The sequence below is a fragment of the Malaclemys terrapin genome, chromosome 10 (genome assembly GCF_027887155.1).
Source record: "Malaclemys terrapin pileata isolate rMalTer1 chromosome 10, rMalTer1.hap1, whole genome shotgun sequence".
Classification (NCBI taxonomy): domain Eukaryota; kingdom Metazoa; phylum Chordata; order Testudines; family Emydidae; genus Malaclemys; species Malaclemys terrapin.
In genome coordinates, this window is record NC_071514.1 from 12233417 (window position 1) to 12362479 (window position 129063).

The window sequence follows — 129063 nt, forward strand, 5'->3', positions numbered from 1 at the left end:
AATAGTCAATGTGTTTTTTGTAAAGGGAAATCATGTCTCCCCCATCTACTAGAATTCTTTGAGGGGCGTCAACAAGTATGTGAATAAGGGGCATCCAGTGGATATAGTGTACCTAGATTTTTAGAAAGACTTGGACAAGGTCCCTCATCAAAGGCTCTTAAACAAAGTAAGATGTCATGGGATAAGAGGGAAGGTCCTCTCATGGATTGGTAACTGGTTAAAAGATAGGAAACAAAGGGTAGGAATAAATGGTTGGTTTTCAGAAAGGAGAGGTAAATAGTGGTGTCCCCCAGGAGTCTGTACTGGGCCCAGTCCTATTTAACATTCTTAAATTATCTGCCGGAAAAGGGTAAATAGTGAGGTGGCAACATTTGCAGATGATACAAAACTACTCAAGATAGATAAGTCCCAGGCAGACTGAAGAGCTACAAAAGGCTCCCTCAAAACTGGGTAACAAAATGGCAGATGAAATTCAACGTTGATAAATGCAAAGTAATGTGCATTGGAAAACATAATCCCAACTATACATGTAAAAAGATGGGGTCTAAATTAGCTGTTACCACTCAAGAAAGAGATCTTGGAGTCATTGTGGATATTTCTCTGAAAACATCCACTCAATGTGCAGCGGCAGTCAAAAAAGTGAACAGAATGGTGGGAATCATTGAGAAAGGGATAGATAAAAAAACAGAAAATATATTGCCTCTGTATAAATCCATGGTTCACCCACATCTTGAATACTGCATGCAAATGTGGTTGCCCCATCTCAAAAAAGATATATTGGAATTGGAAAAGGTTCAGAAAAGGGCAACAAAAATGATTAGGGGTATGGAACAGCTGCCGTATGAGGAGAGAATAATAAGACTGGGACTTTTCAGCTTGAAAAAGAGATGACTAAGGGGGGATATGATAGAGGTCTATAAAATCATGAGTGGTGTGGAGAACGTAAATAAGGAAGTGTTATTTACTCCTCATAACACAAGAACTAGGGGCCATCAAATGAAATTAATAGGCAGCAGGTTTAAAATAAACAAAAGGAATATTTTTTTTTTCACACAACTCACAGTCAACCTGTGGAACTCCTTGCCAGAGGATGTGAAGGCCAAGGCTATAACAGGGTTCAAAAAAGAACTAGATAAGTTCATGGAGGATAAGTCCATCAATAGCTATTAGCCAGGATGGGCAGGGATGGTGTCCCTAGCCTCTGTTTGCCAGAAGTTGGGAATGGGTGACGGAATGGATCACTTGATGATTACCTGTTCTGTTCATTCCCTCTGGGGCACTTGGCATTGGTCAGTGTCAGAAGACATGATACTGGGCTAGATGGACCTTTGGTCTGACCCAGTGTGGCCACTATTATGTTCTTGAGAGAGAAGGTGTCACTGGTGAAGTTCAGTCAATATAAAGGGGAATCTTGCTTTGTCCCCCAATAATGATGACTGCCAGAATCTAATGTGCAAGCCCCTTTGTCCAGGGGGTCCAAAATAGACGGAGATCCAGGGAGGGCAACGCAGGCATCATGGTGCAGTGACCGGCTGTCTCAGGGGGGAAAATGAATCAACACAATCCAGCTCGATCCTCACCACGACTTAGCTCAACAGCCTGGGATCATGCAGACAAAAGTCATTGAGTTTTCTTCAGCTCCTAGTCTATACAATGAACATTTTCCAGCTCACTGAACCCGCATTTGCAACCATGGAACTGGCTGCCCCACGCTTCCAAGCCTTTGAGCTGGGCCTTTCCCCCGCACCCACTGGGAGCACAGCAGCCTGTGGTTTCCCTGAGAGGGAGGCCGCCCAACCTAATTACCAGCAGCTTTCAGGGTAGTCTCTTAAGTCTGTGCCACAGGTTTCCCATATGAAAAGCCAGGATCTGGCCTACGTAACACGACTGGGTTGGGTGTTCGTGAAGTGCTCAGGCGTTTAGGTGCAAGTCACTCTGGCAGTTAGGGTGACCAGATGTCCCGGTTTTATAGGGACAGTCCCGCTATTTGGGGCTTTGTCTTATATAGGTGCCTATTACCCCCCATCCCCATTTTTCATACTATCTGGTCACCCTACTGGCAGTGCAAAGTATCCTTGTTATGCTGGATAACAAAGCTGTGGTTCAAGACCGCTTAAGGGTTTTGTGTCAGATATATATTTTCTATCAATGCTACTATCATGGAGGCGATAGTCTGTCTAGGCTCTTCATGGGCCAATACTCTTCTCATACGACCCCTATTTCAGGTACAGTCTTACCTTTCTAGACCCTGGAGAAGGGTGAAGAGAGCCGGCCAACCAAAGAATTATTGTATACATCATCCCTTGTATGAGCCAATTCGCTGCCTCTCCCTGTTGCACCAGATTGTCTTAGTCTTGACATCTTCATTTCTCACTTGATAACAATTGCAGTCATAGTCTAAAGGTAATTCTGTGCTGCAGACAAAGGGCAGCTGCTGTCCAGTTGGTGTCTCTTAAATCATGTCCTGCTGCCTGCAAAGTGAATTTAAACATCCTGATTCATAATAAACCTATTAAAATAGGATCAGGCTTCAGCACCGACTGCAAAAGATCAGCTGTTGTGCAGCTTTTTGTGGGGACTTGAAGCCCCAGCAAAGTGACGGCCATCTTGTTTTACTTTTCCTAAGGTATTTAACTCCCTTCTGGTGGAGCAGGGCATGAAGCCTAGAGGTTTGTGCCAGAAGCAGCAAGACACAGAATTGTTTGAATATTTTCATGCAGTTTGTAGCTTTCTGGAGAGCACAGTGCATAGGGTTACCATTCGTCCGGATTTATCCGGACATGTCCTCCTTTTTGTACTAAAAATAGCGTCCGGGGGGAATTTGTAAAGCACTCATAATGTCCGGGATTTCCCCCCTCCCCCGGCAGAGCAGACCGAGCGGCTGGGAGGGCTGCAGGAAAGTCCCGGGCTGGACTCCGGAGCAGCTGTAGAGGAGCCGGATCCGCCCTGCATTCTGAGCAAGTGTATCAGCACAAAGTGCAGCCCTCCCCTTTTGCAACTGGGAGCGGTTTCTGCCGTGCAGCATAGCAAAATGGGAGCGAGAGCACTTTGTGCTGATACAAGGGCAGCTCTCCCCTGCAGCACGGTGCAGGGCCAGGGACCGGGTTTTGTTGTGCTGGAGAGCTCAGCCACGTGTCCGGCTCGCACAGAGCCCAACACCCTGTTCTGAGCAGCAGGGTAAGGGGGCCAGGGGGCAAGAAGGTTCTGGAGGTGGCAGTCAAGAAACGGGGGGGGGGGCTTTTTGGGGGGAGTGGAGAAAGTTTTGGGCAGTCAGGGTACAGGTAAGGGGTAGGGTCCTGGGGGGTAGTTGGGGGGGGTCTTAGGAGGGGGCAGTTAGGGGACAAGGAACAGGGAGTCTTAGGTAGGGGGTGGGGTTCTGGAGGGCAGTTAGGAGCAGGGGTCGCAGGAGGGGGCAGTCAGGGGACAAGGAGCGGGGTGGGGGGCTCAGAGTTCTGGGGGGGAGCTGTCAGTGGGCAGGAGTGGGGAGAGGGATCGGAGCAGTCAGGGGACAGGGAGCAGAGGGGTTTAGATGGGTTGGGAGTTCTGGGGGGGGGCTGTCAGGGGGTGGGGAGTGGTTGGATGGGGCGTGGGAGTCCCAGGGGTCTGTCTGGAGGTGGGGGTGTGGATAAGGGTTGGGGCAGTCAGGGGACAAGAGGCAGGGAGGCTTAGATAGGGAGTGGAGTCCTGGGGGGCAGTTAGGGGCAGGGGTCCCAGGTGGGGGCAGTCAGGGGACAAGGAACGGGGGGAGGGTTGGGGGTTCTGGGGGGGCGGGAAGTGGGAGGGGCAGGGGCGGGGCTAGGGCGGGGCTCCTCCCGTCCTCTTTTTTGCTTGCTGAAATATGGTAACCCTAACAGTGCAGAGCTGGGAGGATCTCTCCTAGTTTTGGGCTGCAGACATGAAGGGACCATGTAATGAGAGCAGGCAGCTAATAACTGGTTCTGGATAGACTTGTGAATATTGAATTCATTTCCAGGCAACTTCTCATTAGAAAGATGAGGACAAATGGGAAGGAGCTTGGAGAAGAGAAGCTAAAATGATCATGGACCTGGAGAAAGTGGTGTGGGAGGAAAGACTAAGAGCTTAAAACATATAGCTGGGCAAAGAGACTCTCAAGGCTGTGGCTGTAGGTGGGAAGGGAAGGCAGGCATAACACCACAAATATCTGAACTCTACAAATACCATGGAGTCAGCTCGACTTATTTAGGGTGTATAAGTAGGAGTAAATGGGATAAATGTGAATGGGTATTACCAATGTGTTTGATGATTAAAAACTAAGTTTTCTGACGGAGCCTGTTCTGCCTTTTTGTTTAGATGTTTTAAAAATAACTTTTCTCCTCTGATGTTTAGAAGGCTTTTGCGTGGTGCTGAGGGTAAAGTCAAACACACTTAGGCCCCTCTCCCTTTCTCAGTGTGCATGTCTCTCTGCCTGCTGCCTTGTCCGTTTCAGCTCTGCTGCAGGAGCTGTCACCACACTCGTGCAGTGCCTGGGACAGGGCTTGCATGGTCAAAGCTGACTTAGCTGCAAAGTGAACAAACTGAAAAAAACCAACAATGTTTCTCTCGTACAGTGCTGGTGATGGTAGCGATTCCTTGGAACAGCAATAGGTACAACACTTGAATGGCAGTGGTTTGTGATGCCCTTCTTAAAAAGGGTTGACTATTGAAGATCTGACTCATTCCTGACCGTGAGATCTATTAGAGTGTGAAACTGTTTCCAAGGAAAATAGTGGAAACCCTAATTTGCTTAGAACACTGGTAGCTCAGCCGGATTAGTAAAGTTAAAAGTATAACAGTGACCTGGCAGGGGGATGAACGGAATGACCTGATACAAGAGGTCTCTTCTACCTCTCATTTCTAGCATGAATGTTCTCCCCCTGCAGTTGTTCGGCTGTATTTCATAAGGGCTCAGTTTCCCAGTGACTGCTCGTTCATGGCTAACTAAGTGAGCTGAACGTGCTTAATAGTGTTGCTTGTTTCTGATAAACATGCTTTTGCTGCTTATATTTGCAACTTAGTTTTCCCGAAGTAGTTGTTTTTAAAGCTGAAAGGCAAAGTAAAAAAATAGATAAGGTCCTTTATTGCTTACGATGTGTTAGGTTGGTCTCTAGGCTTTTTCTGTCCTGCTTGTGTGTGTGTGTGTGTGTGTGTGTGTAGTTTTTCTAGTTGTTTACGTGAGCTCTAACTCCTCTTTGCTGTTTGCTGGACGACTTTGGAGGACTTAAATGTCGCATGAGGCTCAGGGATCGACTTCATCATTGGCCGAACCCCTCCTAGCTTGATATCATCTGCAAACTTTGGCCAGGACAAGCACCTGTCAGGGATGGTGACTCTAGATAACACTTAGTCCTGCCTCAGTGCAAGGGACTGGACTGGGTGATCTATTAGGATCCCTTCATTCCTATGTTTCTATGATTTTCCTGGTGTAGTGGAAGGCTAACCCTGAAGGAGTTAAACTGCGTTACTCTAACAGGAGAACACAAGCAAATCCTTAAGGTTCCAGTTCTGTCCTAGTTACTGCCTTTTTAGAGGAAACACCACAAAGCATCTGAGAATCTAAGCGGCAGATTCTTACTCCTCACCCTACCACAAAATTCCTGTTATGTGCATCTCAGAACTTCAACCACAGGATGGGAAATAGACTAGATGACCTTGTGACGTTGTGCAGTCTATATGGTTTTATAAAAACTTGATAATAAGTCAATATAATGTAACTGAGATAGTTTTAGAGAAAATACGGTAATAAGTGAATGTAAGTAACTGGGATATGCCTCATGCAAAAGGTCTCTTGTAAGGTATCATTACAAAGCTTATAATCTACTGAGTGTGATCATCTGATTTGTATAAATGTACCACTCTTGTATCTAAAACTAGAAATATAAAATGTAACTCTGAGGGCCTATTGTAATTGTGTAAAGTGTGAACCATTAATGATGGTTTGGAATCTTGATGACTCCCATTGTCTGCAGATGGCGGTATTTACCTGTGAGTCTTCCTGTATATGTGTGTGCTGGCAAGTGAGTAATGAAGTCTTGCAGTGACATGTGATCATGTCACCTGAACTGGAATCCATCTTTAACCTGGTGCTTTTCCAGTGAGGGGGGGTGGAAACCCAGAGAGACAAAGAGTTCCCGCCTTATGCAAAAGATATATAAAGGGGGGAAGAGAAGAGAGAGAGAGGAGAAGCCATCATGAAGAATCCCCTAGCTACCACCTGAGCTGCAACAAGAGCTGTACCAGGGGAAAGAATTGTGCCCAGGCCTGGAAGGTGTCCAGTCTAAAAAAAACTTACTGAAGCATCTCTGAGGGTGAGATTATCTGTATTCAGTTTGATTAGGCATAGATTTGCGCATTTTATTTTATTTTGCTTGTGATTTACTTTGTTCTGTCTGTTACTACTTTGAACCACTTAAATCCTACTGTCTGTATTTAATAAAATCACTTTTTATTTAGTAATTTACTCAGAGTATGTATTAATACCTGGGGGAGCAAACAACTGTGCATATCTCTCTATCAGTGTTATAGAGGGCGAACAATTTATGAGTTTGCCCTGCATAAGCTTTATGCAGGGTAAAACGGATTTATCTGGGTTTAGACCCCATTGGGAGTTGGGCATCTGAGTGCTAAAGACAAGCACGCTACTGCGAGCTGTTTTCAGGTAAACTTGCAGCTTTGGGACAAGTGATTCAGACCCTGGGTCTGTGTCTGGAGCCAGACGGGAGTGTCTGGCTCAGCAAGACAGGGTGCTGGAGTCCTGAGCTGGCAGGGAAAACAGAAGCAGGGGTAGTCTTTGCACATCGGGTGGCAGCTCCCAAGGGGGTTTCTGTGATCCAACCCATCACAGACCTATTGTTAGAGCTCCATTTCCACCTACAACAGTCCATGTTTCAAACTCTGTTAGTCTTGCTTCTACATATTCTACGTCTACGGACCCCACCACTGTCCTATCCGAGCACCTTTCTGACCCTTGGTTTGTATTACGTAACTTCAATTTATACAATTACACAGTCCTAAAGTTATTGTTCATCAACTACCTTCCACTCAGTACCACGTTGTTGTTCATAGATTTTTAAAGCTAGAAGGGCCAGTGTGACCATCTAGATGCCTGCACCAAGCCCAGTAATTTGTAGCTGAAATAATAATGATGGCAGTATTCCCATTTTATAGATGGCACAGAGATGACAGTGACTGGCCTAAGGTCATAAGAAGTCTGTGATCGAGGCGGGAATGGAATCTTTATCACTCAGCTCCTAATCCTATGCCTGGATCACGTTAAATCTTTGAGCTGAAACTTGCATGTAAAGAGCAGGCATCTCTTCGGGCTGTGGGAGGAGACAAGGGGCATACGTTTGCTTGTGTATCTCATATCAACCCTGAATCTTGTATCAGCCTAAAATAATCACTGTGCTGATGACAAGTGGAAAATGCTTCATCCATCTTAGCTTTTTCAGTCAGTGCCCTTGCAGCCTTTGCTACTGAGTTCATGGGCTGCCCCTGCTTCCTGGAATAAATAATTTTTTATTGTATGTGGCCTTTTCTCCAGCAGGCTGCTGCCCTGATAGATACATTTAGTTGAAGAAAAGCTTTTTTTTTTTTAAAAAAAAGACACCACATTTCTCATCATTTGCCCTGGATTTGTAAAGGTTTGGATCAGGTTGACAACATTTGACATTTTCCTACTTCATTTCTGCTGACATGTGCCTGCAAAAGTCTGTCACAGTGGTGCCCTTTGGGCAGTGTCAGAAATGATTGGTATTTCTCTTGACTGTTTTGTGTACTGTTGAAGAGACGGATCACTCCCCATAGTATCCCAGGGCTTCCCAGGTGAATTAGAATGGCATAGAGGGTGGGTAGAGGATTTAATTATTTTTTTTCACTATTGTCCCTTCCATGGTTACACAACCCAAGCAGAGCCTTCTGTATGACGGACTCAATCCTGTTGGTTATGATGGAAAAGCTTTACCAATGAGGACGGCCATTCAGCATGTCCTGAAGCATGTCACTCTTCCTTGCCCACCCCCATCCCTGCCCTGCTCCCAGACACCGTGTAAGAGACTCTCTAATGCAGTCAGTCAACTTGTGATGAAACTTCTGTCACCAGCACTCGAGCTATCTTCCCTCCAGTTGTTATGGGGTCACCCATGAACTAGCCTCACCTGTGTGGACAAGGCTGGTGCAAAGGAGGTCTAGGGCCCATTTCTTTGATAGTTGAGAACCAAAAGATTGTTACAAGGTCCTACTAAACCATTGACAGATTGGGCTTGTCAGAAAAGCATTATTCGCTACCAGAGCTTTCGGGGAATGTCCAAGCTCCATTAGCCTCTGTAGTCTGCCCATCAAACCAAATCCCTCATCCCAACAGGAGCAGAACGCCTAACCTGGAATCGCAGGAAGCAATTGTCAGCCCATGGTACAGGTGAAATTTCCAATTGCCCAAGCTCAAACTATCCCAAATATTAGATCAAAAGTGTATTCCAGATGTCCTGCTACTGAATATGGAGGTCCAGCATGCTGAGACTACATATCCCAGCATGCACTGCCCTCTCTTGATCCAAGATGTAAGATGGCACATTCTGAGACCTGTATTGAGGCTGTTTTGCACAAGCCTGTACCTCACCCATTTGCCCAGGGCATGCCTGTTTGCTCTGTGCCTTGTGGCTCCTTGCTGAACCCGAAAAAATATTGTGGGATTTTTTTTTGGTGGCCCAGAAAAATCCTAAATTCTCCCCATCCCCCCACAAACATCCACTTCTGGTCAAGATTGATTTTTTTGGTGTTTTCCTCGCTGCAATAAAAAAAATTTTTTTTGCTCAAACGTAACATTCCAATGTTATTTTGAAAATGTCAAAACATTGGCATTTTCTGATTTTTGTTTTCCTTTTTTTTTTTTCAGCCAAAACTATTTGCTGAATTTGCAGATAGTTTTGGTGCCCTACAAAAATTCATTTTATTTTAAACTTACTGTTTCCCGAAAAACAGAATTTAATTCTGGATTCCTGCCTGCTCTCCTACAGTTGAAAGCCAAATATATTGTAGTAGGATCAGCACTCCCAAACCCTGCTGGGTTTTTTAAATAAAATGATAATTAGTAACACTCAAGCTATTGAAGGACTTGGCGCGGTTGGCACTAAACAGCTGCTATTTGCTGACCTGTTCAAGTCAACAATGTTGTCCTTGTATGGACGTGTAATATATTTAAATCACATATTTACTGCCCATTGTTTGTTCATGTTTAAAGAAACAAATGGTTTGCTCTTAACATACCCACTATCCAAAGTAAATTATTCAGCATTCGTTATTTGTGAGCTATAAAGACAATCTGAATTTATTTTCATTTCTTCTTCTATGTATAAAAGCTGCAGGGTGTACTTTTATGCTGCCACAGCCAAGAATTTGTGGAATTGACTAATAGTCTATGTTGCAGATTTACAAACACTATTATTATTTATTAATGGAGCATTTCAGGGGTAAGTTTATAATCCTGCCACGTGATAGCAGCCTTTCAAAATGAAACATTCATGTCAGAGTCTGAAACTAGAGCTGGCATAGAGCTGGCGTGACAAAGGAATCAATGAGAATAACTCATTAGTGTGAAAGCAAAAGGGGGTGGGGGAAACAGCTTCTTGCAAGGATGTATGTGATGTTTTAAAAAATACATGAGACGTTAACTATAGAACTCAATGTCCCAGGGAGATTGATCCTGGGACTTTGGTGGGGGTGTAACTCTGTTTCACACAGTGTGGCCCTTTGCCCCCCTCTAGTGGCCAGGCTGTGTATTTGCACTAAAGCATTTAAACCTGGGGCACCAAACCTTTGCCCGGCAGAGGAGTACATTACACCTGGATGAGTGGCCAGTGAGCTCCATTAAGTTTGAATAGAAGGAAGCAAGTGGAAGCGGCCCTTGTCTTTAACATAGAGGGGTAAACTGTTGAGATGACAGTTCCTAGCATGCAATGCTGTGTTTTGATACAAGCAATCCTCACGGGGATCACGATGAAACATTGGATATATGGGGAATAATCTGAATGTAAGGGTCTTATCCTGCTGCCCAGTGCTGTAGTAGGAGTTCCTTCCACATAAGATCAGTTCAGATCTGGCCATCATATGTATAAACCAGTACAGTCCATTAAACCAGCTCCACCAAGAGAACACTGGTTCTCAAGCTTATTGGATCGCACCCCGCTTCTTTGTGTCTGGAGTAGTTTATGCCTCTTCCCACCGCACAAGTACCTGTGCCGATTTAAAAAACAACAATTTGCAACTCTCGCTATATATTAAGCTATCTTGTGCAAGCCTTTCTGAGCATAAAACTCAGTGGTTGCTCCATATTTTCAGTCCTCAAATAGTGAAGCCATATTGTATGTCTTCCTCTTGCTATTCCCTCCATTTGACGTTATGCTGCATCACTGCCTTATCTGTACCACACTTCACTGTTTGTGTAGCTTGCTTCTCAATATCTCCCACCGGCGGTGGTGTGTCACTAGACTCCGTTTCAGCTTCTTTGTTTTTCACTTGAGGTTTTTCATTTTCTGTTACATGAATGAGTCAATGATCCATTGTAATAAGAGCAAAAACAAAACTGTGGTTGATGCTTACAAACCAATGTGCACACTGCATTGTAGCAAACAGATAAAGGTACAGGGCTTATCTCCACCTCCCGTGGATCAATGCTGCAGCAACCGATCCACCGGGGGTCGATTTAGCGGGTCTAGTGAAGACCCGCTAAATCGACTGCTGATCACTCTCCCGTCGACTCCGATACTCCACCGGAACGAGAAGGGTAAGGTAAGTTGATGGGAGAGTTTCTCCCATCGACTCACTGCAGTGTAGACACTGCAATAAGTCGACCTAAGGTACGTCAACTCCAGCTACGTGAATAACATTATTCACGTAGCTGGAGTTGCATAATTTAGATTGACTTAACCCCATAGTGTAGACCTGCCCGCTGATGCCAACGACTTTGTATAATGCTATGTAAGCGTAACAGGAATCTGTCAATATGCACAGCGCCATCTAGAGTCAAATGCACAGCACGATTCGAAGACCTGAAATGTCTGGAGGAATCAGCTTTGCTGGTTATTCATTGCTGTGGGTAAAATGTACACAGTAAGTTTTTTTTTTTTTTCCCCCTAAAGCTTCTCACTCCCCCTGCAGAATATATTCTGTGCAATTCCCCCCAGTATGAGAACCTCAGCTATGGAAGATACATGCACCTGTTGGTTAAACTCCCTGCTGACCAGTTATCAAATATGGGCGACCAGAAGACATGTTATTTCAATGGGCACTTTGTTTGAGTAAACGTAGGTGTTTGCACAGCAGTTAGATCTAGTGAGGTCTGGATTTGTCTGAAAGGCAGTGGATACTAGCTGTGCCTGGGTGAAATAAGTCTGCTTCTTGGTGGAACGTTTGCCAGAAACAGTCAGTCTAGCTGAGGTGCTGCTGAGCGAGCAGATGGGATGTTAGATTTAACATTCTATTAATTTCTGGCCAATGAATCCTTAAGATGCACAAGGTGTTCTTCATCCTTACTGTGCTAATTGCTTTTCCCTGTTTGCCTGAGTGGGAATAAAAATCAATGGGCCAGATCCTGCTTTGCTATGCTGGTGTAAATGTGGAGTTATTCCACTGATTTGTGACATCAAGGCCCTGGGTCTGTATTTTCTATGCCTGGATAAAACATGATCTAGTCTTTTTTCATACAGCTGTACACAAGAAACTATGAACAGACACCATGCTGGTAACTGTAGGAAGGATGGTCCAGCAATCGAGCACTCCGGCTCAGGACTCAGTTCCTAGCTCTGTCACAGATTTCCTGGGGGACCTTGGGCAAGTCAGTTAGCCTCTCTGTTTCCCATGCGTAAACCAGGGATAGCACTTGCCTACTGACTAGGGATGTTGTGAAGGTAATTGTAGTGAAGATGCTCAGTATGGTAACAGGGACCATATAAGAACCTTAGAGACCGAGAGCTTATACAACATGCACCAGCGGACTTAAAAAAAAAAAAATATATATATATATATATAAATATAACTGGCATCAGGCCTCCAAAAGCGGGACTGCATAATGAGGTCTTCCCTGAACAGATCAGACAGGAGGCTCATGGACCTATTTTGTGGGCTACACAGACAGTGATGGATCAACTTCCTTCCCCACCAGGAAGAGGGGTTCGTGTAAAGTTCTGTGACCTTCTGCAGAGTTCTGCAGCATGGGCTTTTCACTGCAAAGTCAGTGCTTACAGTTGCTGTGGGGAAAGTGGATTCACTGAGAAGAACTAGATCTAGCAGCAGCAGCCCGGAGCTGTAGGAGGTGAGGAAACCCTCTTTTACATCCGACAAGAGGCTCAAGTGATATTTCATGATCTGTTAGGACATGGTTCCTGCAGTGACCTACATAAACAGACAATATGGGACCAAAAGTGGGTCTGTGTCGTGGGAGAAGCTGTGCAGAATTGCAAACTAGCTGCCATGTCAAGACACTTCTGTCTGTCCAAGTCTGACCTCTAAAGAGTGACCTGGACTCTTAGGCCGGACTGGTTCACTAAGAGCATTCTTCACCAAGGCAAACTGAAGCTGGATTGAACCATTTTCCTTCAGCTGACAGAAAGATGGAGCTAATTACAACTTGTAGAAAGAGGAAAGAACTCTGCGTTGGGAGGAGACCTCCCCAACAAACGTGCATGGCTTGATCCGTGATGTGATTTCTCATTTTTGAATCCTCAGTCCTGAATCACTGGTCAGGACAGAGCTCGTGTCATTTTGATTTCGCCCAACTGTGCAAGCAGGAATAATACTGACTTCAGCAGCCCGTCCCTGAGGCTTTGCTATCGCCTGCTACACAGCCAAATGCTCAGAGGAGAATTTTAGAAGCCCTGGTTTTGAGCATAGCATGGCTCTAGAAGAGTAACTTAACAAGATGGATGACCTGATCTGGCTGCTCTGATCTGCTGTGTGCCCATCACCATGGTATCTGAGCACTCTGAATATTTGCGTAAAATTCAATCCAAAGGGATGTGGCTTCTCCATTTCTCCTCTGATCGTGCTGTTTGAAGGTACAGAATATTTCTTCCTCTTTGTCTTCAACTCCTTTCTGCTTAACTCCTGGGCGGTGATGTTTATGATCAATGTACTAGTGTCATTTCAGACACCCTGCTAATTCTGAGAGGGGCTGGAGACTTGGGCTCTCTTCTCGAGGGTGTTTGACTGTGATTGGGTTCCAGGCTGCCTGTTTGAACCATTCTGAAGAACAAAAAGCTATTCCAGGAGTCGGGGTGGCCTGGAGGAAGGTGTGAAGACCAGAGGTGGAGGACAGACTGAAGGGAGCAGTGTGGCTGGCATTGTGGGTGGCAGGAGGACAAAGTGGCATGGCATAGCAAGCACTGTCTGCATTTCACATTCTTCAAGGAAACCAGCCTGCCTGCCCTCTGCCCCAGTGCCAAGTGAAAGCCTCACTCCATTGAAGTCCAATGCAAAACTCCCATTGACTTCGATGGAACCAGAATGTCACCCCTGGAGCCTCCTATACTAGCACCTCAGCATGCTCACGCTTCTTCTACATTGCTGCACCAGTAGCCAGATCGCTATCCCTTCCACGACTGCCAATTGGTCCGAAGCATGGAGCTGGGTCTTTCCCCATGCCAGGGAGCTGCGTTTGTGTGTGTGATTCCTGAGCTCACAGAATACTCCATTGCTGCCAAGAAGGCACTCCAGGAAACCCGAGCTATTGGCATTACCAAGCTGCCGTGATGGTGTCACCCATCTGCCCTGCCCTTGTCCCTGCCCTCAGACTGGGCTACTTTTAGAAAGGGCCAGCACTAGTTATAAAAATCCTTCGACTGTAGCATTTCAATTCTATCCCTATTTTATTATGAAAAAATATGCACGTGCAAATAAAACTCCCTGTGCATATCTCATATCTATAGATCAAGCTCGTGTTTGTGTCTATCAAAGTAATGTGTAAGCACACAGCGCTTTATAGAAGTGTCTGGACCGTACAGTGTCTTGCTAAGAAGATCGTCACATCCATCTATTTGAATATAAAGGCAAGCTGGAACTTTCAAGCATGTGTGCTTCAAATTATTTTTGGACCTAGAAAACCTCGATCTGGGAAAGTGTTTCTATTTGGGGCTGTGAAACTAGGCCACCTCTAAGATCAGCGACCTACATTTTCCAGGTTTGGGATTGCAGGCTAATGTAGCAATTGTCGTGCTCTGAGACTCTTCTGCTAATGTCCCTAAGCAGGGATGGGAATGGAGGAAATCAGTCTTAAAAGTATGGCTTAGTGGGCATATTGGGATGTGTTTAACTGGCTAATGAAAAATAATGAATTTCTCATGCTGCAGTTCTGTAGCTTCTCTGCCCTCCCCCGCAGTTGTGTGTGAATGCACAGAGGTAGTGGAGGATGTCCTGTGTGGGTGAGGAGTTGAAAAGGAGACAGTACCCTGCCTGGGTCTTGCCAGTATCGCACTGCAATTCCTTTGCACAGCACACCTCTGCAGCAACCCTCCTCCTCAGCATTGCCAGCCCCAAGTATTCGAAGACCATGAGATTGCCTTAAAAATCAACAAGTTTTAAAAATAAATGCATGGGGGGGGGTTAATGTTTTCAAACTTCTCTACAGCCATGAGGGCTAGACACCTACTTCAAAGAAACCTGAGATTTTCTCATAATCACTTGACTCCAGTAGCTGGGGCTGTAGGGAAAAAAACATCGAAGAGCAGGAGACTCACAAAAAAAATGGCGAGATCTGGCAGTGCTGCCTAGCTTCTGCTGACTGCTACACTTAGGGTACATCTTCACTACCCGCCGTATCGGCGGGTAGCAATCGATTTATCCGGGATCGATATATCGCGTCTCGTTAAGACAAGATATATTGATCCCTGAACGCGCTCACCGTTGACGCCGGGACTCCACTAGAACGAGCGGCGGTAGCGCATTCGAGGGGGGAGCCGCGGCCATCAATCCCGCACCGTCTGGACCCCAAGTAATTCGATCCAAGATACTTTGACTTCAGCTAAGTTGCGTATCTTGGATCGATTTCCCCCCCCCAGTGTAGACCAGCCCAGCTTTAAATTCAGTGCTTCTGCCTTCCTGGATCTGCCATTCACACAGAGGTCCATGAGTTAGGTCTGCAGCTGCAGGACAGCCACTCGATTCAAGAAGCTCTGTACATGGCCGCATTCAGGCTCTGCTCCTGAAGGTGCCAATGCCCAGAGTGAGCATCTCTTTATGGGGCAAGTTTACAGCAATTTGAATATTGGAGAGTGAGTTCAAGGTGGGATTATTAACTCTCTGTTTTCAAGCTGCACACAGGTTTAATATCAGGACATGTACTGCTCTGTCGTAGACCTGTGCAATTAGCATCCATTTAAAATTTCCAACCGCTGCCGGTGCTGCTGCTGCTTCAGGGTAACCGCGTAGTCTCTTGTGGGGTCTCTTTAAAGTTTGCAGTTGCTGAGGTTATAAGGGGGAACCAGTGCTAAAAACTCCAGTTGCCTCCACTGATGTTATCTGCGTGACCAGTAATAATAATTCAACCCCATTTCGTACTCCTGGCGTAGTGTAAAGTGCTTTGTAGCGTTTGGGCCTGAATCCCCTCTGGCCCTGCATCTTGTGAAGTCATTTACACAAGAACACAATGGGCGTCAAATGCAGCCATTCTGATGGGCGTCAAATGCAGCCATTCTGATGGGCGTCAAATGCAGCCATTCTGATGGGCGTCAAATGCAGCCATTCTGATGGGCTGGCATTTTTGCACTGATGTAAATGACCAGGCCAGGGAAGGGCAATAGAGAATCAGTTCATCCTGGACAGGGATCACTTTACTGGTCATTGAAATGCAGTCATCTCTGGGGTGGAACTCAGGTGCTATTCTTCAGCCTGGATTCTACACACCAGTGTCTGTAGGCAAAGAAGGGAAGACTAATGCATGCAGTTGAAACTATAAAAGGGCAATCACTGTAGGCAGAATAATTACTAGACTAAGAATCAGCTCAGGCCCCCTGCCTTAATGACACCTATCCTACAGGTTTGTATTAATATTTGTGAAATCTAGTCCAGCTAAAACACCAGCCCCAAACAAACACAACCTGCCAGTGATTTATCCCCTGCCTGGGTTATTTATTTACTTTGCAAATGCCTCCTCTCTGGCTGATCAGGGGTGAAGTCCCAGCTCCCGGCCTTTTTAAGTGGCGCTTCCATGGTCATTGATTAAAATCAGTTTTAAAATGATGAATTCCTGCAGATTAACACTAATGTGATTATCACTGTGTCTATGGTACAGTCTTCTTGATAAGCACTGATTTAATCAGATCTCAATTAGAACGCATCTTTAATGCTACAAGAGGAACTGCAAGATTCTGGGACAATTATGTATAAAAAAAATAATAGCTCTCATTTAGTGCTTTCCAGCCATTGGTTCCAAGTGCTTTAAAAAGATAGACAAGCATCACACTATCCCCATTTAACAGATAGTGGAACAGCAGCACCGAGATGTTATCTGCCCAAGGTTACATGATGTGTATTTAAGGACAGCTAATAGAGGTGGTCAGGAATTTTCCATCAATTTTTTTTCTATGGAAAAATGCAGTTTTTGCAGAATTGACATTGTCTGCAAGAAAACTTCTGTTTTGCCCAAATTTTCCAACTTTCCATCAAGAAAATAAAAATATTTTGTTTCAAGCCTGGATGACTCAAATTGAAATGTTTTGTTTCAGGTGTGTTCAGCCGAGATGCCATGTGCCCATGCTGCAGCCTGGCTTATTTGGAGGGGGTTTAAACCCCAGTAGTGCATCATGGGAGTCACATGACCACAGTGTATCCTGGGAGATGTAGTCCAGCTGAGGAACCTGGCCAATAGAGGAGAAGGGGAACATGAGGCAGCTGAACTACTAATCCAATGAGGCATCACACCAACTCAAAGGGACATAAATTAGTGTCAGGTATCAGGGGGTAGCCGTGTTAGTCTGTATCTACAAAAACAACAAGGAGTCTGGTGGCACCTTAAAGACTAACAGATTTATTTGGGCATAAACTTTCGTGGGTAAAAACCTCACTTTTGCATCCGAAGAAGTGAGGTTTTTACCCACGAAAGCTTATGACCAAATAAATAAATTAGTGTCAAACCTAGCCAAAATAAAGCATTCTGACATTTCTGGAACTTTCTGTTGTATGAAAAATTGATATTTTTGTCCTGATTCAGGATGAAAAGAGATGTTAAAATAGCAGAATTTCCTGTAGGATGAAAAAGCCAATTTTGTCCTGAAAACGCATGTTGAAATATCCGATTTTCCTACAGGATGGCAATTCTGATTTTTGAGGAGTTCTACTGGCCAGAGTAGGTGTTGCACAGCCCTCTACTGGGCAGAATTGGAACCGCTCACATGCTGTGTACTGCTAACAACTCCTGTCTCTTGAGTGGCTCTTTGAGCTGTAAGGTCTCCACTGTTGCCCTGAAGTTCTGAGTGGCCAAACTATGCAGCCTAATGACTACTGGCTGGGTTCATAGGAGGATACAGATTTTCTTACAGTGCATGTGTGGTAGTTGCTTGCTAATGCAGACTGTCATTCTTTTGTGTGAATCTCAAACTGTCTCCCCGCTCCTCACCCATGGCTTACGAGTAGGCTTGGAAGGATTTGATTTTTCTCAGCAAGCATTTGTAAATATCAATTTCACTGTGTACACACAAACTGGTGAAACCATATTTCTATCCATAATTGAAATGTACAGACAGGCAAAGTAAGGGAAATGCTGCTTGAGAACTTAGGAGAGTTTGGTTTAAGGCTGTTTACTTTTATATATTTTGATCATTATTGACTCATCCCCATCCTGCACGGCTGGTCCCCTCCATAAATTTCCCACAACTATGAAAATTTAAATCAATTGAGAAAAAAACAACAACCCTTTAACACCTTAATTTTGTGCAACAGAGAAAAGAGAAAAATTGAAAAAAATGCTTAAATAAACATTGATAGTGTGTTGAAATTATAAAAAAAATTGAATTCTGCCAAGACTACTTATTAATGAGGAGACCAGTCCAAGACTTCATTATTTTTTTTCCTCAGTGCATTATGAACTATTATAATAAATAATTAAAATGACGGCTGTCAAAACAAATGGCCCAAGTCCACTTTGGCAATGCTGTGAAACATCAACCCTTCTGGTCTTGTGGTTTATTTATTATTGTGTATTGCATACTGCTCAGCAACGTACAGTGTCGAATAACTGGCAACGAGTTTCCCAGTCGTTAGTTCAAATTAGTGAGGCTCTGATGATACCGAGAATGGTGACATCTGGTTGTGGAGAAAGTTTCAGTCTGACCCTTGATGCAGTCAGAACAGTGGTTCATTTTATTCTTATTTTTTTGGAAAGAGACGCAAAGACAGAACAGTTACATAAGAGTATCAACTCCAAGTGCCTGGCTCTTTTGCAATCAGAGAATGTTCTTTTTGTTCGGATCTACAGCTTCCTTTTGATGGCATATAGTGATATTTTAAATCGCCTTGACTTTCTTTAGCCTTTTGCTCCCGTGAGCTACGTGTCGCACCTTAAAATCCTAGACGCTGCTCTCTTTGTGCAGGTCCCAGCCATTCTTTCTTTTGCTCCGCTTGGGCTCGGTGCAATGGGTGTTCTGGATCACTGGCTCCATTGTTGACACAGTTTCACCAGAAACGTGGGAGTCAGGGGACTGAGTCAACAGCAGCAAACAAAACTTAGTGTTGGAAACGCAAATCAAAGGTTCATATTGGTCCAGGGAGCATGAGGGGCTGGAAGCAATTAAAAGGCTCTTGTTAGGAAAGCAGCAGGTGTCTCTGACAAGACTTGTCAGCCCTTGCTCTCTCCCTGCCTTTTCACACCATTATTTCTCCATCTTTCACCCCATGTAGAAGCTACCTGGCAGAAGCACTTGGCAGCTGCGGCCATCTCACCACTATTACCCTTCACTTCATGACACAACCTTGACGGCAGCACTCCCAGTCCCTCCTCATCGCTGCAGTTTGCCTGCAGCGTTTGGTTTGCTGCAGGCACTAACGTGAAGAGGCAGAACTGATGAGAACAATGGGGCAAAGGGAATAGCAACCAACCAAGCTGCAACTCATTCAGGACTGCAATTTTCCCCCCAGGCCAGCTACTTTTCCCCTGAGAGGCGGCTCACTTTCCCATGCTGAAATGGCTTCTGATGGTGAGGGCCCAGAGCCAGGAGCCGTGTCAGAGGATTTGTTTTGTGCGGGGAGGGAGAAAACATACAGCCTCACACATGCCGGCAGGAGGCTCCTTCTCTTATGCCAGGCAGATAGTCTGAGTCATAAGCAGAGCGCAGCAAGGCCCAGCAATGTTGCCAACTCTCACAATTTTATTGCCAGTCTCCTGGAATTATAGAAATGTAGGACTGGAAGGGACCTTGATAGGGCGTCTAGCCCTGCCTCCTGCATTGAGACAGGACTAAGTATTATCTTCTAGACCAGCGTTTCTCAAAACTTCTTGTCCTATCCTCAGTGGTTAAAGAGCAATTTATCACCCTCCTCTTTATAACACCCTTTTACATACTTAACAATTGTTATCAGGTTTTGGTATCAGGTATTACTGTACTTAACTATTGTTATCTCTTCTCCAGCCTAAACAAACCCAGTTTTTTCCAATCTTTCTTCATAGTCATGTTTTCTAGATCTTTAATTATTTTCATTGCTCTCCTCTGGGACTTCCTCCAGTTTGTCCACATCTTTCCTGAAGTCTGGTGTCCAGAACTGGGCAAAACACTCCAGTTGAAGCCTTATCAGCGCGGAGTTGAGCAGAAGAATTACTTCTCGTGGGTTGCTTACAACACTCCTGCTAATACATCCGAGATTGATGTTTGCTTTCTTTGCAAGTGTTACACTGTTGACTCATTGTTAATTTGTGATCCACTATAACCCCCAGATCCTTTTCTGCAGTACACCCGCCGAGGCAGTCCTTTCCCATTTTGTATTTGTACCATTGATTAGTCCTTTGTAAGTGACGTGTAGTACTTTGCATTGGTTCTTATTGAATTTCACCCTATTTATTTCAGGCCATTTCTCCAGTTTGTCAAGATCACTTTGAATTCTAATCCTGTCCTCCAGCTTGCATCCTCTCCCTGCTTGGTATCCTCCGCAAACAGGGTGCTTTCTATGCCATTATACACACAATTTCTGAAGATATTGAATAGAACTGGACCCTGGCCAGATCCCTGCAGATCCCCACTTGATATGCCCTTCCAGCTTGACTGAGAATCATTGATAACTATTCTCTGTGGACGGTTTTCCAACCAATCGTGCACCCACCTTATGCTAGGTTAGTCTAGGTTATTTTCCCTAGTTTATTTATGAGAAGGTCATGTGAGACATTATCAAAAGCCTTACTAAAGTTGAGATCTATTACATCTACTTTGGGTGTATTTCTTAAAGCCCCAGCTCCTGGAGCCATGTGATTATGTGAGACCGTCAGCTTTTTTGACAAAAAAAAAAAAAGTTCCTTGTGGTTGTAGGAAAAGGCTTGAAAATCTGGCTCTAAATAGTTAAAAAGAACAGATGGGAAAGAAGAACCACCAACAATTATAATTTTTTAAAATCTCATGATTTTAAAACCACTCTTATAATTTTTGGGGGCCAGATTCATGGCTTTTGAATGTGTGGGGCTGGCAATACTGCAATCTTAATAAGGGACAGATGTGCAGCTTTCCCTGGGTCATCTTCCCTTCTGGATTGAATCATAGAATATCAGGGTTGGAAGGGACCTCAGGAGGTCATCTAGTCCAACCCCCTGCTCAAAGCAGGACCAATCTCCAGACAGATTTTTGCCCCAGATCCCTAAATGGGTCCCTCAAGGATTGAGCTCACAACCCTGGGTTTAACAGGATAATGCTCAAACCACTGAGCTATCCCTCTGGAGCTCTGAAATGATTTGGGCAACAGGTGCGTTCTGGGATATAGGGGGACAGACCAGGGGAATTTGATCTTTCCTCTAGCCTCCGGGATGTATCCCACAATCCACTGGGAAAACTGGCTAGCATGCCATGAGCCTGGAAGCAGAGCAAGGAGCTCTGGGGTACCTGTCCCCATTAAAGTTAGGGTGAGCAGACAGCAAATATGAAAAATCGGGATGGGGGGGTAGTAGGAGCCTATATTTAAAAAAAAGACCCAAAAATTGGGACTGTCCCTATAAAATTGGGACATCTGGTCACCCTAATTACAGTTGATGCAAGACATAGCAGAGAGCACACACAGTGGGCTGGGTTACATTGATGTAAACTGTAACAGTGCAGTTTGTGTGTCTAGCTGAGCCCTCCCCACTTTGACTAGGGCTTGTGGGGGAGGATTTGTCTTCAGCTGATATGTGACGTATGGGCTGCTGTGGAAGGCGGGATGCCAGTCTGGACATCCTAATGGTCTGTGACCACTCCTAAGCTCCTGGGTTGGGTGCTTTTAATTTGAGCTGGACTGTGTGGCTTGGGCCGGTCTCGGCGGTTCACTGCAATGATACAACTAGCTTGGGACTGAGCCCAGCTGCTCTCAGCATTGGGTGTTCTGTGAATATCACCCTCTCGCCACCCTGGGAAAGGGCCAGCAGCCGCTTTCCAGCAATGTTAGAGTGGTCATAACATAGGCCAGGGAGTAGAGCGGTTTCTGGCTCGGCCACTAACTTGCTGTGTGACTTGGGGCCAATCACTTGGGATGAAATGTTCCAACTCGGGTGCCTGACTTTAGGCACTCAGTATTTTGACACTTAAATAAGTCGTTCCCAGAGGTGCAGAGCACCTGCGGCTCCCACTGAAAATCAGGCTCTATATTTAGGCATCTCTATATGGATTTAGGTGCTTTAGGAATGGAAATTTTGGCTAAAACCCCTCTGGACCTCAGCGTCTTGCATCTGTACAATGAAGGTGATGATATTGTCCCCCCTTGTAGAGTGCTCGGAGATCCAGCTGTGAGAAGCGCTGTGCACGTTCTAAGGGGAGTGTGTATTTCCTAAGGTACCTATGGCATTTAGGAGCCCAAGTCCCATGGACAGCCAGTAGGACTTCCACTATTAATGCCTGAGGTGCTTTTGAAAAATCTCTGAAGAGACTAGTTTCAGGCCTCATCCCTCATTGCCATAGCAGCAGTGAGAGCGCTTTGCTGGGATGCCGGCCTGACCTTTCCCACCCCCACCCCACCAATCAATAAATGAGCAGGAGTTCTCCAGCCCAGGCTGCAAGCTGCCAATGGAACTTGGCCTCCCTCTGCTCCAGTGCTCTCCATACATAAGGCAGGGTGATTCTCTATTCCAGAATTAGCATAACTTCAGAGAGGGCATCCTACCACTTGAGTGGCTGATTGAACTCATTTCTGGGCAGAGGTGAGTGGCGGATCCTGCTGGCTTCTCTTCAAGGAACATCCCAACAGCCTGCCTTGTTCTATTTCCTTTCCCTTCAAGGATCCCGCTGAAACCTGTCAGGTAGTTTTCAAATGCCAGCTCCTCCGGGACTTGTTAAAATACTTCATCGATGCTCCTCTTCCTCTGCAGAGCTGCCCTTTCACTCATCTGTTCTGTCGCTACCTGACTCGGATCGCTTCGGCAGAAAGGTTTCCATAGTGATCTCAGATTCAGCTCAACCAAAAAAAAAAAAAATTCAAATCCAGCTTCTGTATCTTAAGTGTTTCTTTTAAAGGACACAGTGTGAGGCGAGCCAAGGCCAGGGGTCACCTACATTCAGCGAGGCAGGTTTGTGTCCCCAAGACAGTTTCGTTGTCTACTAATTTATGCTGCTTCCTTGCTTCTCCTTACCCCTTCACTGTGCCCTTTATGCCCCGGTAAAATGGTCAGGTGTTAGTTGTGGTAGTAGTATTAAAAACCACCTCTCTGCAAAATGTCAATCTGCCTTTCCAAAAGGATTTGTTTGCAGCGCTCATCTAAACTGTGCTGTCCAATGTCAGAAGTGGCTGTATAATGAGGATCTGTCAGAAGCCCTAATTGGATGGGTATTCAATGGGTTTTTTGTTTTTTTATGGTTGTTGTTTTATCCTTGGGACTCTGTTTTCGCAGCGATTCTCATTAGCTTTGAAAATTTAATCTTCTTTTAAAGTACAAGCTTAGGGCCCCTCGCTCCTCAAGAGCTGCTCCGAGGCACAACAGCTACTGGTGCCGGGCAGGATAGCTCTTTGCATTCCCCCTGCCGTTAGAGAGAAGATCCACAGGCAGGATCTCAGCAAGAGCAAGGAGTGCAATTTCTGTCCATGTCCAGGGCTCTCGCTACCAAAGCGAAGTCTAAATATCACAGGGAAAGCAAACCAAACCTCTCTGAAGATGCAATTTGCAGTCCTGACTCCACCGGCTTCAGAGCAGCAGCCCGACTCCCTCTCCAGTGGGGCATAAATGCACGTGACGCTACCATGTCTTGTGTTCATTTCATTGAGAGGGAATGGAAAGGGATTTCTGGGTACTCAAAGTAAAAGCTAAGGTTTGGTCCCGTTGTCAAGGGCAATAGGGTAAGTATGGCGGTGGAGAGAGAGAGGGTGAATGGGCAGAAGGAAGGTGCCCTCTCCTGAGACCCTGGAAGACAGACCGTGATGCCTAGTTCTAAGACTCCCATCGGTAAAGTATTTGGCCACCACTAGGGAAAGGTGAAGATAAAATGGTCATTCCCAGATGGGCAGCAGCCGTTACCTGCTGTGATATTTACTATGCCCTTGAGTCTGCAGCAATCATGTTGAGAATATAATAGTTGTTAATCAATGGCAAAGACCTGGCAATCTCACCATGCTGTACAACTCTCCTTGTCTCTTCCAAATGGGCAAGGATCCTTCCTCCGCTCTCTGCAACAGCCTCGCTGGGCTTCATTAGCTTCCCGACTTTGATCAAACCCTCTCTCTTCCCTAGTCTGGGCGGAGACAACTTCTAACTCCCGTGTCTACACTCGGGGAAGTATCTGGGGCTGAGAATGGGGGCAGAAGAACATGGTTTAAATGCAGAGGTGGCCCCAGACAAACATGAAATACTATTTCTGTTCAGAAATCAGAACTGAGCAATCCCTAAACCAGCCCAACCCAAATCATACCCCCTGTTGTCCATCAGACATATCCACCGCCCTGCCTCAGTCCCATCTCATTCCCAGCTATTCCTTCCAGCACACAGCACAACCTGCATTACAGAGCTGGTATCCACGGACCTAGACTGTCATTGGTTATGAAGCCCCCAGGTCACTTGTCTCTGAGGGGCTGTACAGACAGGATCCTGCACGCCGCTACATTGTGCGCCAAATGCTTTGTAACAGAAAGACCTCTCAAAGGGTTTATGCCTCCATATGAAATAATGTCAAAATGTGCTATATAAATGAGCCCTCTTTGATGTTCTTGCCTAAAAAATGGATAGCAGATGATTTTTTTTAAAACGTTCGGGTTTTCCAAACCAGCTTATTGCATTTTTTAATTGCAACCTCGAGAGTGCCATAAAAATACCCACATCACAGCTGCAATTGTTTCCATTCCCTATTTCACAGTAAAAACCCACCGATAAATGGAACATACCCCCCGATCAGCCTCCTTTGCCCCCTCCCTCACACAGGCTAATAAAGGACCCACAGTGTTAATAAATCCGTTAGCCAAGAAATGGTTTCTGTTCTGACACCCATGTAACACCTTCTCTTCCCCGTCTCTATCCCTAATTGCATTTCATTTAACACACGTAATTACCGAAATGACTTCTTCCAAAAATAAACTGTGGGGTATTCAGAGCCGCCTCGCTTCTCAGCATTAGGGTTGTTTTCAGCCAAGAAATCTGTGCCTTTCAGCTCTCTCTTGGCAAGCTCAGGTGCAGGCCAAAGCACTTGTGATTCTTCCCCACCAATACAGTCCTAGAAAAACCAGGAGCTGGAGTAGGTGAGACACAATGGTCACAAACCATGATGTTTGCTGTGTCATTAAGCATTTGTTGTGGTGCCTTGAGTCAGCAACCTCAACAATTCATCAGGTCTCAAGCTAGAAATAAAGGTGCGGGAGGAAATCAGGCCATGGTAATTTCCCCAAGCTAAAGAGCTAACATGCATGACAATAAATTAGGTGGATTGAGGTTTACCAGATGGCTATGAACACGCGTGGGGGCTGACACAACAGTTCTCATGATGGGTGGCCCAGATGGCCGCCCATGGACTTTAAATCAGTTGGCCTGTGGAACTCCTTGCCAGAGATGGTGTGAAGGCCAAGACCATAACAGGGTTCAAAAAAGAACTAGATAGATTCATGGAGGATAGGTCCATCAATGGCTATTAGCCAGGATGGGCAGGGATGGTGTCCCTAGCCTCTGTTTGCCATAAGTTGGGAACGAGTGACAGGGGATGGATCATATGTCCCATGCAATTCTACAAAGACCCCTTCAATGAAAATTTTCCAACCGGGGTTTCTAAAAATCAGGCTCCAAAGGCGCCCCTCAGTCTTTAGAATGGAAGTGAAATCTTCACAGACACAGGTTCCATTGAAATCCGTGGGCGCTTTATCACTGAGTTCAATGGGGCCAGGATTTCACGGTGTGTCCCCCAGTATGGATTGGCTTCTCAGTGCAAGATGCAGCACTGCATGCTGGGACCTGTAGGTTTGTAGCCTCTGCATGAAAGGTAAGGGTGGCTGCAAGCTGGTCCACTGTTTTGCAAACTGGGCATAACTGTAAGGCTCCTGGCCCCAGGGTCCTCGGTTGAACAAAATTCGTCTGCCCCCGAGTTATGTGTATGTCCAGAAACAGAGGAGCTTCAAGACTGCCCTGCTCAACGCTCCTCTTGAATTTGCAATTGAAGCCTTCCTCACTGGTGCTTAAAAGCCTCTGTAACTCGGATCACAGATGGAGCGTACATGCCACATTATTGAAGTTGAAGGGCACAGCTTAGTTTCTGGGGAATAATAGGATGAAATAATTTGATAGAGACCAGCTAGATTTTTTTTTTAAATGTTCTGTTCCTTCAAGGGTGCTGTTGAACATACAACATCCAACCACCCCCATAACTAACTCATTATTATGCACCAAGCGGGTGCCTCTAAAATCATATGGGGTACAAAAGATGGGCGTTTAGTGCCATTACTTTCAATAGTTTTATACAATATTTGAATCATTGGCTCTCTCCTCTTGTTTTGGAGGAATACCAAAGCTAGATGAATGTATTAGCATTAAAAGCCATTCATGGGGCCTGGCCAGGCCTGCCTACCAGATGGAGGCCCTTATGTTTTGGCATCACATCCATATGGAAGACTAATATGCAGTCCAGGAATAGAATGTGTTATTTCTCCTCTTCCTAGCAATCTCCAATCCAAAGGCTCTTTCAAGTCAAGCAAGTTCATCTGGAACTTGTACAGCAAGATGCTATAAGACTGAGGGTCCAGGCAAAATATTTTTCTTTTTTTGTAGTTAAACTGGAAGCCTAAATTGCAACACTTCCTTGAAAGCAGCATGTCAGGTTTTGATTGTGCCATTTAAAAGGCCATATAAACACACTCAAAGCCTTTCATCACAGCAGCCAGGGGTTCAAATCAGCCAGAGGCCACATAGAAACATGGAGTGTTACTTCAGCCTCATCGCGAGTGGGACATTCTCCAAACAACCCTGCAGCTGGATACATACCAGCAGGCGTTAGTCACTGGAGACCCAGACCCGGCATAGCAGGGGGTGTTGTACTTCTGTCCATTTCCTGTCTGTACCTAACTCTATCAGGCCACCTTATTCATGACCACTTCAAATGATAGGGCCAGATTCTGAGCTGGTGTAAATTCACTGGTGCTATGTCTGGTTGCACCAGCTGAGGATCTGGTCCATACCCTGTTCTTTTTTGGAGAATGCAGTGACTGAATTGTGTTTGTTACTGTATGGTTCATGGAAGCGGTGAAGGTTTCTGCAGCCGAGTTCTAACCAAGGCGTACAATATTTTAATCTCAGGGCATCAAACCCCTTATGACTGTATTCAGTAAGCCAAAACTCTGCTCCCATTGACACCACATAAGGATTGCTGCATGTGGCCCATTAACCCATATGCTACACTGTACATTAGGGTCCAGGAAAATGTTACTCCAAAGATGTGTCTAATAGTGAAATTGCTCCCAGGTACCTGCCTTCATGAAACAAGGACCAAGAAACACACTGGTCTAACCAGCCCCCAGGAACCACGGTGGTGGTAAACTCCTTCCATGCTGGCTGGGTGTATGGGCTTCGAGGGGGCGGCGGGCAGGGTTAGGGTTGAGACTGGGTAGCTCACACTCCCTGGGAGTTTCCATTCCCGGCAGGCTCACTCCCAGGGCGCTCGCTCTGGATGATGTCGCCCTGTTTCCCTCCTAGAGCGCAGGTTGGTATCTCCCCGTTGCCATGGGAACCTGCTGTTTTGAAATCCTGCTTCCAGAGGTGCAGCAGCAGGAGCCGAGCAGGTAATGGCTCAGGCAGCGCCCCCGGTGTGCAGCGCCCTGCTGCCCCGCGTCAGGGTGAGGAGGGGGCGGCCTGCGGGTCAGGGTCACCGTAGCCAGTCTGTGGAGCAGGGTATTGTTTAGGGAAGGGAGGATTTCTTGCTGTATTGTCCTTTGTTCTGTATTGCTGGGGGGGTTAGTGCTAGCTGGGAAGGTGGGGGAAGTTTGGGGGATTGGAGGGTGCTGCTGCTGTTTCCTGGCTAGCTGTGTGCTAGGCAGGAGCTCAGTCAGAGCTCACGCTTATCTCCCACAGGGTGAGTTTTATTATTGTCACTCTTGGGAAGGACCAAGGTGGAGATGGTGCCCAGAGAGGTTCTCTCATTGGCCTGCTAAACCCAGGGTTGTGAGTTCAATCCTTGAGGGGGCCACTTAGGGGGATCTGGGGCAAAATCAGTACTTGGTCCTGCTAGTGAAGGCAGGGGGCTGGACTCGATGACCTTTCGAGGTCCCTTCCAGCTCTATGAGATAGGTATAGGTAGGTATATCTCAATACCATGGCTGTGCAGTGACCTGAGGGAAGCTGAGCGACAGGAAGGCTGGTAGGGGAAGGTAGCCACTGAGATGTTCCCAAGGTGATAAAACAAGGTTGAAAAACAAGATCTCGGGGTGGGGGGGGGGCGGATGAGATTACTGGGGAATCGTGCCTGTTTGGCCAGAGACAAGTGCAGATGATTTACCCTTGTGCTGAACCTTCTTTGACCCTACATGGTACAAGGTACTGGTACCGTGTTCTATGAGTAACAAATCTTTGGAGCGCTGCAGTTACTAGATGGGCAAACAAACCGTGGAGAAAACCCTCACTCAAAGCTGTGGCAATGCTGGAAAAGGCAGCAGCGGGGAGTGAGTTTCATGAATGGTTGGTGTGGCGTGTACAGAACCTAGACCTCAGCCGCAAGATGTTCAACGTCAGCTGTAAGGGTAAGCTCACTTCTGTCAGTCACACATTTATCACCACCTAGAGAAGCTCGTTGGGAACGAATGCAACCCGGCTGCTTGCCATCAGGACCTGCTGGTGACACAGTCATACAAACAGCTTGGTCACCTAACAGCAGATCAGGCAGCCAAGAACAGCCAGGAACCAAGTCCCATAGAAAATGGTTTCAAGCACTGGAGGCCACATGATCACAGAGTATTATTGGAGCAGAATATGTGGTCACTTGGCCAAAGCCTATAAAGGTCCACAGGCAAGAAACAGGTTCAGCAACCAAACGGATCCTGCTTCTAGTGAACTGCAGCCAATATTTGGACACAACGGTTGGTGGAGGAAGTGAGGCTGTGCCAGGAGCACAGGGCAAATTCTATAAGGAGCTGGTTTTGCCTCACGTCCATGAACCCAGGGCTGTGTGCAGGCTTCCTGGGTACAGGGTCAAATCTTTGGAATGACTGTGAACTGTGGTGTCTTCATTGGTGGCCTGATTATGTTGTTTCCAGCCTGAAACCTGCAATGTACAGCTGCTTTGTAGAACTGCCTGAGACACATGATGAAAGCCTGTGGGAGCTGCCAGGAAGCAGGATAAATACAGATGACTGCAAATTCAGAGAACCCTCCACAGTCCTGTACTGGCTTCACAGGGGAAGGTTTCCTCCAACAATCAACATTTCCTTCAGGCTGCTGCATCTTACTTTAGTCATTGCCCAACGGCATAAGGTTTTACACGATCAAATATTAAGGGAGGGTACCAAGGAGCAGTGCTCCAGTTCCCCCGACACCTTCATAAAGCGAAAGCATTTTTGTCCCTGATAAATTACGCTAGTTTTACACTGAGTCAGTGCTCCTGCTGCAGCCCATGTGAGAATCATCGTGGAAAGGGGCTTTCCTGGGAGCAAGCAGCTGCAGACAGCACTAGTAGCCAGTTAAGCAGCTAAAGACTAACTGTCTTCCACCCCAATCTTCACCTCTTATAGCCCTAGATTACAGTCATATTGGCATCTTATGGCTCAGCTGTTGGGTCAGGGACCGAAATAACTCTTAAAATGGGATTGATCTGACCAGGGGTTATTCTCAGGTGGAAAAGGAGCTTATTTTTGGAATCATTAAATGTCATGATTGCCACTAGGGGAGAAAGTTCATCCTGGTCAGGGATCACATCACTTTTTTTGCTTCAAATTTGGGGGCTCCTGAAAAAGAAGAGCTGCTTCTGACCACAGCCTGCCGGCACTGTTGCTGGTAGCGTAGGGGTGTGATATATGCTATAAGAGAGGAGAAGGTAGATGCAAATGTGGTTATTTGGGCTCCCCCAATGGAATAACCCCACTCAGTGGGTGGCCCTCAGGATACACCTGTAACAGTTGTAGAGATTTCCTAAGCCCACATCTCAAGATGTGGTGGGATCCACAGTGAAAAACTGATTGGGGACAGCTGGATTCATGAGACTCCCTTGTGACCCTACTGGAATTGTGGAAGCCCAGCTCTGTTTGCTGTAAATAAGAGCTCTTCAGTGTGGATTGGAGATGAGAATTGGAGGCCATGTAGTGACCCCTGGGCTGTACCTGAGGTAAGGGTGGCTGTAGCCTGCTCCATTATGTGTGGCAAATTGCCTATGTAGCCTTCAGCTGGGCAAAATTTGGATGCCCTTGGTGTATTGTCTGGAAAGCTAATAATTGTCATGTCCTTTTGCTTTTCCTTCAGGTGAGGTGGATCCAGTATCCTCGAGCCACACGACCATGGACAGAATGACTAGGGACCAGCCCCTGACCAGACAAGAGAAGGTGAAAATTGTGAGCAGTCTCTTGAAGCAGGCTCCGCCTGAAGAATTCTGCGAGGCCTTCAGTGATCTGCGCCTGCTGGTGGGCGATGACAGCCTGATGTGCCAGGAAGCTGCCTCCCTCTGTGCCCTGCACAACAAGCTCTACTTCACCCCAGTCAGGATAAAGGAGTGTGAGGTGCTGCTGACCCGCCACAACGAGCTGGAGGAAGAACACTTCCTTGACTCCCAGAGACAGGTCTCTTTCAAATTTGACCACCCGAGGAAAGAGGCAAGTGAGTTTCAGGCTCACCCACAGGAAGATGAGAAAGGTGAGGCGTGGAGAAGGGCTCTCTATGAGGGCCTGAAAGCATACGTCAGCAGCCACTATCCTGGGGGGATTTGCAGTGTCTTCATCAAGGATACAGCCATCCGGAAAATCCTCATCGCCTGCATTGCAAGTCGTCTGCACCGGCCCTCCGCCTTCTGGAATGGCCTGTGGAAATCAGAGTGGACTTTCACCCTAACTCCCACTTCCACTTCCACCCAGGTGGCTGGGACCATCATGGTGCAGGCTCACTACTTTGAGGACGGCAACATCCACTTGACAGTGTGCAAGGATGTGGCAGAGAGTCTGCCTGTCACCACGGAAACCCAGACCTCCCAGGACTTTGTGAAACTGCTAGAGGATGCAGACAACCAGTTCCAGGATGGGCTGATGGAAGAATACCAGAGGATGAGCGATACCCACTTGAAGGCTTTCCGAAGACAGCTGCCCATCATCCACAGCACGATCGACTGGGAGAAAATAGTGACAGCTAAGATAGTGGAGGCACCTGCTGTCCCATGAAAGGCCAGTTTGTATGGGATATCTGAATAAAGTGTTCAGGGAAGGGAGAAAGTACTAAATATCCTATAAAATAAATAGAGAAAAGAAAAATTGAAAAAAAAAAATCGGAGAAAATGAAGGCCAGAAGAGTTCTGTGGTGTCAAGAGCCAGGGTGCTCTCCTGGGAGGTTGGGAGATCCAAGTGGAGGTGTTCTGCTGACCATGCTGAGCGCAGGATAAGTGCTCACACAGATCAATAAGCAGTCACATTGTGTGTCAGCTTGTTGATAAAGTGGAGGGAGTTCTAAGAAGAGCAACCAAATTGATGAGTGGGCTTCAGAGAGAGTGTGATTTAATGATAGAGCACTGGACAGCACATGCCCTCTGTCTCCCCACCTCTCAGGCTCTTCAATACACAAGACCCTAGTTACATAGTACACCCGTTCTTGGGGACTAGTTTATTAGCGTATCAAAACTTAAACAGTCTTTCTTTCCAATCCCTCAGTGGGACATGGTTCTTCCTTTCTGTGGCCTGGCTGCTTTGTCCTTTCAAGCCATCTTTCTCTTCTCAGCCTCCTTCCGGACAAATACCGTTTCTTAGTCTCCCACTAGACCATGGGTCGCCGCTTGTGTAGGGAAAGCCCCTGGCAGGCCGGGCAGGTTTGTTTACCTGCCCCATCCGCATGTCCGGCCCATCGCAGCTCCCACTGGCCGCGGATCGCTGCTCCGGACTAACGGGGGCTGCTGGAAGCAGCACGGGCCGAGGGACGTACTGGCCGCCGCTTCCAGCAGCTCCCATTGGCCTGGAGCAGTGAACCACAGCCAGTGGGAGCTGTGATCAGCCGGGCCTGCGGACGCGGCAGGTAAACAAACTGGCCCGGCCCGCCAAGGGCTTTCCCTACACAAGCAGCGTCCCAAGTTTGGGAAACACTGCTTTAGAGAGTCATGGAGTTTCCCAGGACTCTTTTCTTGGGGCTTCAGTCTTTAAAAACTTTCAGGCTGCTCCTTGAAGGCTTATCAGCCTGCTTCTCTCAGGACCTCAGCCCCAGCTCACTCTCACTGCCAGGCCTCACTTCTTCCTCCTGGTGAAGCAGACTTGACTACTAAGTCTATTATCACTACCTATTATATTCCTTATACACTCATATATACACACCCCAACTACTATATTCCTCATACACTCTTACCCTGCTCTATATCCTTAGACATTAGTTGGGCTTTTTTAATGTTATCCCATGTCCCAGCACTCTCCCTAACCCCCTCATGGTTCTGTCACCTTAAAGCATTTAAATTCTTCATCAAAATCCTTTTCTGGGAACATGCCCTGCATTCCCCTATCTGGGGATCAACTGTTTAACATTCCATGTGTTATATAACCCCTTTTTGTCTCTTGTCAATAATGGTAAATTATCAAATCACATTCTTCCTTTTAGCCCTTTGGAGTAGCACATTATCCTCTGTTTTGGGGCATACTTCATAAAATCTTCTTCCTCTTGGTCCACAATTCTTGCTATTCCTTTTTTAACCAAACTTAAATTCCTGCTTACTCAAAGGAATCTTTAAACCAATTTCTCCATTTTTAAAGCATTTCTTCTCTTCCTTCTCTTCCATTTCCTTGCCAGGTATCCCAGCATGTGCTGGAATCCATCTAGTATTATGTTCACGCTCAAGCATGCTAGTGTTGTTGTCAACAGCGTTTCATTTATTAGCTCACTTCTGCTTTCTGAGATACCCCTTTTAATTGCCAGTATACCCCATAATGCATCTGAAAAGATAACAGTGGTGGAAGATTGTATGTCCCTTATGTTAGCATTATTATCATCAATTCAGCTGTCATCATGGCTACAAAATTAGATAGTCTTTTAGATTTCTTAACTCCAGTCTCAGGGATGCAAAAGGCTATTCTCACTCTGTTTTTTCAACTTTAGATCCGTCAGAGTGAGTGTGCGTGTGTGTGTGTGTGTGTGTGTGTGTGTGTGTGTGTGTGTACACACACACACACACACACACACACACATTCGGCAATGGTGACCCCACTTTGAGTGTAACTCAAACTTTATCTGTCATACAGGAAGACTTTCTCTTTATTTTATTATATAATTCTAAATCCACATCTGGAGAGATATTTCATAGAAGATTAGGATTGGAAGAGACCTCAGGAGGTCGTCTAGTCCAATCTCCTGCTCAATGCAGGACCAACACCAACTAAATCATCCCAGCCAGGCCTTTGTCAAGCTGGGCCTTAAAAACCTCTAAGGATGGAGATTCCACCCAGGGCCAGACTGCTGCCTGAACTGCCAAAGCCTGGACTGTGCTGCTCCAAGAATGGATGGAATGCCGCCCCTTAGCATGTGCTGCCCCAGGCAGGTGCTTCCTATGCAAAAAAGCCGTGATCGCACTTGCGATCGGCGGCACTCCAGCGGCAGCTCCACCGTGCCACTTTCTTCTTCTGCGGGAATTCGGCAGCAGGTGCTTCCCTCCGAGAGGGACGAATCGCCGCCGAACAGCCCGACGTGCTGCCTCTTCCCCTTGGCCGCCCCAAGCACCTGCTTGCTGGGCTGGTGCCTGGAGCCGGCCCTGCCTAAAACCACTTTGCACATTATTTAAGATTTTTTCCAACTATGCAACTAGCCTCTCATTTATCATTCTCGTCTCATAACTTTACTCACACAAGATATGATAACAATTGGTCTATAAGCATCAATTCTCATAAGTAACTTGGCTAGCTTCCTTATTGGTACTATCACCAGATGCTTCCATGCTACTGGTATTACTCCTTTTCTCATATATTATATAATTTTAATAAAATCCTGAAACTCCCTGCAGGTCAGTATTCGAGAAAGCATTATATTACATATACTATCTTTACCAGGGGCTGTGTTTTTATTTTTGTCTAACTTTTCTGAGTTCCTGCATACTGAAGTTTTCATTCAGTATCTCATCATCATTTCCCCAACCATTTAAGAGCTCAGTTTTCTTGATCAAATTTTCTCCTCCCCACCCCCTGAAAATCTGTACTTGGATTCTTCTCAATACTAACTTTCCAGAACACTTCTTCTAGGATTTCTGCTTTTCTTTTGTTAGAATTTATAACTCCATCCTCTTCAATAGGATCAGGGCCAAAAATACCTGTTATTGCCCCATGTTCTAGTCATTTTCTTAACTTGCTTGCAAATCTCAGAAACCTTGGTATCTGTTTTTAATTTTCCCATAATACTCCTTTCAACTCTTGTTTAGTCCTCTTATTAATTTTGTGCCACTGCCTTTCTTCTTTCCTATTTTGCCCAGTCCTCACTGTTCACTCTGGTTTAGCTTTTCTATATGCCTTATTTCTTCAATTACAATCTCGTATTCCTCCACAGAACTGTGTTTCTGATTTTAGAGCAATTTGTTACCTTATGAATAGCTACTTCGGCTGCTGCCACAATTCCCTTTATCGTGTTATCACTAAATTCCTCTATATTATCACTTACATACTTATTACTCAGGCATTCATCACACATACGTCTGAAGAACTCCCAATCAGCCCTTTTAAAATTCCAAGTCAGAGTACCTCCAGTGTCTTCAATATTACCCTTGCCTTGGTACATAAGTGTAGGGAAATGATCAGTACTCATTCCCTCTTCCTGGTAAATTTACCAGTTACATTTACTAGCTATATTGCTTGTTGCAATTCCCAGTGCCAAATGGGAAAAGGAACCCAGTAACTGAGCTAAACCTCGTTGGTGCTCTGTTATTTAGTATTACCAGATTGTGTTAATCAATAAACTTTTCCAAACATTTGCAATTGCTGTCCAATTTCCCAGTTTCCCATAACTCGTTATGGCTATTCAAATCTCCACATATAACATATGGACCTTTTACTTCTCTAATGAGCTCTTTTAATTCTGAGCACTCCAAATTTTTATAGGTCCTTAAAGTAGTGTTTTTATTCTGCATTGGAACCTCTATAGTAGTGTACTCAAAACTGAGTTTCTTTACATTTATTTCAACATTAATTTATAAAGGAAAATAAGTTATTTCTCTATCATATCTGACTGTACCATATCCTGGGACTTTAAAAAGACAACTTTTCCATTAATCACGTTTCCACTATACATAGAACATCAGGCTTGACCTTAATTTCAAAAATAGTCTTCTTTAGTTCCTGACCACGTGCTATTAAGCGTTGCGCATTCCCACAATTTCTTTTAGCACCATATTAGTTAAACTGCAGTATTGCTCTCACACAAAATTGCATTAACATGCAAATACTTTTCTGCAGCTTTTATTATCTGTATTCTTTCTGTTCTTTTCTGTTTGTGAAGTGCAGTTGATTACTTCTACCCTAAATGCTACAAATGCCACCTTGTCTACAAATAGGTCTTCTCCTACTGCTCTTATATTATTTACCATATCCTTTATAGCACTGTGTTGTAGAAATGGTTCCTTCCCCTTATTGGTTTTCTCCTCCTCTGTTCCCACCTGTCGCTTTGAATGCCTTTTAGCAGCTTTTGCATAAGATATCTTGTTGGTAATCCTGGTTCTTTGTATCTCCCTAGCCTGTTTAGCTACCCTGAATCCTCCATAAGCTACTGTTCTTATCCCCACAGGTTTCATATGAATGCTCCTCTACACATTTACCATAGTTTGTGTTTCTCCTTTATACACATCTGTCACATGGCCAAATTTTTGGCACTTGTAACATCTCAAAGGCCGAGGAATGTATGGGTTAGTCCAAAATATAGGCTATCCTAGCTTTACCCCATCAGGTAAAACCCTTCCTCCAAGTGTTATTTGCACACCTGTTGATGGTTTGTTCTCTCCCACCTTCTACTAATTAATTGCTTGATGAATAGCACCTGGGCCCACCTATACCTTTTAAAATTTGATCCTCTATCATTTCCAATGGGACCCCATATATTACCCCAGTTGTTTCTGTCAGAAATTTTGGGGGCTGGCAATCCATTTTTATTTTCCCAAGAATTGTAGTTTTAAGCAGTTTCTCAGCTTGTGCTTCACCAGTACACTCCACTAATAAGTCTCCACCCTGTAATATTCTAGCTCTTGATATAGCCCTAACATTTTCCTAATCCATTTAGCTATTTGCAAAGGATTAATGTCACCTATCTCCACTTCCTTACCCAGCAATTTGACAATTGCAATATTTTGGCATTCCACCCTACTCTTTGTTCCCTATTCCCTACTGCTTCTTCTGATATTTCTCATCTTTTTCCTACTTTGCACCCATTCTTCATTCCTAGCTTCTTCTTCCTCATTTTCTAGAGTGACTTCTGTACTATTCAGCCTGTTTTTTTTTTTTTCTTCAGTCCTCCAAAACTCCTGTCTCCCCAGCCCATCTCCCACTTGCCAGGGGTAGGCCTTTAGGATAGCCTTCTGCTAAGGCTTACAAACTTTTCCCACCACAGCCATTAATTCTCAGCTCTGTTTATATAGTCCTTCCTTAACTCCTTCCTCTGAAAACTCCCTAATACCAGCTAGGGTCAATTATCACTTGGTTGCTAGGTCACAGGCCAGGCTGAGCCCAGCTTGCCTTAAAGGGCCAGGCAGCCTGTGATAGGACCAACAGGCCTGAGAGAAAGACAAATATATGGAGAGGGTAGGTACTGCTTCCAAATCCCTGTAGTCCTTGTCTGAGACACAGATGACAGAGGAAATGGGATCCACGAAGTATGGAACAGGAGGAAAAATCAGCAAGACACACAGTAATTGTCATGATACAACACCCATCCACATAGCTTTGGATGATGACACACCATCACACCATGAAATGGGCTGGCTGCACAGTCTCGCTTGTAGACCGGTGCATGTTCCACCGCTCCCCCACCTTGCAGTGACTAGCATGAGGTGCAATGTTAGCTAGAAACCTGCACAGCTGGCATGCCAGAGTCCGCTTTAAGGGTGCCTGGATGACTCAAGTGAGTAGTTAAATGATATGGAGCCTTTCACCTCTGTATCACAAGTTCAAATCCAGCCTAGGTCAGTAGTGCCCAAAAGTTGTTACCGTTTGCTGGCCTTTTGGCAGTCTATGGGGGACGGAGCTCAGTGGTTTGAGCATTGGCCTGTTAAACCCAGGGTTGTGAGTTCAATCTTTGAGGGGGCCACTTAAGGATCTGGGGCAAAAATCAGTACTTGTTCCTGCTAGTGAAGGCAGGGGGCTGGACTTGATGACCTTTCGGGGTCCCTTCCAGTTTTATGAGATAGGTATATCTCCATATATTATGTAACACCATTTTGATGGTGTGAGCTCAATTCCTAGTACCGAAAGATCAAATGGAAACGGCGTGGGCCAAGGGACGTACTGGCCGCCGCTTCCAGGAGCTCCCATTGGCCTGGAGCAGCGAACTGCAGCCAGTGGGAGCCGTGATTGGCCGGACCTGCGGACGCGGCAGGTAAACAAACTGTCCCGGCCCGCCAGGGGCTTTCCCTACACAAGCGGCATCCCGAGTTTGGGAAACATTGTTCTAATGTCTTCAGCACCAGTTCAAAGCGAGCCACCAGTTCCATTTCCTAGCATAGAGAGGTGTAACAAACCCTTCACTCTGTACATGCCACTTCTGTTCCGTTTTAACAGCTGTTCTGGGTTTTTTATTTTGGTCTGTAGAAAGCATGTTCAGTTTTACACTAGCCATAGTAAAAAACCCACTCCAGCTTACTATAGGAAATGCTGGTATAAGTTGCAGTGAGGTTTGAAATGTCCTTTTTCTGGGGGGGGGGGCGCAGGAGGGGAGATAAAAGGGGGCCAGACCCACATCTGGAACCAGACAGAGATGGAGAGCAAGAGAGGAAGAGAGATAAAGGGAAAAGACTGCCAGGAGTAGAATGCGAACGCGTGCCAGCCTGTGTGGGAAGCTGCTGCTGTCATTTGGGAGGTTATTAAGGACATTCGTAGTGCAACACACGCGCCTGGATTCCCATCTGAGCAGCATCAATAAACTTTTTGTTTCATTCTCTTTGGAAGAGGAGCCTTAATTAGGCATGAAGAAATTTATCAAGCAGCAGCCTCCTGGAGCAGGTTGGTCCCAGTGACAGCTGGTGTGATGGCTTCCTGCACATTTCCAAGCAGCAGCAGCAAGAATTTATTAAGATCCACAGCCCCCCCCAGCCCCACCCATTTGACTGAGAAATCCAAACTGCATCCGTCTAATAGCAGCCATTGCAGAGGGGAAGGCAAATGTGAAACTCAGCCGCTCCCGTATCCTCTAACAAAAAGCCAACCTGCTGCATTGGCTTGTCTAGGCTCAGATGCTGGGTTAGTGCTGGGGGGTATTGGGCCAGTTGGCCTAGCCCTTTAGGTAAAGCAGGGATGGTAATGGAGGTTTTCAGTGAGTTTTTCAACTCATTGGCTACCGCTGTCCATTGGAGCTGGCCTGGCAGCTGTTCAGATGTCATGTGAGAGCTGCCTAGAGGGGCAACATACTGAGTAAGGTTTCACAGGATGGAGCTTTAGGGACAAACCTAGTAAAGCCAATGGGCGTCTTTCCAGATGCTTTTGTGCACACAAATAACTTATAACTGGCAGAACCTAAATATGATTGTTGCAGGTGATTATTGTGTAACGCAGAGTCATTGTTTTAAACCACCAAACCTGATCCCACTGACGAGAATGGGGAGATTTGCCATTGAGTAAATACGAGCAGAATTTCACCCCTGGTTTAATGCATTTTGTTTCAAGAGTGAATGGCTGGGGTCCATTCCAGGAGCAGCAGTGTCACTGGGATACTCTGCCTGCGGAGTTGCTTTGTGTACAACTGGCATGTGCTTTGATTCAACCAAACAGCAAGCCCTGGAGCTGTTACATGTGGACCAGGGGGAAAAAAATGCATTTAAAAAAAAAAAAAGCCTCGTTATGTAATGCCCTTGGCTAGACCTCATGAGGCTTTGCAGGTGTTTTAAAATATCTCGCAGGAAGACCTTTAAGTAATAGCCACACCTCCCTTTTAGCAAGGCAAGCAATCACTTTCCCTTCCGAGACCCCCGTCTCTACCGCAAGGAAATCAGGCTGTGTTACTGCCACAGACATGGCACAGGCAAGGGGGCCAGCGATGGTACTGTAGTAGCTTTTTATTTTCTAATCAGTTTAAAAATAAAAATCACACCATTTATTTTATTTCTGAAAAAAGTCATGGTAACAACAATCACTACCTGGCCTCGGGCCACTCGCTAAAGGTAGGGAGCTGAGGTTAAGAATCCGTGGCTTCACCTTTAGCCACCACGGCCTTCTAGCTGGGCATGAATGGCAGAGGAGATGGTCTGTCTTGATTGACCATTCATTACTCAGTTGCGTAATGATCTCATGATCATAAAACAGATTTGGTTTTTGATGTTTCTTTCTTTTTACTCTCTTCCCATCCCTCAAAAAAGACAAGTAATTATATTAAGGTACAAGGTAGGATGTATATTCAGAATATCAAGATGAATTTAAAAATCTGGGCCTAAAAATAAAATAAGAGATATAATTTCCTTGGGTTAGGAAGAAACGTCTCCTACAGGCAGGTTAATCCATAATGGTTACCTGCACCTTAATGTGAATCTGGTCGAACACTAATTAGTAGACTAGACAGTCTTACAGGCATGGCAATTTTTTGTTCATAAACATGACATATAGTTTTATCTTTTAAAAGTTATGGAGGCCGGCACTCAGATTTCAAAGGGACAATGTCAAGTAGTTGAACCCCACAATGTAGGCATGTAGATAACAAAAAAACTAATACAACCAGGAACTCTTTCACAATTAAAGACCACATTCTGTAATGCCATTTGTTGCTGTTGTAGTTTAAATTAAGCCTTCTGTATTCTTTGTAACCCAAACTGCTTTCTGCTGACAAATGAGAGTTAGGAAAGGAAACTGGAATAGAAACAGGAAGTGAAATTGACTAACCAGATCAATCTAGTCTCAGTGACAAACAAACAAACAAAGTAAGTGGAAAGCGAATTTGTTTTTTTAAGAACGACTTCACTCTTTTTACTGTAAGTAGTAATAGTAATGCAGGGAAGGGACTGATTTATTTAAACTATGGGTGAAATTCACCCGTGTGCGGAGGGCCAGCTTGATAGCTATATACAGTACCCACTTAAGTCCTACCTAAGTCTTCAAAATAAAGATTAGCTGGGTCTTAAGTAGTCCACAGGCTCCTGGTGGTTCTCTGCTCAGACATGAACGTCACCTGTATGATTTCATCTTGACAGGATCCTTTTAAACCCTCACTTTTGAGCATTCTACTTAGATGAGACTTAGGCCCATTATTAATTTTGGAGTAGGAAGGAGAAAGGGCTGTTTAACAGGTAGTGATTGGGAACCAGGAGTTACAATGTGCTTATGGTTTTCATGAGCTCTAGCAGATGCTGGGTCCCTTTGACTCGGGCACAGTGTAAGACTGAGCACTGACTGCACTGGTTTGCAGCAGCCCGCCTGTTACGTTCCAGTGTTTTCGCTTTTTCTATTAGTTCTGTAGGAGAGGAATTAAAAACCATAAACACAGCGTCCTTCTGAGAGCGTCAGCCCAGTCTGATCTTCACTAGCCCCTGTGTTGTCTCCTGCTCCCGGAACTCGTTTGACAGCCAACCTCATTCAAATCAGCCTGCCTTTGAGAGCCCCCTCCGGTGTCTCCTGGAGTCACAGTCACTAGGGTGAGTCTCATACTGCATCTCAAGGGCTCTGTCCAGAGTCCAGTGGCCTTTCCAAACAGGCTGCTCTGATTGTGGCGTTCTTCTCACCAAACCACGTGGGATAGATCTCAACTGGTGACCATCTGGACGATGTCGTGTGCCATTCATCGGGAGGCAGTAAGGTAGCTCTGCTGCGGAGAAGGGACCACGGTGCTCTGCTGCGTGTCTCAGTTCTTGTCCAGTCACTCAGGCAACCTCTCAGCTGTTTAGCCACAAACAAAGGCTCCCTCCCCACTCCCCCCACAACCCCATTATTAGCACTAAGCCAAGAATACTGGGAAGTGCCAGCACCTGGATTCTTGGCCAAACAGACCCTAACTACCCACCTTGGACCAGTCACACACATGGCCTAACATTTACCCATCACCCTCAAGTACTCTGAAAAACCAAGGTGACCTTCAAGCATTTTTGACGTTGTAGAACTAACTTCTTTCTGAGCCTAACCAGCCCCAGGCAAAGCCTCGAGCACGGGCAGCAGCTTCAGACTCTCCTGTAACTTGTCTGTCACCAAACACCAAACAGTTATAATACTCAGGTCAATATATATAGGCACCACGTATATATATTTTTGTCACTGTTCTGCACGTTAACAAAGAAAACCAACCCCACTAGCCACTGCTCAACCTTTTCTCCCGCTCACCCTTTCTCCCGTGGTGTGTAGCCTGCAGGAACGTGAGCCACAGACGCCTGTCTTACGTGGCCCCACCGCACTCTCCGACAGTCAGTTTCAAGGCTCCTTGCTGGTGCAGCGTCTTTAGGGCTTTGAACTCCAAGGGCATGGTGTGAGGGCTGGCCTGGGAGGTGTAGCCGTACTTCAGTCTGTCATAGTAGTGGTATTTGACGGGGTTCTGGTTCTGATCCCGGGGAAAAGGCCAGAAGCCATAGAGATAGATCCTGTTGCAGAAGCGCGTGGCCAGGGTGTACATGAGCAGGCCAGTGGTTGGTCGTTTTATGTGCACTTTGTTTGTTAGCCAGTACCTGGAAAGGGAAAGAAAACCAAATCCTGTTATTCAAGCCATAGCAAGACTCACTGTGCGCAGCCTACATGTCACATACTCTCCCCTTCCCTTCCTCTGCCCAAGCTACATCAAAGACAGATTCAATAGTGAGAGATGGCTGATTGATGTAGCAGTTCTGCTGGCCAAGAAATAACTACTGCTGGGTTCGCTTCATGACTGAGCAGCTGTCTCTCTGTCTAGGAATTTACAACACACTTGTCACTGTGGTGTCTGAATGCTTTACCTCTCTTCAATCCCTTACAAAAAAAAATCTCCTACAGTAGTGGCCCACAGTATTTCAGTCCATAATCATCTTCCTTACAACAGAGAAGACCAATACTATAGACAGGTCAAGTAGTCTCTGTCAACCTCTCGAAACACACACTCACATGTAGATTATATAGGCAGCCCATTGTTATCACTGATGCATGATGTCTTGACTCTCTAGCAACTGTAATGGGGTTTTGAACATTTTTGACTTTGAATAAGGGGTTGCCGAGGTGAAGAGCTGGAGAAACACTGAACTGTAGACTATTAAAGCCAGCACTCACCTCTGTGGTCCCTTGTCAGAACATACCACAGCATTTTGGAGTAACCGTGCATAGAGCAGGAGCGTGCACTAGTGTTACAGCAGTGCTTTGGGGCCAGCACCGTTGAATACTATATTATTTTTCATGAAGGATGACAGAGAAGATGGGTGGACGTTGCATCCTGTTGCAGTGGGTCAAGATACAACAGAAGCCCTGTTGAAAGTGGTAGCGTTTTGGGCTGTGACTAGAAAATACTGCAGTAATATTGTATTTTCACAATGGATATTGCCTGCTCCTGGAGTTTGACAGCACGGAGCATCTGCCTGCTTTCCTGAGCAGTGAGTACTGTGAAAGGAATGTCATCAAAAGGATGGGGGGGGAGGGGAAATCTCCCCAAGGTGTATCCCTTCCCTACCGAACCACACATGTTCTACAGCTGACATCCCTGGCTGCAGACAGAACTGCCTGTAGTGCCCACAGCTGCTGCTCGCCTGTGATCATGCTTGGCTTGCACGTCCCCAGCCTGTTCAAACACCCGCCATAGGGTATGTTCACTTTAGATGCCCATGGATTATGTGTAATTGGGATTTCGAAGAGCCTAGTTTCAGGCGAGTCCCTCTGCAAGGCTGACGGGGCTTTTGATAGGAGATGCAGAGCAGGGTTTGGCAGCTCTGTGCAGCATTTCTGGGAGGTCACTCAGCATTCTGAACTTCCATTTTGCCCTCTCCGGTCCCGCTCCACAGTGCAGGCCCTTACACTTGCGTGCATTCCCACTGACTTCTGTGGGACTCCTTGCAGGTGTATCCCTGTGCAGGATCTGAGCCTCAACCCTGTAAATGAGCTTTGCGGAGGAGCCATGACCATTTAGCAGCTCAGGTATAAAACCTACTTGTCTGCCTTCTACTAGATGGGGAAAAAATGACACTCCCGAGTGAGCTGGTGAGTAGAATTTTGTAAGTGTAGCTAATATGGAGTAGAACCCTAAGGGCATGCTGGGAAAACAGTCCTGCTTTCCTGTAGGTTAGCGGCGGTGACTGCTGGCTATGGCAAAGCACTCTGCTGCGACCTTTCTGGAAGGAATGCCTTGGTAAGATGGTGCTCCTTGGAATGGTTCATCTGCTCGCCAGACAGCATTTAGAGGGGTGATGCTTCCAGGGTCTGACAGGGAAAGAAACCTGGTGATGGGCATTGTGCGCCTGCCTCTGAATAGCCCTGCTCAGAGGCATTGTCCCCGCAGCTTCGGCCTGGCCCCATATGTTGTAGTAAGAGAAAAGCAAACGTTGCTATTGTAAAGCAGCACAGGGTTATCCTACAGGTGGCCATGAAACAGCTGTGCCTGTGTATTTTACACGGCAGCCCAGAGGGCAGCCATTAGACCGATACAGCCAACGAGAGAAATGGTCTATTATTACAGCCATTTAATACTGAGAAGCCGGGGAAAGTCATTCAGCAGGGAAGTTACTGTAATCCAGTGACACTGGAGATACCCGTAAAGCCAAATTCATCCATTCGCACTGGTGGAGTTACACCAGGGATGAATTTATGCCATAAAGTTTAACAGCCTCAAAATTCCCTCCACTACCGCTGCCGGGCTAGCACTGGCATCTTAATAGTATCTTATACTGTGCCACACCTTGGGCCGTCATACGACCCCACAAAGCAGAATACTGGCTGCATCACAACCTATCAGAGGTATTTTTTTCAGGGGTTGTTTGTTTATAGATACCAAGAAACCTATGAACGGACCACAGCCTTGTTAAAGTTCCACTGCAAAGGATGGGAGGCCCGAAATTATACCCAATGTCCCAGTCATAGGGACAGCTGAACCTTCAAGGGTATGTCTACCCTGCAGTCAGAGATGTGACTGCAATACATGGAGATGTAGCTGAGCTTGCTTTGATCTACGTAGCTCGAATGAAAACAGCAGTGAAGCCATGGCAGCATGGGCTGTCCAAGCCCACCCAGGACCCTGGGTATGTCCTCCAGCAGCTAGTCAGTGCGGCCATGCCTTCACTGCTGTTATCAGGTGAGCTAGCTAGATCCACGCGAGCTCAGGTAAATCGACACATGCGGAAGCCCCACTTCTAACTGCGGTGTAGACAGACTTGATCGGTCTCCACTGCAAAACAAACCCAACGGCAGCACATCTGAGCGCCCAGGTCAACTGACTCGGGTCTGCAGGGCTCGTGCTACTGGGCTAAAATTAGCAGTGTCGATGTTCTCACACAGGCTGGATCCTGGGGTCTAAGACCTTCCCCCTTGCTGGGTTTCGGAGCCTGGGCCCCAGCCCGAGCAGGAACATCTACGCTCTATTTTCAGCCCTATCGCTTGAGCCCCACAAGCTGGAGCTAGTTGACCCCAGGCTCGGAGACTTGCTGCTATGAGGTTCTTTTTGCATTGTGGCTATACCATAAGGCAGTGTTTCCCAAACTTGGGACACCGCTTGTGTAGGGAAAGCCCCTGGCGGGCCGGGCTCCCACTGGCCGCGGTTCGCTGCTCCAGTTCCAATGGGAGCTGCTGGAAGTGGCACGGACCGAGGGACGTACTGGTCGCTGCTTCCAGCAGCTCCCATTGGCCTGGAGTGGCGAACCTCAGCCAGTGGGAGCCGTGATCCGCCGGACCTGTGGATGCGGCAGGTAAACAAACCAGCCCAGCCCGCCAGGGGCTTTCCCTACACAAGCGGTGTCCCAAGTTTGGGAAACACTGACTTAAGGGATTTAGTAATTGGGGCCTTGGGGCAGGAGTACACAGTAGCAGATGGGCATGAGCTCCCCTGCACTTCATCTGCATTTCCTAGAGGGGGAGATCGGACAACCCTGCAGCCAATGGGTGAACGCCTGATGTGTGTGGTTTCTGGTTTGCACTTTTGGGTACCCTGGAAAGGGAGAGCTTTTGATTTGGCTGCTTGATTTGAAATTGCCCAATTGCTAAGAGCACGAGGAAACAGAGGTACTGAAATGGGGAAAAGTCTGAATAATGCTTGACGTTTCATGTCATTTAAAAAAATGTTTTAATGGTAGAAAAAAAAATCAGTGCCAGCAAGAGGAGCAACCCTACAAAAGTTGTTAGTTTTAAACAACTAACCAAAGCATCCAAAGCCCAAGATTTGGTGGTGATGGGGGACTTCAACTATCTGGATAGATGTTGGGAAAATAACACAGCGGGGCACAGACTATCCAACAAATTCTTGGACTGCATTGCAGACAACTTTTTATTTCAGAAGGTTGAAAAAGCTACTTGGGGGAAGCTGTTCTAGACTTGATTTAACAAATAGGGAGGAACTCGTTGAGAATTTGAAAGTAGAAGGCAGCTTGGGTGAAAGTGATCATGAAATCAGAGAGTTTGCAATTCTAAGGAAGGGTAGAAGGGAGAACAGCAAAATAGAGACAATGGATTTCAGGAAGGCAGATTTTGGTGAGCTCAGAGAGCTGATAGGTAAGGTCCCATGGGAATCAAGACTGAGGGGAAAAACAACTGAGGAGAATTCGCAGTTTTTCAAAGGGACACTATTAAGGGCCCAAAAGCAAGCTATTCCGCTGGTTAGGAAAGATAGAAAATGTGGCAAAAGACCACCTTGGCTTAACCACGAGAACTTGCACGATCTAAAAAATAAAAAGGAGTCATATAAAAAATGGAAACTAGGACAGATTACAAAGGATGAATATAGGCAAACAACACAGGAATGCAGGGGCAAGATTAGAAAGGCAAAGGCACAAAATGAGCTCAAACTAGCTACAGGAATAAAGGGAAATAAGAAGACTTTTTATCAATACATTAGAAGCAAGAGGAAGACCAAAGACAGGGTAGGCCCACTGCTTAGTGAAGAGGGAGAAACAGTAACAGGAAACTTGGAAATGGCAGAGATGCTTAATGACTTTTTTGTTTCGGTCTTCACCGAGAAGTCTGAAGGAATGCCTAACATAGTAAATGCTAATGGGAAGGGGGTAGGTTTAGCAGATAAAATAAAAAAAGAACAAGTTAGAAAAGTTAGATGCCTGCAAGTCACCAGGGCCTGATGAAATGCATCCTAGAATACTCAAGGAGCTAATAGAGGAGGTATCTGAGCCTCTAGCTATTATCTTTGGAAAATCATGGGAGACGGGAGAGATTCCAGAAGACTGGAAAAGGGCAAATATAGTGCCCATCTATAAAAAGGGAAATAAAAACAACCCAGGAAACTACAGACCAGCTAGTTTAACTTCTGTGCCAGGGAAGATAATGGAGCAAATAATTAAGGAAATCATCTGCAAACACTTGGAAGGTGGTAAAGTGATAGGGAACAGCCAGCATGGATTTGTAAAGAACAACTCATGTCAAACCAATCTGATAGCTTTCTTTGATAGGATAACGAGTCTTGTGGATAAGGGAGAAGCTGTGGATGTGGTATACCTAGACTTTAGTAAGGCATTTGATACGGTCTCGCATGATATTCTTATCGATAAACTAGGCAAATGCAATTTAGATGGAGCTACTATAAGGTGGGTGCATAACTGGCTGGATAACCATACTCAGAGAGTTTTTATTAATGGTTCCCAATCCTGCTGGAAAGGCATAACGAGTGGGGTTCCGCAGGGGTCTGTTTTGGGACCGGCTCTGTTCAATATCTTCATTAACGACTTAGATATTGGCATAGAAAGTACGCTTATTAAGTTTGCGGATGATACCAAACTGGGAAGGATTGCAACTGCTTTGGAGGACAGGGTCATAATTCAAAATGATCTGGACAAATTGGAGAATTGGTCTGAGTTAAACAGGATGAAGTTTAACAAAGACAAATGCAAAGTGCTCCACTTAGGAAGAAAAAATCAGTTTCACACATATAGAATGGGAAGAGACTGTCTAGGAAGGAGTACGGCAGAAAGGGATCTAGGGGTTATATTGGACCACAAGCTAAATATGAGTCAACAGTGTGATGCTGTTGCAAAAAAAGCAAACATGATTCTGGGGTGTATTAACAGGTGTGTTGTGAGCAAGACACGAGAAGTCATTCTTACGCTCTACTCTGCTCTGGTTAGACCTCAGCTGGAGTATTGTGTCCAGTTCTGGGCACCGCATTTCAAGAAAGATGTGGAAAAATTGGAAAGGGTCCAGAGAAGAGCAACAAGAATGATTAAAGGTCTTGAGAACATGATCTATGAAAGAAGGCTGAAAGAATTGGGTTTGTTTAGTTTGGAAAAGAGAAGACTGAGAGGGGACATGATAGCAGTTTTCAGGTATCTAAAAGGGTGTCATAAGGAAGAGGGAGAAAACTTGTTCACCTTAGCCTCTAAGGATAGAACAAGAAGCAATGGGCTTAAACTGCAGCAAGGGAGGTCTAGGTTGGACATTAGGAAAAAGTTCCTAACTGTCAGGGTGGTTAAACACTGGAATAAATTGCCTAGGGAGGTTGTGGAATCTCCATCTCTTGGAGATATTTAAGAGTAGGTTAGATAAATGTATATCAGGGATGATCTAGACAGTATTTGGTCCTGCCATGCGGGCAGGGGACTGGACTCGATGACCTCTCGAGGTCCCTTCCAGTCCTAGAATCTATGAATCTATGAAAAACAATGTCCGGGGATCTGCTGGTGCCGGGAGGCAGAGATGCCTGCTGCCTTAGTGCTAAAGAGTTGGGATGAGGTGGGAGGGAGGCTCCAACTCTGGGCCCTTCTGGAGACAGAGAAGAAGATGGATGTGCTGAAAGGAACAAGCTCAAGGACTGTAAAGCACTCAAGCTACGACGCCGGCTGGACTATGGTGAATGCATCTCGTCCTACTTTGCGGGCACCGAGAACTCCTCCGGTGATGTCTGGAAAGGACACAGGGGCACTGTTTAATGAACAGCTTGTAACAGCAGCCGCATGAGTTATGCAGGAACAAATCATTCTCTTATCTCTTTCGCTGCTCTGGTCAATTTAGACAGCATCCACATTGCCGGTGAATGTGCTGTTCCCAATACGGGAGAACAGCTGGGGACGGAAACAAACACTAATTAATTCTGCAAACCCAAATGAGGTTGTCTGGGCGCACATGGGATGCTGTGTCAATAGTACACCTTTAATATGCGAGGTCCGGGATTTTAATTAGGAGGCGAGGTAATCTTGAGGAAGGCAGTAATTATTTTTCAAATTGGCTACTCCAATCACCATAACTATTAAGTGTAATGTTTTATGGAAGCAGACAGCAATTAAAGGAGACAGTTAAGAGCAAAGTCTGCAACTTGAGACCTCCCTTCCCTGAGCTATGCTGGCAGCCTGGACTTTCTTCAGAAGGTAGCCGTATGGCATTTATGTAAATAAATCGTCAGAGGCTGAAGCAGTCACATAGAGACGGGCTGACGTCTAGGTGGGCCTGGGTGAGTAATAGAAACTGTAATGCCATCAGGCAAAAGCTGCCTGAAACAATTCTTGTACAGGATCCACAATAGTTACTGATGAAAAACCCTGTTAGATCATCATGTCTGTCCTGTAAGGACAGGATGCAGCCCCTTATGGCGGATCTGTTCACTATTAAACGGATACTTGATTGTAATAAAAAAGGCAATAGCTTCAAGAAATAAAGCCCCAGAAGTCTTGTGCTGTAGGGAGTGATGTTGGTTGAGACCAATTGTTCCTGTGTGGCATTGCTAGAGGGACTATCTTTTGTAGGCGACTTAAAACAGAGATCCTGAGCCCTGTGGTCACTGGTAGGTCCCATGGCACTGGTTTTCCCCCCAAAGTAGACCAAATATAACTGCCCCAGTTAGAAGCTAACCAGGACACTGGGCTGATGTCAATTTCCAATTCAATTTCCAGTGGCTGCAGTATTCCTTTTCACCATGTCTCCTAAAATGTTGCATAGCATTACTGTGTGCTGTTCAACTATTGGTATGTTCCACTCCAGAAGTGATTGTATCCCAACCCTGGAGGAAGTGATCTCTGTGCAGTGCCTCTGTATTGTAAAGTAAGTCCTGTGAGCTTCCAGGATGGAAAACACTCTGTCACTCTCCTTCGTGAAACTGTAGCCTCCACTGAGGATGGTGGCGGTTCCTCCACCCTGCACATCAATAGGATTCACAAGTTTCCCTTACACTCATCTCTGCTTAGCATCACTCTGCATAAAGCCTGTCCGTAATTTGTGTGGAAAAGTTCCGCACAGCCAGACAACACTGTGGGACTGCAAGCTGTTTGTTTCAATAACAGAGAGAGCTGATTTGCAGCTAAACATCACGTCGGATCCCCATGCTGATGGGTCCTACAAAGGCCTGGGTTGGATTGCGTGTATCCTTTCAGGTGAACAGAAAAATCCTGTGATAGGCGAATGCCACTGGAGCGAGTATAAGAAACTCAGGTCAGCCAAGAAATCAGGTTATAGGAGCGACCGCTGCCGTTTTTCAGTGATGAAAGTCACAATAAATAAATAAATAAATAAATAAATGTAACCCGAGGTCTTTTAAAACCAACTTATTCATAAAAGTGAGATTAAAAAAAAAAATCAAACACATTCTTCTGGAGAAGCTGGTCCCTGACTGGCAGAAACTTTCTATAGGTGTGCCCTATATACACCAGTCAGATCAGTGGGTCAAATTCTATTCTCAGTTACATTGGTATAAACCTGGAGTAAATCTACTGCAGTGACTCCAGATTGATGTTGGTGTAGCTGAGAACAGAATCTGGCCCATTATCTGCCTAGAACGCTGTGGCTGCTATTATACATAATCAGAATGCACCTCAAATATAGAAGCAACCATCCTTCCACCAAGCTATCATCTGGCAGACCTATTCCGTCTGTCAATCTAGGTTCTTAATCTACCACCCTTAACTGTGTAATAACTGAACGCCACATAAAACAATCAAACTTGCATTAGTCACTAGAAATGGGACCAGATCCCCTTAACGCCCCTTTAACTTTGGCAGGAATTTGGTTTCCAAAGCTGGATCAGGATCTGAATTTTACAGTTGGCCCTAACTGTCTAACAAGCCAGATCAAACCCCCCCACGGTGCAGAGGTTGGAATCCACAACCGCATTCAAAGTGTGTGGCTTAGGCCCATCTCAGACACAAAATCAAGTTGAGGAGAGAGAAGCCATCACACAGCGTCTCTCGCCTTGAAAGTAAACAGCTGGGCATTTACTGTACGTAGAAGCTGTTACGTGCCATTCAGCCGCTCTCTCTTCATTCAGAATTCAGATCCTTCCTTACAACTCACTCCTTGTGGGTCTAACTCCTCCTTTGAAACTCACCTCAGTCCTTTGCAGTGACAACTGTGTACATTTCACAACATAAAGAGGAGAGCGAGGGAAAGTGACTCTCAAGAGAGCTCTACGCCTGCCTGCCTTTCCCTCGCACTCCACGTGCAGAGACATCCCCCTCCTATGACTTTCCTTTGCCTCTCCACTCCCCCACCCCGTCTGCTTCTTTTGTCATGTCTTGGCTTTAACTTCATCTTGTAAGCTGGGACCTCATCTATAAAGCCCCAGGCTACAGGTGGGACAGTGCAAACCCGAGGCCCCACTTCAATCCCACTTTACGACTTATTTCGAGAACATCAGTGGTGCACAGACTTTGCGTAGGTGCACCCCCTGTGCACAGGGATGAATGTCACTCATCATTATTATTAATTACTATTTGTGTGGCTGTAGTGCTGAGCAGACCCAGCCATGGGCCAGGCCCCCTTTGGTGCTAAGTCTGTACAAAAAGCAGAACACAAGGAGGGTCCCTGCCTCAGAGAGCTCACATGAATCGTACTCATTATTCTGATGCTGGACCTAAAAGGAGATCCCGTCCAGTAGGTTCGGGCTAATATTGATCTATCTATTTTTTAACAGAGGGTGTTAATAAAAAGCCAATAAAATTAGAAATGGTCCAGCACCTGGAGACCATGGTGATGGGTATAGTGACAATGCCAGAATAGACAATGAAATGTGTCCATCAACTTTCTATAAAAATAGTTACTCAAACCTCCACATACACAGCCAGTTAAATTCCACCACGCTGTTCTTTTCTCCTGCCTCCCGCAAATGTACATCTCTAACACAAGCTGCTTGGCAATGAGATTACAGGGCTCTTAGGAGCCACTCACAGCTGACTCGTCAGGTGGCTGGCTTGTTTTCCAGCCTGCGAGAGAACCTCTCAATTCTGCACGCCCCTTGCCAGCTTGATCAGGGGGCGTTTTACAGAATCACTCAGAAGTGCTTGTGCATTCCAGGAACCTCATGGCCCCAGGTCTGCCCAGGAGTGCTGGCTGCAGGTGTGATGAAGGATTGAGCCCCATGTTTCTAGGTGGGGCTATTCTTATTGCTAGGTAGAAATACCATTTCAGAACTGCGATAGTCTCCTCCTCCCCTTCCCTGCTCCCCCATGTCAAGATGTTCATGCTCCTTTGGCCTCCTGCCTTAGAACCCCATCCAAACCCTGGGGATGCGCAGCTTGTCATGTCTGACTGCATAAAGACGCCCCCTTTGCCTGCTCCACAAATCATCTGGAATTTCCGAGACCCTGCTCCACAGCACGGCCCTCAGGGTGCCCATTTCAAGCACATTCCTAGCCAGAGGAGTGATGTTTCGGCTGCCATCGGGGAGGACGATAATAACCAGTATTTTACATTTACAACAGTGCCTTTCCTTCCAAAGGATTCCAAAGTGCTTTCTGCATGACCGGGCGAGATCTTGTTCCAGCCACCACTGGAATGCAGCCTTCTCTGGGTGGAAGACAGAAGCTGGTTAGCGGGGCACAGGGGGTGAGGAACTATAATGTATCTGGTGGAACCGGAGGAGGAATTTATTTACCATCGCTGGAATGTGCCTAAGACACAACTTTCTCTCTCCAAAGAGTGCTATGGAATCTTTAGTAACTCCAAACGTCAGGGCTGCGTGGCTGGCAGACAGTCCACAGCTCCTTCTCCCCTGCCCTATCTTGGTGACATTCAGCTCAAGCTGGCTCCAAGCTCACAAGTCCCAAGATGTTTTACCCTCACAGCCAGTTCTGAACATTCCTCAGGAACGGTCACTGCATCCCTGCTATCCTGTGCAGACCCCGGCCCTGCGAAGGTTCAATAACAAGCGCAGTCTCAGCCGTGCTCCTGGGCTAGCGCAGCGATTGTGGTCCCACTGGAAATTCACCCGCCAGCTGCTCTCCAGCTTCTTTCCAAGCCAGCTAATGGCTAACCCTCCGAAGTGCCTGTATCTAGCCCTGTGTCCCTGAGGGTGACCTGGAGTCAGGATTGCAATGATGCAGCATTAGTCATTCATTAGCTCTCAGTCTGCAGGCTTGTTCTCCTGCTACTGGGCTGATAGGTACGAGAGCCAGAGTGAGAGGGCAGGTCAGTCTGTTGCCTTCATAGCTGCAGGGCTGATCCTCTTGGTGGGGTCGAGCTGACTCTGTGGCTGTAATTGAATTAGCTCTGTTCAGAACCAGCTGCCAGCTCTCCTCGTCCCCTCTCGTCCCTGCCATGCTCATTACAGACGTGACTAGTCTCGGGAAGAGCCAGCGATTCTGCCCTTGTGCTGCTCACTTCAATGGCTGCGTCTCCTGGCCCCTGAAGCCTTTAAGTAGCCCAGTGGCTCTGCTGTAGCTCTGACCAGTCATGCCACTGAGCCTGCCTGAAACTGGAAGGGGAGAAAAGACTGCCTTGAGTTTAATGGCAGCCCAGAGCCTCAGTGAATGGGAGGCCAATGTGGTACTTAGGATCTGCAGTCTATGCCCGGTCAATATATATCCAGCTTCCCTTTGCAAGGCTCCTGTGCACCAATGCTCTGGCCTTCTTGGGCACCCATCCTAGCACCGGGCAGTATACCAGCGCCATGGCCTTACTGGGCACCCATCCTAGCACCAGGCAGCGCACCAGCGCCATGGCCTTTCTGGGCACCCGTCCTAGCACCAGGCAGCGCACCAGCGCCATGGCCTTTCTGGGCACCCGTCCTAGCACCAGGGAGTGCACCAGCGCCAGGGCCTTACTGGGCACCCGTCCTAGCACTGGGCAGTATACCAGCGCCAGGGCCTTACTGGGCACCCGTCCTAGCACCGGGCAGTATACCAGCGCCATGGCCTTACTGGGCATCCATCCTAGCACCGGGCAGTGCACCAGTGCCATGGCCTTACTGGGCACCCATCCTAGCACTGGGCAGTGCATCTGCCTCCTGATTTGACTGGTACTGTCTGGCTGGGCACCCGCGGTCACAGGAAGCATTGTCAGAAGGCTGAGAGAAGGACATCCCTTCCTAGCGTCCTGGTGTGGTTCCCCCTTGCCAGCAGATCCCACCAGATTCCTTACACTGTCACTTTCTGTATCCTGAATAGTCACCAAGATCTACTGGCAGGGAACTCGATCCCAGAGCAAGGGAGCATGCACAGAAAGAGGCCCTGGGAACGCATCCCCAATTGCACCGAGAGACGCCACCTAGGGGCTGCCCGAAGCACTTCTTAGCCTGGCACTTCCAAGGCCCCAGGGTTCTAGGGCGTTTACGCTTTGTGGCTCCTCCATCCCCTCGTTCACTTAGGATCGCCAGCGCCTCTTCTCTAGCAGCTGCACCGTGCAGGCCGAATGCGGCTCCTCTTGCCAGCCTTGCATCTGGTTTATTTCGGGAGACACACGGGAGAGCACAATATCCATCAGCTCCCTGTCAAGCCCTGACAGGCCTCCATTTGGCTTGCTCTGTGTGCCGGAGACCTCCAGCCCGGCTTGATGGGTTGCTGCTGCAAGGAGCCGTCCTGCAGGGCCAGGCCAACCAGCGAACGAGCTGCAGCATCAGTAGGCGAGATCCATTATCAGACTGGCCCATGGCGCTCCTCCTTCGCCCTGCTCTCCTCCCAGCAAGAGACACCACGAGGCCCTTGCCAATATTTCACGCAGCATCTCCTGTGGGGAGTTTCTGGCACAGGGACGCGCTGCAATCATAGGATTAGCAGCCTGTTGATTTAAAGGGCTTATTACAGGAGCTTAATTTTATTTTGACAGATGAAAGTAAGTCAATTACAGCTGGAAATAGCTCAAGGTTTGGGTTATATTTTGTGCCTCCTGTGGGATCCTTCCCCCCCTTCCTTGGATAGTGACTGTCCTGCCTGAGAATCCTTTGAGCCCAAGGAAACCACCGCCCTGCCAAGCGAAAGCAGGAATTCGTTTTGATCCCAATTTGTGGTTCATCCAGACAGCAGGATCCTCCTCTCCCTGTTGTCGGGCCAAAGGGCCCCATGGAGGCTGCTGTCTGCTCAGGTGGCAGTGCTCTGAGTCACATACCTGTGCAAACGTGCGCTCAATAGTCCTTTGGGTTTGTTTCTGCTGAAAACCAGCCCCTGCTCCCTTCCTGCACACGCCGGCCCTCAGGTGTGTTCCCAGGAGCTGCCCTGAGTGCACACTCAGTGCTGACTGTTCTGCGCCCCCAGGCTGGGATAAGGCTCTACGAAGCGCAGATCAACGGATCAAACGTACGGAAACGGACAACACCACTCTGGGAGGAAAAACAACGCTGGTGGGGGAGGCAAAGCCACAAAGCGGCGGTGGGAGGGGAGTGCACGTGCAGACACGTGGGTGCACAAATTCACATCCCAGGAGAGGGAGGTACGGGGGAAAAAACATCTGGAAGGAAGGGGCTGCTGCTGACTCCCCTTCAGAGAGCAAAGCTTGGATCACCTCTAATAGTCCACACTGACGGATCCTGGCCCAGCTGCCCAGTACTCTGTGGAGTCTCCTTTTCTCCCTCTTTGGTTTACATGGAAGCATCACTCCTGCATTAATAAACCCCTTTGTCTTGGTGCCTAAACTGCTGCTCATCTGACCTGAACTACACATACATCTCACAGCTAACTCCCACTCACCTGAGGCTTCACTGACAAAGCAGGTGACAACTTCTCCTCTATTCCATCCATCCATCCATCCATCCATCATGAATCTAATCTATTCACCTGGCACATAGCACCGGAGCACCTTGTACAAACGACGCGACTAACCACCTCTGCCTTCTCTTTGGCTCTCTCTGCCAGAGCAGTAGGGCCAGCGCCAAGTCCACACCACAGTGCTGCATTTCATAGCCGAGCCCACGTCTGAGCACCCCATCCCAGCCTGCAGGACAATTACCAATTCCTCAGCGTTTCCACAACCTGATGATGTTGCATCTCCATGCAGTGTTGCAATGGTAGATGAGGACAGTCCTCAGCTGTTACGTCAGCTCCCTCCTGGTTCTGTGAAGAAGAAAGCGTGTTCTAAGGAAGTTCTTGTTTATCTCCTGTGAGCCTGTGATCTCAGGAGGCTTTAGTAGAACCCCTCAGACCTTCAACTTCAGTTTTGGATCTGATGCCATTAAAACAGGGAGCAGAAGAACTTCATCGCATCCTCACCATTACTAAGCCTGAAACGTTTCCAGGGGAAGGGGGACGTAATAGGGAGAGCCAGAAATAAGAAGTCTGTATTGTTAACACTGGGGAGAAGAACCAGATTGACAGTCTGCGAGTCTCTCTATTCACAGAGAAGGTAGACCAGAAGCTCCCCTCGCATTGCTTCACCTAGACTTAACCCCCTGAGACGTGAAAGGAAGTTAAAGCCCATCCAATCCTTGGCCTCTCGCTTGAGACTAGCAATGAAGTTGCCACTCATGGTGATGGGGTTTTATGAGGTGAATGTATATCCACCAAGAAGGGGTTGAAACCACCAAAGTCATTTCACACGGGCTACTCTGGAACAGCCATCAGATGGTAGCAACTTTCCTTCACTCCTGACCCAGGGTAGACTGGAATCAATGAAAGGCTTTGTAGCCCATTCCCAATCTCCTGATCCAACTAGCTCTGTGAGGACCATGCCTGTGACCGAGACAGAAGAATAGGGAAGGAGCAAGAAGATTAATCACTAACTAAGCTGACCACAGCACAAATTCCTCACAGGGAAACAACAAATACGCCAGTCAAACTGTAGGTCTGAAAGTTACACTGATTGGAAATCCAGGCCTAGAGTCAACAAAGCATTCACAGTCTGAGGGACCAGGGACATGGGTGTAAGGTTTGCTATCACCCCAAATCCCAGGGCAATAAACAAACACTTCCTGCGATGGGACCAGAGCTTGCAAATGATCTAAAGCAGGGGTCGGCAATCTTTGGTCTATGGACCATCCATTGCACACCGATCCCTTCCTGGTGGTCTGCAGAATGAAACACAGAGAGACTTGTAGTGGGTTTGGCTCAAGTCAGCTCCAGCACAAAGCATAGCACTCTCACTCGAGAGGTTCATGAGATACCAGCTACTAAAAAATATCAGGAACACACTGCTTTGTTGGGCCTGCAGCACATACGTGTCCAATTGCTGAAAACCAGTAATAGATCAGCCAGAAAAAGCCACAGGTCCCCATAACCCATCCGTGTCATTGAGACGCGACAGTCTCGGCCCAGCAAGAGGGCCGGGGGCCAAGCAGGAATTCTCACCCTCGGACGGCGTGCAGCAGGCGCAGCGAGGGGTAGGCAGTGCGGACGTTGATGCGGTGCTTGAGGATGAGCTCGTTGACCCACTCCACGCGCTCCTTGCCCCCTTTGGCCATGAATGCGGGGATCCAGAGGATGCTGCCGTTGAGACTGTGGAAGCGCTGCAGCAGCTTCTCCCGCCAGGTCTCGTTCACAAGGTCCTCGAAGGCACGCTGGATGACAGAAGGATTCATAGTCACAAGGTCTGTCTTCGTCCCCACGTCCCAGGCATAGTCCTGAACAGGGGCCAGATTACACCTGCAACACAGGAGAGAGCGTCACAGTGTGCTCCAGGGAAGGGGAAGGACAAAGGTTAGTCGGTGAGTGCTAGCACTGGGGAAAGGCGCCTGATTGCCAGTCCTGGGGTTGCACAGGTACAGCACAGGCAGCGTCAGGGCAAGCTTCCTCGCAACCCCCCGTGGCAGTGTGCTGCGATCCTGCCCTGGAAGGATGAGAGCGGAGCTCATTCTCCAGGGCTCAGTCAGTCTTTGCCCTCTCCTCGCAGAGACCACCACCAAAGGGGCCAAACAGTGCCCCAGGAGAGTGGTGGTGACGAAACAGCCTGGGGTGGTGGCTGAGCACAGTTCTAGGGACCAGGAATGCCTCACTTTGATTCCTGCCTCTGCCACTGACTTCCTGTGTGACCCGGGGCAAATCCCGTAGATGGTGTCCCCTGCCTGAACATAGGGATAGCAACCCCAGAGGGCTGTTGTGAGGATTGGTTGGTGTTTTATAAAGAGCAGGGGAGCATTACTGTGATGAGGGCACCTACCTATTGGTGGAGTCTGTTCAGCGATCGACATGAAATGCCTTTCAGTCACTACAGCCCCAGGTCAGACTCATGGCAGATACTCTGAGGAAAGACCTTCTGCATCCCGTTACCAATTCCCTAGAACATGACCTATGAAGAGCCTGCTAGGAATATCAGTGACTAACTAATGACCCCTGGGCATCTGGCTATGTTGCTAATGTGGCTTCAGAGCTCAGAGTATTGGAAGGTTATAGTAGCCATTCAGGTCAAGGCGACGGTTTTAATACAGAAAAACCTATGGGGAGAGCAAACTCAGAAAGCGTGTGTGTACCAGGCAAGAACGTGGGGAATGTGTGTGCCTGTGCATGTCTGCATCTGTGTGCACAGGTCTACATATGCACGCATGTTTGCACAGCTGGGTGAATGGCTACATCTCTGCATATACAGGCCTACATTGGCTTCTGAATGTGCTAACGTGTGTGTGTGTCTGTCAGTTTGCATGCGTGTCTCTGTGTGGATGTTCATAAATGTCCCAGGGCATGAATTTTTGGTGCATATGTGTGCTTATACCGACATGTATCTGTTCATGTGCACAGCTAACAAACACAAGGTAACAAAATACCTATGTTTACTGCTATGACAAATTTGAATTGAAGTGATTTTTCCAGAGCAGGGAAACCCTCTCTGCAATAGAGGTCTTGTGTGTCTCATTGCATCAGTATCGCAACAGCCAATTCGGAATGTCAAGTGGTGTGAGGGGCACAGAGTCCACTGTTACCTCTGAGGATGGTACGTGCACCAGGAGACACAGGAGACTCACAAAGCCAGCAGCTCACAGGAGCAGCACCTACCACTGGGAGGAGAGAACAGCTGGTTGTGTAGCCTCAGGAAAGCCACAGTGGCCGAGGAGCAGAGTGGGCCAACGCTGGCTTGTTCCAGTGAGCCCTCCTGCTGGAACTGAACCTGACCGAAAACACAGGGGGCACCAGGGGGCTGTGCATGCTTGTGAGTGTGTGCACGGAGACACCCATCTCTCGTGACTCGGCAAGGCACTCCAAGGAACGTACAGCACCGGAGCATGCAGAGAGCTGCTCTAACTGGAAGGGCTAGTGATATCCTGTGAGTGTTTCCGTCTCGCCCAGAATGACAGTGTGACACCTGCGGTCCTTAATTCCAATCTGGCTGGAGTAATATTATCCCGAGTCCCTTCTCCCCCTCCCGGCGACTGTGTGCTAAACAGCAGAGCCCCCGGCACCAGCAATGATCGTGATACCAGCAGGAGGTGGAGGCCCGGGAGATCAGTGATTGGTGGGCTCCAGAGGGCCAGGCTGCTTAGGGGCTCTGACCTTGAGAAACCTTTGTGCAATGTAAGAAAGGGCGCACGCACTTGCACACATACACACACACACGCATGTGCACACACAAAAGGAATTCACTCCTGCTGCTCTGGAAACTCCTCGCACTCACCCTGTCTGTGATTCCAGCCCACGTGCGAGGGCAAGGAAAGCCGTGCGGCACTGAGACTGAGGGCTGCATTTGCCTCGAGCTGGGACAAGATCACCCCCTTTCCCTGTTGCTCCTGATGGTGGAATCCAAGTCACTTATTTCTGTCATTTTGAGTGCTGGACAGATGACTCTACTGACCCATTACTATGCACCAGAGCCTGGTGCTGGCAGAATGGAGCGTGTGAACAGCTGATGTGGCCTCTCAGGGCCCTGAAGGTTGCTATGCTTCTGGCAATGTGCCGAAAACCCCAGATCACCCCCACGCTGCCTATCACATGCAGAGGAGGAGAAAGCCTTTGGTGCATTGATTGATCACAGGATGACTATGAGCCGTCAATGTGATGCGGCTGCGAAAAGGGCTAATGCGGTCCTAGGATGTAGCAGGCGAGGTACTTCCAGTAGAGACAGGGAAGTGTTAGTACCATTATCCAAGGCATTGGTGGGACCTCATCTGGAGTACTGTGTGCTGTTCTAGTCTATGTTGAATTCAAAGAAAGATGAATTCAAACAGGTACAGAGAAGGGCTATTAGGATGATCTGAGGAATTGGAAACCTACCTTCTGAAAGGAGACTCAACGAGCTTGGCTCGTTTAGCGTAACCAAAAGAAGGGGAGATATGATTGCTCTCTATAAATACATCAGAGGGATAAATACATGGGAGGGAGAGGAGTTATTTAAGTTAAGTGCCAATGTGGACACAAGAACAAATACATATAAACTGGCCATCAACAAGTTTAGGCTTGAAATTAGGTGAAGGTTTGTAACCATCAGAGGAGTGAAGTTCTGGAACAGCCTTCCAAGGGGAGCGGAGGGGGTGAAAAACCTAACTGGCTTCAAGACTGAGCTTGATAAATTCATAGAGAGGCTGGAATGATGGGACTGCCTACAATGGCATGTGGCCCATCAACAACTACCAGTGCAAAAATCCCCAACGGCTCGAGATGGAACACTAGATGGGGAGGGCTCTGAGTTACTACAGAGAATTCTTTCCCAGGTATCTGCCTGGTGGGTCTTACCCATGTGCTCACCGTCTAACTGATCGCCAGATTTGGGGTCGGGGAAGGAATTTTCCTGTGGCTCAGATTGGCAGAAACCCTGGGTTTTTATTGCCTTCCTCTGCAGCCTGGGGCTTGGGTCACCTGCAGTTTAAACTAGTGTAAGTGGTGGATTCTCTGTAACTTACGGTCTTTAAACCATGATTTGAGGACTTCAGTAACTCAGCAAGAGATTAGGGTCTATTACAGGAGTGGGTGAGCGAGGGTCTGTGGCCTGCAATGTGCAGGAGGTCAGACTAGATGATCACAATGGTCCCTTCTGACCTTAAAGTCTATCAATCTAAGTGACTTACTCAAGGGTACGCACAGTGAGAAATAGGCTACAAGGCTCCTGATTCCTAGGTCCTTGCTCTAATCATTAGGACATGCTGCCTTAATGGCTAATAAACTCAAAGGAAATATAGGAACTGAAAGCCAAAGACATGGCAATCTGTGTGCCCAGGAACGCAGGATCCAGCTATCCCTGCCGGAGCCTCGTCTACACTAGAAAAGGCTGGCTGGCATGGCTATGCCGGTTTAGTTGTACCGGCAAACCCTCCTGGTGTATATTAAATTTGTACCAGCAAAAAGTGCTTTTGCCAGTATAGCTTATTCTGGTTCCCTGAGCAAAATAAGTTACACGGCAAAAGCACTTTTATGTAACTGTGTCTACACTAGGACTTTAGTCATAGAAATGTTGCAAAAAAATCACCGCATCCGTCGACCTTACTATACTCCAAGGGTCGGCAACCTTTGGCACGCGGCTCGCCAGGTAAGCACCCTGGCGGGCCGGGCCGGTTTGTTTACCTGCCGCGTGTGCAGGTCTGGCCGATCGTGGCTCCTACTGGCTGTGGTTCGCTGCTCCAGGCCAATGGGGGCGTCAGGAAGCGGCGCGGGCCGAGAGATGTGCTGGGCGTCGCTTCCCACCGCCCCCGTTGGCCTGGGATGGCAAACCACGGCCACTGGGAGCCGCGATTGGCCGAACCTGCGGACGCGGCAGGTAAACAAACCGGCCCATCCCGCCAGGGTGCTTACCCTGGCGAGCCACGTGCCAAAGGTTGCCGACCCCTGCTATACTCATTCCTAGTGTAGACCTTGCCTAGGATAGTTCTCACTGTCGCTGCCATCAGACTGCTGGCCTAACCCTTGCTGTGACCACAACGGCCTTTGTTTTCTAGGCTGGCTTTTGTTCCATTTTAAGCTGCCGAGCAAACTACCCGGGGAACATTCCCCAAAGATCAGAGAGAGGCCCTGGGTTCCACTCTGACACACAGGACGGTTGGGTTGGTTGTGTTCATCCAGAGGGCAGAGGTGACATTATCTTCATTCCTATGTCACATGCAGGACTGCCTTTATAAGCCACTGATCGATTGGGCTGTCTCCATAATAGACTTGCCAGAAAGCAAATGTCTGCACAGACATAAATCACCAGCAGACATGCAGAGCTCCTCAGCTAACACATCTGCATGGGCTTGAGGGATAAAGAGGCAGGCTCTTTTCCGTCTCTCTCTTTGCTACTGCAAGTAATATTTTGACAATTTAGTGTGTGTGTGTGTGTGTGTGTGTGCATGTGTGTGAGAGGAGAGGGTATGGTACATGTTTGGCTTGTGTTGGGATTGTATGTATTTCTGTAGGGGCAGAGGGAATGGTACGCCTGTGTGTGCATGGTGGCTTGTGTACGTTTATGCGTAAGAACAGAGAGTGTATTGGGTGGAGGTGATGCACATGAGGGAGGATTGAGTTGAGGTGTCGTGGAGAGTGTGTAGGTGACAGTGGGAGAAGGTCGCGGGTGTTTGTGTAGGAATGATGTATGTGTCTGTAGGGGTGTGTAGGATAGGGTTTGCTTGCATCTGGGGGGTTTGGCTGGGGTGTGTGTCATCAGTGTTGGTGTACTTCTCTGCCACAGTGTGGGGGCAGAACATGTTGTAGGAAGGGAGTGGTGTATATGAGAAGATGTGTGTGTTTGTAAGGTGGGCGGGGCACAGTGTGTGTTAGGGTGTGAGTGGCGGGTGTGTGAGAAGGACATGTGTGTCTGTGGGGGTATGGGAGGGTGGTGGTGGAGGTGTTCATGACTTGAGGAGTGTTTGTGTGGATGGTGTGCGTGTGTGACAGTGTGTGGTTGTGGAGTGTGTTGGGTTGTGGCGGGCAGGCTTGTGATGTTGTGCAAGGCCCGCTTCTGAGGCACTCTGGGTACATCACAGCCCTGGCTCCTTTGCCGACTGTTTCCATCTTTTTGAATTCATATTAAACACTCCCCATTGGGTTTTGTTCAGTGCCCATCCTTCCCGCTCTGACAAGGGGGCTCCCTGCACTATTTAGTGCACACCGTGGGAAGGGGGAGTGTGGGCGGAGGCGCGGGGGCTGGAATACGCAGCACTCTGTGACAGGAAAGGCTCTGTCCCAGTCGCCTGGCTCGGAGCCTGGGGGTCCCGTCCCTGGATCCCCGTGTGTTTTGTGGGAGTGAGTAGGAGCCCCGTTGTATGGGAGGCATGGCCTCTCTGACCCCTCACTACCTGATCACGAAGCTGTGAGCGTCGATCTCTCTCCCGCAGCCGCTGTTCAGCAGGATCCCCGAGTTGCCCACGATGGCGCAGGTCCGGAAGCGCTTGCCCTTCAGGGGTGAGGTCCTTGGCAGCAGCTCATAGAGGTTCTGGGAGACGTTCATGGTGCTGTCCCTGTCAAAGACGTAGTGGATGACGTCCCCGGGCTTCAGGGTCCCCTTCAGCACCGAGATGTCCTTCTCCGCATCCAGGAACTTCAAGATCTGTTTCCTTGGGGAAGGAAATAAAACAGATACTTGCGGCATGGCCTATGACTGCAAAGCACCCTCCTCCTGCTTGTCTATGCTCCACAGCCTGGCTGCAGAGAGACGGACGGCCTTCAGGAGCCTCTCAGACTTTAGCATTCCACTTGCTACCCCATGTGTGCTATAAAATGGCTCCCCACCTTAATGTATGCATCTCCCATACCCCCTTTTCCACCGGAGCAGGTCCTTAACAAGCCCATCCCTGCCGCTCTGCTCTCCGCCAGCAGGGGTCACTGTATTTACCCACAAGGTGGCAGATTTCCTTCCCCCCAGGAGTGGCTGATCATGGTGAATCTGCAGTGCACTCTGGCCCCTGCTTGTCTCCAAGAGTGGAGGCCGAAGCCTGCGTAGCTCTGTTAACGCGAAGCCACCCGGCTGAGCTGGGAATTCGTTTCCAAGCGATCGCTTACAGATATGAAGGCTAGCCCAGCAGGAGAGAAACATTTTATTTCTTTCTTGACTTCTTTAGATGATATACTGAGGCAATTTGCCAGCTTGCACTGGAGAGGACCAAATCTGTCTCTTGTCCTATAGGTAATTACCAGTACCTGATCTTCAAAGAGAGTGTCTGATTGTGTCTCCATCTGAATGAAGCTGGTTTAATGTGCTTAATGCTTTCATTACTTCTGTCAACAACAGCTGGAGATGAAGAGCCATTTATTACTACTTCAGCTCTAGAGAAAAGAGAGACAGAGAGGCGGGGAGAGACATGATCCGTTAGCTTCCCAGTGGCATCTCTAATCGCTCTGAGATGGCTGGGATTCAAACTTCTTTAGAAAAGCAAAATTGCAGTTATTACCTGAGCAGGGAAGGAAAGCCTATTTATTCTCTACTACACACACATACACAAACACAGACTTACACAAATACACACAGATTTACAGACAGACATACAAACACATGCATACACAGACAGACTGATACACACACAGACTCAACAGACAGACACACAGATATACAGACAATCACACAAACAAAAAACTCACAGAGACTTAGACAGACACGAGCACAGATTCACACGCAGAGATTCTATACACGGACAGCAAACACAGCCCTGCTCACAGGTGATGACACAACCAGATACACACCCACACACACACATGTCCTTCCCACAAATGACAAATCAGATCCACCTGTTGTGGTGGGTTAAATCCACATCAGAAAAATGTGCTCTTTACTTCACCCCGGCAAGAGAAATGAATTTAGCTGAGATGCTGGGGGCATTGGTACCACTGGCAAATGCCCCATTACGAACAGCAGGGATCTTTGATAACTTTTCTTCCCTTCAGAGGAGAACAATGAGATTTCATGGCATCCACTCTGTGCTAGGGCGCCAGACCCTGGTGAATGACTGGTCGGGGAGGGCCAGAGAGCAGTCAGGTACCCAGGTGTTGCAGCTCTGGAGATGATCATTGCGAGACCCCAAACTTAATCACTGAATCAGCAAAACAATCAAGGCTCCAACAGTTCAATTCAATTTGCATCAAATGGCATAAATTATGGGAACCGCTGCATGCTTTATGTCTGCGAGCCTCCCTCCAAAAGGAATAACCGAGAGGCTCATCAGGAATCAGGGCATGTGTGTGCAGCCCAGAAAAACCCTTCACACTCCAGAGTACACTGAAAAATTCACAGCCAGAGTGTTTGCTGCTAGCGAAGCAGAATGTCCCTCCTCATTGCAAGAGGCCACTCTGAGCCGGGAGAGAGTTGGCAAATGACGAGATCTATACCCAGCAGGTAAACACCCCAGTGGGAGAGGAATTACCCCTAGAGAGCCCCCCTAGGAGACATGGAGTGAGAGTAGAAAGGGATGCTCTTGAATGTACCAGGTAAAACTGTCCTGACAGTGAACTACGGTAGCTGGGGGCATCGTGACATAAGGCTGTGTCCATTCACAATGATACAACATGGGGTGCAGCAGTGCAGTGTTGATTCCATTCCTCCTGGAACGCTGGCTGCCCTATGTAGGCCATCTTGGCAACTCACTGTCAGCTGGGAGGAGGGATAGCTCAGTGGTTTGAGCATTGGTCTATTAAACCCAGTGTTATGAGTTCAATCCGCGAAGGGGCCAATTGAGGATCCAGTGCAAAATCAGTACTTGGTCCTGCTAGTGAAGGCAGGGGGCTGGACTCAATGGCTTTTCAGGGTCCCTTCCAGTTCTATGAGATAGGTATAGCTCCATATTTTATTTATTTATTAGGAGGCTTGTTTGCTTCAGGTACACATGGGGAATGATTGACAGGAGATCTCAGGCACATATGAGGATATTTTGGGATTCCTGCTACTTAATATTTAGAGAGGCAAGCTTAATATTTCTAGATGCTAGTTGTCACTGTGTGTGTATATACAAACTAGCAAAGTATGATCTGCAGAGACTGCCAATAAGGATAGCTACCAATCTTGCCCTTCACCACATAATCTGATCTCCTGCACGGCAAATTTAGAACATGCAAAACAATGCCAAAGTTAATTGGGTGGAGAAAACCTTCCTAGCAATAACTGTGATGTTTTTGTGCTTGATGCTTTTTGTATTTTGATGAAGTGTGTGGCATCACCATGTCACATTGCAGTGCAATGACACAAAGTGTCATCGAGTGTTGTCACTAAGCTACCCAATTATAGCATTTAACAATGTTGTGATGATATGGGATGATCTTGCAAATGACCTAGAAGGATGTCCCAATACCACTGAATGCCTGTAGTGCCACAGAATGACTTTGTGATGGAGTGATGTCTCCGTGTCACTGGGTGGCATTATGATGCAACAGAATGACAGTCCGATGTCATTGAAAGAAATCCCTTTTGTAATACCACGGTGGAAAATTGCAAAGGTGGCAACTTTCCCAGTGACTTCTTTTGTACAATAAGTAACTCTCTTCCATATTTTCAGTCACTGCAACTTGCAGATCCTTGGTCATTTGCAAATAATTATTGCATTAAAGTAGAGGGGGGAGAATGATTAAGAAAATGTAAAGCAGAAGGGAAAAGAACTAGATACATTTGCTAAATAAGAAGAGTACCATCCAGCAAAGAAGAAGAAGAAGATTAATAGCTGCCTTAGAGCAAAAACAAATGCACACAAAATCTAATTTACAAACCTATTAGATTTGCTATGTAAGCTGTTCACAGCTGATCTGATTGTACCTCTGCCTCCAGAATTCCTGCAAGACAAAGGAAATGCATTATTTATAAACCCAGCTCCTCTTTGCAAATCATTGTTCAACAGTCAAGAGATCTTCAAAGCTGCTACAACACTCACACTTCACACCATCCAAAATGGCAACATCTAGGGGCGGTCGGGGAGGGGGTCTCATGCCCTTCTTCAAAGCAGTGCCCCATTGTGACTGAACCAAAATTGGGGAATGACCCCCTTCTGGTAGTCCAAAGAATCGGTTAAAAGTCATTTGCATTAACCACTTCAGAGTGCGAGAGGCTTCAAGTAAAGGGCCTGATCCTCTCATCCAGACTAGCTGCACTTGGAGCAAGACGGGGGTGAGCAGCACGGTATCTTTAAACCACCTTTATGCTACCCTGATCCTAAGGTAGGCCACGGGTCAGCCCAGCCCAGTTCCCAGCATGCCCCGTTAACTTACACTTGTGCCCCCAATGTGACAGCAATGTGCGGATCAGAGGGGAGCACGGATTCCCTGGCCACACCCTTTTTTGCCTGGCCATGCTCATATAACAGTGACTAGAAGTGGGAGTTGCATAAGAGCTAAATTTCCAGCCCATGGTCATGTGGTAGTAACGAAAAAACTCCAGATGGGCTGGAACCCGAGACCCAAACAGCTTCATAGAGAGGAAATTTGGATCCGAATCCTGATCTGAATATCACGGCTTGGGCCCATCTCCGAATAGAACTGTGCGTCTGTGGGTGTCCCTTTCACCTGAGGATCTCCTAGTACTTCATGTTAGCCCACTTTTACAGGTGAGATCCAGAGGCTGAGAACGTACACTGGAGTCCTCTTTTTCCTGAAACCCCATCCCATCCTGTCCTGTACCTAGAATGTTGTCAGCGTGGGCGAGGGGAAGGATTAGTTTAATGGAGGAGGTGCTTTTTAGGTTGTTTGTTTCTGTGGGTTCATACTCTGAGTTTCAAACTAACATCAAAACAGCCCAGAGCGCTAGGTTTTTGCATGATGTCTGCCACTGCCATCAATAACTCACAGAGATAGCTTTGGTCCCCCGATGGACAACCGTCACATGGCAATGGATACAGGCCAAATCTCAGCCTTTGACAGTGGATCCCAAGGGCCCATTTATAAGCCCTGGCTGGGGTGGACAGCATGACTCCAACCTGGTCCTGATCATTAACCTCCAGCAAATTCCAGTGAGTGATGAGTAACTGCTCTTTATCCTCCCCAGCCCTCCTAAATTCAGTGCCTCAGTCAGCCCTGGCCCCCATCCTTTACAACGTACAGAAGAGCACTTCAGCAGAAACGATCAGATTCCATGGCCTGCCCTGCTATCAGCATGTTGACGAGACCCCTGGCTAGACTACACCTCCCATCATGCACCTACAATGTGCCACACAGCTTAGTCAGAGGGAGGTCTGCACTGCATCATGGAAGCTGTAGTCTGGCCAGAGAGCCCAGCCCATCGGATAGAATGGTGTTATCAGGCAACCCAAATTTCAGCTCCCATGAAGCAGCATGCCACAATAGAGAAACGCAGTTTAATGTTAAACTGACTCGAAATAAATGTTTTGGGTCAGTACAGCAATCCAAAATATTACATTACCATTTGAACTGACCTGAAAGGAAATAGTTCATGTCAGTTTTCCCAATGGAAAATCAAAAATTTGCAGCAAAATCAAAATTTTTCCCCAGAAAATTTTGATTTTTCCAAAACTGCATTTTCCATCAGAAAAATTCCCAACCAGCTCTATTAATAATAACCTCACCCGCTATCACAGGTGTCTGGCTCCCAGATCATCAAAGTAGTGCACAGCCTAAGGGTCACACCAAATACATCTCTACTTCTCAAGAACTAGGTAGCAGCAGTGGCTAGGAATGCCTTCCTCTACCTCCGGGTCACCAGGAGACTTCATGCTTCTCTCTCAGAGGAGGACGTGGCAAACAAGATCCACTTCTAAACTGGACTCCTGCAACTGCTTTTATCTTGGGCTGTTAGTTAAGGCCAACCAAACATCTCCATCCTGTCCAACAGACGGCAGCCCACCTCCTGGGCGAGTCACAGGGAACACATCACGCCAGTACAGTCTCCACTGACTTCCTGTGCCCAAGACTGGCTCCAATTTAAGGTCCTGGTATTAGTCTATGAAAACCTTTGGGTCAGACTGCAATACCTTACCACAATTAGTCTCAATGAAATCACAGGGACTATTTGGTACACCCTATTATGGGCTGGACTAGATTATCCAAATTAAGCCTTGTCATTGATGATCCTGAGACCACTGCACTCACCAGAGACACAGAAACTAGATCTTCCAAAAGTCAGACTCTTGGGAGCCAGAGGTAAGACATTTCTAGTGCTGGCTCGTAGGCTGATGCACCATTCTACCAGGGGAGAGGGGGAAAAAACAGGACAAGCGTCCAATCTGCTGACTGCAGAGCTCACTCCTTCTTTAGCCTGGCATGCTCAGGGAATTGGCCCCCAGTTCCTACTGATGCTCAATAGGAGTTGGGCATGTAACTCTCTTAGACCTATTGGAAAATAACAGCTTTAAGTCTTGTCCTCGTAGTTTTCTGTGCCCATGGCTTAGGTACTAGATGCTTGTGCTCTATAAGTACTAAAGCTGCTCAAAAGATTTTTTTGAAACGTTCAGCTTTTCAACTGGACATTTTATTTAACGAAAAATTCCCTTATGGGCCTGTTTTCTCCCACAGCCCAGCTGCACCAGGCCCAAGAGGATAAGCAACAGAAGAGAGTCCTGTATCTCCAGAAAAAAATTGAGTTTGGAGTGAAAACTCAGGGAGCTGGGAGACAGGTTCCCCTCTTAATATCAAATCCCCTGAGCAGCTCATCTGGGACACGTTGCTTTGGAGCATGCCATCATATGCAGTTTCCTGCTTCCCTCCTGTAACAGCTTTTTCATTCCTTTGACAAGTCTGAGAATCAATTGCTATTTCATCTCGTCAAGGGGATGGCAGGGATGATTCCTTCAGAGAGCATTTATCAAGCATCCATTTTAATAGGGTTCACCGCAGGGTGGGAGAGCAGTCTAGATTAGTGTGCAATCTGTGCATCCTTTTCAAACCCTTGTCCTTTGAAGATGCCGCCCAAATGGGATTCACGCTCCCTCACACTCTCTGTAATACAGATAGGGACTGGATTAAGGGCTTAGAAAGGGAAACGTATTTCCCTACTGCCTGAATAAGTGGTTGCCCAAAATCTCTGCGACACGCAGGAAAGGGGAATCCTTAGAAATTAGGCGATGGAGAAGACCCTGGTGGCTGGGGCTGTGTGAAGCTGAGAAGATGGTTAGTCAGCGGGAATGATGTCAGTGGAAGAACCCAGGTACTTAAGGACAAAGCTGTATTGACCCCACAGTCATGTGACAAGAGGGAATGTGAAATGTAATCCACGGCAGATGATCACCCCGAACCACCTGCGCAGAGCTCTATTTCCAGTGCTCTCTGGTTAATGACTTGATAGGAGAATAACTTCAGGAGAAAAACAAATGATGGCTCTGCCTGCAAATATTTCTTGTACGTGCTTTCCCCTTTTCTCATCAGCATTTGTCAAGTTTTTCTCCTGAGGGTGGATTTAAAGCCCTCAGTTTTCTGCCAGTCATGGAGAGCGCTGCAGGCATCCGAGCCCATGCGGGATTGGAGAGGTATCCTCCCAGTTACATCTCTAGCCTGAGGGCATCTAAACTAGATCTGGTGACGGCTCTCACATAAGGGAATCGCAGAAGAACTCTATGCCCTATGTCTCCAACCTGGTGGCATCTGAAATGAGGGACAAGGTGTGGCCTGATGGAAGGAGTTCAGGCAAATGTTTCATTTCCCCAGCTGAAACGTGCAGCAGATACCCAATGTGAGGACATCTGCAATGCTAGTCATGGTCACTACAGCAGGCACACAGCTGGCATAAAGGATTCTGGGTGGCACTCTCTTGAACTAGGTGGGCAGCTGAAATGCTGCTCATGGTGACTGCACCAGGCCCGGGGCTGATTTCATTTATTCTTCACCATCACCTGAAGCCTCAGGTGTTGACCACTGGTTTGGCATGACATCAGGCTTGATGGACCAATGGTGTGAGCTGGGGAATCTTGTTTCCCTCCAGTGAATAAATACTATAAATATGGTTGGATTCTGCACCTTTTCCTCTTTGCAGTCTAACATTTGGATACTTTCCCCACATCTCCTCTCTGTACAGTTAAAGTCATCATGCAGCATGAACATGGTCTGCAGGGCTGCTTGTCTCTTCCCAGCTGGGTCACTGGGCAGCTCTCCAATGGTGACTGTCCAAGCAAATCTATCGTTTAGACACCGTGATCCTGACAGGCAAGAGATTTTCCCAGGTTTCTCATGCTCACAGACAACACATGCAGGGCAATACCCCAGGGCCACTCCACTTCACTGGCCTGCAGAGAGGAAAATACTAAAAGGTAGGCGGTGCTAATTAAAAGAAACAAACAAAAATTCAGCCCATTTTACGCTAGCTCAGTTGATCCAGACTTAAATCTCTCAGCCTCACGTGGTAAAAACCATCCACTATTAAAGTTATACAGACAGACGTTGATGTAAAAAGCTTCCTAATGCTGCATGGTTGTATTCACTTATTTATCTAAGTGTTATCAGTTTGATCTTACAGTCAGCCCCACGGCATACTAACCCGCTTCCCAATTCCATTCACATAGCTCAGGTCCTTTGACTTCTGTTTGGAGATGTTTTCCAGTGACCAAGTAGCATAGATGTATGGTAGTTCTATATCATGGATGAGTATCCTGGGCCCTTTTATTTTCACTTTGAGGGGGTGGGGCTGAATTTGGGCTATGGAAGGTGTTATGTTGGCCAAGAAGCGCTGTATACAAATGTAAGGTGACATGATTTGTAAATCACAGGATGGGGAGGAAAGATTGTCCCATAGTTCAGACTCTAGAATCTAATGAATCATTTACGATGAATAATTTATTTGAAGAATTTCCTATTCACAACTTGTTTGTGACCAGCCTGCGATTTTTCTCAAAGGCACTTTTTTTCTTAAATGATTTGCTCACTCTTCTTTGGGAACCGTTCTTAGTCTGTAGCTTATTCACAAGCCGTGTGTTGTGAGTTTTCGATATGCAAGTTCCAATCTGCTTTGATTGGACAACTAGGTCACGTTGCATATTTGGATGAGTGGAACTCTGGAGACAGTTTTTCTGGTCCAGATTCTCAGGATTATGAATTTGAAATATACTCCAATAGCCCCTTAAAATTCAAAGTTGCCATAAACATCCTTGCCAGTCAGCTCTTTCACTAGAATATTCATGGAAAATGAACCCAAAAAAGGGCACCGTAAAAGTGAACTGGCTGAAAAATTACAAACAACGCTCAATGATCATTTTTGCAATATTCACCTTGTTCTAGTGGATCTATAGCTAGTTCTACCACAGACTTCCTGAGAGATCTTGGGCAAGCCATTTTAACTCTGTGCCTCAGTTTCTTCCCTTTGGAAAATGGAGACAATCATAGCTACATAGTACATGGGGGTGGGGACTGTTAAACTAAATTCAAGTCCTTTGATATTCCCAGAAAACAGGTTCTATCGAGGTACAATGTATTATAGTTATAACCGATCTCAAATACTGATTCATTAAGTTCTACCACCCTCCTTTGAGCCAAGTACATTTGATCATCTCCCTGTTACAGACAGGGCAGGGAAGGTAAGTGAGTTGCCCATGGTCACCCAAGAAGACAGTGTCAGAACAGAAACTGCAGGAACAGAAACTCACCAGGGCTGGCTCCAGGCACCAGCCGAGCAAGCTCGTGCTTGGGGCGGCAGATTCTGTGGGGCGGCATTCCGCCCAATCCTAGGGTAGGGTGACCAGATAGCAACTATGAAAAAACAGGACAGTGGATGGGGGGGGGTAATAGGCGCCTATATAAGTAAAAGTCCCCAAAACCAGGACTGTACCTATAAAAACAGGACATCTGGTCACCCTATCCTAGGATGGCACGGCCACTTTTTTGTTTTGTTTTGTTTGCCGATCTGGCCACCTTGTAGGGGGCGGCGGTGCGGAGGAGGGATGCGCCCTGCTGGGAGTGGGCTGCGCACTCTGTCTGCCCCAGCCGGTGCCAGGTCTGTAGCAAGCCCGGCAGGGCAGCCTGCGTCCTTCCCTGGCCGCCAACCGGAGCGGCGCGGAGCCCTCCCGGCAGGCGGCGCAGTGGTTGGGGCTGTGTGGCGAGCGCCCCGCTGAAGCCCTGGCCGCTCCCCTTCTCTCTCTCCCCCCGTTCCCTCCCCTTCACCCCCACTAGCCAAGGCACGTCTGCAGCGCAGGGAGTCCCCCTGCACCCTGGCTCCAGCCGCGCCGCAGGTTTTTATTTTTCCCCCCTGCTTTGCCGTTCTGGCCGCCCCGATTTTTTTTTTTTGCTTGGGGTGGCCAAAAAGCCAGAGCTAGCCCTGAAACTCACACACACTTATACACACAAACACTCAGGCACAGATTTACACAGAGACATAAACTCATAGACAGACACACAGCCTTACAGACAGACACACAAACACATGCATACACAGACACACTAACACACGCACACACATAGACTCAACATGCAGACACATAGATATACACACAGACAGAAAACACACACATTCTCAGACAGACACAGAGGTACTATACAGACAGCAAACACAGTCCTGCTCACAGATGCTAACACACCCAGATACCATCCCTCCCCACCCCCGGACTGGGACAAATGTGCTGCTGTCTGGTGAAGGTTCGGTCTGAGTCCAGCAAGCTTGACTAGGGCTGGTTCAGCTGGGCTTCAGTTTATACATGAACCTTTCACCTGGACATATGATTCTGGCTTGAAAATTAATGTGGTTTGCCTCGCCCTGTTCTCCATTTGAGCATATCACAATACAGCATATCTGGCTCAAGATGAGTTGTGGAACAGCAGTGGCTACTGTACATGAGGAGTGAACTGAATTGACAGAACAGTTGGGGATCCAGGAATGGACTAGCAGCAGGCATCAGAAGTGAAGTGAGGTGCACTGGCAGAATTGTGCGGGGCCTAGGAATGGGACAGCAGCGGGTTCTGCAGGTCAGGCTGGTTAAGGTGATTTGCAGAGCTGTGTGTGTGAAACTTGTTGGGTACTGGCCTGCTGTATGCCTGGCTCTCACCACCCATCTTAGTCCTAGATTTCCATAAGTACTAACCTGACTCACAAGTCAGAAATAAAATCCAAAGTCAGTAGAGAAGTGAGGGGATCAGAGAAATATTTTTGAGGCTTGAGGTGAGATATTTAAAGGCCCCCTCTGATGCCACTCCTCCCAAAGCCCAGATTTGTTACTACCATAGACACATCTTGCTCAAACGTATCACATTTCACAACCCGCTGTAAGGAGTCAGGACATCTGATAGTGGCAGATTGTCCATCGTCGTCCTCCCCCGCCTGACTTTTCAGCAGTGGCCTTTGCACTTGTCACTGCAGGGTATGAAAAAGACCAAGATTGAGAGGACATTGGAGTAGGGGCCATTAGAGAGACTTGTCAACTCCCACTCTCCTGGCAAGTGAGGTTCCCTCTTTTGGGATTAGGAAATTGTGAATGCATTTCTCTGCTGGGATGAAGGACCTGGCAATGTGTCTCAATGAGACGTTTGAAATCTCACTTACAAATATTTGAAATCTCACTTGCTCACGTTGTCACAGCTTGGCAGCCTTGGTGTTAAAACCTTCCTAAATATCAGATGCTATTTTTAGAGCTGTGAGCTTAATTCCTCCTAATGTCATGAGACTGAATTCTGGAGACTGCGTCCACGCTGAGCATTTCAGGGAAATTCCCACATTCTTGCTGTAGGGCTGATGCAGCTCCACCAGGACTAGCAACAAGGGGAGTGCTGGTGGAGATGAGCCACTGGTGAGGTCTAGAGCAGATCTAGAAGACACACTGACTTCTGAACTATGTTACAACTCCCAACTTTGCGTGCAGCAATGGAGATGCATTGGTGCTAGACCAGTGGTGGGAGAATACCCTACAACTCTCCGTGTAGACATGGCTATGCCATTCCGATACTGACTTCAGTGTAGCCACTCCAGGTCTACTGCAGTGTAAATGAGAGCAGAATTTGGCCCTCAGTTTTCTGCCTTGTCACAAATAAGTGTTTGTTTCATTGCAAGTGTAACCTGAAGACACAGGAACCAAGACCCCATGCCTAGTGCCTGAGAGAGGAAAAGCTAATTACATTGACATGGAGAAATCAGTGACGAATCAGCATGAAAGGAACAAATCTAAACACAGAAGTGCAGCGGAGGTAGCCTCGAATGAGGCAATGGGAGGGAATCCTCAAACTGCCTTTCACAAGGACATGACGCTGGGATCCATTTTCATTGATGGTGATGGGAGTTACGCAGCGAAGCCCCTTTTCCATTTCTTTCAAACATGCAACCCAAAGAACCAACAGATGGGGAAATGGCACTTGGTACAACCAGAGCAGCACTTGTTATGTGTTATCTCAATCTCCTTTGGTATCTGTCTTGGCCTTTATTGGGCACCCAGCCCCAGGCGAGCTTGGTTCTAGGTTCTTGACTCTTTCTCTTCCTAAAACTATCTTACTGTCTCTTGAACTTATTTTAAAACAATGAGCCAGATGGATAAAAAAAAGAAGGCATCTCTGAAGTGTCGGGTTTCAGATCCACACACAGGCCCAATATAACGGCAATGGGGCATGACTTATCAGTCATTATTACTCTTGTTTTATCACTGTTTTACAGTAAAAGCAGTAGCATGCTTCAGGAAGTGGGATTATTCACACATTTCACATCACCACGCATCTATGTGTACAGCCACAGGGTTATTCCTCATTTATCCCACAGCATCTCTTTCAATAGTAGCATTGGCTCTTTTTGGAGCAAAACACCTCTGCCTGATCCCCCCATTTGCTCTTATTTAATCACAGCTGAATTTACACTAATGAAACACTCAGCAAAGGAAGACCAGAAGCAGCCACCCAGAGTTCAGAGAGAGACTCGGGTTATTTTGTTTTTTTTTAGTTTACTTGGGTAAAAAAAAAATCCCCTGAAAACCCTAAGAGAGACTTGGACAGGACTAGAGGAAACATCACTCTAAGACTGACAGGTGCTTCACCTCTGAGACAGAAGCTGCAGATCAGAGTACCTGGAAGACCTAAGCAGACCATGAGTGTTCCATGGACCACGGTGAGAGATCCTCTGGGCCAGAAGTGTTAGAAATTCAACACATCAAGTTGTCACTCCAGACTTGTCAACACAATTAAGGTAAAGCATACAAACATTCAGCCATCATAACTGACCCCGGAAGCCCCCCCTGTTGTTTCTTCTGCCCTACAACCACAAACAGAAAACAAACGCAATGGCAAAGCACCAGATAATGCTCAGTGAACACTGAGGCCTTGTCTACACTACGAGAGTAGTTCGATTTTACTTAAATCGAATTTTTGGAATCGATATTGCAAAGTCGAACGTGTGTGTCCACACTAAGGACAGTAATTCGACTTTGTGAGTCCACACTAACGGGGAAAGCGTCGACATTGGAAGTGGTGCACTGTGGTCAGCTATCCCACAGTTCCCGGAGTCCCCGCTGCCCATTGGAATTCTGGGTGGAGCCGCAAATGCCTTCTGGGTAAAAAAAATGTGTCCAGGGTGCTTTTGGGTAACTGTCGTCATCCGTCCATCACTCCCGCCCTCCCTCCCTGAAAGCGCCGGCGGGAAATCAGTTCGCGCACTTTTCTAGTCAGTGACAGCGCGGACACCACAGCACTGCGAGCATGGAGCCTGCTGCAACCATCACTGCAGTTGTGGCCGCTCTCAACGCCTCGCAACTTATCATACACCTTTCCCTGAGGCAGATGCAGAAAAGTCAGGCGAGGAGGCTACGTCAACGCGGTGATGGCCTGAAGTCTGAGAGTAGCACAGACCTCTCAGAAAGCAGGGGACCCAGCGCCGAGAACATCACGGTGGCAATGGGTCATGTTGATGCCGTGGAACGGCGATTCTGGGCACGGGAAACAAGCACTGAGTGGTGGGACCGCATAGTGCTGCAGGTCTGGGATGAATCCCAGTGGCTGCGAAACTTTCGCATGCGGAAGGGAACTTTCCTGGAACTTTGTGAGTTGCTGTCCCCTGCCCTGAAGCGCAATGACACCCGGATGCGAGCAGCCCTGACTGTCCAGAAGCGAGTGGCCATAGCCCTGTGGAAGCTTGCAACGCCAGACAGCTACCGGTCAGTCGCGAACCAGTTTGGGGTGGGCAAATCTACCGTGGGGGTTGTTGTGATGCAAGTAGCCAAGGCAATCGTTGATGTACTGCTGCCAAAGGTAGTGACCCTGGGAAACGTGGAGGCGATCATAGATGGCTTCGCAGCGATGGGATTCCCAAACTGCGGTGGGGCCATAGATGGAACTCACATCCCTATCCTGGCACCGGAACACCAGGCCAGCCAGTACATTAACAGAAAGGGCTACTTTTCCATGGTGCTGCAAGCACTGGTGGACCACAGGGGACGTTTTACCAACATCTACGTGGGATGGCCGGGCAAGGTTCATGACGCTCGTGTTTTCAGGAACTCTGGTCTGTTTAGACGGCTGCAGCAAGGTATTTACTTCCCGGACCACAAAATAACTCTTGGGGATGTGGAGATGCCTATAGTCATCCTCTGGGACCCAGCCTACCCGCTAATGCCCTGGCTCATGAAGCCCTATACTGGCGCCCTGGACACTGAAAAAGAACTCTTCAACTACCGGCTGAGCAAGTGCAGAATGGTGGTGGAGTGTGCTTTTGGACGTCTCAAGGGGAGATGGAGAAGCTTACTGACTCGCTGTGATCTCAGCGAAATCAATATCCCCATTGTTATTGCAGCTTGCTGTGTGCTCCACAATCTCTGTGAGAGCAAGGGGGAGACCTTTATGGCGGGGTGGGAGGTTGAGGAAAATAGCCTGGCTGCTGATTACTCACAGCCAGACAGCCGGGCGATTAGAAGAGACCAGCGGGAAGCGCTGTGCATCCGGAAGGCTTTGAAAGCAAAGTTCCTGAGTGAGCAGGGTATCCTGTGACTTTAAAGTTTGTGTATTGAGAAGCTAAACCTGCCCCCGTTTCTTTACCCAGTTAATGTTGACTATCCTATCCAGTTACATACCCCCTTCACCCCACTTCCAACACACGTTTCAAAATAAAAATAGTTCTACTTTGTTAAAGCACACCATTTTCTTTAATACTGTATTCGCGGGAATTTTTTAAAACTGGGACGCAGACTGTGGTGCGGAGCGGGTGTACTGTAGTGGCGCGAATGCAGCTTCTAAACTCAAGGATTGACAGGCTCCGCTGCGGTGGGATGGTTGTTTCAACGGAGCCTGTCACCCCTCCTGATAGGGACTGTGTGTATGGGGTGGTCTATGTGACTTTGTGGCAGGGGGAGGACGGTTACAGATCCCCTGCTGTGTGGCTCTGTGATCCTGCCTAAGGACCGCCGCTTAAGATCTGTAACTGCCCTCCCCTGCCACAAAGTCACAGAGCAACCCACCCCCCACCACATAACATGAAAACAACCTCCCAGACTAACCAGGGTAACTAGTCACTGCATCACTGCACTATGTATGTGCCCTGCTGCTGTGCCTGCCCCCGACTATATACCCTGCCAAAGGTGACTGTCCTGTCGAATTACCAACCCCCTATCCCCCCCTCCTCCAAAAGAACATGATGGAAACAGTAGTTAACAGAAACGTATTTTTTATTATCAACCAAACATGGAACTGGGAAAGTGAAACTTGGACGGGGGCTTGTGTCAGGCGGGAAGGAAAGAACTTGTCAAATTTTGGGGAATGAGAGCCTTCTGCTGCTCGAGCTCTCTGCAGGGGTGGAGTGAGAGTTAGCAGGGACTCTGCCGCCTCTCCTTCTGTGCACTTTGGGTGAGGGGAGTATGGGACTTGGTGGCGGGGGAGGGCGGTTAGAGATGGACTGCAGCGGGGCTCTGTCCTCCTGCCTCCGTTCCTGCAGAACATCCACAAGGCGCCGGAGCGTGTCCGTTTGCTCCCTCATTAGTCCAAGCAGGGTTTGAGTCGCCTGCTGGTCTTCCTGACGCCACCTCTCCTCCCGATCCATGTTGGCTTGGTGCATTCGGGTCAAGTTCTCCCGCCACTGGGTCTGCTGTGCTGCCTGGGCTCTGGAGCAGGCTATAAGCTCCGAGAACATGTCCTCCCGTGTCCTCTTCTTCTTATGCCTAATCCGCGCTAGCCTCTGGGAGTGTGATGACAGGCTAGGTTGTGAGACAGTCGCAGATGGGGCTGTGGGAATGGGAAAAAGGGAGTGAATTCCTCAGAAAGATAAATGTAGTTGTGAACAAAGAACATAGTCTTTCTCTGTTAACAAGACCATGCACAGCACCTATCACATGCGCACTCAGCACAAGGTCGAATTCTCGGCCTTCGCATTCAGTGCCTGGGGTCTTCTACAGCACATTTGAGAAGCCTCTCAGGAGAACGGAATTTCTGTTGCAGGCAGACATGGTAAGCCGTAGACTTGTGGCAGCTTAAAACTTTAATATTAGCAATGGCCTCATTTCACATTGAAATCAATGTCGGTCCCTGCTGCCAGCAATTCGGCAAGCAGGAAGTCTGCTCCTGTCCCACACCCTCGCGGCTGTCCCCGGGAACGATCCCTTTCGGCTGCCCCTCTCCCGCCTCCACCGCGTGGCTGCAAACCAGCGGTTACAGTTCTGTAAAGGAACGGCAAAGCAGTCCCAACACTAACATTCCCCTACCTCATTCAAAGCAGGTCATCATGAGCGACATCACCCTCATGAGGATCTCTGACAGCGAGAAAGAGAGAATGCTCCGGGAAAGCCTGCAAAGACAGGGCCGTATGCCGCCATGCTGTGCAGAGCAATGATTCCAGAGTACTTGATAGTCTCGTGGCGTGGCAACGTGTCCTACTACGGAGGACCCAATAAGGCCGCTCTCCCCAAGAACCTAATGCAGCGGATTTCCAATTACCTCCAGGAGAGCTTCCTCGAGATGTCACAGGAGGATTTCTGCTCCATCCCCGGACATATAGACCGCATTTTACTGTAGCTGCTGTAGCAGTGACTAACCAGTAGAGCGGCTTGGGCAGGACAATCATGCAAAACCGGACATTGCTAGATTTTTTTTCAATAGTTGCACTGCCCATGACTGAACCGTTAAGCTAATCAAACTAATCATGAGAAACCCATTTTTTAAATTGTTAATATTCCTGTTCTGTTACAAATAAATGTTTAGATTTTTACAACACTTACTGGCTGATCCTTCCCCAGATTCTGTGTCCGGGGTAACGGCTGCGGAGGGTTGGTAGGGGATCTCTGTAAGGGTGATGAAGAGATCCTGGCTGTCGGGGAAATCAGCGTTGTGAGCGCTGTCGACTGCCTCATCCTCCTCATCTCCTTCCTCATCTTCCCCATCCGCTAACATGTCCGAGGATCCAGCCGTGGACACTATCCCATCCTCAGAGTCCACGGTCACTGGTGGGGTAGTGGTGGCGGCCGCACCGAGGATGGAATGCAGTGCCTCGTAGAAACGGGATGTCTGGGGATGGGATCCGGAGCGTCCGTTTGCCTCTTTGGTCTTCTGGTAGCCTTGTCTCAGCTCCTTGATTTTCACGCGGCACTGCGTTACATCCCGGCTGTATCCTCTCTCTGCCATGTCTTTAGAGATCTTCTCGTAGATCTTTGCATTCCGTCTTTTGGATCGCAGCTCGGAAAGCACGGACTCATCGCCCCACACAGCGATGAGATCCAAGACTTCCCGATCAGTCCATGCTGGGGCCCTCTTTCTATTCTGAGATTGCACGGCCATCACTGCTGGAGAGCTCTGCATCGTTGCCAGTGCTGCTGAGCTCGCCACGATGTCCAGACAGGAAATGAGATTCAAACTGGCCAGACAGGAAAAGGAATTCAAATTCAAATTTTCCCGGGGCTTTTCCTGTGTGGCAGTTCAGAGCATCCGAGCTCGTACTGCTGTCCAGAGCGTCAACAGAGTGGTGCACTGTGGGATAGCTCCCGGACCTATTAGCGTCGATTTCCATCCACACCTAGCCTAATTCGACATGGCCATGTCGAATTTAGCGCTACTCCCCTCGTCGGGGAGGAGTACAGAAGTCGAATTAAAGAGACCTCTATGTCGAACTAAATACCTTCGCGGTGTGGACGGGTGCAGGGTTAATTCGATGTAACGGCGCTAACTTCGACATAAACGCCTAGTGTAGACCAGGCCTTAGAAGCCAGACACAGTCCTGTGGTGGGATCTGAAGCTGGCCAGGCTGAGGATCTGTTGCCCGGTGAGGGGGACTCTTAACTGAGAACCCTCTGCCACTGAACCGGGAAAGCTGAGTTCCAGACAGTGGTAGCAGACAAACGGTCTAAATTTAAGGAGGCACTAACAGGGTCCCAGGATTTAAACATTTTCACCAGCAACACTTTGCGTTGCTGCGTTGCACTTCCATCTGAAGAAGTAGCCAAAAGAGAGCACAGACCTGGTAAGTAAGCGTAGAAACCCACACACTCAAAGGGCGAGGTGCCACTGAGTTCTGCAGCCGCGACAGCTTCCAGAAGCTGGATCAAGGGCAGGGTTACAATAATCCGGCCAGGAGGCATGGCTGGGAGAGGCCAGCTTTGTGCCTGAGAGGAAAAGCCACCGTGTCCTGGAAATGGGCACTACAGGCTGCAGTTACTCTGTGCACATCCAGATGAAGTGAGGGATTCAATGGGACTTTTAAGTCACACTAGCAAAGGGTAGCGTGCCATCCTCAATTTTCCAAGCTGGCCAAAAATCACTGGCAACACCATTCATTTGAAAGAGCAGTATATATTTTCTCTAGAACGGAGGCTCAGAGGCATGCAGTCTGGTCCAGCAGAGAAAGCGTTAATACATATTAAGCATGACTCAGTGTCAAGTATGCACCAGGATGGCTTATTGATGAAGTCACCTGGTGTCAGCAAGGGCATGGATCCCTGCAGAACTTGCTAGGGGACCCTATCCCTTTAAACTTCACAAAGGGAACCCTGTTTTTACTCTCAGTAACTGACAATAATTATTCCACCAGCCTTTGTCTCTCCCTGCAGTGAGAGGCAGAGGGGCAGGGCAATTATTTCCCATTACACCACACTGGCTAAGGTGAATAAGAAAACAGCCACGCTCATGTCACAGCTTCCCCAAGGTGTGTTCTAGAGGGAAGCCTTACAAGGGAACTTTGCCCTGAGTATTTCAGGGGAAGCAAAGGGCACAGCACAGAGGGACCTATAGGAAGGAAATCTCTGCAAGATTAAAGTTCCAGTTGCCTGGAATCAGGCAAGTCTTTGAAAACTAAGTACCAATGTCAATTCGAAATGCCAATGCTTCATAAGGGCAACATACCAGAGAGAGGTTAATGGACTTGCCTACCCACAAAAGTTGCATTTCTTTTACTATGCCCGTATAGCCAAAGTGGTACAACCCATCTAATGTGGACACAGGTATACCACTATAAAGGCATAGCTTATTCACATACAAGGAGGGAAACTATTATCTCACTAAATAAATGATCTGGTGTCCACGGTAGGGGGTTGAACCAATATAACTTGTTTGTACAAATCCTACCCCTAATGGACATAGTGATACTGCTACAAAAACAGTGCACAGGCCATGCAGAAGAGCAAGAGAGGGATGGGTTGATGGGCCGAGCACAGCGCTGGCAGCGAGTAGTTCTTGAATTCTAAACCTGGCACTGACGGCCTCCATTTTAATTCTTTGCCTCAGTTTGTCCCCATCTGCAGCAAGGTGGGGCGGCTAATAATATGTGGAACAGCAAGGATTGCTTGAGAAACAAACAAACCTAGTGACTGGCTTTCCCTGAAACATCTGTCACACTTCAGTAGCTCCAGCCACCCCTGCTCCTTAGCTCTCACTCTGTAGACTGATGCTGAGGACTTATTGTCCTTGGAAACAGCCTGATTTTTTTTGTCAGCTGGCCAATTATATTCACACTTTTCACTTTGAATTTAATGAGCGTTTTATCCATTCATTCTTTTACTGGGATGCTTGAGACTTCCCAGTGTTTGAGGGTGAGACAAGCAGATTGCTCCCCTCCCACCCAACCCCTTCCCATATGAGCCATCTTCTTCTGGACAGGATGCATAGCTCCAGGGCATGTGTAAAAGTGGGCAAGCTGTTCTTCTCCTTAAAATAATCAAGGGGCATGTCTAAGCCAAGGAAAGACATGAGGGGAATAGAGACAGCCCCCATTTGGTTACTTGGTCCTTCCAGAGGACCCATGTCAGACAGTGCTTTCATTTCAATAGGCCAAGAAAGCTGAACAAAGAGAAAGGAGTGGATTGAGATCAGAGGAGCGGGGCTGAAACACAACCTGGGATCCAAGCATTCCTGAACTTGGGGGGTTGAAATGAAGATCTGGATGCAAATCCAGCTTCCTACCATCTCTAATTTAGAACAACTTTGCTCTCAAAGATGCACTAAGAACTGTTGGAAAACTTGGAAACATTCTGTTTCTGTACGCTGTCCCCCTTCTATTTTGCACATTTGCAGCTAATCTCTCCTCTTCATATGCAGTGAAACACCTGGGCTGGCCAATGTCAGCTGACTCGGGCTTGTGGGGCTCGGGCTATGGGGCCGTTTAATTGCTTTGTAGACTTTCAAGCTCAGGCTGGAGCTCGGGCTCTGGGACCCTCCCTCCTTAAGGGAGCCTCCTCCAAAGCCCAAATGTTTACACCAGGGGGTCTCAGACTTTTGTATTGGTGACCCCTTTCACACAGCAAGCCCCTGAGCACGACCCCGCTTCTAAATGAAAAACAAATTTTTTAATATTTAACACTATTGTAAATGCTGGAGGCGAAGCGAGGTTTGGGGGTGCAGGCTGACAGCTCGCGGCCCCCATGTAATAACCTCGTGACCCCCCGCCCCGAGAGGTTGCGACTCCCAGTTGAGAACCCCTGGTCTACACCGTAATTAAATAGCCCCGTAGCCCAAGCCCTACGAGCCTGAGCCAGGTGACATGGGCCAGTCGGGGGTGTTCAATTGAAATGTAGACATACCCATCGTGTCTCCAAAAGATGCTGGAATCACACAGCCCTGAGTCCGAAAGCCAAGATTATATCCCCAGAACAGGTGCAGAAAAGACAGTAGCAACTTCCCTACATTGCCCTGTATTGTGGTAGCATCTCGGGGCTCCAATCAGGGATCAGGACCTCTTAGCACAAGGCCCTGTACAAACATGTAACAAAGAGCCGGTTCCTGCCCTGTAGAGTTTACAGTCTAAGGACAACTGTGCAGATGAACCTCCGAGGACCGTTCAGTCCTTGGCCTTCTTGAAGTGGCCACCAACAAGGGGGCAGCCAGCGTATCCATTTAGATGATGTGTTTAGCTCTGGACGGAGACCAGCAAACACATTTCAGAGAGGCCAGCACCTGATAACTTTCAGTCACTGCCAACCTGTCTGGGATTTGAACGTAGACGTGTAAAGTTCCACTGTCCATTGCAACGCCCCTGATCTCGTCTTATAAACAGTTGTGTTCCAACAGGCTGGTCGTTATTCCGGACCCTGCTGCCGCTTCTGCACCTGGATTCATATGCAATCCCTCCTTTGAGGGCCTGTCCTCCTCTCCACAGCAACAAACTCAGATGCCACAGACTGGGGATACGGATCCGTCAGTAACAAGTGTCCAGTTTTCATCCAAATGTACATAACAATGAGGTCTATGGGTGGGGGGCTTAGGGGGGGCATAGGGAATCCCTAATGAAAACTATGACTGATCAGTAACTCCGTAAGATGGTTTTCTGCAGAGGTGCCGGCAAGCATAAAAGAGACAGACCCCAAAGGGGTAGAAGCTGGGAGAGAGGGAAGAGGAGCAGTGGAAAAAGACAAGGGGAGAGGAAAAAGAGGACGGGGGATTAGAGCTGTCTGACTGATGGGAACTGGGCAGGGAAGAGAAGCAATGGTCCATCTAGGTCAGTATCCCTGTCTCTTGGTGACGCAAAGGAAAGTTATTGCCCTCTGCAACTCCTCCTGCCCTCAGCACCAGGAAATGCACCCAGTATAATGTAATAATAAAACCATGAAGAGGATTAATGACTTTATTTTATGGTGCCAGCTGTGTGCTAGGCACTTTGTGCTGGGAAGGAGGAGGGGAAATCTTTCCCTGCTCCTAAGAGGAGTGAGGGGACCCTTGTCGTTTCAGCCTGGATGGCGTTAGCGGGACTCTGATGCATAGAAATCTCAGATCTTTTGCCTCCATGCTGCCTGCAGCAGTGAGTTCTGCAGGTTAACAGAAATCCGGCGCTGTTTATAAAAGTGCCCCCTCCATCCCTATAGAATGCTTGGCCTTTTAATGCCAAGCGGCCCCTGGGCGTAGGTTATTATGGGGTGGAGTCACGCCCAGCGGCCACCTGGCAGGGTCTCCAGGCCAGCGGCTACAAGAGACCCACCTGCTCACCGCAGCTAGTTGCTAGCCCGGGGCTGGAGTGGAGGAGGGAGGAGCCTTCGGAGCAAGGCACAGACGGGTCCAGGGGAGGAGGGAGAGATGGGGGGCGCACAGGGAGTTAATCATAGAACCCCAGCCCCACCGCGTGGAAACCCCTGCACATTTCACACTGGGCTCTCTCCGCTCCCATCCCATCCGGACCGGTATCTGTTCCCTCGTCCCCATCCGGACCGGTACTGGCTCCCCTATCCCCACCCGGACCGGCACCTGTTTCTCCCATCACATCGGATCCTACCCGCTCCCCATCCCGCCGGTACCGGTGCCGGCTTCCCCCATCGCTAGTCGGGCCGGTATCTGCTCCCCGCGCCCCCTGTTCGCTTCTCAGAGACCCTCGTTCCCCAGTTGCTCAGTCCCCGAGAGCAGAGAGCGAAACACGCCCCCTTCCCACCTCGGCAAAGGCAAGAGACCCGGAGAACCAGACAAAGAAACTCTCCTGAACCCCCCGCCCCTCCTTCCTTTCTCCTCCGTCATCTCCTCCCCCAGCACCCACCCCAGCATTCCTCTCCTCCCCCAGCACCCACCTCTCTCCTCCCCCAGCACCCACCCCGGCACCCCTCTCCTCCCCCAGCACCCACCTCTCTCTTCCCCCAGCACCCACCCCGGCACCCCTCTCCTCCCCCAGCACCCACCTCTCTCCTCCCCCAGCACCCACCCCGGCACCCCTCTCCCCCCCAGCACCCACCCCGGCACCCCTCTCCTCTCCCAGCTCCCACCTCTCTCCTCCCCCAGCACCTACCCCGGCACTCCTCTCTTCCCCCAGCACCCACCTCTCTCCTCCCCCAGCACCCATCCCGGTATACCTCTCCTCCCCCAGCACCCACCTCTCTCCTCCCCCAGCACCCACCCCGGCACCCCTCTCCTCCCCCAGCACCCACCTCTCTCCTCCCCCAGCACCCACCTCTCTCCTCCCCCCGGCACTCACCCCGGCACCTCTCTCCTCCCCCAGCACCCACCCCGGCACCCCTCTCCTCCCCCAGCACCCACCTCTCTCCTCCCCCAGCACCCACCCCGGCACCTCTCTCCTCCCCCAGCACCCACCTCTCTCCTCCCCCAGCACCCACCCCGGCACCTCTCTCCTCCCCCAGCACCCTCCCCGGCACCCTGTTCCCTCCAGCACGGAGCACCCCCTTTCCTCCGGGCAGTCGACCCCCCTGCAGACAGCCCAGCGCCCACCGGTGCCTCCCGAGCGCCCGTCCCGGAGCCGGCTCCCCGGCGGCAGGCGGCGGGGCAGGGCGCAGGGCTGCTTACCCGCTCTCCTCCTCCTCGAGCTCCGAGATGTCCACGAAGATGAGGAAGCCCACGAGCAGGGTGAGCAGCGCCAGCGCCCAGCTCCGGCACGGCAGCTGCATGGCTCCTGGCCGGGGGCGGGGGGCGGCTGGCTGGGGAGCCGCTCTGGGGTCCTGGGCGGAACCCCCCGGGAGTGCCAGCAGCTCGGGGGCTCGCCCGAGAAACGCCCCCACCCCCTGCCCGACTCGCCGGGTTCGCTCCTTCTTCGCCCTTCCCTGCAGCCCAGGGGTGGGCAGGGGCTACTGGCAGAGCCCGGTCCCCTCTTTGCAAAGGAGCAGGAGAGCGCTTTTCCCACCCTCCCTGACGCTGAGAGAGGGAGGGAGGGAGGGAGGGAAGGAGACAGAGACTGGGAAATGTATCCCCTTCCTCCCTCCCTCCCTCCGTCCCTCCCCCCACCCCAAAGTTTGTCTGACACACAGACCAGCACCTGGGGACAGCACTGAGCTCTTGCCTGCACTCCCCTGACACAGACAAGGGCAGGTGGAGGTGTGGGCAGGGGCAAATGCTTCATAAGTGTGGGGCAGATCCACACACACCTCATGGCATTGGAGGTGCTATACCCTGGCATAGGCAGAACCTCTGGCCACTCCTTATGGACCCATGTGAGATCTACTATGTACAGAAGATGGACTTAGTATGATTAAAACTTACCCCTGCTCAGGGGGTGTGATCTTCCTTCCTTCATTACTGTCTGCTAAGTGGTAGGAGACCCTCAGATGAAAGGCACTAGATTACTTATTATTTGTATTACCCTATCACCTATCATGGACCAGCACCCATTGCACAGGGATCCAAATTTTATAGCCAAGCCCTCTAGATATGTACTGGCAAAAATGCCCATGGAAGTATTTTGCACCTACAAAATGATGTGTGCACCAGTCTTCCTGTGTACACAATCTGCACACATAAATATAGGCGTTGGAGGAATTTTTGCAGGACAATTGCTTATGGGTGTATTGGAGGGAGTGCCAACTGGTGGCAGGTTTCGGACAAAATATACTATTAATAATGATGATTATTATAATCACATTTATTACAGGAGTGATTGTACCTTTCCCCTTCTTGTATAATGTATACATTAAGTGGAGTCCTTTGGGATAAAGAGCACTATCTAAACATAACATATATGATTCATTATTAACATTCCTTATTAGTATTAATATATAACATGGGGAAAATAAGTATTTGAAAAGTGTGATGCTGCTTTTGTAATAATACATTATTGTCCTGGTGTGACTCAAGCTCACTAGAGTTACATCAGGGATTAATTTGGCCCATTGTGTTTACCAGCAAAGGAACACAATAGTTTTACTTCCCAGAGACCTAGAGGTGTCTGTCACACAACCAGCCCCAATAACCTGCTGCAAGCTACAGCCAGAATCTTAGTTTCTATGCTGGAGAGAAATGGCTGCTGGGGTTAGAGCTGCAATTTCTTTCACAGGCAGGGTTCTGATGGGTATGTGTGTGTGTGTGTGTGTGTGAGGGGGTGGGAGGAGAGAAAAAGGAGGAGGGGTTGAACCAGAGAATGACCCAAGAGGTTCTTGCCTTCCAGCCCTGTCATCTATGAGGCTATGTTTCCAGGATGGATCCTGCCATGGAGATAAAGGGCCAATAATGCAATGGGGTTAGCCAAGGCCAAGCTGGCTTGCTGTGTCCAAAACCCAGGCTTGTTGCAATTGATCTAAAGGTTGCTGGACAGAACAGTGAACTATCTGGTGTTACACTTGCCACCAAACTGGAGAGGTATGCAGTGGATTATAATGCAGCAGATACAAGAGGCACAGATTGGGTGGGGTAGATAAGGGGGAGAGAGAGAGAGAGACTAATTGCTTACATATTTAAACAGCATCTTTAGCCTGAATAGGATGACTATTAAGCAAGACAGGGTTATTAAACGGGGCCACTTGGAGAACTGCCATTTTCTGTTCTACACTCAATTTTGTACTGGTATAGCTATGTCGAGTAGGGATGTGATCTTTTTATTAATAGAGATATTCTGGTACAAATCCTGATGTGGATGCAGTTATATGGAACTAAGGTACACTGATCAAACATGGCTAGCACTATAACTGCGTGTATGTGGAGGGCTGTACCAATATAACTACACCAGTATAGTTAAAGTGGCACAATTTTTTGTGTGTAGCCAGGGGAATATGGGGTGTTCCCCTAGTACTAGATGCCGATATTAAAGAGGCAGCGGGGGGTGGGGGGTGGATCTTTTTGTACCTGATGCCCTTTCATAGCCTCCTGTGGGATCTGGGCTTTTGAAATGGAATATAATTGTAAATAGGGGGAACAAACCATCAGGTACTGTGCATTTATAGGTTAAAATACAGCATAGGCCAGTCCAGTACAATTACACTGTGCCTCTGTATATACTAGAAGAGCATATCCAGTAGATTTAGACTCTGTAAACAGTATTCATAATGGAGCCTAGCGAGACCTTTGGGTTTAATAAGACTTCGTGGTAGTGGAAATAGCTCCATAATTTCCCCTCTGCAGCAATCCAGAAAAAAAGGTCTCGTTTTCCTTTCAATTTCCATTTCCTCAGCGTCTCCGCCCACCCCATCTTGAGGCTCCACAGGAAATGGGCTGCGTGGCTAGCCTCACAAATGGGCTGTAGCGCGTGCGGTGAAAAGGGGCTTTGAGAGGGAGGCTGGATAGTATGATGGCTGACATCTGGGATTCCTAAGAGGAACAGGAGTGGAGCTCTCCTCCTGTGAGTCTTAGGAACACCACACGTTAGGCTCTTTCCCCGGCTATGCGAAGCTCTAGTGGTACAGAAGCTCTGCTCCTCAGGGTCCCCGCCTGCTCCACCCCAGATGGTGCTTCAGTCCCTTCTGTCTGATCCTTCTGTTTAGAGTGTGCCAGCCCATTGGCTGAATACCAGAACAGCCTCAGAGTGGTCTGAGTAGGAGGGCAGGATTCTATGCTCTGCTTGTGGCAGGAGCCATACGCCATAGGCTGTTTGTCTGTCTGGGTGAGGACTTTATTAGGGAATGGGGCTTGTTGGCTGGAGCATCATCTCTTCTGCTAAGGAGAGACTTGTGTAAATAGATGCCTGCTCTGGGTCTTCATCAGCTGCCACTAAGTCAGTCAATGGGAACCCTGCTATTGACTGCAGTGGAAACACAATCAGGCCCTGAAGGAGGCACATTGTGAGTTGAGTTTGACGTCCTATACCAGGGAGCTCCATAGTTAGGTACTTTCACAGAGAACTCTGCAGAATCTTGCTCTTGGTGCCATTGGCTGCCTTGTGCCTATTGATGGCGTGTTCTTGGAGCGCAGCAGAGAGAAAGACCATTCTATAGGTGGTCAGGCGTTGGCTATGAGGACCAGAACCTTGAATTGGATCCAGTATTGGAGAGGGAGCTAATATCCTGGATGAAGGATGGTGTCTGGCTCCCTGGATTCCATGGGTTAAGGAGCCAGGCAATTTACTGACTTGTTTTGTAACTGATTAACATAGTCACATAATGTCACATAACTCCATGCAGCTGTGACATAAATCTGGGGAACTTACTGCATTAGTTAGGTCTAAATGTCTAGTACAGCAGCCTTGAATATAGGCACAAAATCAGTATAACAGAAACAGACCATAGTACAGTATATTTCAGCCTGCACACAGTCCTTCTGGGGGAGTCTGAGACTCTCCCACAAAGGATGTTGCAAGATTTGGGTTTAACACACCCTCTGTTGAAGATATTGTATTTATCCCGAAGTGCGTCACAAACAATGGGCCTGATTCTGCAGCTCTTAGTCACACTGTATATTGAAGCCACTGGGACTATTCGCCCACTTAAAATTAAGCAGGTGCACAAATGTGGCAGGATTGGAATCCATAAACCGTCAGGGCCTCAATTTTATATCTCCTCTACAAGACAGGTTGCAGGAAGATTAGAGCAAACTATGGAAAACAGTTCGTAAAGGAAGAGTAATATGTTCTGAAATAGAATAAAAGACTATTATATCATCTTGCCTCTGGTAATGTGGAGAATAATTCTCCACTCCTAGAATTCTGCACTAAATAAAATTGGATATACTGAAAAAAATTATAATCTTTGCATAGTGGCAAAAGCAACTTCTTTATACAATGTTGCATTCGCTGCTTTGAAGGAAAGGAAAAGGAAGAAAAGACACTTTTACATTTCCTTTTGACCTTTTATAAATATCAGTTTGTATTAACCAAATTCCCATACAAGAGCTCCAAAGATTCAAGAAATAACAGTTAACTCTCTAGGGATGTTAACCGACAACTTGAGGAGAGATGGTGAATTTAGAATGCAGATGTGAAAGACACAGATGTGCAGAGAGAGCAGAAGTTCTACATATGTAAAACCAAGTCTTTAACCTGAGCAGGAGTCACCAAGCAGTGGCGTCCTGAACTGGCAGGGGAGGGACAGACAAAATGATCTAATAGTGTCTTCTGCGATATGATGAATGATAAGTCCTTGTGCAGTGAGACCTTTCTCCTTCAAATTTGCAAAGCTGTAAAATGCACATAACCTTTATCATAGCTGTCAGCCCCAAATGAACAAAGTTTACAGTCCATTTTATACAGCTAAACAGTGTGGTGACATGATAAGCAGGCATGACAAATTAACCAGGGCCACAACCTTTCATAGCCTCATTATCAACACTATAACCTGCCTCCAGGCACTTCCTCCAGTGAAAGTCTCAGGCCTTCTGAAAAAGTGAAACATCTCCCACAGGGCAGGAAGTGTCTGTTCCTCCCCAACAAGTTTATAGATTCATAGCCTCTAGGACTGGAAGGGACCTCGAGAGGTCATCGAGTCCAGTCCCCTGCCCTCAGGGCAGGACCAAATACTGTCTAGACCATCCCTGATAGACATTTATCTAACCTACTCTTAAATATCTCCAGAGATGGAGATTCCACAACCTCCCTAGGCAGTTTATTCCAATGTTTAACCACCCTGACAGTTAGGAACTTTTTCCTAATGTCCAACCTAAACCTCCCTTGCTGCAGTTTAATCCCATTGCTTCTTGTTCTATCCTTAGAGGCTAAGTTTTCTCCCACCTCCTTATGACACCCTTTTAGATACCTGAAAACTGCTGTCATGTCCCCTCTCAGTCTTCTCTTTTCCAAACTAAACCCAATTCTTTCAGTCTTCCTTCATAGGTCATGTTCTCTAGACCCTTAATCATTCTTGTTGCTCTTCTCTGGACCCTTTCCAATTTCTCCACATCTTTCTTGAAATGCGGTGCCCAGAACTGGACACAATACTCCAGCTGAGGCCTAACCAGCGCAGAGTACAGCAGAAGAATGACTTCTCGTGTCTTGCTCAAAACACACCTGTTAATGCATCCCAGAATCATGTTTGCTTTTTTTGCAACAGCATCACACTGTTGACTCATATTTAGCTTGTGGTCCACTATAACCCCTAGATCCCTTTCTGCCATATTCCTTCCTAGACCGTCTCTTCCCCTTCTGTATTTGTGAAACGGATTGTTCCTTTCTAAGTGGAGCACTTTGCATTTGTCTTTATTAAACTTCATCCTGTTTACCTCAGACCATTTCTCCAATTTGTCCAGATCATTTTGAGTTTTGACCCTATCCTCCAAAGCAGTTGCAATCCCTCCCAGTTTGGTATCATCTGCAAACTTAGTAAGCGTACTTTCTAAGTTGATTAGCAGGAAGCAGTAGTGCAGATTTGGCAAGGTTCAGTGTCCCCAGTCTTCTCCCGAAGGCTCTTGTCATACATAGCAGAGCCCACTTCTGCATAAACCCCACTCTTGCAGAAAGAATCCATTGCATCTTTGGTTGATGAACGGATCCACATCTAATCATGCCTAAGCAGCCTTCCAGTGAGCAGAGCAAGGCACCGGGAACCAGGAGACCTAGGTTCTTTTCCCAGATCTGTTTGACTTTGGACAAAGTCACTCAAACTGTGCCTCAGTTTAACTATATGCAAAACAACACTTACCCACCTCACAGAGATACTTTGCTGCTCCCAAAGTGCTTTGAGATCATTGGATGACTTGGCTCATGGGTCTAGAAATGTGTTCTTCACTTAAAAGGCAAGACATATCGAGTCCGATTCTCAGTTGGGGTAATCTGATGCAGGTTAAAATCAAGGGAATTGGGTTGATTTATTCCAGATTAGAATCTGGCCCTCTAAATTCCATTTTTGGATGAACCATCCAAGAGAGGAATATTTATACCTGGTTCACTGGGCTGGAGCAAATGATACTCACTGTCTTGGGATGGAGAATGTAAAATATCAACGCACTCCTCTTCCCAGTGTTTATTGTCCTCAGGAGTCGACCTCTGCCATATTCTCTACACCTAGAGCTGTGCAACAGCAGCGAAGATCCTCATTGGCACAAAATAAATGGAGAGCGCAAAATTAAATTGTATTAATTTCAAGCTCTATTAGGATTTTCTGGAAGTAAAAATCAATAGCAAAGGACGGAATCAGTAGGGAACGTGACCTGATTTTCCCAGCCTCTGAGAGGGAATTGTAAACAATGAAGAGACAATAAAATACACAACTATAAAAATGTACTAATTTCTCTGATGGGGAAAAAGAGAAAATAAAAAGCCTGCATAAACAGCCACTTGACTGTTGTTTGGCATGAATGTCCAAAACAGATAATTGTCCATTATTCTCCTTTGTTTTTTCTCTCCTATAGGAAATTGCAAAATGGGGTGATCCATCCCAACATTTCATCATGTACAACTCACTGTTGTCAGAGTGTAATGTTTGATATAAAACAAGATTAATCTTTCTTTTTATTATTTTTTTTTCTTTTCGGCCAGCTAAACTGTTTTCGATGAATAAAAACACTATGTTGCAATGATATTGATAATTTGCATGTGAAAAGCTTTCCACCTGGTAACAAAAACAATTGTTTCAGTTGTGCCACCACTAGTCACAAGAGATAAGGTCCGTTCTCCTCCTCCTCAATTAGACACACAAAAACCTGAAAAAGGTAGAAAACGTGTGACAATTGTACCTCCTGTTATCTGAGACTGATGCTAATGTAGTGATATTTCCAAATGCATCTGCACAGCTGGCACTGTACCCAATCCATTATAGCCTGGCAGTTTATGCATCTCTAACAGGGCACCTCCAATTTGGGAAGGTGGAACATATTTGAGTACTGTCAAATGTCAAGTTTTTAAATGCAGCGTTAATGGCATTTGGCTGAAATCCCCAGATTTGCATTGGTCCTCTTTGTTGCTGTCATGCTTTGATGGATTATCAAACCACCAGGTGGCAGTGTGTGTGTAGTGGGCGGGGAACATTCTCTCAGGGGGGCCATGAACTTGAGAATGTTTTGATCATGCTTGATGAGCACAGGGTCACAGAGGTGCCCAAGGCAGTGAGAAAGAGAAGGAAACAAGCGGGAGGAGGCTTTAACTTTAAAGAATGTTGGTTCTTGCTGCGTTTTCATCGACCCTTGTAAACCTCCACAACCAAAGAGAGCAAATCCACTAAGTTCAAAGCCAGTGTCAGCTCCACAGGCTCATGGAAGCAGTCAAAGAGAAATTTGCATTTGCAAATTTTCCTTACATAGAGCCAAACAAACAAACAAACAAAGGAGCCTTTCATAGATCATGTTGCTGTAGAAAAAGCACAAGAGTTACCTGTTCTATTCCCTGCTTACCCTGAGCCTACACACTTCAGCCTTATTCTTGTCTATGGCTTTGGCTACACTACCAAGTTTTGTGGCCCCAAACTGCCTTTTGGCAACAAAACAGTGCGATGCGCCTTTCTCAGGAAAAATGCCAGGTTTCGGCCACAAAAAACCTCCACCCCACGAGAGATTTTTTTTCTTTTCCCCTTCCTTTATTGTCGACAAAGAGCCAGTGTAGACACTGCTGTTTGTTTTGTCGACGGAATTGGCTTCTGCCAGTATCCCACAATGCCTGCCTGTATCTGACAGCTGAAGGTGCTGCTCCATTTGGGGAACAAAGAGAAAATCACTGGAATGCTCTTGTTCTGCCCTGCACTAAGAACACAGTGGCAAGCAGATTGCTGTCATAGGGAGGGTGGGAGGAGAGACTGCTGGCTGCTTTGATGTTCCTCAGCATGGAGAACTCCCAGAGCTACTCACGATGCTGCTCCTGGCAGCTGAGAAGGCTGTGGGAGAACTTGGAGGGAATCCTCCCAAAATGCACAGGGATCAGCTCTGCCTTCCCACAACACTGCACTGTGGGATACATACCCACAATGCATTGCTCACACTGTCGACGATGGTGCCCACAATGTGGACATGATCTGTCGACAGAGGGAGCCAGTGTGAACACCCTTTGGTGATTTTTGTTTTATCGACTTTCGGGTGTCAACATTAAGTTTTGTTGACAAAACTTGGTAGTGTAGACAAAGCCTATGTTACAACTGGAGGTGCGACTGTCGCTCACGTAGGCCCGGAGCTGTACACATTCAGTGGGTCAGCCTGCTGATTTAGAAGTAAAACTCATTCATAAGAGCAATAACATATTGGCACCTTGCACTATAATGAAATCGGGCTAAACAAGACCATATTTTCAATTAATTGGACTGGATTGTGTGATGTGTGTGTGTATAATACTTATATTTTCTATAGACAACCTGCAGTGATTCAAATTTAACAGCACTTTGCACAAAATAAACCCCAACTGGTTATTATTTCTCCTCTACACTGATAGCTTTAAAGTGACTAGTTAACATAGAAGGACTTCAGATACAAAATTCAGACCTGGATTTCGTCCTCATTCCAGTTCAGAGCTGTTAGGAGGGGATATTCCTCTTTGGCTTGATATTGTACTAAACCCTAATCATGATGTTTATGTCTGAGTTTCAGGGGCATTTTGGGATTTGAAGTTCTGGTTCTGGTCTTTCTATACTAGAAAGATTACAGTAGTTCATCTTGTCCTGAACTTGGCAGAAACTCAGTCACTCTTTACGGCTGTGTTGAAAGCCAGGTCAGAAAACCTGATCTATAAGGAAAGATTTAAAAAAATTGGACATGTTTAGTCTTGAGAAAGACTAATGGGGAGACCTGAGAACAATCACTTATGGCCAGATTTTCAAAAGAGTTTAGTATGTTGGATGCACGTAAGGCCTGGTCTACACTGGGCGGGGGGTGTGTCGATGTAAGATACGCAACTTCAGCTACGGGAATACCGTAGCTGAAATCGACATATCTTATTCCAACTTACCTCCCATCCTCATGGCGCGGGATCAATGGCCGCAGCTCCCCCGTCGACTCCGCTACCGCCGCTCGCTCCGGTGGAGTTCCGGAGTCAACAGGGAGCGCGTTCGGGGATCAATATATCGTGTCTTAATGAGACGTGACATATCGATCCCCGATAAATCGATCGCTACCTGCCGATACGGCGGGCAGTCTGGACGTACCCTAAGTCACAAAGGGAGCAGTTGGGGCTGGGTACTTTTGAAAATCCTACTGTCATTCAGGTGCCTAAATGGGATCTGAGATAATTTTGAATATCTGGGCCCGCCGTGGTACTGAGCCCCTGAAAACCCACTCCTTTGAACACCGGGTCTGGAGGTTTAGATGTCTACATTACCAGGGAAACAAACTTAAATTCAGGTAATATCTAAATCTGATTGTACTATGGTATTAGATCATGAGGGTCCTTTGTGGTCCGGAGTATGAATGATCGATCTTCTGCTGGATTAAGCCTAGTACACAGCGATACCATCAGAAGGGAGCAATTAGAAGTAACATTCATGGCAGGTTTAAGTGATCTGTACAAATACAGAGGGGAGGGTGTGAGAGGGAGAAAGAAGGAGACTTCCTGACCTAGTGATTTATTTATGAAATTCCTAGAGCAGAGAAGCTCTTGAGACTGCAGAGTGAAGTAAACAGTGTGCCACAATATATTTAGCAAACAATAACACAAGCCGCAGAATACTCTATGGACGGTGGAGATATACATCCCCTTCTTGGGAGGTTTGTGAATGACTAAAGTCAGGGAACAGAGAGTTTTAGAATGGGGAAGCGGAAAGATTTCCCTTCCTTCTTCCTATGAATAAATCACAGCTGTGAGCCTGCTAAGAAATCCAGATCCTTGTCATGTACTTCCTAAAAAGCCCTGGCATCTCCCCTCCTGGTGCACACATCATCTCATGCCCTTTTTGTGTTCTGTCCTACCCACTCGTGGGCCTCCATATGGAATTTTGAACACCGATGCTCATCGACTTTATAGACATCTCTAAACTATCAGGGTAAAAGGCTCTATTAGGCGCAAGAACCCTGGCAGAGGCATTTCACAATGAATTGCAGTCTCTGGAGCATGGTCTGGGGGTCCAGTGAAGGAAGAATTACAGAGTATGACCCACTAAATCGACCGGTGGTGGATCGATCTCAGAGCGTCGATCCTGGCTGTAGTGTAGATGTAGTCTAAGACACCGTACAAGAAAGGCACGAATCAATGTTTAATGGCATCAGTGGCAGATAAGACTTCTTTAGCCTGGAAATTTGTACTGAAGCTGGATGGAGAAGCAGATTGTACTAACTGCACAGATATATTCATCAAGGAGCTAAGGGACCAATCCTGTGAGGTGCTGAACTCCCATAGATCCTAAAGGAGAGCATGTTTTATACTGGAGATATTGTACTGGTGTAGCTAGCCACCAGTGTAAACACATTATACCAGAATTGCTCACTCTAGTTTCAAACTAGACTAAGCCACACCAATACCAGCCCTATATTACACCAGGGCTGCAACTGCACATCTGTACTTGGGGCTTGCACTGGTGTAGCATCGTTCAGGCTTCCCAGACAGCTCTCAGCCCTGGCACGTTTATTTGCATTCTGGCCTCCCAAGGAGTCTATGTGTCTGTGCTCATCCAGGGGGGTGCCCCAACCTCACAGTGATGTGTCTGTCTCTATGCATCCGAAGAAGTGAGGTTTTTACTCACGAAAGCTTATGCCCAAATAAATCTGTTAGTCTTTAAGGTGCCACCAGACTCTTTGTTGTTTTTGTAGATACAGACTAACACGGCTACCCCCTGATACTTGTGATCAAGGGTCTCTCAGGTGTGGAAGAAGGAAGTGAACTCCCACACAAACTTTCCTTGTTTGCCCACCAAGTTAGAGGATCCTTCACACTGGAGGAGATCATTACTAATTTGTCTATGCCAGGGGTCGGCAACGTTCGGCACGCGGCTCACCAGGATAAGCACCCTGGCGGGCCGGGCCAGTTTTATTTACCTGCTGACGCGGCAGGTTCGGCCGATCGCGGCCCCCACTGGCCGCGGTTCACCGTCCCGGGCCAATGAGGCAGTGAGAAGCCGCGGCCAGCACATCACTTGCCCACGCCACTTCTCACTGCCCCCATTGGCCTGGGACGGTGAACCGCGGCCAGTGGGGACCACGATCGGCTGAACCTGCCATGTCAGCAGGCAAATAAAACTGGCCCAGCCCACCAGGGTGCTTACCCTGGTGAGCCACATGCCGAACATTGCTGACCCCTGGTCTATGCTGTCTTGCTCGGCACATAAACTGTTCGAAGCCAAGCCAGCAGATACTGGAGAGAAGCCTTGCGAAAGGTGTTGCATAGGCACATGACGCCATGTGGCCTAAAAGGATAAGGCAGGAATGAACTGATGTCTTTGGTTTCTTACTTGATTGATTAGATTGTTCATTGATTGGAATCTGCCTATGGGAAGACAAGCTCTTGCTCGGATAGAATCCAGAGTCACTCCTCTGGATTGTATAATTTGTGTTGGAGTCAGGACAGACTTTTCTGTATTCACACAGATCCCAAGTGATGCCAGAAGAATGAGGTCAGAACTTCCAGCCAGGACCTGTCCATCAAAAGCCAATCATCTAGGTGATGCATCCGAAGAAGTGAGGTTTTTACTCACGAAAGCTTATGCCCAAATAAATCTGTTAGTCTTTAAGGTGCCACCAGACTCCTTGTTGTTTAGGTATGGAAAGACGGTCAAGCCATTGTGACAAACATGTGTGCTACTACTGAGAATACTTTTGCAAACGGACTGGGTACAGTTACTACTCTGAAGGGACGTGCCCTGTATTGGTAGTTGTTGGGACCTACGACAAACCTGAGGAACCTCCTGTGGGAGGGATGAATGTCTATGTGAAAATAGGCATCCTTCGTGTTGAGCGTTATGAACAACTGTCTCTGTCTAGGGATGGGATTATTGATGGGATTATTGATCATCCCAGGTGACCATCCAAATCCTCAACTTGCAGATAAAAACATTGAGTTGCCGAAGATTCAGGATGGGTCTCCATCTTCCCTTTTTTCTTGGTGATTGTAGCGGGGTGGCTACTCCGCTCCTGCCGAGAAGGGCTTAAAACAGCCCTGGCAGAGGGCTGCAGCTCTAAAAGCTGGGCTGATTGGGGAAGCAGTCACAGCTGGGCCACGCCCCAATCAGGCCTCAGCTGGCCCTATGTAAGAGGCTGGGAGCCAGAGACCAAGAGTCTCTCTCTCCGTTCAGAGAGAGAAGGGCCTGGCTGCAGGGATCTAGAGACAGGGTACCTGAGTGGAGCAGGGCTGGGGAAAGGCAGAGGAGCTAGGGAGCTCCAGCCTGGAAAGCCCCAGGCTGTGGCCTAGCAGAAGGCCAAGGGGTACTGGGGTTGCAGAGGGCAGCCCAGGGCTAGGCCAAGGCAGCAGGTCCAAATCCAACCTTGCCGATGATGAGTGGCTTATACTGCAGTCTGCCCCAGAGAGCGGGGGCTAGTTGGTGACTGGCAGTGGCCTTATCCTGAGGCGAGGTAGGGATAGTGGGTGGGGGTTCCCTGGGGAGGGGAAACCCAGTGGAAAGGGGTTCTGCCAGAGGGCAGCCCCCCCAGATAAGGGCACTGGGGTCCTGGGAGGGACACGGGGGCCAAAAGAGGACAGGCGGACCACTGGTCTGCAGAGGGCGCTCCAGGACGCTGGAAGAGCTAATTCCTGGAGTCCCCAGCAAGAGGCGCCGCAGGGGTGAGTCCATTCCTCTACAGTGATCAGGAAGTATTTGGAGTGAAAACCCTTTCCTTGATGTTGATATGGCACCAGATCTACGGCTCCCCATCAGAAAAGGGAATCCACCTCTTGGATGAGTATCCCATCGTGAGAGTGGTCCCTGAAGAGGGAAGAAAGAAGAATTTGTCGTGGTGCTAGGAGGCGCACTTCTCAACACTTCTGTCCAAAGCACAGGTCTGGCCTGGCTGGAATTAGACTGGGGCCTCGTTGCACAATCCATGAGATGTTTCCTAAGCCTGAACTCATGTGATTGCTGAGTGAGGCTGGGAAAGGAGCAGCAAATGGTACACTCCATGAAAAATAGGCTTCTCCCAAGCAATAAAGGCACTGTTCATGGTTGTTGCTGACTGGAAAGGCGTGGGGGCATAATCTCTGTCCTGTATTGGGAAGGAAGGGGGTTCCCCAAGGGGAAGGGAAGTCCCCACATTCTAACTAGAAATTAATTCTAGGAAAACTAGTGCTAAATCTAACTAACAATAACTCTACAATATTTGCAGGTTTGAAGACAGAAGAACAGCTTGGGATGCTGGAGGGTTCTGATTCAGACCATGTGGCAGTAGAGAACGAATGGGAGAGGTGGTCTGTTGACATCACCCCTTTATGCCCTTGGTTTGGAGCATGAGGAGGAGAAGAACACAGGCCAGACCAATGGACATTGCTAGCAAGAATCCTATGGTCTCAGATGCAAGGAGCTCATGCATACTCCACAGTGTTACACATATAAAAATCAGCACTTGAAGAAGAACTAGGGAATCCACCCATTACAATTACTTTGACTTCAACTCTAAACCGTACATCCTTATCTAAGGGCCTGACCCTGCTTTCCCTGTGCACCCAAAACTCCCATTGAAGTCAACTATGGCATTTTTAAAATAAAAACTCCTTTAGTTTTTAGAATTTCAGGACATGGGAACCCACATAATACCAAACTAACAAAAAAGCTTGGATGAAACAAACCACTAGATCTCACGTAGACATTCTCACCGGATCTCCAGCCCAGTTTTTCAAACTTGATGTCCCATTAACTTGACAAGTACTCAGAAAAATCAATGTAAATGTCTTGATCTCAGCGAGTTTACACCAGAGCTGGACTTGATGCCTGGACTTTGCATTCAGTCAAACTCATGAACCTTATGAGGTTCACGCATTCCTAGTGGGAAAAAAAATCTCCATTTATACATGGAAATATAGTGATCAATCAACTTTTATCGCTCCAGCTTTCATTATAGCAGCTTAGAACAACAGAATAAAAGCACGTAATGAAAACATTGTAAAAATGTAATAAAAACACACAATACTTGACTGTGCAAGCATTGCTGTTTTAGCACATCTTGGGGAACTGCACAGGAGAGAGCAGTCCAGTCTTCTGGTGTGCTGCCAGTTACCTCCATAACATACATCACACTCTTTCCACTCCGGGAATTGAGCTGATTTAAACCACAGAAGTTATAGGAGACCTTCAAAATGTTTAGATTCAGCAAATACCTGAAAGGTCTCTGGATGGGTTTTGTCGTCTTGGCTATGGAAAAGTTGGGTGGGAAAATCGCTTGAGAACAGCCTCTCTCGTTGTACCATGGAGCTTCCTGGAAATAGCAAGGAGAGAAAAGACAGGGTCAGTTTGGGATTTGGAGGAAAGTTAGGGGATGTGTGGGTAGGCATGATGGTCTTAAACAATTTGACCTACCCAGACCCATCTCTAATTTAAACTTTTTGGACCAGATTCATCTTAGATATAAATAGACTCAACTCCCACAGTACCTGCCAAGGCCGGATTTGGCTCTTTGTGGCTGGCTAGTATCACAAAGGTGCCACCCTCTTTGCTTTCAAGAGATTATTTCATCTAATCTAATCCAGTCCATGAAGCACTATGGTATATGAGCACCTAACGATCTCTTCCCCAGCTCTCATTATCATAATATTCTGGCTCCAGAATTAATCCTTTCCCTCATACATTTTCAGTTTGAAAAAAAAAAGTGGGAAATATCTCCCAGGATGGGAAGATCTCATTAGTTTCCCCTGCCCCCGTGTGGTATGTTCATACCCATGTCTCTTTTCACAGTGATAAATAAATCTATGCAGCGATTTTACTGTGAGTTCCAAGAGTCCCAGAGAGTTTGCCTTTTATTTTAATAATTAACACTTAATTGATTTTTTCACCTTCAAAATGTTTCACAAACATTAAAGAGACACTGTGAATATAACAGTCACTTTCTGATTTGAATATTTTTTACCTGTTATTACAAGTAACACCTAAGATAACTGGACTGTAAGAGGTGAAAGAAAATATTATTCTTGATTTTGTTTGCTTTTAACAACAGTTTGAGCATAAACATTTCCACTGCTTCTGTGGAACAGTCAGTCATCTCCCCAACCTCCTCCCTTGTTTGTGTGGATCTTTTTTATGGACAAAGAGGAGAGAGAGAAATTTAAAACAAGTTGAAGTCACTGGAGTTGCCCCATTTACCCCAGCTCTGAATTTGGCCCGATGGAATTTTATTGTTCCTTTATCTACTGGAAAGAATGTTTAAAAGTTTAATTGGCATATAACGAGATAACTATAACAAGTTAATTAGTTCTCAATTACGTTGCGTTTACCATACGTTCTGAGTGTGCTCTTAGCAATTAAGGACACCTAATGAACTTGCTATAGTGATTGAGTTTGCCATGTTAAGAAAACTAAAATAAAACACAGATATAAAAAATAATGTGCACACATATTTTTATAGCACATTTGAAGCAAAGCATGGTCTAGTGTGTATGGACTTACACCTCCAGGGCTGCAGCAGATTCTATAAGGGATATGGCCAGTAAATTTACTCTGGCACACCTAATCAAATCTGCTATGAACCAGCTGGCTTTCAAGATGGGCCTTACTGGAAAAAGTTTTCCTGGGAGCATTATGAGAATTTCAAAGGAAGAAGAGAGGAAAGGAATCAAAGTTGCATGATGTCAATCAGTCATTCACCATAGCTTTAGAATAACATAGTTCAGATCATTAAGGTGATTGAATGTGTTGGCATGAACTGAAGACCTACTGTGTGACAACAGAAACTGCAGTGGGTGAAGGAAAAGGGTTATTCATAGATTCAAGGACTGGAAGGGACCTTGAAAGGTAATCGAGTCCAGTCCCCTGCCCTCATGGCAGGTCCAAATACTGCCTAGACCATCCCTGATAGACATTTATCTAACCTACTCTTAAATATCTCCAGAGATGGAGATTCCACAACCTCCCTAGGCAATTTATTCCAGTGTTTAACCACCCTGACAGTTAGGAACTTTTTCCTAATGTCCAACCTAGACCTCCCTTGCTGCAGTTTAAGCCCATTGCTTCTTGTTCTATCCTTAGGGGCTAAGATGAACAAGTTTTCTCCCTCCTCCTTATGACACCCTTTGAGATACCTGAAAACTGCTATCATGTCCCCTCTCAGTCTTCTCTTTTCCAAAGATCATTTAGCCAGGTGAGTACACGGAGATCAATTTCTCTCTGTGCCTAGAGTCCACTCTTCTTTATGCTCTGTGCAATTAAAGTACCACACTGAGTAGGCATCGGAAGAAAAAAAAATTCCAAACTAATTTACATTTTAATGAATTTTTAATTGAACTAAAATCTGTTGTTTCTGTTTAAAGATGCAGTGTTGACTTTGTGGTCTGTGCTGCTGCGAGCCAAGTGGGATCTTAATGTGATAAAAACAATGATAATGCTAAGCTTAATTAGCTTTGAGAGCCTGTCTGGTAAAGCAGCATGGAATATGGGAATAAAAGCGTTACCCTCCAATGATACTGAATTTAGAAAGTGGGAGGCTGGGGCAGGATCTGCACTGCTGGGACTAGCTGTGAAACGATAGCCAGTGTTGTTTGTTGGGATCAACAGATCTCCAGATCTGGAGTTGGACAGAAACCTGGCCCAGGGTGTTAGGACTTTTCTGTTGTGATTTGATCCGAGATCATCCATTAGGATCAAGTGGGTTTATCCCATGTGTTCAGTTTCCTTTGACTGTAGGGTCTTCTGACCACCTTCAGCCAGATCCAAACTTTTGGGCTAGCCAGCTTCTGAACCCGAGCGTGGATTTTCAAATGGCCTCTGTTTATAATGGGCGGAACCAATACTTGACACCCAGCATTTCCACCCTTTCCAGGCCTGGAGCTGAATGTTGCAGGCATGGGACCATTTCTAGTTTCTGTGTCTTATTGGAACAATGCCCTGAACAGCAAGTGCTCTTACCCCTCACATGGCTGCTGAGTGGAGAAGACCCTCTAGCCCAGGGGTCGGCAACCTTTCAGAAGTGGTGTGCCGAGTCTTCATTTATTCACTCTAATTTAAGGTTTCACGTGCCAGTAATACATTTTAACGTTTTTAGAAGGTCTCTTTCTATAAGTCTATAATATATAACAAAACTATTGTTGTATGTAAAGTAAATAAGGTTTTTAAAATGTTTAAGAAGCATCATTTAAAATTAAATTAAAATGCAGAGCACCCCGGATCGGTGGTCAGGACCCGGGCAGTGTGAGCGCCACTGAAAATCAGCTCGAGTGCTGCCTTTTGCACGCATGCCATAGGTTGCCTACCCCATGCTCTAACCTGTAGTGAAGGCCAAAGGCAGACACTAGAGATGGATCTGGACCAGGGGTCAGCAACATATGGCACGCGTGCCAAAGGCGGCACGTGAGTTGATTTACTGTGGCATGCTACTGCCGGCCTGGGGTCCCAGCCGCCGGTCCGCTCAGCCTACTGCCAGTCTGGGGTTCCATCCGCTGGCCCCTGTAACTGTAAAATGTATTACTGGCACACGAAACCTTAAATTACTGCGAATAAATGAAGACTTGGCACACCACTTCTGAAAGGTTGCCGACCCCTGACTGGACTGTAAAGTTGGAATCTACATCTGGAGCCAAACTTCCTCAAAAATCAGGGGCTAGAGAAGAGGGCAGGCGATTCATTTTAAAAATGGCAACATGCAGGGATTTCTGCAGAGTTTCACACTGGAGATGAGCAGCCAAAACCCAAGATTCAAACACTCCCAGACTTTTAGCAGGCAGGGATATGCATACATGTATAATCAAGTTCCAGATTTCACAACTGGCCCATCTCTTTATAGTGGTATGTAAACAGGAGACACCCCAACTCTGTTTCTGACACATTATACACACACTGGGTCAGGTACAAACTTACCCCCTGCCTCAGACTTATCTTTAGTGCTATCTTAAATTACAACAGATCAACCTCACTGTTTCAAACATGGTTCCTTGCAATCTTCTGAGTTTCTGCCTCAGAGAGGGACATTTTACTTCTTTTATATGCTTGGGTTGCAGCTCATAGGACCCACCAGGTCTGGTTTCCAGGTGAGTCAGCAGAATAGCTTTGCATATCCATGGAGGATTTCTAGCACATGATATACCCTGTTACATGGATCTACCCAAATCTCTAGATCTGAATATCTCAGAATTTTGGGGTATGAAAGTTATGACTGGGAGTCCATCTTTACTGCCAACAAAGGTGCCAGTGGTGGTGGTTTTGTCATTGCAAAACATGGTAGGATGACCACCAAGCCCTTCTCTTAAGGGCCATCCTTTATTCTAATGTCCTACATCCCTCAAGGAAGCACTCTGTCCTGCATTTAGCAACACACTATTCTGCAGTCATCATGCAAGGGAATCATACATTATGAAATTCATACATGAGTTGGTATTGTGTATGATTCTATACCATTAATAAAACATTTGTGGCTTGCCATCCTGCATTTTTCATTGTCCTTTTTGCCTGACATGTTGGTGATAATTTAACATCTGATCACTAGGATCTGCACCGAGAGTCATCTCACACATGCCCTCAAACAGCTATCAGGTGACAATAACTTTTGTTCACTACTCACAGGGGTTGGATTCACACTCACTGCTCCAAGGCTTGTAATAAAAATATCCTTTGTTTTGTGCATACTGGGAATGAAATGGGATGCAACCATACATGCACACGTTTACAGAAGCTTAAAAACCCTGCTTTATTTTAATCTGGATCAAGTCATCCCCCCTTCCCCCCCCCCCCGCCGCCCGCTTTCCCCCATCAGTTTATACACAAGTGCTGGAGGTTTGGAGATATTGAACCTTGTAATATTAAGGACCTACCCCCATCCCCCACAGTGTGTCTGCCTGGTCTATTGCTCTCTAGACTAGGCTCACCTGCCCCTCTCTACAGCAGGATAATCAGGACAGAGAGACCTTCAAATCTTCTCCCACCTCCATGGCTTTGGAAATTAGACCCCTCGCTGTCCTTTCCTCCTTTGCACCAGAGCAAGTTTGCTATTGATTAGAGTGACAAATAAAGTGGTGTGAGCACAGCCCTTGGCCCGATCTTATCTCAGCAGAACTGGAACATTAGGAAATTAATGAAAGGGGAAGGAAATCGCTGGGATTTTTGAATTTCAATCAGGGGCACCGAGACCCCCAAAGCGGGGAGTATTACGAGAGCTAATGTACTGCGTGCAGGAGCTCAGCTGGCTCCCACGTTCACACTAGACATCACAGTAGGAACTTGGCTAATCTTCCTGTGCCAGACAATCAAGGCGCTTGTTGGGGGAGGCAGGGTGACTCTACACTGTAGCAGGCATGCGGCAGAGAGAAATAGCTTTCCAGGGTGAGTAGCTGGGGAGGTAACAGTGTTACTAACGTACGATGGCCTTGCTCAATTCCTTCTCGACTGGCCTGGTGAGTAGGGGGGGCTGCTCCATGCGGCCATGTGGAGTTGGAAGCCAGGAGCCCTTGTGCACACACAGACAGCAGGCCCTGTGCTTCACAGCTTACGTAGGTGTGATTGTATGCTTGCACACGCTGTTCAAAGGGGGAAGAGGGCCTCCTTGCATGTTTCCACCCATCAGTCGGCTGCACTTGTGTCAAAACACCCACAGTCTTTCCCATGGAAAAAAATGTCTTAAAAGCCAAGAAACATCTGTTCAAAGCGTGTGAGATCCCTCCACGTTTTTACAGAGATCCCCACTGGAGTCAGAGGGCACCTAATAGTTTTAAAATCTCCAAAGACTGGCCTGTAGTCGCATTTCACTCTTTCCTTCCTTCCTGCAAAGATGGCCCTTTAAGGAAATTTGCCCTTCTTTCTTCATCTTCCTTTGCCTTCTCTTTTTCTGTCTCCTTTGCCTTCCTGGCTGATATTGTGGGAAAGGCACTGTCGAGTCAAAGGAGTGATTTTTTCCATTTTGTTCTGACAGTTCTGAGTTTCACGGTCATTCAGATCTCCCGAGGGAGCAAGTAGCCACGTGAAAGCTCCGTCTTCTTCTCTCATGAGTCTCACCCTTACAGCTGACAGGTCCTGAGGAATGTAGCCGTGTGGGGAGATCACCGTTGCAGAGGCAATTTCTTGAGTAGCTAGGGACAATTCCCTGGAAGACTCTGAAAAATAGGACCAAGACTTTGAATTTGACCCAGTATTTTGAGGGGGTATAGTGTAGTAAGCCAAGCATCTGGATAATGCACTCCTGGTGACCCGTGTTACAGCTACTCGCCTTTAAGAGAGGTTTATTTCCATCCCTAGCTATGAACAAGTAATCCAGCCTGGAGGTTATGAAAGCGTGAAGGGCAAAGCTTTGAGTTAGGTTCACGACTCTATTTCAGATGCAGAAAGGGCCGAACATTCATTCTCAAACTCTGCCAGTGAGGTTTCACTCGTTGAAAGATGGTAAAAAACATGTTGTTTCTTAAATGCCCTATGAGAAAAAAGAGGACTGTTCACATTTATAGCCTATTTCTGGAATTAACACTGCATGATGTGAACATTTGACCTGGTGCTACAGTAGAGAAGCTTCTAAAGGGAATGGTGATTGATCCTTTAAGTAATTGTGTGCAAGATCTCATCCCTGGGGTTCAGCTTCTCCACTGCATCAAGATCAAGATTCTTGTCCTTGCCTCCAAAGCCTGCCAAACTCCGCTTCTCCCTATTTACTTGTTCTCTGTGCTCCGCTAATGAGGCCAGCTTGGGCTCATGCTCTGTTTCTCCCATAGCCGATCTTTAAGCTTTCGTCCATAATGCTCCTCATGCCTGGAGCACCCTTCCTGAACTGATCTGCAAGGCCCTCTCATGTTCAGATCTGATTAACAGTCAGATCAGAAGCTGTCAGTGGGAGCTGCGGGGTCCCAGCAGCACTCCCACTTTCATTCAACAGCAACCAGGTTTGAAAAATTTGGTTAAAGATTCTTATTGACATGCACATGCCTTTAGTTAGAAGAGGAAGGGTGGCCTTGTGGTTAATGCACAGTGCTAAGATTTATGATCTCTCATGGACCTCCTGTGTGACCGTGGGAAAGTCACTTAGGCTGTGTCTTCATTTGACCCAGGTGGTGTGATTATCAGCTCACAGAGACATACCTGTTGTCATGCTGTCTGGAGTGGCTCACAAACGTGAGTGCGTACGTCAGGACAGACTGTCAAAAACAGGCCACACACCCCAAACTGGTGGTATGTTCTATAAGCTGGGAATGGGCGACAGGGGATGGATCACTTGATGATTACCTGTTCTGTTCATTCCCTCTGGGGCACCTGGCATTGGTCGCTGACGGAAAACAGGACACTGAGCTAGATGGACCTTTGGTCTGACCCAGTATGGCCGTTCTTATGTTCTTATAATTAGATTTCAACAGTAAGCCAGTAACAGATGTGAACTCCTGGATCACTAAACAGTCTTACCATGGCGTCACAGACAATCCCCTGAGACTCTCCAGCCTGTCTTGACACCCAGACAAACTGGACTTGGTGCTAAATGGTCACTTACACCAAAAATCACACAATATTCAGGTTGCTTCCAGTCCCAAGAGACCACTTACCCCAGATCAAGTGGTACCCTAGATCTTTAAACCAAAGACAATGGCTGGAGCCAATTTTGTAATAAATTATCCAAAGGTTTGTTAACTAGGAGAAAGGAATAATAGCGTTATTTACAGGTTAAAGCAAGCAAACATATGCACACAAATGAGTTATCATTTAAATCCTAAGAGTGACATAGTTTTAGTGATCTGTCAATTCAAAGCGTCTTTCAGCAGGGACCCAGGAGATAATCCCTGGGGATCTCTGGCTTCAGTTTGGTTTCTCTGGCCCTGCGAGAGTTCAAACAGCAAAGAGAAGAAAAATCTTCACATTACCTATTTTTATTTCCCTCTCCCAGCATTCAAAGCGATGGGACGAGGCCTTTTGCATGTACTCCTCTATGGGTGTGATAGGGCCATTAACCAGTCCTTTATATTGCAATGTTCCTTGCTGGCCCATCTGATTTGGATAGTTCTTTTGGATGGGCTGGGGGGAGGATTCATGTGTCTGGGTTCACAAGTTCAGAACAAACATTTTCAAACTTATAAAGCAAAACTTGCATATGTTCTTACCACACGGAATACAGACATCACAGGTGAGAGTAAGACATGCAGCAACTTACAAGCGTTTCATAGAGTCTAAACACTAAATACATTGGTATAAGACTAATACCTATTTTGAGCAAAACTAACGTATAGGTGAACTGGTCAGGTCTCCTGCTATGAGTTTGTTAGTTCTTAGCTAATGCCTGCAGTCTTGGCAAGAGCTGGCACCTGGCTTGCCAGCGTCATACCTAGTAGAGCTAGTGGGACTGCATCTACGTGAGCTGGGAATCACACCTCCCAGCTCAACTGCACACATGCTCTAAATCTCTTTGGCCCAGATCCTCAAAATAACTAGGCGCCTACCTCTCATTGACATCAATGAGTTAGAATCATAGAATATCAGGGTTGGAAGGGACCTCAGGAGGTCATCTAGTCCAATTCCCTGCTCAAAGCAGGACCAACACCAACTAAATCATCCCACCCACGGCTTTGTCAAGCTGGGCCTTAAAAACCTCTAAGGATGGAGATTCCACCACCTCCCTAGATAACCCATTCCAGTGCTTCACCACCCTCCTGGTGAAATAGTTTTTCCTAATATCCAACCTAGACCTCTCCCACTGCAACTTGAGACCATTGCTTCTTGTTCTATCATCTGCCACCACTGAGAACAGCCGAGCTCCGTTCTCTTTGGAACCCTCCTTCGGGTAGTTGAAGGCTGCTATCAAATTCAGTGCCTAAATGCTTTGGAGGAGCTGTGCCTCTGTTCCTCCATTCCCCATCTGTATAATGGGGTTAATATCACTTTTGTCTTGTCTATTTAGACTGTAAGCTCTTTGGGGTCAGGACGGTCTCTTACTATATGTATGTACAGTTCCTAGCACAATCGGGCCCGGATCTTGGATCGATTTACTAGATGCTACTGTGAATTAATCGTTGTACTAAATAATATAATAGATGGAAGAACTCACACACAGCACAAATGCCTGAGGCTATGTCTACACTACATGTTACGCCGGCATAATTTGTGTTGTTCCGGGGGTGAATAAACCACCCTCATGAGCGCCATAAGTTACGCCAGGATAAGCAATTGTCTGCACTCCCGCCGACATAGCTTCTGCTGCTCATGACGGTGGGTTTTTATGCCAACAGGAGAGCTGCATTGCTGCACGTATAGACAGAGCCTCAGAGGGCAGAAATGTTTCTCCCGAGAATGGTTTTCAAAGTTTTCCACTAGGGGTCAACAGGGCTCTTTGAACAACAAAGCCCACGAACAAATAAAAATAGATACGTTTAAATCAAAACCTGAATTGAAACATGTCACTGGTATACACATACGGAAATGGGCATGCTAAGGCAAAGAACAAGATAGAATTATGCTTCAGAGGTGTTTAAAAGCTCGTCCCATTCAACAGGAGAGGCTCCCATTTGCAAAACATTTATTCAAGTCTTAATTGAAAATAAATCCTTGAATGTAGCCACTCTATTGAGAGGCTGCACAATGGCCGTGGCCTCTTTAATCATGGTCCCATTCACCCTCTAATCAGTAGAACATATGCAGGCATGAATGGTAGGAGTTGAGAAGTTGCCCTGCCTGTCTCTCTCCCTCCCTCTAATTAGATGCCCCATTTAAATGCTAATCAGCAGCAACACCATGATCAAGGAACCTAAGAGGGAGCATTTGGACATCAGATCATTGCCTTGGGTATAGATCAATGGTTTCTGCTTGTCTCTGGGTCAGAGATTGGGACACTCCTCCTTGCGGGAGACATTTTCTTTTCTAAGCACTGTTTGACTTTGTCCCAGCAGTGAGTGGGTTGTCCCTGCCCAAGAGGCGGGCGTGGTTGAGGATTATTGCTGTACATCCATTTCCTCTTCCTTTTGAAAACCGTTTTTCTAGGCATTCACATATACATACAGGCTGTGGCACTTCTGCTCTGGAGCTATGGTTGCACTTGCTGCCCAATCAGCAGATCAGCCATTGGAAAACCCAGACAAAACTGCCAAGTTTTGACTGATTTTGCGTCAGAAAACTCATGCAAGCACCGAAGTTCTTGTGGCTTTCAGCTGAAACAGTGAATGTGCCTCAGGGTTTTCCCAAAGGGTTGCACCCATGCCCCTCCCCCACACATATTCCCCAAGTCTTCCAGTGAACCTGATCGGAGTTCCAGGTTTGAGACAAAACCCCAAACCAGACAAGTTTCGTCTGGTTTGGGGGTTTATGCTAAACACTTCTTCGAGCTCTGTTCCCAGCTGATAGAAAATGCTCCTCAGATATCGGTGTATGAAGAAAGGATCCATACACATTGTGTGGTTTAGACCTCTCTGAAATCTGCTTAGCTACTCAGAGTTATACCTTGCAGTCAAAGCATTCAGAAGCTGCATCTCTCAGAAGCAAAATGGTTCCCTCATCTCCCAGGCCCAAACATGCTGGTCCAGTGGGGCAGGGATGAGAGGCTCAGCAACAGAAGTAAAGAGGTATTTTGAGAACAAAGGGGATTGAAAAGAGACTGAGGGAAGAGAGATCACCATTCCCCCCAATTTGCTACCTTTGGTCATTCACGGAGCTATTCTAGTGTCCTCAGCCGTCTTCTGTCCCAAGTTCGAATCTAGTCATCTCTATTCTGTCCTGAACAGGTTCTTACGTCAACCTCATCTCCTGCATCTCCGAGCACCTTTCAGTAATGCATTAAGCAACAAGACTAACATGTTGGTTCTGTACCAAGCCCTAATTCCTCCCAGTTGTGAAGAAATGGAGGGCAGACACGCAAGATCACCTCTCTCAATAGGCTGGCCTGAGCACTGAGTGTCCAACCTATATGGGCACAGAAATGTGGTTCATGAAACTCTTCTTATGGCACGGGAACGATGAAGCTGCTGTATTGCCAACACCAAATGTTCAAAAATCATGAGTCAGGCTCACCAAAAATCACGAGATTGCCCTCCATTTCTTCACAACGGGGAGGAATTAGGGCTTGGTACAGAACCAACATGTTAGTCTTGTTGCTTAATGCATTACTGAAATCACGGGATGTAAAAAATAATAGATTTGGTGTTTCTTTTTATTTGCCTTCTGCTTTTGGGTGCACTGGGGTCACATTTTGAAGCTTTCTCCACAGCCATGAGGGCTAGAAACTTACTTTTTCTTTAAGAATGAAGGCTGAAGTCATCACATATCCACTTGACTCCAGGAGCGGGAGCTTTAAGGAAAACAATAATGATTATGATACTCATGACAAAATCATGAGAGTTGGCAACACTAATTTAGCTGAGAGATCCCTATGCTGTTGGGGGCCACCAGTGGGGAGCTGCATTCCAGCTCATTCCTTATTTTGTAAAAAATGCCTGCAGTGGGTTCTGGGTCACAGCCTGCTCTGTATGTGGAAAGAAAGTTGCTTGGCAATATTAACCTACCTCAGCAGGGTGCTGCGAACCAAAAAAACATGCGTAAAAGCACTTTGAGCTCCTGGGGTGGGGTGCTCGGGTGATGTAGAATTACAATAGACTTTCCCAATTCATTAGTATTATTTGTTCTTCCAGGATAGAATCCACCCCTGACCCTTTCCCTATCCAGAGATGCCCCTTCAGTTTCTTTGTCCTAAAAAGAGGGAAAGAAAAACATCACTGGCTTCTAGTGAGCGAGGAATGAAATTAACCAAAAAACATTTGGGCCAAACGTAAGGAAACAGATGGTGGAATAGTCTCCTAAGGGATGCTGTGGGTGGAGACCCCTTTTTGCATCATTTGTAACTGGAGTGGACAAAAGCACTGGAGAACATATCATGGGATTACTCCAGTGCTGGCAGAGATAGTATGGACTAATGACCTGATAGGCCTTTTCCAGCTCTAATTTCTATGCTTCCCTTCTTCCCAAATCCAGAAGACAATTCTCTTCACCAGTGTCCTCATCTGAGATGCCTCCATCACATGATGTGCCTTGCAGAACGATGCCTACGTCACACCCGCTGGCTTTCTGTGTCCACATAGTTGGGAGAAACACAAAGCTTTCTTGTGTTCCCTCTTAGAGACAAACTAGGTTGGCAGCAGATGAAACCAGGGCTCTGTCTAATATTTGGAGCACATCCCTTTCAAGAGGCCAGACTGGAGCTGATGAGTCCTTGCAATGTTTGAAATGATTTAATTAAAGGTGACATTTTAAAAAGCAAACTTAATAGATGTTGACCCTCTTTGTGTGTCTCTTTTTCACCATCACTGAAGGTTAACAGCAGGTGAGAGCCTTTTTCCTTTTTTAAACTTTGTGAATGCAGCGAAAATCCCACCATGAAAATCTCCTTCTATGAACCCATTTCATTTGCCTCACTCAAAAAATAAGCAGAAGGCAACCAGTCAATGTCTGGGTGGAGAGCTCAGAATATATGCCCCCATCAATGCACAGCCACCAACCTACTCCTCATTAAGCTGCAATGATTCATGACTGGCTCCTGTCAGACACCAGATGACTTCAGTCCTGAATTGTCCTTAATGTCTGCAGGCATTTAACTCTGGAGGTGACAACATATGGGCTCCACCATGGTGTGCTGTAGATGGGGGAGGGATAGCTCAGTGGTTTGAGCATTGGCTTGCTAAAGCCAGGGTTGTGAGTTCAATCCTTGAGGGGGTGTTTAAGGATCTGGGGGAAAAAATAGTTGGGGGTGGGTCCTGCTTTGAGCAGGGGGTTGGACTAGATGACCTCCTGAGATCCCTTCCAGCCCTGATATTCTATGATTCTGAGCCTGGCTCTCTGCTCTAGCATAACTCTACTGACTTCAGCAGAGGTACAATAATGTAAAACTGGCCTAAAGGAGTGGAGAATTAGCCCCACAAATCACTTTGTTTGGGGGGGGGGGGAACACAAATGAAAATAAAAAACCAACCACCACCTCCCCTCCCACAGGGGATTGAACTCTTTTCAGTAATGCACAGGGACACATGGGTGGTAGTAACAGTGTGTGTGTTCACACTGTACTTCTAGGCTGCCTCTGTTTTTAGAGTCAAGCGAAACTAGGTCAGTGCAGAGTAGGCAGGTATTTCTGAAAAGAAAAGGGTTTAGTGGCCTGTGACCTCAATATTCAAGTGCCGCTGGTGCTGTTCAACAGCCAGCCTGAAGCTGCAAAGGTCAGCTGGGCTCCGAGTGTGGCACTTTCCATGACAATAGTAGCTACAGCACACACCAGTTTATCATAGCAGAGAAAAGAGAATGGCCTATTCGCCGTCCAAATAGCCATGTAAAAGCTCCCCTCTGATCTTAGACAGGGTCTGTCCATGGGCTTCTCTGCCCTGGGAAATTTCAGCATTTCAGAATGTAATGACAAGTTGTGGAAACTAATTAAATGCTAAATATGCCTTAGGACTCAGTGTAGACAGGAACTATCTTGTTAAACATCATGTGAGCACTTTGCTGGGGTTAGCTACAACCAACTGAGATGATATCTTAGTTATCTGCAGGTCATCTTCTAACATAATGTAGTTTCCCAGGGCTGACACGCCCCATATTAGTAAGGGTGACTAGGGATCTTAGGGACCATGTAATCAGTCCACATTCTACGCACCTGCTACACCACTCGTGGTCTCATTTCATCTTGAGTTAGCAGACAGAGTGGAGCATAGATTCTAACCTGGTAGTGCTGGGGACTTTGAGGTATTACAGCTGTGGCCATGTCTCTTTACTGCATGGCTCTCCGGTCTTAATTGTAAGTGCATCCAGCTCCATTGGGATGCCTGTCTCACACTTTACATCGTATTGATACCACATAGAATAAACCTTACCAGGGGTTGCCCTATGTGCATGCCAGAAAATGCTCTTGCTCAACATAGTTCAACACATTCTTCGCCCGCCCCAAGGAGAGAACAGGATTCACTAAACATTACAAATCTGGAGTCAAATCATCACATGGTGCAAACTGACATAGCTCCATTGCAGCCAATGACTTTAAGAGATTGACTTCAATGCAGCTATGCCAATTTACATCAGGTGAGGATCTGGCTCATGGAGCCCTGTGTGAAATCAGCTGGTGCATTTCCTCCAGTTATAGGATTGCCATTTGTCCAAATTTTATGGGGCTATATCTCAATTTCAACAGGACAGTTTTGCTCCTTGAAACTTCTTGCTGAAGCACTGACATGTCCAGAAAATTATTTCAGGCTGTAATGGACCTATCATGGTATGTTGGCATTATATCAGGGTGTTGCCAAGTTGTATTGCAATGTGATGATGGTTCTAGATAAAGTGCTGATGGCGAATCACCCTGTGATACAATGCAAACATCCACACACTGAGCTCTGACTAGCTGTCCCATAGGGGAGTCAAAGGCAGCAATGCTAGGCCAGTGGTTCCCAAACTTGTTCCGCCGCTTGTGCAGGGAAAGCCCCTGGCGGGCCGGGCCGGTTTGTTTACCTGCTGCGTCCGCAGGTTTGGCCGATTGCAGTTCCCAGTGGCCACGGTTCGCTGCTCCAGGCCAATGGGGGCTGCAGGGAGGGCAGCCAGTACGTGCCTTGGCCCGCGCCGCTTCTTTTCAATCTCTGGTTGCCTTCAGTGGGATCAGGATACGGGAGCTCACACATTGTCAGGCTGCCCACCACCCTCATCCTCGCCTGAAGCAGTATTTTCAGCAAACTTCAAATCACTTTGATTTAGAGTACCCATGTTAGCACTCCGGATGGCTTGCTCCTGCAGAAGTGGGAGTGCACCCATTTTTTGCACATGCAAATTGGGCAGTTGGCTTCCTATCTGTCCCGTTTGTTCAAATAAAGTGCTGCCTGCATGTGCGAAAATGGGGGGGGGGAGGGGCTTGCCAGTTTTGTGGGCACAATCCGTTGTGGGTGCAAAATGGGTGCATGATATTGGGGGCCAGAGCTGAACATTAGACCCAAGGAAGCTGTTGTTTTTTCATTGACCCCTATTGTCCCTTAGCCACACAGAATCCAGAGATGCAGAACATTCCAATCTATGTCAGTAAAAAGGAATCTTGAAACTCATTCTAGATAAGGATTTTTGGTCATGGCATTGAACATTCTTCCACTGATGAAATATTTATTATGACATGTTGCCTAGTAATGACCAGATCTCCCTGAATATTCAAGAGATGAAATATACAGTGGGGCGAGGAGAGGAGCGAGCAGTTTTTGCTATGAAATAAAATCAAATAAGAAAAACAACAGCAAATGGACATGGATTCTGCCGTGTTTCTAACCTTTTACTGGTAATCGAGGAAGAAAAGGTTTTACTTGGTAAAGTGGCTGCATTGGCCAGAATCATTTACCAGCTGGGTGGAAATGTTGCTGGCGGAAGACTTGAAAGAGATAAAAGCAGACAGACTGTCAGAAAGCACTTATTTGTCATGCACCAAAAAGGTTTATTTTTTGTCACTGCCTGCTGATGTGCGTCCTGACAGGGTGTCCTGTGGTGTTTTCTTCTCTCTTGCTGTCAAGCTGCCAAAGCTGATTAAAGTGAACTGGGCTCACTTCCATGAAGTGGGTTTTACTGAAACGGACAAATCAGAAAACCATTCATAGTCAGGTGGCTCCACATTTTGGGGAAGGTGGGTCAGCTCAGGGAGGGAGGGGGATCCTGACTTGCAGCATTTCACAGCAGACCTTGGATATTTTGTCATTTTTATGCTGACTGTTCACCCTGGTGAATATTCAGAGTGCTCTGTTTTTAAGACGTCTGGGGTGTTGCTTCTGTTGCTGAACAGTCCGCATGGTCACCCTGTGAAAGTCCAAAGTACCTCTGCAAAACAGCCCCTTTCCAAAAAAATATGCAGCATATTTACCCCCTGATGGAGTGATGTGCACATCAGGAGAAAGGGGATAAAAGCTCCTTTTGTGAAAGGAGATTGTCTCATCACTTCAGGCCAAGCAACTGTTTACTGGAGTCTTTGCAGAGGCCAGCTGTTAATGAATGGGCTGCAAAAGCCTCATCGTTCAATTTACAGCCAGTCTTGTATATAATGATTCTGCCGCTTCCCAGGAGGCACACTCAATCCACTTATCTATGGTACTTATGTGCCCCCCATTACTGTAGTATCTGAGGGCCTCACAATCTTTAATGTGTCCTCACAACACCCCTGCGAGGTAGGGAAATTCTGTTATTGCCATTTGCCAGATTCACAGAGTTTAAGGCCCGAAGGTCTAGTCTGATCACCTATCTGTCACATTTGACTCCGTTACCCCTATGTTGAGCCCAATAACATGGGTCAGATAAAAGCACATCTTGAAGAGAGACATCTAGTGTTGATCTGAAGACATCATGAGATGGAGAATCTCTCATTCATTTGCTCCAATGGTTAATCACCGCCACTGTAACAAATATGGGCTTAGTTTCTAAACTGCATTTTTCTGGCTCGGCCTCAGTGGGATACTGAGGGACAGGGGCTAAGTGGCTTGACCAGTGTTGCATAAGGAGTCCTTGGTAGAGCAAGGTATTGAACCAGCTGAGTCCCTGGTTAGCACCCAGCCACTGACCATTCTTCCTGGCTGAAGCAGGAGGTCTTTGAGGGTCCTCCGCTTAGGAGAGGGGCAATTGGTGTTAGCATGCTGGAAAGAGCAGGCCTTTTTCATTTGTCTCCAAGTGATGTCATCAGAGTGTGGAATAGCAGCTTGGACCCTCAGGTGGGCAGGAGCTCTGCTAAGCACAACTGAGGAGAGGAGGGGCAAAGGTGGCTTGAAGCTACCCTTCCACTCCCCTGATCCTGTGGGCATCTGGCTCAGCTCCTGGCACAGTTTAGAGCAGCCTCAGGGTTGCATAAGCCACGCCCTGGGGTGATAAAGAGTCAGCCATGCTGGTTGGGGGGAGGGAATCCCCTGTTAGGCTAGAGAGCAGTGCAAAGGCTAGAATCTAGCCCATTGTATTTAGTCCAATACTGTGTTATTGGAAAGACATTGATAAACTGGAGGGAGTTAATTGAAGAAGAATGAAAATGATCATGGCTCTGGAGAGAATGGCGGATGATGGATTTAACAGAGCTAGAAACATCCAGTTTGGTTAAGGGATGATTAAGTGGGGACCTAACAAGGGTAAAAATGTTTGAAGGGTGTAAACACCAAGGATGAAGTTAAATTATTGAGAGTACTGCATGGGAATAGAATAGAGAAAATCCAGGCTGCAGATGAGGAGAAACAGCCTCAGATAAGCTGAGGAAATGTCTCCCCAGGCAGCGGTGAAAGCCTTAGGCCATCATGTGGGACTTTTACAATTAGGCTGGAAAAAGACTCGGATCTGTGCAATAGGAAACATTCCTGCCATGGCAGGAAGATGGACAGAATGCTCTAATAGGTTATTTCCACCTTTAACCACTTTGATCCTCGCTGTCTCTGTTCGTGTCGGTTTCATGTGCTGCATTTCGCCCAGTGTATGTAGACAGCTCAGATTTCTGCCCTGGTCCCGCTTTGTAAAAGCTTTCTCAGTTTCATCATTTTGACAGGCTGAATCTATTAAATTATCCATTCCCACTGGGTTTGGGAGGCAGGGGAGGCACATGCTGTTAAAAAGTTCCTGACAACATCCTTCCATAAGGCAAATCGAGGCAGGGCAGCCGAGTTGGTTTTAATGATACTTGCCATGGTTGTATCTTCTTTTTTCCCCTTTCATTCTGAGCAGATGTGTAACAGGGCACCCGGGGAGTAACGGGCAACCAGACGGGAGGCGCCAGGCATGTGCTCCACTGCTCATTTGTCTGATGGAAGGAAACTGTTCTCTCCAGGGTGGTGGTTTGTTTTGGAGCTGTCCAAGGTCTGTGGAGCACTCACTTTACCCTCTCTCATCAGTGGTTGGATACAGGAACAAGGTTATATCCTCTTCCCCTTCCAACTCTCACTTAGAATCAGTGCAGAGGAACTAATTGTCTGCCTCGTTTAATAGATGAACCTGGGGCTGCTTAACGTTTGCTGACTATGTTAAACTCTGAAATAAATAGAATCATCATCAGATTTTTAAGTAACGCTTACGCACTCAGAAGCAGCTTTATTTGAACTAACTGAGAAGGCAAATGCGTTTAGTTGCTAACCTGCAGGCCAAAGGGACTGTACCTTGCATTCCTTTCAATGTTACTTACAAATAACCAAGCAAATCAGGTCCGCCAGAACACCGGTTTTGGCGCCCCGAGCACAGGTCAGACACATTTGCATAAGAAGCCAGGCTCTCGTAAATTACAGTGATGTCTCAATAAACAGATACTCACCCCAGTGCTGAATCAGAAAATGTGAACTCAGTTACAGCCCTTCAGGGGATTTCAAAGGCACTCAATACCTGCCTGATGCCACCACTTCTCTTCAAAAGAGGTATCAGAGCAGGGGACAAGGTGTCAGATTTTCTGGGTTCTGTTCTTGGACCTGCCAATGACTTGTTGCGTGACATTGGGCAAGCTCCATCACCTCTCTTCCTCATCAGTACAACGGGTCAGGAATAAATAATTAATAACTTGACCAATATTTTCAGATCTAGGGTGGAAAGGCACTTTAATAAGTTATTACAGTGTTTCCCAAACTTGGGACGCCCTTGTGTAGGGAAAGCCCCTGTCGGGCCGGGTCGGTTTGTTTACCTGCCGCGTCCGCAGGTCCGGCCGATCACAGCTCCCACTGGCTGTGGTTCACTGCTCCTGGCCAATGGGAGCTGCTGGAAGCGGCGGCCAGTACGTTCCTCGGCCCACGTGGCTTCCAGCAGCTCCCTTCCCAATCCAGGTACTTGTAGGCCATGGCTGAGTCACTTCTTAGCCTTCTCTTGGATAAGCTAAATAGATTTTGCTTCATAAACCTGTCACTATAAGATATATTTTCCAAACCCCAAATCATTTGTGTAGCTCTTTTTTGAATCCTTTCCGATTTCCCAACACCCTTTTTGAAGTATGGAGCACCAGAACTGACATAGTATTCCAGTAATGGGCTCACTAAAGCTGTATTCAGAGGAAACGCCACTTCCCTACTTCTGGATGATATTCTTCTGCTTATACATCCAAGCATCACATTAACCTTCTTATCCCACAGCATTGCATTGGGAGCTCATGTCCAATTGGTTACCTACCATGACCCCTTTTCAGTGTAAAGTGTTCGGTGCTGAATCTCAGGTACCATGTTTGTGACTTGATCAATGTTTAAAATTAGGGATAGGATGAGGAACTGGAGTTCTGATTTAAATTGGCTTAAATTAGGCAAGGGTTCAGGGTTTGGGTTGGAGGTTGAGCCCCATTTGGGGCTGGGGTTTCAACTGCCATTTCTTGAGTGCTCTTCTTGTAAGATTTCAGCCCCAAATGGCAGAATCTTTGGAAATCAGCTGTTCACATGAGATTCCTGCCATCTTCTGCTTAATCCAAACCACATTTGGAAAAGTGGCTCCCTTTGTGCTTGGATCTGACCTGGAATAAAAGCTGGGGGAGCAAGTTCTGATCTAGGGATTCAAATCCAAGCCAACCCATCCCTGAAATTTGGGGTTCGATTTCAGTTTCAAGTTGGGGGTCCATCTCTGTAACACACGGAAGATGGCATTAGGCTTATAACAATGGACTGATGTCACTCCTCTTATGACAGTGACATTCGACAAGTACACAGTAGAGAAATGGTGCCAGAAAAGAGGCGGGAGAAATAATTTTAAAATTCATGTCAACAAGACGGGGGAGGGAGGAACGAGTTTATGCCCCTAAGCCCTTGGTGTGAAGCAAAAGGAAAAAAATATACCATCTGGGTAGCAGAAGGGGCTAAAATTATACATGTGAGAAGGGGAGAGGGAGACAGAGGGAGACGAGGTGTGTGTGTGTGTGTGTGTGTGTGTGTGTGTGAGTGTGTGTGAGTGTGTGTGTGAGAGAGAGAGAGACTTTTGTCCTCTGCTGGATGGAATGTTAGACCAGTTCAAAGCTGTGCAATTCTGCTACCCTCTAGTACCCTTTATATTACACACAGCCTCATAGAGGGTCTGCCCTAATACCACTAGAGATTACAGATCAAATGGAAAGGGCCTACAGTAGAAGACCCTTAGTTCTATCCCTATGACTCCAGGGCTGTGGATTTACATGATCCTTCTCCTACACCAGCAGTAAACCATTGCACAAGATCCTTGAGTTACTGTGGGACCAGCACAAAGGAGTCTTAGATACACCCAATAAGGACCAGTCAAAAATGTCTGGTTGTGGCATCACGGTATGAAAAGGCTCAGAACCTCTTAGAGTCACCAGGCTGATGATGTAATTTTCCAAAAGGGGTATGTATTAAAAATTAATTCAAGCAGAACAGCTCACACTACTGAGAAGTGAATGAGAGAAGGCAGTTCTCAGATGTGCTGTCTTCCAAGGAAAGAGGAGGTTACATTTTTTACAGGAGCCCAAGGATTTGAAGTGCCTCTAAACTAGCTTCTGCCATCTGCACCGTCCTTTGTTGATTTGTTATTACCCAGGTTCTACTTTTTGGTTCTGTTTTATGTTGGCCCAATCTTAGTTTTTAATGAATTGCCAGAAAGGAAAAATGCATCAGAGCAAAGCCCTGGGATACAGCCTTGTGCTCTAGTATCTCTTCAGGTTTGTTTTCTATAACACATCAAGACAGCAGCTGTACTTCACAGAGCAATCATCCGGGGTCCAAACTAGGCAGGAGGCAACAAACTCTTGGGGAGAGGAACTTTCATCTGCCAGTCTGTACAGAGCAGCTGACTCCACTCATGTGCTTCAACTGAAGCCACGCTGAAAGCTGATGCTTAAAAAGAAATGGATTTTCACTGCAAATTAGTTTCTTGACTATTACTGCAAATGCTCCTAAGAAGGTAGGCCCTACATTCCAATCCTCTACCTTCTAACTGCCCACTGATACTAATGATTATTACAACTGCTAACACCAACATGGTTACATAGCAGCCTAAGCAGACATAGGGCTTTACAAACATTCAGCGAGACAGGCTCCCTGCCTCTAAGAGCTTGTCATTTGCAAGACGAGGCAAACGAAGCAAAATATGGACAAGAGGAAAAAGGAAGAGGTAGAGAGAGGACTGCGGAAGACTACAAGGCACGAGGCTTCTCGGGAGAAGGGTCTGACAGAAGGAAGAGGGCATTAGATGGACAAACCGAGGGGAATGCCACCAAACAGAAGGGAAGGCATGGGAGAAAGCAAGAAGCCAAGAGCAGCAGGAGGAGATGAAAGGAGAAGGTTGAGAGGACCATGGGATGGGAGGGAAGGGAGAGCAGAGCTGAAGGTAGAGGGAAGGTTAAGCAGGATCATGAAAGTGAGGATGAGGAAGTTAAATCTGCTATGGTAAGAGATAGGGAGACAATGGAGGGATTCAAAGAGAGGAGGGTGATATGGACCAATAGGAGGGAGAAGAGGAGGACTTTAGCAGCAGATGGATAGACTGGAAGCCAGAGAAGAGAAGGTGACAGCGACCAACAGCGATGGCTGAAAAACATGGATTTTTAACATAGGACATTTAAAATAATACAAGTCAGTGTTTTTTTTCTCCCACTTTCCCACACTCTTTTACGGTTTCCCAAATGTTTCTAGTTACAAAACAGTAACAAAAAGTGTGGGAAAGTGGAACCTTCTCCCCCCAACACTTTACACTTTTAAATATAACACTTTCACTGTCAAAAGTTGGAAATGGCCCAACGGAGGGGAAAACACCACCATTTTTAATTAAAAATTTTAAAATGTACAGAAGATTCTGGTTTTCTCCCCCCGCCAAATTTTTCATTAAAAATCATTTCCCCTCCCCCAACATTTGTCATTTAGACACTTCTATTTTTTCTTTCCCATATTTTGTTTATTTTGAAAAGATTTTGGAAAATAAAAAAAATAATTTCAGATTTAACACTGCCTTTTGGTGGAAAATGTACAACCTTCCCTAGTGACCAAGGCATGGGCCAGGGCTTTAGCAGTGCAGACGGTGAGGAAAAGACAGACCTATGCTCTACAGAGGAAGAAATGACTTAATGAGAGCCTGAATATGGGGAGAGAAGGAAGGTGAAGTTAAGCTTGACACTGTGAGATGTACAAGGGACTGTGGAAATATCAGTGAGGAGAGAGAAGGCAGGAGTAGAGAAGGTAAGTTTTGGAGAAACTGAATTTGAGATGGCAGTTGGACATCTTGGAGAAGGTGCCAAAGGGTCATGGGGGAATGGGCAGGGTAGAGAAGTATCTGTGAGAATTATCCATACAAAGCTGTAACTGAACTCCTGGGAACAGATGAGGTTGTCAAGACAGTAAGAGGGGCAAGTTGAGGTGACTGAGGATATAAATCATGAGAAACTTCAAGAGCTAGGGGAAGAGAAGAATTGCTAAAGGAGACCTGGAAGGCACACTCAGCCAGGAAAGAGAAAAATCTGCTTAGCAAACTTCCTCTTCTAAAAACCAGAAAGAACAGTCTGTAATAGAACTTGTTGGTCACTATGCTGCCAGGAGGATCCTGAAGAGATCTTCTCTAGCATTTTCCAGCCTGGCTGTTCAAATAGCTACATATCATCTTCGGAGAGATTTCTGTATTACGGTGTACAGAAGTTGACCAGAGGAACAGGCAGTTGCATTATTTACCATTTCATAAGTTAAAAACAGCAGACGATGGTACTGTGGGTATTAGTGTGTCCAGTGGAGTCTATTGTGCTCCTGGCAAAGAAGCAAGCATTTTCCCCAGGATTTCAATCAATAAAATGCTTGTCTTAATTTCGATTGATTTATTTGCCTGTTAGTCTCTTCTGTTTGAGTTTCTTATGATAAGAAAACCCACACTCCGTGATGTGCTCCGAGCTCTTTCATTGTTCTGTTATGTGTCAGCCATTGGAGCAGCAGCTACAGCAAAGATCTCATGCAAAATCCATCTTGTTTAGGGAAACCCAAGATTCCTCAAGGAAATGGAGCACTGAAAAACGCCCAGCTGTCTTGGGGCATAGTTGGTTCTTTCCAACAAGATACCTGAAGGCATTATGTGTGGCTTAGCCTCATGATAGTGACAAAAGCTACTTATCCAGCTATAGCAGCATTAAAACTTCCCTGGCATAAAGGGCTGGAATGCTAGTGCTTATACTTCTGATCCAGACAGCTTTTTCTCCAAGACATCTGGCTTCTGTGGTGCTTTGTTTACAAGACAAACAGGTTTTAGGCTATTCTCAGCTCAATAGGATCATGCCAGTGTAACGCCCCTGAGAGGAGGCAGAGCAGTAACCTCTAGAGATTACCTCTCGCTACTTGCCAGGGGTGGAATTGTGCAAGGGTGTCCCTGGACGAGAGAACTTCCAAGGGTGAGGGAGTTGGGGTGGAACCAAGAGCTGACTGTCAGACTGCCAAGCGGAGAACATGCTTCATCGAAGCAGCTCTGGAGCAGAGCCTTGCCTGCCGAGGCTGAATAAATTACCATGATATCTACAACAGCTGTGTGTTATCTTCTGCCCCCCTTCCAAGCCTGCCCCCTGCTGGGCATGTGACAGCACCGTTTCTGATATTAGCCTCGGAGAATAAAGTTGTCTCTGCCATCACAACCTAACAACGCCAGGAGTAACAATGGAGGGAGGGAACAAGGCAATTGAGGCTTTGTTCCCATTTCACCAGCTCTTAGTGCTTGCTCCGACTCCTTGCTTCTTTCTGGGGGTGCCTTTATCCTCCCCATTCCTCCAAACCCCTCTCTTGTCGCTGAACTTAACGTGGACTAGCAATTGGAGCGGAGCTGTGAGAGTCAGGTTTCCGGGGCCTATTCCCAGCGCTGGCACCGACTCCCTGAGTCTGGGCAAGTTGACTAATCTCTCTGTGTCTCAGTTTCCCCATTTGTAAGATGGATAATACTTACACCACCCAGAAAGGCTCAGGAAGTGTTGGCAAAGGGCTGGAAGCTCTTTGGAGGAGTGCAGCTGTAAAAGTGCAACGTATTATTATCTGAGGCAGAGCAAAGCAGTGGTTACTCCGGAGAGAACTGTAGTAGGCTGTTCACACCCTGTAGCTTCCATGGGTCACCTTTGAGACTGCGCAGCTCTCAGCTGGTCTGAGCAAAGGGAGACCCTGCTAAAAATAAAAATACATAACTGCTGCTCTGCACTTGTAGGCCAATTTTTTAAAGCACTTACTTCACTGACATTCTCTTTAAAAAAAATATAAGACTAAAAAACCCTTCTCTAAATAAAGATAAAAACAGAGGCCTCAATCCTGCATTGAGATATGCCTGCCAGCATGGGGCTTACTGCAGAACCGGGGCAGCAGAGAGACAGTGAGGTCTACTGGGGTGAGCACAGGCTGGGGAGCGTGGAATTCCCAGACCTATTATCTGTATCACAGTAATGCCTAAAGGCATCAGCTGAGATTGGGGCCCCCCGTGCAAGGGGCTGTGCACACATGCGGAAAGATTCAGTCTCTGCTACAAAGAGGTCAGAGTCCAAATAGACAAGACAAAAGGGTGGGAGGGGAAACAGACGCGCACAAAGTAAAGTGACGGGCCCAAGTTCATGCAGCAGGTTCGTGGCAGAGCTGGGAATAGCAGCCAAGCCTTCTGAGTCCTAGTCCAGTGCCGTAGTCACTAGACAATACTGCCTCTATTCCTGGCTCTGCCACTGACCCTCTCTGTGGCCTTGAGTAAGTCACAACAGTGCTGTGCCTCAGTTTCCCCAAATGTAAAAAATACCTACCTCATGGGTGAGGATGAATTTGCTCCATTTTGGACAGTGGTTTGAATGTGCAAAGTGCTACCTATTGTTACTGGGTTTTGGCACAATGGTTTTACATGGCACATCAATTCTTTAACCCCAGTTCAGTGCCAGCACAGCTAAAAATTCCTCTGAATTTTGCTATCTGTGGATTACATCCAGTTAGATTTTAGGCTCAATGGTCCTGTAGCACTGCAAGAAAAATAGCCGTACTTCAAAGGAAACTGCTGCTGAAACGTCATGTCTTCTGGACTGAGATTGTCAGCTAGGATGCAAATTAGTGCTAATTGGGATGGTGGCTTTGATGATTCAAACTCTAGTCCAGTGGGAATTGGATTAAGATCCCTAATTCATTCAATTTAGGCTACTGAACCGATATCAGATGTTAATTACACTGCTGGTCACTACTGCCCTGGGCCACATTGGAATCCAGTGACTTAGAGGTGAAAGTTCTGTAGCCCATTAACACGTCCCTTGTATCATCCAATGACTCCAAATAAATGACATTTGAATATTAATTTAAGAGTGACTCACCTGTGCTTTGTGTTGCCTACATTCTGAGAGCACTTTGCATGTGCTAAGTTCTTTGTGAATACACAACCAAAACCCTGGAGAAAGTAAATCATTTCTATACTGGTAGGTCCAGCTACTTGAAAGACTCATTATAGAACAGGATGCAGGTTTAAGATGGGAATAAGCCCATTCTTGTCTCCACTTTGCTTTTTGAAGAGATGCAGAAATGCTTTGGAAATAAATAGGGACAGGCAAGACGGGCTGGAGACTACATGAACCCACATGGTCCTTCATCCAAGACACAAACTGGTCTCAGAGAAGGATCATTTTGGAGGGAGAATGACCTATGTCCTTCCTACTATGTTTCATTTAGCTGCTGCCAGAAGTAGAAGCAGCATAATGCTACAAGAACAGCTGTTTTGGTGATAGTGCGCAGGGCTGCTCAAATACAAAGGTAGACAGTCTATAGGACTGGTCAAAGATTTTCCATCAAAATGTTTTTCGATGGAAAATCTGGGTTCTCAGTGAAATAAAACGTTTCATGGCGAATGTCTGCTTTTCTCCAAAAATTTCAATTTTTCATTAGAAAACCAAAAATGGTCAGCTAAAAAACTATCTCCCTCCACCGCCCCACTAGAGTTTTGGCAGTTTTCTGCTGAAATTTTTCAGTTTGGAGGTTTTTGTCAAGGTATCAAAAGTTTCCATCAAAAAAACATCCGTGTTTCTGACCAGCTCTATTGGTCTATGCTCCCAAGGATCTTTTTGTATAAGTCAAATGCAGACAATAACATCCAAAAATGATAGTTTGGAAGTTTGAATTTCAAACATTAAGAGGTTTTGCATTTGTGGGTAAATTTGTTTGTTAGCATACATGCATCTATACTTGGTGGATTATTGTTACAAGACTTCCTGGGGGAAGTGTACTTGACCGAGGGGTACAATACAGTGACAGAAGCCGTTTTTCTATTCTCGTGCAAATGCCAGCTCTGTTTTGGAGACCAAAGAAAGTCAGATAGTTCAGGCAAGAAGCTTACGTGAGCCTTGAAAGGTTTGCTCCTTTGCTTCCATCAGTGGAGTATGCTTCTCACTGGGCATGCCACATCTTCATCTTGCTCAACCCAGTTCTTTCCCCACTGAAATGATCTAATTAAAATGACCCTCCCAGGAGCAGGGTGAGTAACCCCCTGAGTAATGAGGGTGATGGAGCTCTATTGAGATGTGCAGTCAATCCTCCATGGCTGAATGGATGGGTTGGTCCTACACAGCCATCTTTGAACGTGACAGAAAAACAGGAGAAAGGGGGGAATTCTCACACCTCATAAAACAAAAGAACCAGCCTGGAAGTGCCCAGGATGCTAAAACAGACTGTTTGGTTGGGGCAAATCTGTCTGTGTTCTGAACTTACTGCTGTGAAAGGTGCAGAAACATTTCCTATGGAGAATACCCTTCATCTTATGATAAAAGGCTCCACTTCTCAGTGTAGCTGGTACCTGAGCAAGGAAAGAAGACAACATGACAAAAGCGGAGCAGCTCATGCTTTTTGAGTCTTCTTTGGAAAAAACATGGTAGGAGGGAAACCTCCTAATTATTGTTTGAGCTGACAGGTATGAGCTTTGGGGGACACTCTGGCTGGTTAGAAGAGCATATCAGCAAATGCACACAAATGAGGAGGCACCAGGACAAAGAAACCACAGGCAAAACAGTACATAAAACAGACACAGCTTATGCAAATATGAGTCTATGTGAGGCACTGATTGGGAAGTAAATTTGATTTACTTATGAGCCCCTTCAGCAGCAATGGGCTGTCCTTTAAGGTCCCCGATAGACCTGGTGTTGGTCCTGCTTTGAGCACGAGATTTGAGCAGATGACCTCCTGAGGTCTCTTCCAACCCTAATATTCTATGATTCTATGACCTAATCCAGGGAATGGCAACCTTTGGCCCGCGGCCTGCCAGGGTAAGCCCCCTGGCGGGCCGGGCCGGTTTGTTTACCTGCCACGTCCGCAGGATTGGCTGATCGCGGCTCCCACTGGCTGCAGTTCGTTGTCCCAGGCCAATGGGGGCTGTGGGAAGCGGCATGGGCCGAGGGATATGCTGGCCGCCACTTCCCACAGCCCACATTGGCCTGGAGCCAATGGGAGCTGTGGCCAGTGGGAGCCGCGGTCAGATGAACCTGCAGACGTGGCATGTAAACAAACTGGCCCGGCCCGCTAGGGGGCTTACCCTGGCAGGCTGTATGCCAAAGGTTGCCAATCCCTGACCTAATCCAAACTCACTCCTCCCTTCCTCAGCTCCTGTTTTCTCCATCTTAGGTCATGGACAGGATATTCAGAAGACTAGCAAGTTAGTGAAGTCTTCCATTCAATGCATGTCCTGTAAGTGAGGCTCAGGACATAGTTGATGGACTGATAAAGGTTGTTCTGAGCTTGTCCTGAGTGAAAACTACTCTTTGAATATCTTATGAGCTGTACCTTTCTTGGTCTTTTGGATGCTATGATATACGGAGATTTGTCTCCCATGTACCCATGTGAAGGACCGTCTGGGAGGAGAGGAAAAGGAAACATACTGAAATAACTCTTAGATTAGGCTTACTTATTGCTGTCCTTATGAGAGAATGCAACTTTCTCATCTCCACTCAGAGAGGTAGGGTGAGATAAGAGATACCAGATAAAGGACATTTTGAGATCGTAGAAATACTCCACAAGAATCAACAGATGGGATCCTTGATAATAAGAAACAATGTGGTCCTATGCTGAGTATCACTCACTACCAGGAGGATCTTCTGACACAACAGAGGCCACTTTCTACATCTTACAAGCTACCATTCTAAACCCATTTCTTCTTGGCACTAGGACCAGCTGAGACTGGCCAATGGCCATTGGCATCCGGCCACTTGCAGATGGCCAGGAGCACAGGCATGCCAGGAGGCATTATGGATCTCTTCACTTAGTACTATGAGCTGGATTCCTGCCCAAGCATATGGAAATGTCCTTTCATGCCTGGCATTATGGTGATACACCTTTGCCAGTCAAGAGAAGAACTGCAGCCATTTAGAACATACTCTGAAACCTGCACTGGAGAAAATGCAAATGTCCAGAGCCTCTCTCTGGCTTAGATAAACAGCCACATCATCGTTTTGGAAGGGTGAATGCTGTGAGCACCAGTAGACTGTTTGGCAGCCTATGTGACATGCGCCTATTGGGTCCATCCCTTTCTCAGTGGACAGGTCTCCAGATAACAAAACCCACTGCCATAGTTGGCTCCTTTCTGACAATCACAGCACAGACAGAATGGGCCACAGAGTCCGAACTCCCCGGCGACCCATCGAGAAAGTGCCTCCGGGTGAGGGGTGAGACATGCAGAGTGGGGAATCTTGTGTACTTCACTGTTTAGTGTGTGTTCCACATGCCCCCTCAAGCGCCTAGGCCATATAAAATGATAATGAGTTAGTTACAGGTGCCACCTAAGGGGCTTAGTCTTTTGGGGCTCATGCTTTTACCGTGTACATTTGGGGGTCAGCCCCACTAAGGCTGCCTACAGCTGAACAGCCACTTCTGTGCTATACCTGCACAATGAATATCCAGGACACTGCACACTTCAGGCTCCCCAGCAGATGCCTTTCTAAGCACTATTGTGTAACCCCATCCCTTGCGTGGTCCAGGCCTTCACGTTGCTACAACACTCAAAGCAACGAACAATTTTTTTTCTAAAGTGAAAGCTCTCGGTACCTATTTTTCAAATTCCCTTTTGAAAACTGTTCTTAAGTCTTGTAGCTTAATTTGCATGTGTGTTTTTTTTTTTTTTAAATTCTCATCCTTCCTGGATTAAGCATTGCATCTGTTCCAGGCAGTATTTACCTGCTGGAGGAAGACTTGAGTCTCTTTCTGAAGTCCCCAGATCATTGCATTTCGGCTTCTTTCTCCCGAACCGCCTCAGCCTCGTATTATTTCCTGGAAGAAAATGTATTTCATTTGGTAGCAGTTACTAATCTGTCAGTCAGCTTCTCAGGGATATTGAATCTATTACAGAGAAAAACCTGCTTTTAAATTACATTTCACATTAAACTACCTCATTACCTCCAA

General features: G+C 47.0%; 2 protein-coding genes and 1 long non-coding RNA gene across 3 annotated transcripts; 2 read left to right on the forward strand and 1 right to left on the reverse strand.

Annotated features, from left to right (window-relative positions):
* The first annotated feature begins 30057 nt into the window (after positions 1–30057).
* On the forward strand, positions 30058–30954 carry LOC128844429 (F-actin-capping protein subunit alpha-1-like). Its single transcript, XM_054042164.1, has one exon. It carries the CDS (start codon positions 30085–30087, stop codon positions 30952–30954), a length of 870 nt encoding a protein of 289 aa, XP_053898139.1. The 5' UTR covers positions 30058–30084.
* Positions 30955–39070: 8116 nt separating this feature from the next.
* Positions 39071–85815, reverse strand: ST8SIA2 (ST8 alpha-N-acetyl-neuraminide alpha-2,8-sialyltransferase 2). The gene is made up of 6 exons (XM_054041128.1): positions 85527–85815; positions 65724–65786; positions 63174–63299; positions 62333–62590; positions 56493–56786; positions 39071–41579 (listed from the first exon to the last, which is right to left on the reverse strand). Exons 1-6 carry the CDS (start codon positions 85625–85627, stop codon positions 41294–41296), a joined length of 1128 nt encoding a protein of 375 aa, XP_053897103.1. The 5' UTR covers positions 85628–85815; the 3' UTR covers positions 39071–41293.
* On the forward strand, positions 85332–100627 carry LOC128843963 (uncharacterized). Its single transcript, XR_008446400.1, has 3 exons — positions 85332–85586; positions 97302–97374; positions 99030–100627. It is a non-coding gene; the product is annotated as an uncharacterized LOC128843963 (long non-coding RNA).
* The last annotated feature ends 28436 nt before the right edge of the window (positions 100628–129063 follow it).

Excerpts from the sequence above, each read along its gene's own strand:
- LOC128844429 (XM_054042164.1), top strand. The coding sequence starts at position 30,085 with ATGGACAGAATGACTAGGGACCAGCCCCTGACCAGACAAGAGAAGGTG.
- ST8SIA2 (XM_054041128.1), bottom strand. The coding sequence starts at position 85,627 with ATGCAGCTGCCGTGCCGGAGCTGGGCGCTGGCGCTGCTCACCCTGCTC. Across the intron at positions 65,787-85,526 it reads CTCGAGGAGGAGGAGAGCGG|GAATTCTGGAGGCAGAGGTA; the intron begins GTAAGCAGCCCT and ends TTTGTCTTGCAG. Across the intron at positions 56,787-62,332 it reads GCTCACAGCTTCGTGATCAG|GTGTAATCTGGCCCCTGTTC; the intron begins GTAGTGAGGGGT and ends CCTGTGTTGCAG.